Source organism: Brachyistius frenatus, unplaced genomic scaffold (assembly GCF_029030835.1).
Source record: "Brachyistius frenatus isolate BFR_SWC_R1_liver_20210118 unplaced genomic scaffold, ASM2903083v1 Contig_175, whole genome shotgun sequence".
Classification (NCBI taxonomy): Eukaryota; Metazoa; Chordata; class Actinopteri; family Embiotocidae; genus Brachyistius; species Brachyistius frenatus.
Genome location: NW_027210774.1, coordinates 410,288 through 534,775, shown reverse-complemented (window position 1 = coordinate 534,775; position 124,488 = coordinate 410,288). Strand labels below are relative to the sequence as shown.

At 39.9% G+C, this 124,488-nt stretch overlaps 7 protein-coding genes across 12 annotated transcripts in view; 3 read left to right on the top strand and 4 right to left on the bottom strand.

Moving 5' to 3' along the window:
- Nucleotides 1-3,947: 3,947 nt before the first annotated feature.
- pals1a (protein associated with LIN7 1, MAGUK p55 family member a) lies at nt 3,948-31,624 on the bottom strand. Of its 2 annotated transcripts, none has more exons than XM_069717443.1 (17): nt 31,408-31,624; nt 21,547-21,856; nt 18,598-18,775; nt 17,862-17,962; nt 15,728-15,835; nt 14,187-14,264; nt 13,675-13,815; nt 12,793-12,954; nt 12,360-12,437; nt 9,992-10,175; nt 9,667-9,738; nt 9,221-9,292; nt 8,267-8,434; nt 8,052-8,141; nt 6,214-6,326; nt 5,984-6,094; nt 3,948-5,887 (listed from the first exon to the last, which is right to left on the bottom strand). In XM_069717443.1, the coding sequence occupies exons 2-17, from the start codon at nt 21,721-21,723 to the stop codon at nt 5,711-5,713; spliced, it is 2,010 nt and encodes a 669-aa protein (XP_069573544.1). In that variant the 5' UTR covers nt 21,724-21,856; nt 31,408-31,624; the 3' UTR covers nt 3,948-5,710. The 2 variants fall into 2 exon arrangements, with proteins under 2 accessions (XP_069573544.1, XP_069573545.1); XM_069717444.1 differs by having other exon boundaries at nt 8,118-8,141.
- Nucleotides 31,625-32,298: 674 nt separating this feature from the next.
- Nucleotides 32,299-63,772, bottom strand: gphna (gephyrin a). 4 transcript variants are annotated; one of them, XM_069717432.1, is made up of 24 exons: nt 63,624-63,772; nt 57,411-57,489; nt 57,257-57,314; nt 56,632-56,724; nt 56,326-56,420; nt 56,122-56,188; nt 54,061-54,354; nt 49,903-50,004; nt 47,769-47,906; nt 44,995-45,037; nt 44,519-44,656; nt 44,122-44,214; nt 43,936-43,991; nt 42,974-43,093; nt 42,079-42,137; nt 41,809-41,962; nt 41,487-41,608; nt 39,990-40,077; nt 39,573-39,646; nt 38,803-38,867; nt 37,543-37,646; nt 36,533-36,629; nt 36,168-36,331; nt 32,299-36,064 (listed from the first exon to the last, which is right to left on the bottom strand). In XM_069717432.1, the coding sequence occupies exons 1-23, from the start codon at nt 63,685-63,687 to the stop codon at nt 36,198-36,200; spliced, it is 2,337 nt and encodes a 778-aa protein (XP_069573533.1). In that variant the 5' UTR covers nt 63,688-63,772; the 3' UTR covers nt 32,299-36,064; nt 36,168-36,197. The 4 variants fall into 4 exon arrangements, with proteins under 4 accessions (XP_069573533.1, XP_069573536.1, XP_069573534.1 ...); XM_069717435.1 differs by having other exon boundaries at nt 36,193-36,331; nt 63,624-63,702; XM_069717433.1 differs by lacking the exon at nt 49,903-50,004 and having other exon boundaries at nt 36,193-36,331.
- A 4,991-nt stretch (nt 63,773-68,763) lies between these two features.
- dnal1 (dynein, axonemal, light chain 1) lies at nt 68,764-74,321 on the top strand. Its single transcript, XM_069717462.1, has 8 exons — nt 68,764-68,809; nt 69,810-69,848; nt 70,020-70,129; nt 71,705-71,760; nt 71,844-71,899; nt 72,106-72,232; nt 72,446-72,586; nt 72,923-74,321. Exons 1-8 carry the CDS (start codon nt 68,807-68,809, stop codon nt 72,970-72,972), a joined length of 582 nt encoding a protein of 193 aa, XP_069573563.1. The 5' UTR covers nt 68,764-68,806; the 3' UTR covers nt 72,973-74,321.
- Nucleotides 74,322-75,781: 1,460 nt separating this feature from the next.
- tedc1 (tubulin epsilon and delta complex 1) lies at nt 75,782-81,978 on the top strand. The gene is made up of 8 exons (XM_069717436.1): nt 75,782-75,937; nt 76,284-76,368; nt 77,433-77,647; nt 77,750-77,887; nt 78,261-78,329; nt 79,376-79,462; nt 79,787-79,930; nt 81,379-81,978. The coding sequence occupies exons 1-8, from the start codon at nt 75,797-75,799 to the stop codon at nt 81,742-81,744; spliced, it is 1,245 nt and encodes a 414-aa protein (XP_069573537.1). The 5' UTR covers nt 75,782-75,796; the 3' UTR covers nt 81,745-81,978.
- Nucleotides 81,979-82,196: 218 nt separating this feature from the next.
- On the bottom strand, nt 82,197-86,735 carry pth2 (parathyroid hormone 2). Of its 2 annotated transcripts, XM_069717438.1 has the most exons (5): nt 86,471-86,735; nt 85,710-85,814; nt 85,389-85,568; nt 85,102-85,152; nt 82,197-83,221 (listed from the first exon to the last, which is right to left on the bottom strand). In XM_069717438.1, the coding sequence occupies exons 2-5, from the start codon at nt 85,811-85,813 to the stop codon at nt 83,044-83,046; spliced, it is 513 nt and encodes a 170-aa protein (XP_069573539.1). In that variant the 5' UTR covers nt 85,814; nt 86,471-86,735; the 3' UTR covers nt 82,197-83,043. The 2 variants fall into 2 exon arrangements, with proteins under 2 accessions (XP_069573539.1, XP_069573540.1); XM_069717439.1 differs by lacking the exon at nt 85,102-85,152.
- Nucleotides 86,736-89,552: 2,817 nt separating this feature from the next.
- rin3 (Ras and Rab interactor 3) lies at nt 89,553-109,971 on the bottom strand. The gene is made up of 15 exons (XM_069717463.1): nt 109,890-109,971; nt 108,096-108,218; nt 103,819-104,368; nt 102,512-102,623; nt 102,288-102,360; nt 102,059-102,150; nt 100,488-101,565; nt 96,421-96,601; nt 96,093-96,264; nt 95,624-95,745; nt 95,349-95,535; nt 92,415-92,546; nt 92,078-92,244; nt 91,111-91,225; nt 89,553-90,627 (listed from the first exon to the last, which is right to left on the bottom strand). The coding sequence occupies exons 2-15, from the start codon at nt 108,128-108,130 to the stop codon at nt 90,359-90,361; spliced, it is 3,285 nt and encodes a 1,094-aa protein (XP_069573564.1). The 5' UTR covers nt 108,131-108,218; nt 109,890-109,971; the 3' UTR covers nt 89,553-90,358.
- A 10,043-nt stretch (nt 109,972-120,014) lies between these two features.
- Nucleotides 120,015-124,488, top strand: part of LOC138632134 (uncharacterized) — a 19,268-nt gene continuing 14,794 nt past the window's right edge. The window contains exons 1-2 of the mRNA XM_069717464.1: nt 120,015-120,312; nt 124,184-124,488. The exon at nt 124,184-124,488 is cut by the window's right edge and continues 3,844 nt beyond it. The gene's annotated coding sequence lies outside the window, so the exon portion shown is untranslated. The remainder of the gene's footprint in view (nt 120,313-124,183) is intronic.

The following is a 124,488-nucleotide window of genomic DNA, read 5'->3' as shown; positions in this document are numbered from 1 at the left end:
GTTCTCTCCATCAACCTGACTGTAACAGGAGACGCGAAAGGGGAGGATTGATTGACAGGAGCACTGGCCAATCTGCAAATGCCAAAAAAAACAAAAAAAAAACGCGGTTCCGCCTTTTGAAATAAATCAGCCAATTACGGCGCGGTAATTTGGGAGAGGGTTTCTCTGAGGCTGACGTCACCGCCAGACACCTTCAACCAGCAAAAGAGTTTAAACAGAGCAAGATAGTAAACGCCCGGAGGACCCGTCGTTGGGGGTTTTGGTGTTGTTTGTTTGTTTTTTTTCCAATACAGTGAACGTAAGGTACTTCCGACGGTGAAAGCAGAACGAAATGTCTTAATCAAAAGCCTGTACACTTTTTTTGTAACTAGTACATACAGGAAGTGGTTACTTCCACAACTAATAAACTAGGAAAATTAAACTTTCAGCGAGCACGAATGCACTTAATAACTTTACTGGCTTTTGCTCACATGAGTTCATTGTCCTCTTTTGCACCAGATATTAAATTGTCACAGCGCTAATAGAACTTCCATTACTAACACTGTTAATATTTGTATTTGTATTTAAATGATCCAGTACTCAGTCAATCAGCAGGCATATAGCAGGAACCTGATGGGGACACTTAAATGGAAAGATATTGGTTATATCTGTGCTGTGAATGTCAACATTTGTACTGTGAACAGAATCCGTACCATTATGTCAGCCGTAAGGTCGTTTTAGCCTCATCATCATTTTTTTTATTATTATTATTATTTTTTTTTACCCTGGTGTTTTACACTTGGCTGTAATTTGTTTTTTCTAAAATAAAGAGACAGATAATAGGCTCATTCACCCAGCAAAGAGGTTCAACAGTGTCTGATCTTTATAATAAAACACACACACACACACACACACACACACACACACACACACACACACACACACACACACACACACACACACACAGAGAGAGAGATTGCAGGTAAACCTCTTGCTCTGAATCTCTGATTGTTCTTCAAACAGGCTGAAAAGGAAACCAAAGGTCAGTTCAGATCAAAACACTCAAACTGCCAAATGCAAAGTAGCCTGACTGATGACATCAGAAAACAGAAAACTGGGGACAGAAAACTGCCGGTTGTACGGTCTCTGGTGTCCAGAACCAGACCAAAACATGGAAACCAATACAGAAGTAAGTTGCAAGGACAGTGTGTATCAGCTCGAGCTATAAAATTCTCTAGGAATCACTCTGGGGGGGAAAACACAACTTTTCTCGGCTGAGATCACTCGTGATGCATTTATAATTTGAACAACAGTACAGCCTCGTGGCGTGTTCATGTTACTACACCTCCTTGGTGGGCCATCCCTCAGCTTAGGAAGAATCCAGTCTCTCCAAACTATTTCACACATAACCAATGTGATGCCATCCTCGGGATCTTATTATTAAAACTAGGAACATTAATATTACACATATCAATATATGTCAAGTATGGGTCTTATGCTTTTCAGCTTTTGCTCCCTGTAATAATAGCACTTTACTTTCCGCCACCCTGATTGGCATTTTTGTTGTTGTTTTTTTGGTGCAATATATGAACATTTAAACATTTGATAAAAGTTTATAACACACTTTATAAGCAGGTACAAATATAACTTCCCATTGCCAGATGGTAAAATACGTAGTCATATAAAATACAGGATGTCCTCGTGAGGAGAAATTGTAGAAATGACTTTGTGCTTTAAAAATATGTCCACACAGCATCTTGTAACTAGAAATGCAGACACATTAAAACATGTTTTTAATGGTGTGTGTGTGTGTGTGTGTGTGTGTGTGTGTGTCCCAGTCATTTGTCCCGTCACGGACATTTTGACTTGCCCTAGCAGCAATGCTGGTGCCTCAGTAAGCCTCGACAGTGTGAAAGTGAGCCCGAAGCAGCGAAATTGAATTTGGCCAATATTCTTTTCCTTTTTTATTATTATTATTTTTTTAAACACCTGTGCTTTTTTTTTTCCTGAATGGTTAATCTGCTAAATGCGTCTGAATAGTTGCCTAAAAGACTTCTGAAGTCAAATTTCTGGACTTTTAAACAGTTGAAGGTTTAATTTTTTTTTTTTTTTTAAACGGTCTGAGGTGGTCAATTTAACCAACAGAGGGATACAGTACATACATACATACATACATACATACACGCAAAGAAAAACAAAGTCTGGTCCTAATATAAATGCCATTTACTGTTGCATACTGAAAAAAAAAAAAAAAAGCTTTTCTGGAGGCAGATTTTTGTTAAAACCAGAAGTGTCAGCTTCTGCTGCTTATATTTTTTTTCCCCCGTATTGAGGAAAGCAAGGCCTTTAAATCATCGGACAAACTTTTATATCCTAAATACAGCTTTACAGGGCCTTTACTGATTGAGAAACATGCAGCCTTCGAGCATGAAGGTTGATTCTCACCTTTGGAATCAGTACATGTGAGAAAACGTCACCATCGTTACCAAATCTTGAGCCATTTTCATTCAGCTCAGATAACATTAAAGCTCCAAACTATGTGAATGTTTGAAATGATTATTTTGTCACATATAAAGCGTCAGGGAAACGTCAATCTCGGTCGATAAAGGCAGAAACCCCCAAAGCATAACAAATAGCCGGTCATTTTCTATCAATTGTCTATTTATTTTTTTAATTGTGAATATCGATACAAAACAAAACAAAAAAAATGCAGTTTTTCTCAGAAATAGGTGACGTCTGATAAACAGGAAGTAATATCAATTAACTTTATAATCAAAAGTTAATTCCACTTAGCCCCGCTTCCCTCGTCCTCCTGGACCGATGGCAGGGAGGCGAGGTGGGAGGGGGGTTGGAGGGTGGAGGGGAATGAAACCTGCAATTCTATTGGTGCATTCTGGACTTCATAAATCTATTTGGAGTATTACAAATATATAAATGCTCTACACAGTGATGACAGTGATATTGTTGTCAGGTCTACTTCAGGGTCATAATAATACTTTGCTGCCATCAAAGACGGGCACACGCAGGCATCCATTCGCACAAGTATACACACGCACAAACTGAATATTTAATAATTTACACCAAAAAAAACACAAAAAAACAACAACTACAACTCGTCTCTTCCCGGCTCACCCTTAAGGGCTCAGGTTCAAAAGGCCTACTTCGCTGCGATCGGACGCAACAGGAGACAACGGTCAGGAAAAATTCACCCAGCAAAGAAAGATATCAAGCGCTCCGTCTTATTTGAGTGTTTATTGCAATAGTGTGCACTTTTAACAGGAGAGAGCCCGTTGGAAAACGGCCGCTCGATCCGTCCGCGTTCACAAGGCTGAAGCTTCAGGCCATCGTTCGCCAGACTGTCCAGTACGCGAGAGGTCAGCAGCTAATGCACCGTGGCGGTGTGTGTACGTAACTGTACAAGGATGTGTGCGGGTGTGTTCTTCATAGCAGTAAAGGCGAGAGGGCTCAGTGTGGATATACATTTGCGCTAAATTTGAAAAGTTTCGTGTACGATTTTCACATTCGCTCCTTCGAGGAGCCTCATCCGTACGCGTCTTTCGGGACCGAGATGAAGCCAGTTCTTTCATAAAACAAAAACAAAAACACAAAATGAAGAAGCTTGAATTAAAAAAAAAAAAAAAAAAAGCAAACGTTCACACAGATTTTCTGCAAAATGTCGTTTGCGCGTCGCAAATTAAATAGATTTATATCAGGATGGGTTACAATGATCACAGAACGAAGCCCGGGGGAAGCATTATTAATGAGCGAGAACAACTCTTCAAAGAAAAAAAAACAACAACAACAACAACATGTCAGTAATGTAGGTCCGTATGTGATGGTGACAGCTGAGTAAAAAAAAAAAACAACAACAAAAAAACCCATCACGGATCAGTCAGGCACCATCCAGGTGTGAATTTGTACAGGGTTTCCTTCTTTTCAGGACAGTCAGGGTACAAAGAGTGGCATTAGCAGTGTCAACAGGTCAATACATTCTACAAAATGCTGTTCCTGTGCGGAGTACACCGTCTACTCTGCACAGTACAACGGTTATTAGGGTTGGTGCTAAGAAACAATAAACTCTGAGACTTTATGTTATCAGAATAAAGTTGGAATTATGAAGGGGAAAAAAAGGGTATAATATTTCAAGAATAAAGTTTTTTTTTTTTTAATAAACGACTGTATTGTAATTATATAAAACTTAATATTATAGAAATAAAGTCAAAGCTTGAATCTAATAAATGTTTTAAGAATCAAGTCAGAGTATTAAACAGATTTGATATTTTGAAGGTAAAACATATTTCTTGATGAAAGATGATTAGGATGCAATTTTATGAGAAACTGCCACCATTTTACAAAAGAGTCCTAAAATTTGAAAGTTGACAGTTGGATCATTTCATATTGCAAGAAAAAGATGTGATTTCAAAATAAAATGTTGCATGTTGTGATAAAAAAAAAATGTTTTTTTAAATATATGTTAAGATAAAATTGTACTTTTATGAGGAAACGTCAGGCAATGTTGAGAAATATTCCTAATGTTAGAGAAAAGAAGCTGTAGAATTTTGAGAATCAAGTAATTACAGTTATTTTGGGAACAAATTCTGCCACATTAGTGATTAAAGAGGTCTGAAGTTGGAGATAAGCAGCAAAAGTCTTCATATTATGAGATAATGTTGTTTAGATAATGAAATTATATTAACTCTCCGTCTCAAAGTTGAGGACATTCAGCTTTCACGTGAAGAACAGGCACCTTAACGTCTTAGATTTTAGGATATTAAAATGAAATATACATTTGATCTCAGTGGACTTTTCTTTAAAAAAAAAAATGACAGAAAGCAGAATCTCTGTAAAACTCTTCTGGTGTTACTAATCAAACAAAATTGATCATAATAATACCAATGTCACAGCGAAGTGACACTTCAATCCGAACGGGAGTCTTTTTTGCCAGGAAACATGTTCACGTAAACATGAATATGTGGAAATATCAATGTTAATAGTAGAATTAAAAAAAAAAAAATTCTCACAATTTCATTATTCCATCCTTTACAAATTCCAACCTGTAATATTACAGCTTGGGTTTCCATTTTGCTGAATAAATGTAATTTTCTAAATAAAATACTTTTGTCTTCTAGAAAATATTTATTCCTGTAGTATTATCCAATTCCAACATTATCCCAGACCATCATTTGTGTTTTATGTTAGTAAAACAGTAAATGTATCTCATAATATGACTTTTCCACATAAAATGATCATTTATCTTGTAACACCATAACTTTCTAATAGTGTGACTTTTTTTTTTTTTGTAAAACAGCAACTTTATTTGGAAAACAAAAAAAAAAAAAAAACCCTGACCTTCTCTAATTAATGACTAGATCTTGTAAAATTGTGATTTCCTCAGAGAGAGTTACAGGTTTATATTATAATATTATGACAGCCGACCTCATTCTTATCATTTTACAAATACTCAAACTCTCCGAAGTTTTTTTTTGTTTTTTTTTCCTAACATCAACCCTAATATCATGTAACGACTCTCACCACAGCACACGGTGGGAAAAACACGAGTGTTTCACGGTCCAGTTTCTCAAATCTGTATAAATGTGCACTCCATGGGCTCCACGTGTCTACTCTGTGTGTGTGTGTGTGTGTGTGTGTGTGTGTGTGTGTGTGTGTGTGTGTGTGTGTGTGTGTGTGTGTGTGTGTGTGTGTGTGTGTGTGTGTGTGTGTGTGTGTGTTTTCAGCGAAGCCAGGAGCAGGGCACCCACTGAGGTTCAGTGTCCAGTTTGTTGATGAGTCGTAGCAGTTCGTTGTAGGCTTTGTCCTGGTCCGTGTTCACGATCACGGCATCAAACAGGTGCCCGCAGCTCTGCTCCATCTCCCGGGCTTTCTCTATGATGTCCCGCAACTCCTCGGGCTGCGTACGACAACACGTATTTTAAAAAAAAGGCACGTAGAAACACCTCTGGTATTTATCTCTGGCACGCAAGCGTAAATAGACAGAAAGGGGAACCTTGGGGTTCTTGTTGTCTTTAGCCAATAGGGCTCGGAGTCTCTCTTGGGAAGGCGGAGCTACGAAGATGATGTAGGGCTTCAGATCAGAACTCCTCAGCACCTTCAGAGCCTACACACACACACACACACACACACACACACACACACACACGTTAGGGATTTAACCAACAATCTCTCCACTCATTCTGTAGATGAGACTATTTTTGACAAGGCTCTGTATGTACCAACCTGCGTGTGCAGACAGAGCACACCGATTTTTCCAGTGTTGATGACCTGTCTCACTGAGTCTGTACTCGTCCCGTACAGGTTCTTCTCAAACTCACCGGATTCTATCAGCTTCCCTGGACAAAAAAAAAAAAAAACAAAAAAAAAAAAGAAAACGCACCAGGGAAAATTCAGTTTGTAACACTGAATGCAAAACAGCATTTTATACTGACAGGAAAGAAGGAAAAAAAAAAAAAATGATGCAGCACTGGATGTCGATTAAAACTCCAACTCGAAATGCCGCTACAGAAAATGGAAACTACAGATGAGTACCACCATGAGTACATTTTCGATCCACGTTTCTTCTACGTCACCGTCTTCTCACGCACGCTGCTACAGTTCTTTGCACTTTACCTGCATTATATGAATTCGTATTTAATCGATCAAATCTGCGCCATGAAAAGAAGCATCAGGCAGCAGTTCCCAGTTTGGACTGCAACTGCGGGTGACCAAGACAGCGAGTCATTGGTATTTAAAGTAAGCGGAAAGGTTTGGTGCCGATTTATCAGTATGCAGTCGATTTAGAAAGTACGGGCTTTTATCGACGCAAATTAGAAACCACTGGCATACGCTTTATTATGCTAAATGGGATTCTCTAAGAACGCAGGTGCAAGCGAATCTGCGGGTTAAGAACACGTCATGGAATCCGAGGTAGGTTTTTATTAAGAAGAAGGAAAGAAAAAAAAATCTGATATTGAAGATATTGGTAAATGAGGCCTATTATCTATTTGGGCAGAACTCCAAACACCGTCACTGCTCACCATTTGGTGGCGGCGGCAGCGTCACGCTATGGGGCTGCTTATCAGCAGCAGTCACGGGGAGTACTGGTCAGAACCGGGGAAAGGATGAATGCAGATAAATACATTCACTCTTTCACTCTCTAGACGCTCATATCTCACCATTACATACATTCCCTCGCTCGCGCAGTTACTGTTTCTTGCGGGTGTCCCGTCGTGGAGCTGCACGTCTCTGCTCTGTGACTGTCGGCCTCCACCAACAGTTCATGTTTTGGATCTCTATGCTGTCCTTTTCTCTCTCTGCTCTCCCCTCACCCCAACCGGTGGAGGCAGACGCTCCGCCCACCCCTGAGCCTGGTTCTGTCGGAGGTTTCTTCCTGCTAAGAGGGAGTTTTTCCTTCCCTCTGTTGGAGCTTTTTCTCCCTTAAAGAGGAGTTGTTGTTTTTCTCTCCGAGCGTATGTGGGAATTTTTTTGAATAGTTGAGTTTCTCTGTGTAATGCTGTAAAGTTCTGCTGTAAGGACTTTAATGTGTTAAGTGCCGTGAAATAACCCGTGTTGTGATTTGGCGCGATGTAAATAAAGTTGAATTGAATTATTTCACCTTTCAGCACGACAGTGACCCAAAGCAAACAGACAAGACAAAATTGGAGAGGCTTCAGGACTAGTCTCTGTTCTGTCCGTGAGCGGTTGGGCCAAACCCAGAATTAAACCCTGTAGAACATCTGTAGGGAGAACGTGACGCATTTTGAAGGAGCCCGAGAGAATCTGTCAGGAAGACGTGCCCAAATCCAGGTTGAATACTTTTGTCAAATGAGAGATTTCAGTTTTCGATTTTTAATAAATCATAAATATCATTAAAATATGTTTTCACTGAGAGATGAATACTCTCAAAATCCACTACCGTCAGTACACCACGGAAGACTTGTTGGTACTTCAAAACAGCGAAACGCAGTGTACCCGGTAAAACCTGCCAATCCGAATCTTCCGGCAAGAAAAACAGGAAATGTTTGACCCTGACCGAACGGTGTTAGAATATGAAACAAAAATATGAAATGCAGTCTTACCGGCTGCTAATTCTGCCTCAAAAGTCTGACGAGAAACAAAGTGGTAGTCTCGACCGCTCAGCTCACCTTCCCGACGACTCCGCGTGGTGTCTACAAAACACGTACAAAAAAAATAAATAAATAAAATTAAAAAAAAAAAAAAGAATCACTGGTTACTTCATCCACACACATGGAATAAAGTACTCGATGTGTGTGTGCGTGCGTTAGATTCTTACGTGGTACGGCTCCAGCAAACCGTTCGGCTTGGTTGTTGAGCAGTCTCTGTCTGAGCTCCGCCTGCCCGCACCCGCTTGGACCGATCAATGCAATCGGCCGCTTTCTATTGGCCGGCTGGTGGTACAGGGCCATCTCCTCGTAGGTGAGAATTTCCTCATTATCAAGATCTGGAACAAAGGAGAGGCCAAAATGCACAAGTTACAATCTGTCTGAAAAGAAACACACACAAAAAAAACAGTAGCAGTAATTTCAGTTGGAGACAGAGGCCTCAGACTTAAAAGTAACGTCTCTACTTTGTCCTATTTTAACTGATAAACGAATCCAGCTCCTGTGTAAAATGTTTTAAGCACAAGTGACATTTTTTTTAGGACGCATTCAATTTTTTTTTTTGCCAAATAACATAATCAAGTATTTTTTATTTATGTACTAACCGCACCATCTACTAACTTTACAGAACGGTGAAGAGAAATAAAACGTGAATATTTGGTGTGACTACCCTCTAAAACTCTGTGACAAATTTATTTCGTGTAAGATACATTTTTGGAAATCGAAAATATTGTATTTTGACACATTGACGCACTAATGCAAAACAAAACTGTTTTGAGGCATCTAGTACACTGTATACGTGTGTGTTTGTGTATTATTCATTGAATTAACGTGCTTTTTATTTCTTACAGTCAGGTTGTTTGATCACAACTATTAAAAATGTAAGGTAAAACAAAAACACACATACAGTATTGACTGCTCGGAGAAATATTTGATCCATCACAATCAAAAACATGACGTTAACGAAGTATTTTTTTTTTTCCTCTTAGATTGTATCGTCCATTAAACATCCGTGCAAATGTCTTGCTAAAAGTATGAGCATTGCCTATGCACAACAAGTTATGTTTTAGATGTGATGACAATTCGGTGAGAGCCACACAGACGAGAGAGAGGAAAACAGGACATACCATCATTCCTGTGAGCATTGTACAGCAGCTTCTTTCTCTTCCTCTTGTTCTTCTTTGCACACCACAATTTCCCTTTAAACAAAAAGACAACTCAAAACAGACGTTTCAGCATCAGGGCTTATTGTATGGTATGGCATGAAAAAAAGAAAAGAAAAAAGAAGGGCATCCAATTTCACTGCGTGTTTGTCATATATATATATATACTGTATTTGCTGTGGTGGATACACACATTTTTGGGGGGTGAAATGGAGATTTGTATATTTGTTCAATGGGAGAACTGGACACCTTGAATTTCCCTTGTCATATTTTGCCATAATGTAAATGCAATGTAACGCAAAAAGTATTGGGTGACACTGGGTTGTAATAAACAACCTTTAATTTAACTGCAACCTTAGTAAAGTTATCTACAGTAACAGGATTGTATTGTAGATGGTGGCAGAACTGACCAGACTTCTCAGGCTCCTTGTCTTCTTCTATGGTCTGTTTCATGGCTTCTCTCTGCTGCTGGAAACTCTTCCCTGTGTGTAAAAAAAAAAAAAAAAAAAAGGGAGAGAATATAAGAGTCATATTATGTTATCATTTGACATTGCTGAGTGAAACACATGTTTGATCACAGCCATTACTCCCTGTGCATGTGCCCACAGGAGTCTGAATAAGCTTTCTTCAACTGTTTACAAAAAAAACAGGAGACAACCCCTAACTAAAAAAAAAAAAAACAAAAAAAACCACAAAAAAACAACAAAGATCCCAGCCAAAGACAGATAGCAGTACCTGGTACCAGCCCAGCTAACGGCTGGTTATCCTCATCTCCGTCCCTGTAAGCCTGCCACCAGTTGGGGTCTGACTGGCTGATAATGTGGAGAATATCTCCTTTCTGGAAGGATAAGCCCAGCTCTCTGCAAGGCACGTAGGGGTCATCTGAAGGGTCGTAGTCAAAATGTGCCTTTACATGAACCTGAAGAGTGAAAGACGACAAACAGAAGCGAGACCGATGAGACCGGGCTCAGTTCACTTCACAGTTTAGTGGAAGAAATCTTCGACTTTCACTGTTGTTTAATTCCACCCGACGAAGGTGTGGACAGATCGCTTTTATTGAGTTGACGCATCATTTCACACTGAATAATTAAAAAGAAACAACATTTACAACTGTTTTCCTCGGCGGGAAATGAGTAAGTAGGAAAAGTTCGTTTTTAATCCAGAACAGGGGTCTCCAACCCGTCGCTGAGCTCGTGACATGTTTCCCAGTAGCTCGCTTAAGGTTCAAACAATATGTCGCCTATATAAATGTATAAATTTAATAACACAAAGTCACTTGGTAAATCTGTTAAATTTCTTATTAACCAATCGTCCGTCAACATTTCCTCGCTGCTGTCAAGTTTGGTTACGCCAGAGACGCGGTAACATCAGCCGATATTAGCTCACTAGCAAGCATGAAGCAGATTTGAAAAATGACAGGGGATAGTAGCCAGGCAAATTAAAGGCAAAAAGTTGACTATTTTCACAAAGAATGAGAAACGGAGTTGTTGTTTTTTTTTATTCACAAATGTAAATGACAAGCGTGTGTGTGTGTGTGTGTGTGTGTGTGTGTCCAATTTGCGGTGCGAGCGTGTCGGTAGGTAAAAGATGTAACACCAAAGTTTAACGCCGTTTTTCCGGCTGGAAGCACTCGAGTAACGGAGACGTTAGTAAAACGGCGCTTAAAAGACAACAATGTCTGTTCAACAAACCGACGGAGAAGGCCTTAACAGAGACTTCGCTTAAAGTGGCGGACAATCTAACGAAGCACAAAAAGCCCTTCAGCGAAATTGTAAAAGGAGGCAATGACTGCGGTGGCTGAAACGTTAATTCAAGGACCATAAAAGTAAAAAAACGGAAACGGTGTCTCCTCTCGCTGGTGTCCAACTCGGCGCTAACGATGTGGCAAAGGAGATGAGTATGATGAGTTGGTCGACTCCAGCGATACAGTCCAGCTTTTGACTTTTCCACAAACAAAGACATTTTAATTTTTTTTTTTTACCTTACTCCAACTGAAAACTACAACCAGGGGAGTTGATATTAACAACGCTGTTCAATTCTACTTTGTGCCCAAAAAAAAAAAAAAAAAAAAAGAAAAGAAGATCCCTCTTGAAAAGCTGGTGTCGGTAACAACTGATGGGGAGTGGAATTCAGGATTTATTGCTCACTGCGAAGCAGGCACAGACTTTCCTAGATGTGGGAACTGTCACTGCGTCGTTCATCAACTGGCTCTATGCGCGAAAAGTCATGGGATTACATCGTGTCCCGACACCTGTTGTTCAGATTATCAACTCTATACGAGCAGAGGCCAAGCAGCAAAGGAGCTTCAAGCTGTTCCTGGAGGAATGTTCTGCCGAGTGCGGGGATCTCCTCCACACCGACATCAGGTGGTTAAAGCACGGGCAGAGATCCTTCGGCGCTTTCCTTCCCCGCTGAGTGAAAAGGATTTAATGGAATCGAGGGAGGAGGACGCCGCCCTGATGTCTGATGCTAAGTAGCTACTTAATCTTGCGTTCCCGACATGTTTTGGAGAAACCGAATCACTTGAACTCACAGTTACAAGGTAAAGATAAAAAAAAAAAAAAAAACATAGATCATGAAATCTAACTGCAGTACAAGACTTGTCAGATGGGCATTTAAATGACGTCGTAAGAGCGAACTTAAGTGGATAACGCTCCAGAGTTCATTTCATCAACTGTAGAAAATACGGACCGTATAACACGTGGATGTGAATTACAGACCGAAGGAATGTGAAGGGAAATGATGTAGTACGGTAATATGTGGACAGAAAATAAAATAAAGACAAGTAAGTAATAAACATTGTTTTGTTTTCTATGACAGAAAACGTCAAGAAATGTATAAAGAAAAAGAAAAAAAAAAAAATCAAGCACGTGCCCTTGAATTTAAGCTGTTGTAATACAAGATGTTGTTATTGTTTACGTAAAAGAAGCTGACTCGGCTGGTTTGGGAGGAGCTCAGCCGTGGTAATCAACGCCACTGAAGATGAGTAGCTCTCGGAACCTTTCATTTTGTCAAAGTAGCTCTCGGAGGAAAACGAGGTTGGAGACCGCTGGTCCGTACTAGGTCGTCAACATTTGTTTGTCATATCATTTCAAACACTTACCACGCTCTCTTTGACGGAAGGAGGTTTGCCCTGCACGCTGGGAATTAACACAAAGGTCAGGAGGCCGTGCATGTCCGCCTGTTACAAACAAAACACACGCACAAAGAGAAGCACTTATTGCTGTTGTTTTGAGCGTTTGCTCTCACTGCCTATTATTTCCATCTCACATCTGCCTTGCAGAGACTTGTTGCTCTCGTGCTGCTGTGCTCCATTGAACAAAAAGTAGCAGTAATATCATCACTAATATATAAAGACATCCACTCGATATATCTGATCTTCACCGTTTAGACCAAAATAAAGCATGTTGATGAAAACGAATCTGTAGGGGAAAAAAATATAATACACAATTTGGACTGTGTACAGTTACTACTAGTTCTCTTTGTTGCTCCTGTTGATGCATAAACGATTTGTGTGAATTACTGTATGTACTTACAAGAATGTCAAAGACCTGGTTGACATCTTTCCCTCTGATCTCTATCCCATTAATCTCCAGGATTTCATCTCCTTCGGATAGAAGTCCACTGCGTTCAGCTGCTCCGCCACGAACAATGCGGCTGATCACAACACTCTCCATTTCATTTCGAACAGTTGCTCCCTGAATAACACATACACAAGTACAGTGACATAATGGACAAAGATGGACTCGACTACATGACTGTGTTATCCACAATGTATATTTTACTGTACACTATAACCAGGCAAAAAAAAAAAGAGAAGTGAATGCTAATTTGAGCCATTTCTAGGGCCCTGTTACGACATCATTCGTTATGGAAGAATTCCTGAATAATGTTTTAATGAAATGGTCTTGATGGGTTTTCTCAGGGTACCCCGGCTTCCTCCCACCGTCCAGCGACAATGCATGTTGGGTTATTTGGTGATTCTAAATTGCCGATAGGTGTGACTGTGAGCTCACAGTGGTTTTCTGTGTTGGCCCCGGGGCTGGCCCTTAATGAACTTGTCCTCGCTGCAGTTTTGGTATAATAGACTCGTGTAGGAAGTAAAAGGATGCTGATTCTGTGCTATCTTTTGATGTGTAGAGTCTGGCACCAGAATAAATTGATTTCAGACAATAGAGGCGGACCTGAGAGCATTTCTCGTCTTCGTCAATCTGTATTCAAATATCCAGTTTCTACCTAACCTGACAGTGAGAGGAAAGACAGAAAGCTACAAGTTTGGCCCTCTTTGAGAATTTACACTCGGTGATAAAAGCTCGTGGAATAAAAAGTTAAATCAGAATTGATGTCGAGTGCCAGCTCTCCATGTTACTATATTTATTATCTTGACAACGTGTGCACGTGTGTCGCGTTGAACTTACCAGTGGTATGTCTTGGGCCTTTTCTATGCGAACTATCTTGACAGTCTCTCCTCCCCACTGGGTCAATGTTTCTCCTTGGGCAGGCAGCGGTTCAGGCTGCATTTCTGTCTCCGCTATGCTGTCATGGGCCAGGAGCAACGACTGCAAAAAAAAAAAAAAAAAAAAAACACACAAAAAAAACACAGCTGAGCTATAGGACTGGATCAGTCACCAAGGGATTCTGGTTGAATTTGTGTTAAGCTCTGTGTGTGAGGAGTTGCATGACTCATGTAGGGACATAAAGCTATATATACAATCACAGTGTGGGGATAAAAACTAAGTCCAGATGAGGTAAACCATTCAATTTTAGGATGAAGACAGAGGTTTATGGTAAGGTTATGGTCAGAGTCAGGATCAGGTTAGTCGTAGTTATGGTTAAGGGTAAGTCAAGTAAACTAATGTAAATTAATATAATGTCGCTAAACTGCTGGAAACACTGCTGAGTGTGTGTATGTGAGTGTGCGAGTCTTTACCTGGATGTGTGTGTCTAACAGCAGGCTGTGGAGCTCGAGTGCCTCTTTATTCTGATTTGACAGTATGACATTCCTGACCTGAAACCATGGCAACAGCAAATGACGTCATTGGTGTTATTATTAGAATAATAATATTGCTAATATTTATCATCACAGAAGCATATGCAGATATTTTAAACATGATATAGCCATTTTGAAAAAAAAAATTGTATATATATATATATATAACAATAGTTTACCACCGGAACAACATTTCTAAGAGTTCACATAAAGCCGGGCTTAGATTAGAAGAAATTGAAAGAATAAACTGGTCTGAAACAGAGAAACTGACATTGTAAAAGAGTCTATTAATGTGCTGGGAGAACAATTTCGGTCACCTCAAAACTGAACTAAATATGGCTCAAATCTGGTAGCCATGTCTTTATTTTCCTGTCGTGGAAATAAAAGTTCAAAAGGAACAACAATGGAATTTTAAAATAGCAACAACAAGACGATGCCACGCTGGAACAACGGCGTATTTGGAGCAACAACTTTTGGGCTCTGCTATTCTCTAATCATTTTTGTGAGAATGTTTGTGATAAGAGAGAAGAAACCGAAATTGAAACTTGTCTGTAATTTCAAAGCGGATCAGGATCGAATGTCCTTATAATTTGAACCTGGTTGAATATAATCTAAAAATAAAAGGAAAGAAATTATGAACTGGACTTGAATTTAAGATGGTGGCCGTGTTTAAAATAATCCTGCTCATTGAGGATGTTTCTATTTTTCCTCTCTTCTTTTCCATTTCATTAACAATGAAGAAGGAATGTGTTTCGAGGAGTACAGTGTGAACCAAAGCTTTTTCTTTTTGAAGTCAAATGCAGGGCAGGGGGTGGAGATGCCAACGTGGAACAGAAATAATGTGCTGCTTTTAATGAGATTCCACTGAAATGAGCCATGAATAGCTCTGACAGCTAGCCAAGTCAACACTGGCAGAAAAATAATTGCAGCACTGATCAGCGTCGGGGCTGTTTGCCTTCGATTGAACTGCTGATCGTCAATCTGGTGTCATCTGGTCATCACCTATGGAAACACCTTCCGGAGCTACATTAATTCATCAGTCTGTCCAATAGCTTTAGATGGATCTTGTTTACTAGTAGAATAACAGAGTTGGCTGACTGTCTGTGTGTGTGTGTGTGTGTGTGTGTGTGTGTGTGTGTGTGTGTGTGTGTGTGTGTGTGTGTGTGTGTGTGTGTGTGTGTGTGTGTGTGTGTGTGTGCGTGTGCGTGTGTGTGTGTACACTGCAAAGCATTTGTGTTTCAGCTCTAATTGATACCAAACAAAGAGCTGCTCTGTCTCAAACCTCGTTATTACACACTCGCTGACCTGGACTGTCACTGTGATTTGTGCGTGTGTGTGTGTGTGTGTGTGTGTGTGTGTGTGTGTGTGTGTGCATGTGTGTGTTAGACTTATGTCAGATGACCAATAATGCAACAAGGATGGTAAAAACAAAAAACAAAGGAGAACCTGAAATCAAATAAAGCAGGATAAGCATGTTTTACCTCCATGGCCAGTGGAAGTGCCTGGTGTGTGTGCGGGTATGGAGGGGAGGGTCGGTGCATGCTGGTGGCCACAGCATTATGAATCTTCAGTGCAGACTGGAAGTCAGACTAAATGCGGTGGGGGGGAAAGAAAAAAAAAAAAAAAAAGATAGTCGCATCCATTCTATTGAACTGGAGCTCACACATTTGAGCACTATGCACGAGTGAAAACAAATTGCAATTAAAATATAATACTCGAACACTGAAATTTACACACGTCTTTCACTTTGCGTCACTGACTGATAAAACAAGTGTTTCTGTTTATATGCAATTCATAACAGCTTTTCCATTTGCTGTTTTTTTTTTAGTTGTCCACAAGGTTTCAGTCTTAAAAAAAAACAATTTGCATAATTTTGAGAACTTAAAAACAACAACAACAGAAGAACAGGGTTATTTTAAGCATGAGCATTGATCGCTAACACCTCACCAACACCTAGCACGCCCGCGACACCTCGAGAGGACTCAACCGCAGCCTTGGAGCTCCAGAACTAACCCTTTACCAGATTAGAGGTTGTTACGGACAGAGAACGTAAGAAACTAACAACAACCTACCAGGCTGGGGTGCTTGTGTCCTATTAGCATTTTTTTTTTTTTTAAACACTTTTTGTAAAGCTCCGTAGCCACGATAAAACAGCAAAGCAATATTAATTATTCTCTTTTTCTTTCTCGGTTGGGAAAACAACACAATTGTGCACCGTGGCCATCACGTATTAAGGAGTAGGGCACAAACACAGGCTGGTAATTAGCACAAAGGAGCTGCGTTGGTGTGGGTGTTTTGCTTTAGGCAAACTTACCGGACACCACAACACTGAACAGCGGCTTATAATGCTCTGAAGGATTTTAGAACTCTACAGTTATCACAGCGATGCTCACTCATGTGTGTCCCATCGCCACATGACCTCCACACTGCTTTGTGACAAAAGTTGAGCGCTCTTTGCAGAACGACTGTGCTAATGTCATTTTAAACGCAATCTAATTTCGTCTTGCACTGCAATCTCGGCACCATTAACCTTCTGTCCTGTAGAACTCGTCTCCGCGATCACTTATCCCGTTTCAGTGAAGCCCATTTCAAAATGAACCGGTTGTCTCCGGTGTCCATTGACTGACAAAAGCTGAATAAATAGTAAATTGAACTGAGCTCGTGAATACTACCTGTTGACCGACAATATTAGCTGCAATGTTTTGAGTAGAATGTCGCTCGTTGCGCGAGTTGTGTGCCTGACGTAAGCTGCGCTGCGTGACCAGTCACACTGACATGTAAAATGAGTCACAGTTATCACAGAGATGGTTAAGGAAGGCAACACGAGGATGACTCACAGGATGAAACGTAAGGTGCTCAATCACCTGGAGAGCAGTTTTGAACAGCTTTGTTTTGGAGATATAAAAATGCCTGCTTGATGTTGACAGAGGACAATCATTTGTTTTAAGATTCAGCTGATTTAGTGTTGAATAGAAGCAAATCAAAAGCAATATGACCGTTTTTGGTCTAAAGGTGTCAGAACTTTTTCGTGAGTAAAAGCCTAAAAGACAATACAGCAACACACTTGAGGCGAAGCGAACGCATCTATTATTTTCAAATGTTTGACATTGAAACATTCAACAACTTTCAGCAGTCTGAAGTCCACCCATAACATCCCGGGCCCATCGGAGAGTTGTACACTAAGGGCGGGAACTATTCCCCACAAACCAAAACTAAAACTAGGTTCCTCTATGTTTTGAATTTCCTGAAAAGGCGGCAGGAAAAGATTTGATCCTGACAAACGTTATTATATTCCAGGAGAGACGCTCAATAATTTGTTAGCGGGGAGAATAAAAGCATCCAATTGAAAAATATTGAATACTAGTTCAAAGGAATACCTCTTAGTAGTTTCAATTCAAAAGTGATTTGTGCAACGACAGCCTGCAGCCTCCTTTCCTCATATTCCGGCATTCACTCCAGCTCCAGGAATCTTATGAGGCCCCCTGTTGTCATGGAAGCGCCAACTCAAGAGACCTTTTTGTAAATCCCTTTTACTTCAGGAGGTCAGAAAGTCTTGAAAAATACCATAATTAAAATTACCCCAAGGCTCTTCCCATTTAATTCCCTTTAGATTACCTTGTTTAGTAGTGCAAGAACCAACTCTATGTCATTTTGACTCTGCTGGTCAGACAGGCAGCCCTGGACCTGCTTCAGTGACAGCAGCAACTCTTCCAACTCTGCAACAAAAAAAAAAAAAACACACACACATGCATGAACACCAATAAACCTTGACAAGACTTACAAATCTTGACTTTTACAAACCAAACACAAGAGATGAGTCTGTGAAAAAGCCCTAAAATCCCACTTATTTCCAATGATCTGATTATGATGGCAGGAGGCAGCCTGCTTTGTCCCGACTCAAGATTAATGGGTTTGTGAGAGACTGCTTTTCATTTCCTTGACAAGACTTAAGTTATACAGTGTGTTTCTGTTTGTGTGTGTGTGTGTGTGTGTGTGTGTGTGTGTGTGTGTGTGTGTGTGTGTGTGTGTGTGTGTCAACACTGCCACCTCACAAACAAAGTTTTAATTAAGTCATCCTCAAGAGGCTCTCATGTGCTTCTCTCCCTCCCTGAGGAATTCCCTCCCTGAAGGGGAGACATGGCTTCCTTACATTCCTTTTTCTTACCAGCTTTCTCTCACCCCATCTCTTTACTTTCCGTAATTCCCCCCCCCACCCTCTTCTCCATCCCCTTACCTTTAATATTTATCAAGATCCGATGCACTTCAAACTCTTTATTCTGTTATTTCCCTCTCAGATCTCGACAGAAATTCCCTGCTTTTCTACAAACAGTGTTTGTGTAGGTGTTTTTACCGAGCAGTGCATGTGTGTGTTGGCTGCCAAGCGCTGGCTGCTGCGGTATGTATGTGTCTTGCAGGAATGTGGGGTTGTCGATCCCGATGTGGGGATTCTGAGAGAGCTTCCTGAGTCTGAGTGAGGTGTTCAGATCTAGTTGTCGACCCTCCTCCTCTCTGCGACGCCGAAGGTCCTCCTAACACACACGCACACACACACAAAATGAAATGCATCATAGGCAAGATCATTGACTTAATCAAGGAAGCTGTTAAACATGTTTGTGGTATCACTTAGCAAAACGTGTCACAGTTAACCAGAGAGAGTATCCAGATGCTTTCCTTAAAGCCAGGATCAACACACAGTATTTTCTCTTTTAAGACTGTGTCAGATAAGCCAATCCAGTATAGTAAAGCACTGCTGTGATTTGGCCAAATATATCTATATAATATATATATATAACCGCGCGCGCGCACACACACACACACACACACACACACACACACACACACACACACACACACACACACACACACACACACACACACACACACACACACACCATTGTATTGTTATAGTCCATTGATTTAGTTAAATCACCTTCATATTATCTATCTATCTATCTATCTATCTATCTATCTATCTATCTATCTCTCTCTCTCTCTCTCTCTCTCTCTCTCTCTCTCTCTCTCTCTCTCTCTCTCTCTCTCTCTATCTATCTATCTATCTATCTATCTATCTATCTATCTATCTATCTATCTCATTTCCATTTATGTGAAAACTTACTTGGCAATAAATCTGATTCTGATTTGGAAGAATACGTCTCAGCAACACATTATTTTAAGCAATGTAATTATAGTCCGATGTACTTGTGCCCTAAAGATAGGGCAGTGATACGAGAAGTCTTGAAACATTCACACAGTCTGTGGTTATTTTTGCCAGCTGTGTCCCTCCTGCATTTAGCAGCTGCAACAGTGCTGCTTTCAACCTGGATTATGCGTTTTAATTTGTTCGTATTTGTCTCGTATCAAGTCCTGTTTTTACAATATCCTGCTTTTGCTGCCAGTACAACTTGTCCATGTTGATTGGTTTGAATGAAGCAAACGCTGCCCCCCTTTTATGTGAATGCGCTCGTAGCTGGATTGGACAACCCTGGGTTAACTAAGCGAGTCGGTAACCACCGTAGCGTGACCGCTTAGCGTCTTACGTGTGTTAGGCTTAGGGTAAAGCCAGATAATGGGAAACGATAACTTGGGTATGTTGAACATGCTTCGTGGTGCAGGCCGCTGGAAACCAAGCAAAATTCAAATACCCAAACATTTTTCAGTTTATATTTCACGAGGCGCATCAGTGGATGAACTGTGTACCAATGATTTAAAGAACGGGGAACTCGGAATGATGAATTGCTGACTTGCATAAAGCTTTGAAGGGGGTTCAGATGTAGGGTTAGACTGACCGTCCATAAATGAAGTCTAGTCCCCCTGAAAAGTTGTCATCAATAGGTTGGTAAAAAATAATTCCTAAATAACAACTGCACACGTAAAGGAATTATAGGAGCTGGTTAACATCTCTGTTCATGACTCTACCTTACAAAGATAATGGTGTCCATCATTGCACCTCTAAAAATTCCAAGCTGATACTCCACAATGGCAGTGGGAAAATATTTTGTGGACTGAATTGGAAAAGTTGAAATATATATATTTTATTTTTTAAAGGAACATGCAACACTACAGTATATTCTGTGTGGTGGAGGGAGCATCATGATTTTGGGCTACCTCCGGGCCTGAACAGTTAACCCTCACCGATGGAAAACCACCTCTTTTTGTTTGCCGAGGTCTTTCAAAGGATAATGTCGGGTGGTCTGTCCGCCAGCTGAAGCTCAGTAGAAATTGGGTGATGCAACAGAACAATTACCCTCAACATCAAAGTACATCAGCCCACAGAATTTAGTACATTCTCAGCCACTCTAAAAGGAGTATTGAAACTTTTTGGAAATTCAGACAGTAACAGATTCTGTTCAGAGAGTTCACACACACACACACACACACACACACACACACACACACACACACACACACACACACACACACACACACACACACACACACACACACACACACACACACACACACACACACACACACAGATAAGTGTATAACTGAGCTGAAGCAGTTGGCCCAAAGTTCCTACTGGTTCCTACTGTGCAGAGGCACAGGTCTGATCCAAAGCAATTTATTCAATCTAAGGGTTCATTTACTTCTCCTAATCAATGTGAATATTTAAAGAAAGTGTTAGATAAAGGAAAGAGGAATTGTAATTATCGTTGTCATGTGCTATATGTGGATATATGCATTTCTTGTGACTCTGCATGCAAAGGTGAAATAAATTCAGTATAACTGATATTTCATAGAGGGTGAGGTAAGGGTAGGGGTGGGGGGGTCTACAAGAAATAATAATGGCTTGCAGTATTAGAACTGTCGGATAAAGTTTTCCTAGATTTTATTTGGATATCTCAGGCTTTGCTGCTTAGATTTTGATAATTATTTTTGTAATCCGTCTTAAGCGGGTCTTTCAATTTTAATTGTAAATTCAATACAAAATTGCTGAAGTACCACGTTTAATAAAGCATGATTGATCTTTCTCTTTGCCATGTTTATAGTTGTGCAAAAGGTCAATAACACAAAACGGTGGATAAGGCAGGGATACTGTATATTAGACAGGTCCTAACAATCCTTAAATACACTTTATTTAAATCCACCTCTGCTGTTGTGAACTCAGGTTGTGTAAATATATGCAGGTGTAGTCTGGATATCTTTATCACGACACGTCTGTTCCCATTCTGGTCTGTGCACCCACGGGGGGTCATCAGTCTGATCGAGATCGGGTGCTCTTCTTTCGAGATGTATTGCCGAGGGCAAATAAGTTGAGCGGTAAAGTAACAAGTGTGTGTGTGTGTGTGTGTTTACGTACCTGATGTTGCCGTATCCTCTCCAGCTGTGCAGATCGTCTGACGGGCAACGTTCGACTACCCAGCTCCCCCGGACAGTCAACAGCCATTTCCCTGTGCTGCTGCCCTCCCCTCTGCTCCTCATCTCCTCCTCCGCCTCCCTCCCCGGTAACATGGCCGTTCAGGTGGGAGGTCGTCATCCCTGACACACGTGGCGTGACAAAGTGTGTGTCTAGAGTAAATTTCTACGAAGGGGGTGGGTTATATTATGTCTGAACACTCGGGAATTCTACGAGGGTAAGTCGGTGAAGAGGGCAGCCATGACACCATCACCTGTGGGGGGGGGGGGAAAGCAGGAAATTCACGTCAATGATCTAATTTCGGTAGTATCGATCGCCATCAATCATTCCTCCGACATCGGTTAAAAGACGGCAACATAATAAGAAGAGGTGCTGTTACTCCGCCTGTGCAGTTTATTTAAGTACAACAAACCCAACTTTCACACGAATGGAGAACAATCGGCTGTTTATTCCTAAATACGTCAACAGTCTGGTTTGATGGTCGGGTCAGTGTTTTGTTGCGCAACATTAAACTCAGATTCGAGCGGTGAAAGTTTGATTAACCCGTCAAGTTTGACATTTGCAGCAAACCACAAACCTGCGTGATGCGCTCGAGTTAATAGCCGGCAGTTTCTACTTGCAAGTGGTAATTCTGGATTATTACAATTTGGGCTTGATAACACGGTACTCTCCAGAGTAATTGTGGCCGTACGCAAAAACACAGTGACGCCTTAATAACAAAGTCAGAGCACGGGGAGGGAACACGAGCAGCCAGACGGGTTGTAGTCAGATTATCTACACCACTAAAGTGCCGGGTGAAACGGAGTGATTGCACCTGCGTGTACACGCCTATTTGGTAGGTACAGCAGATCAAAGCAGAAGCGGGATAAAATGTAATGAATCGCATAGTTCCAGTGGATAATTTGGGATGATCATTTTATCATTCACCTTCATTTTCTACTCAAATTTTATCTGGGGGTTATTTTAAACCTTTATAATGGCTTGTCTGCTTGTATTTCTTGCGTCAGTCTTTTTTTTTCTTCTGATTTTACCATGTTCCCATAATTTCAGCAAATAACTTGAGTATAGTTCTATCAACTACCCAAATAAGATCTGCACTGAATTGAAGCAAATATTACTTTTTTTTTTTTTTTTTTAAAGGGGGCATTCTAGTCATTTAGTACTGCACTTCTATCGAGGGACTCAAAAGCAAATATATCAAAATCAAAGCAGCACAAACGAAGAGATGTCGACAAAGAGATGATCCCCGTCATAGATTGAGCTTCACAGTTTGTACCACCGAGTTTCTGATTCAGCCTCGAAGCCGCGAAGCAAGATAACGCTGATGATAAATCTTGATCGTGATTTAAAAAAAAAAAAAAAAAAGCCTACATAACTGACTGTGTGGCTTCCTGTCCAGTCACTGTAATTGTGCAGTAAATGAGTGACTAGTTGAATGACAGTGTGGGTCATCGTTGTAGATTACCAACTCCATAACTGACTGGTGGTGCTGTCTCTCACTCTCTCTTCGGCAGTTCAGAAAAAACAAAATCATGACAACCCCACCGCCCCCCCCACTCACCACACAACCATGACAACGGCTTTGTCAGCAGCTGGGTGGTCCCAGTACTATGTAGGGAAGTGGTAAGAGGGAAAAGTGCATGGATGAGATACAAGGAGGCACACACACACACAAAAAAAAAAAGGCAAGCGAGGTAGATGAATGGAAAGATGGGAAAGGTGAGAGACGGATGGTGACTTATCTTTCAGGGCCACAATGACAACAACATGTTTGATATGTTATCTCTCACCAGCAGGGCAGTAGGTGCATCCTCCCTCCTCCTTGCCCCCCACCCCCCTAACCCAAACACCCACACCCACACAGAGTGGAGGTCCCATGATGCAGCAGTGAGGAATGCCAGGCAGCCCTGGGAACAAAATTCCACTAATGGGGGGAAGGGAGTGTGTGTGTGTGTGTGTGTGTGTGTGTGTGTGTGTGTGTGTGTGTGTGTGTGTGTGTGTGTGTGTGTGTGTGTGTAAATATATATATATATATATATATATATATATATATATATATATATATACAGTGAACAAACTTTTCCACGAATAAAATTTCTGCAAAAATGATGGAAAAGTATATATTTCCAAACGACTGTGAGCATTGCCGTAAAACCAACAGCAGATCATTTGTGCCCTCAACTCCGACTGAGTTGAGGGCACAAATGGAGCCTTTGGCCTGTTTCTGTCCACTGTGCATTTGTGCCAAATTAAAGAAAAAAACATTTCAAAGCAGAAGAAAAAAAAAACAAATGTAGTTGTCTGGCTGCCTGTTACACTGCTTTACACAACTGGTGGTATCTTAATTGATGGCATTACTGTCAAACACTCATTTTTAAACAGTGTGTGATAAGCGTTTCAATATCCAGTACCTGAACATTTTTTTGGACTCGCCTTTGTCTTTACACTCCAGTTTTGATTCCATCTTAATTTTTGAAAGCAAGGGGAGCATTGATTTTGTGTAATTCGCAGTACAAAGGGCTGGACTATGGTCTGCATGTTACCCATGACATGTCAGGCAGTCTCTCAAACTGATAAAAGCTATTGTGTCATCACACAGGCTGCAGCAGGTAAACGGGGAGAGGTGTGCATTTTGAATTACGGTGAATAGGCCACATGAAAGACATGTGCATACAAGAAAATGGGACCTGAACGGTTTATAAAGGCAGCGCTTAATAATTCCACTTTGTTTGCTCTTGTGGGAACACTTGGTCTAATGAAACCTTTGACTTTCAATGAACCTGCATCGCATCAGCCTCTGAAAACTGAACTGTTTAATGAAGAAGGTGTGAAGAGGACCCAAGCCGTTTTGCCCCCCCCCGGTAAAGGATTCTCCACGACAATTTATACTTAAAACAAAACTAAAACTAGGTTGAATGCCTTTTGCAAGACAGGTGCATTGATCAAGTTGGCTTTTAAAATGAATTTTAGGCAGTTATGTGAATCGGTAACCTTTGGGAGGTGAGCCAGGGTCGCTGATTCTGGACCGAGTTGTGTCTGATTTTGCGTTAGTTGTGGGGAAAAGGACGAGGCGTGGCTTGGCTTTTGACTCTAGTTTAACTCGAAAAGCCTCTATTTGGCTGATGAAGACCTGCAACTGGAAACATTCCCCGACACCAGTGACGTGCTTCAACAGGACTTTGGCTGTTGACTTGCACACCGCACACAAGAATGACACAGTTGATGAGTCCCCAACTCGAAGACAGACAGACAGACAGACAGACAGACAGACAGACAGACAGACAATAGAATCAACCACTTCTCGAAATGTGTGATCTCCATGCCGACGTTACAAAAAAACAATTTATAAAATTTAATATCAACAAATGTGTAAACATGCGATGTCACAGATTTAAGGGGAAAATGCTCCGAGGACTTGTTTTGTATTATCCCATAAGTGTCATCTGCAAAACTCACGAGTCAGTTGATCAATTAGCCCAACCAAAACAAAAATGAATCTTCAACTCTTTCAGAAACAGATTTAACTCTCGTTTAAGCAAAACCGGATTTCAGACTATCTAGTTCAAGAAATGGGCAGTTTTCTCTGCGTTGAACAATTGTAAACGGAACGTTTTGGGCTTCGATCTGTTGGTCGAACAAAAATAATACATTTAACAGGCGTCATATCTCAGAATAAGCAGGTCATTTTTCATTATTTTTTTTTTGACATTTTATAAACTGAGCAATGACTCAAGAAAGCAAATCTTAGTTGTAGTCCTATTTTTGCACTTTTATATTCTTTTGTCATCTGTACGTGTACCTCGCTGAAATATTTGTGATGCATGTAGGTCAGTTTAGCGATACCACAAAACTGATTTTCAGGCATTAACACTTAAGGCAGTGCAACACGGAGAAGATACGAATGGTTCAAGTTTATGTCATCAACATGGAGACAACCAAATGTGTTCCACTGATCTCCTTGGAAAACAGAAGGACAGAGCTGTTATCTCCTCCGCTCCACTACGTGCGAGTACTTTAAACAAAATTGTGGAAAAACTGATTTGTGGACAGCTCCCTGATTCTCTACAATAATAAAAAGTGAAGAGTTTAATAAGAAATCAATGCGTGTAAGCACAAAACTTGAGAAATGATGTAATTCCTCATGGACTGGTTTAGAGAAATGGGAGAAAATAATTGCAGAGCCGCGTATGCTAATTAAATGCCTGTAAAATACCAGTAAACCTTAGGGGAGTGGAAGGATTGACACGTTCAATGTGTGTAGGAGAAGTCAAAAATCTCTACAGAGTAGGAGCTCACAAAAAAAAAAATAGTAACACGACTCCCAAAATGTTATGTTATTAAATTTCAGTTTCCAGACTTACTAATTTCAAGTTTTTTTTTTTTTTTTAAACTTAAAATGAAAACTCAAAGACAAAAATTAAGGAGATATTAAGACAAAATAAAGATATGACACTAAAGTTCATTTAGCAACATGCTTTATGATAGGCCGACTATATTCCGTTTATTTTTGAGTGTATATCGATCAATCACAGACATATCGGTATCAGCAGATATGATGTCCGATATGTGCTAATATGAAAACTTTTTTTTTTTAATTATTATTATTTTTTTTTACAGAACATATTGCAGAAAAACATGTTTGGGGATAATTTAGAAATTGTTCTTTTCATAGTTTACATTTTTAATTATCTACAATCACTACATTACCAGTGACGTTCACTATTTCAACGCACTGATGTCCTTTAAGAGAAGAGTTTACTGTTAAACTGTAAAATATCCTTCTTCCATTGCATTTCTGTGTCACTACATTTCAGTCAATATCTATATAGAATTTTTTTTTTTTTTGTACTTCTTACTGGTATTAGCATCTGCCCTAAAAATCTAGTATTGGTCGGGCTTTAGTAGAAAGACATCCAGTGAAAATGTCAGAAAAAGAGGGATTCAAGCAAGCAATACACTGTAGGTTATGACAATTTTGTAAAATGTGTTAACTGAAACTACCCATTTTATTCTGCCCACAAACAACTTAAATCTTCTGGGCACACGCTGTACGGATCAAATCAACCAGAACCCCTATTCAGTTTTGACACTTGCCAATACCAATGAATTTCACCAAAAAAAAAAAGATTGCCTCCTCACCATGTTGACAAAAACAGAAAAGCAGCTTTATTCTGTGAGATTCTGCTAAAAGAGGAAAGCAAGAAGACAAAAGAAAACATGAACGGGTGGGAAATATTCCACAGTGAATTTAACGTTTTTTTTTTTTTTATCGGCTTAGTACAAGTCAAGAGAGCACAGTTATAGACGCAACATGTAAATATTACTCCAGTAACATCTAAAAAAAAAAAAAAAAGGTAATCGGCCTATAGAATTTCTCAAGACGCCAACCAAAATGTCTGAGGTGCCAAAAATTCACCCAATCCTCCGACAGCCAGGATATAATAATAAATAATGATGCATTGCGACCACTCAAGCTGAATAATAGTCAAACGACAACTGATCTGACGGAAAAGAACTGTTCAACAACTATTGAAAATCAAAACAGTAGTACTTGACCCAAAGAGTGACTAAAACTGTCTCGATGCGTGAATAGATAATGCCGTCAGGAGCACAGTCGACCGTTATCTTGCATTTAACGGTTCGCGTTAAAACACGCACAAGCACAACACCCTCCCTCCTCACCCCCCCTCCCACAGACATAACTTAAAAATGTTTCACGTTAGTTATGATGTCATGAATTTAAAAAAAAAAAGATGAGCGGACTGTCGTCAATGTCATGGGGAAAAAAAAGCAGTGATATACTTAGGGTGGAAAAGTACTCAGCTATGAAGTCATGCAACTCCTTGCAGTCTTGCAAGGAGTTGCCATGGAAACATACTTGTAGAATTATGAATGCATGTTCAAATTTGGTCCACCCCTTCGCTTTAGAAATGTAGGGTATATGCCTGCTCAAATTGGTTGGTAAATGACTTAAGACTTTATTAATCCCACAGTGGGGACATTTAGTTAGAAAACACAAAATGAAAACATTGACAAATACGTATACATAAAATAAGATAGACAAAAATTATTATTTTAGAATAATTCAATTCATTTTATGCAAACTTGTATTTTTTTTGAGGGGGGGGTGGGGTGGGGGGATTTGTGAAACTGTTTTAGATACAGCATATTGTTTTTACAATTTTTAAACTTGAAACTAAAGTGTTAAAGTCAGGCAGCTACTTCAGATTATGCGACCAACCAACCAACCCATTGTTTCAGCTCGCCGAGGCAGTTTTGAAAACCAATGTTCAAACGGCACACTACAATTAACCACACCGACTCGCCGTGACCGGGGAGGAATCTTGATGACATCAGATGTGGACGACACTGACCGGGTGACAACATCAACCCCCAGTAAAAAAAAAAATAAATAAATAAATAAAAAAAAAAAAAAATCAAACCCCGATTTTGGTGACACATTTTGATTCGCCAGCTGCCTGACTTCAGGCGCCAATCAGGTCGGAGAACCGGAGTGAGAAAGCGAGCGAGAGTGAGCAAGAGAGCCGTTCCAGAGAACAGAGGACTTCTGTATTTCACTGGCCTGTGGCCCAACGTGCCCGTCCTGACCTCGCGGCTTCCACCAGCTCGCTCTGTATGGACGCAAAAGTCAGATTTGACCCTGTTGCCATAGCACCGGTGACCTCATACCTGGACGGTTAAGAGTTTTCGAGCGTCGGTCGGTCTCCTGTCCTACTGGGCAGTTTATAAACGATGAACGACGTAAACGTGCGGCTCAGAGAGGTGTCGCTGACAGCGAAGGTGAGTTAACTTCAGTCTGCTGGCTGTACGTTCCTCCTCCCGTTCTTAACCGTTCTGAGAGCAAATTTCTCACTCAGAAATCAAGTTTGCGAGTAAAAACACATAAACTGAGAATTAGAAATCATTCGGATTGCGAGCAAACTCTGCCAAGCAGTTTTGGTCACAGACTTGAGAATGTTTGCTCATGAAACCAGTTTCTTTCGATCGAGAATCAGACCTCGTCGGTTGCGAGTCAAAAACGTTTAATTGCGAGCTGAAATAGACGTCGCGGTCGAGACCTACTCAGATGGATGAGGCGGGAGTTTGTGTTGGTGGGATTTACTTTGACCCAAATCATGGCTGTGTACACACACACACACACACACACATACACACACACACAATTTGCTCCCTCAGAGCAAGAACTTTGCTCTCAAATCTGCATTCGACAGTCGCATAAAAAAGACGTACAAGGCCCTTCATATAAACCTTCTTTCATCAGGTTTGTGTTGTCTAAATAGAACAATTCCTTTAGCATTCGTTTGATTGTAAAGAGTCATCTAAACACAAGTGAAATCTGTAAATACCAGTGGTTAATTGCATAATTGATCTTCAAATGGACACGATGGCATACTACAAACTTTCAAGGACGATACCTAGTCCCTTCGGGAAATTGCAATCTTGTGATGACTGTAATTAACGCAAATTCAAACAATCGCTACAATATTAGTGACAAATATTCATGAAATCATGAATACCGCATGTTAAATTAGTTTCATGCACAATTTAAGTCGGAGAGACTGCACTTGTTTTTGTGCACAGAGGATGTGCTCAATTAATATTAAGTAAACGGCATTGAAAGCAGGTGTAGCTTTGTATTCTATATTATAGTCACGGTCTGTAGCGTTGTTTGTTTTTACTTTTATTATTTACTTGCAACTTTGAGCCCCATGATTTTCTAAGTTCAATAAATAAATAAAATAAAAGATTAGAACTAAAATATTTCTGTGATGTGCAGTGTGATTATTATCAAAAGGAAGTGATTACCAATTATTCTTTTATCAGGTAGTTGTGAAAAAAAAAAAACCATTTTCTCCTCGCCTTCGGCAATTTTACTGCAAAAAAAATAATAAATGAATTAATGAAAAAAGTCGCCGCAAAATCAAGAATTTTCAATCGCTACGATAACTAGAAGCCTCTGTGAAACCCGGCAGGCACTGAATACCCTGTCACACTCGTTTTTGTTTTCCACTGAATCCTATCAGCAGGGGGTAACTGTGCCTGAACCACAGCGTTACTTGATGGTTTCACTCCAACTATCCTGTTTGAACCTTCATCTAACAAGACAGGTCCGGTATCCGTCAGTGAAACTGACATAATAAAGAATGCTGTTTTATTTTTACACTTTTTTTTTTTTTGTATCGCTGTTTGTACGCCTTACAGTAGCCACAGCCGGAGGCATTATGTTTTTCCATTGTACACGACATCACGAGAATGGCCTTGAGGGAATTTCAAATGCAAAAAAAACGTTCACTTGACACCACGGATGAACTGATAAGAGTCCGGCGATCAAAGGTCAAAGGTGAGTTCACACTCCCTCTGTGAACTTGTGTAGCATTTTTACATTTTCTCAGCGAAAAGGTGCCGACACTAAAACTCCACTCGGTTCCACGTTTAGTCCAAATTCAGCGTCCGTGTTTGTTTGAGGGGCGGAAGCTCGGCCCCAAAACACAGCCGTGTGAGGCTGAAACCACGACAGTGTGACGGAAAACCAGCCGAGGCAGCATTAGTGTCGTCACCGAAACCACACCGACGGCCTCGGGCATGACGCTGCAAAGGGGAGAACTGACATCAGTGATTTCGGCGACTGTCCCGTTCAAGGACGGGCGAACTGCGATAACGCAGTCACATTTGCCTTTCTCCTCCTCGACACCTCCGTGTCTGCGTCTTTGTTTGTTTGTTTGTTTTTGCTTCACCCTCCTTGTTTGCATACGAGCAAAAAAACAAACAACAAAAAAAAACGTTTGTCTGGAAAAACACAACATAGGCTTATAATAAAAAATAAAAAAAACTCCTGACTAATCAAAGAGGATTTGGTATGCGATATAAAACAAGAAAACATTAGGAAATAAACTTTTTTTCGGGGGGGGGGGGGGGACCATTTACACTGTCCTCAATAGTACTGGTTCACACCGGTACTATTGAGGACATACATACCGTCCTCTCGAGATAAGCTCGAACAAAAAACATGTGGGCTGTTTTTGCTCTTTTTACAACATGGAAGCAGGTAAAACAAAAGAGAAACTAATATTCCCCAGAAAGCTGCACGTACAACTTTATCACTAATACAAAAATGATGCCTGTTGTTACAACGACAGAAACCGCCTTTACATTTTAAATCGAAGTGGGAGTTTAAGCATCCGGTGGTGCTGAAACCAACTTTTTATTATGAAGTATTGTGCGACATGTTGTGGTTTAAAATACTATAATACGCTGCTGGATTAAAAAAAAATTAAAAAAAAATTAAAAAACGGCACATTAACCCAGCAAAAATAAATAAAAAATAAAGTCCTTTGGTGTAACTGTGAATAATTTAAATGAATGTATTGTACGTCGGAGTTCACACAGCGAGCTAACTTAACGCTAGCTCAAAGAAAAAAGAAGAAACGTCTGTTTTGGTTAGCCAGTTCTTAAACTATCAAAACTCACGAGTTCGTGAGCTCATTCTCTTGAGTTTTTATTTATTTATTCTATTTTTCCGGTAGAAACGTAAAGCTTTCCGTCGCCGTGAACCTTTTTTTATTTATTTATTTGTTTTGTTCCCTCCGTTAACAGAAACGCTCTTTTATGAGCAAACGTGTTGGCGTTATCGAGGCTAATGTTAGCAGTTAGCTCGCTTTCTTCCTGCGGCAACCTGTTGACAACAAAAAAAAAAAGACCAGAAAGACCAGAAGCAGGAAAAAAACAAATAATTATAAATGAAATAAATAAATAAATAAAATAAAAACACTTGGGAGAACTCACCTCTTGTTTTCCGCGCCGTCCAACCTTCCTCCGTTAACTGCTAAATCCAACAAAATGTGGGAGCTCGTAATGAAAAGTGTCCGATTTAATCCAACCTGGCGCAATTAAGAGTTCAAATTAATTAATTTCTTTTTCTAATTCAGTTTTCTAACAAGACTTTTGTTGCTCGTTTTGTCGGACAACAGCAGCGAGACCTTCTTCCTCCTCCTCTTCCTCCTCTTCCTCTTCCTCTCAGACTGTCAACTCCAGACAACGGGGGGGGGGGGGGGGGGGGGAGACATGTTCACCGACGGTATGAAACGATGACGCTGATTGGATGCAGCGGTGAAAAGGAATCTGGTCTAAGCCAATCAGACACGTTGCTTTATGGACCGCAGCACGTGAACGCTGCGTTTGCGCTGTTATTATTCTATTTATTGAGCAGTTTGTATTAAAACGAGCCACAATTAACGACAAAACATGAGCCCAAACTAAAAAAAAAAAAAAAAGGCTTTGGAAAATATGTAGCTCAATCAAAGTTTCAGATATATTTTTTTTTAATTTATGTTATTTGGATTTATCATATTTAGCGTTAGACATCTTTTTTTTTTGTTTTTTTTTGTTAATTCATCGCATAATGGCAAAATTAGGTGTTCAAAACAAAGCTTTGACTCACTATATTAAAACTACTGCATGCAACTGTGGTAGCTTTGTTACCTTACTGTTACTTCTCATGCAGGGCTTCGTGCAACAGCAAATTTGTCACCGCTAAGAAGGTCTTTAAACGCCATTATTTCCCATTTGAAATCAGCTAAGCACTTGTACAACGATGAGACAAACCGACTTCATTCATGATTACGTCGTCACGGCATCACAGATCATTTGAGAAAAAGTGAAGCGGCCAAACAGAAATTACAGAATAATCAGGATTATTTTTATTAATTCATTTTTAGTTTCAATAATATCATTACAGAAAAAACATCCTCTTCATTATATTTATACAGTAGTAGTAGAATGCTGTGTCATTGCTTCATTACAAGTGCTGGTCATAGTTTATAGTGTGTGCAGTGTGACACTGAGTTCAGTCCAGTGTTACGAATCACTCAGTACAAAGGCAGTTTAACAATAACCTGCTTCTTCTTACTCAAATGAATCTATCTGGGTTTGATTGGTTCTCCTTGAGCAGGTGCCAGGACATGTTCTAATGCTGCGTTCATGTCATAACGGAGATAAATATGAGCTGCCAGAATGTGGGATGAACATAAATGTTGAAATGTGTTGATATCTATATTGATCTGTATAGACATATCTCTATGAGAGAGAGAGAGAGAGAGAGAAGAGAGAGATTTAATTTTCATACCTTTCAGTCTTCATGACTACCTTTAATGTGTTGCAAAAAAATGGCACCCTGTTCTTCTAAGTCTGTCTTACATGACATGAATGCAGCATGAGCCACTGATATATAAACTGTATATGGTGCATTTGAGGTAACTGGGAAGTTTCTGAAAACCAAGCTACAGGAATAAATAAAGACAGCATTGGTACTAGAGCTTACACACCAATAATGACATCCAAAATTGTCATCCACATAACATTTAGTGAGATCAGAAGCCCCACCCAGGTGCTGCACCCTGGTCTCCTGCCTGGAAGCACACCTGCCCAAAGAGAAAGACACACCCCCCCTTTATGGGCATGCAAGTGTTGAAGAAGGAAAGGAGGAAAATAGGACAATGATAAAGAAGGGGAAGGGTTGAAAAGAGTGTGTCAGCTTATCAGGAGAGCGGTCAAAGCTCAGAAATACTGACCACTATTGCATTCAGTTCAACAAGGAAAGGTCATAGACATGAGTTTTTTGTTTTTTGTTTTTTTTTTTTTTAATCAGGAAATACTGTTCATGTCATGTTTCTAACTGGGGTAACTGAAATAAGAACATCAACAACTGACATCCAGGAACAACATCAGGTTTGTCATCTTAGTGTGTTTCAGTACCATTAACTTTGAATAAGTTCCAGAGCTTTGTTAGCAGTTATTCCTGCATGACCTGAATGCAGCATTAGACCTTTGACAATATAGGTGTGTGTGTGTGTGTGGCACTAAATACACTAATATGAAGAATCGGAGGAACTAGAAGGATTAAGTCATGGAGTATTGGTGAATGCTTGGGACTCACAGATTACATATGCATTTGCATGGTCACTCTTAATTGGTAAACAATTTAAGGTCAGTGTTGAACCAGCTGGTTACTACAGCCAACAGGGTCTACTATCTCATTAATGCTTGGCGTAAACTAGGCTTTTCTAGTGGGCCGTATCAGATGAGGTCTTCTATATGCTTAGAGGACATACAGTACGTTGACAGAAAAGCAGTCAAATAAAGTCTTGGATTCGTAGCCATGAACTATATTGATTCTTTTTTGACTTAAACAAGCACCTTAACAACTTCATGGCAGATATAGTGTAGTTTACGAGCACCTGAATGTGACACCCTGCTTTCAAGTGATGTCGGGTCAGAGTTTTCTGAGTTGGGAATATACTATGTTACAACTCATTCCAGTAGCTCATTCGCTTATGTTCCTGTAGTTTCGTGGCAAACTTTTTGAACAAAGATGGAGGCTCCTGATTGGCCAAACATTAGCCAGCCCTTTGAGACAAGCTGTTGTTAAGCATAGTAATCTTTGGCGAGTTCACTGATAAGAATAATATGACAGTATTCTATATTTTTCATTGTGTCAACAAATCCCATGAAAAAAAAAACAATCCCACATACAACATTCCCGCTACCAGAAATACTCACTGGGGTACCAAATGTGATTAATCTACAGCTGGTAATCGTCCCCCATAACTTCTGTTTGTGTCAAATTGGCTAAAAACTGCGGTGCTGAGCTGTTTTGGGAAATTAAGGTGCATATTAAAAAATTGGACTTATATATTTCTGACCAATATTTTGAAAATGTCATTTTCACATGAAGTTACACGATAGCAATTTTCCCATTTTTCGGCTGCCTATGAAGCTCCATCTGCCCTCATGTCTGTCAAATAGTAACGAGAAGCATAAAAACATCAATTTGTGTTGGTTTTTAGATTTTGTTTTCTTTGGACTGAGCCAAAATACGTGTTTTTTTTTTTGTTGTTGTTCTTTTTAACTTTATGGAGTCAAAGTCTTCCAGCTGTAGCTTCATATTTCTCAGACAGATAAGAGATATCAGTCTTCTCATCTTACTTCATAGCGAGAAAGCAAATACGAGTATTTCCCAAAATGTCAAATGATTTCTTTAAGGATTGTCATCTTCAGTGAGTACTATCTAAAAAAAAAAAAAAAAAAAGAGAGAAGAAAATCAGAACGTATTAAGAGATGAACTAACAGACTGCTGCTTTTGGTCTTTTCGTGGGATTTTATAACAGTAAGAAAAATAAGAAGTCAGCCTTATCTTTTAATAGTCTTAACATTACAACAAACAAAAAAAAACACATTTATCAAAGACTGTATATTAATTGCGTACTGTGTAATTATGATGTAAACTTGAGACTCAGGTACATCAAACACCACTTGAATGCAGGGTAAGACTAATACTGTCAGTGTGGCCTACCTCTGGGATGACTACAGATCACAGAAGTCATTATGCATCTTATTACTTTTATACTTGACGTCAGACCAAATAAATCATTCCAGTGTGGTGGGGAGGGGGGGGGGGATTAAGTACTGTCTCACCTTGCCCTAAAATATGAGCCAGTGACCCACTCATTGTGTGTCATGGTGAGTTTTAGTGTTTCAGTGTCTGAAAGTGATATATCTGAAGAAAAAAATGATAAAAAAAAAAAACAAATACAAAGGATCTTTGAATTTCTTTTCCCTTTTTGGGAAGGGGGGGGGGGCAAAAAAGTAATATTCAGTGTACTAGCACAAACTATAACAGCAGCTTCAATCAAAAGATGTCTTTAGCAGCCTTTAGTTCATATTTGAGTCAATACTGATGTCAGTGTGTTCCAAGAGATGTACCACAGGGACTGGATATCATGAAGTTTCAATTTTTTTTTTTTTTTTTTTTTTAAAGAAGCACCAGAGCAGAGCAGTAGAAAAGGTAGAAGTAGAAATGGAAGAAGAAGAAGAAGAAGAAGAAGAAGAAGAAGAAGAAGAAGAAGAAGAAGAAGAAGAAGAAGAAGAAGAAGAAGAAGAAGAAGAAGAAGAAAAAAGGTAGGGTGGGAGAAAAGGAAAAAGGTCAGGAGGAGTGGAGGAAGAAGGGAAAAGTCTCTATATCTCAATATCTACCAGGGAAAAATGTTAAACGCACAAAGCAAAGGAACAGGAGAGAAGAGGGCTTGAATACTACTAAGATGATAATATTCAGTCAGAACCATGATAATAATAATAAATAGAATATTAATTAAGAATATTAATAATCATTATCATCAGGATAATAATAATAATAATAATATTACAGAATAAATCTCATATTTTATATATTTTTTTCACATTTTTTTTTCTTCATTGAAATACAGTGATCTCCTCAGAGCAGCCCAATGAGGATTCAGCCTGCGCTGGCTCCGATTGGCTGTTGCATATGACATCACAGCTAATGGCGACCAGGTAGACATGCATCACTTCTAGCCCCCGCCCGTTTTCTGTCCAGACAAGAAGTCCTGGCACTGCCATGGTAATCGGTAGCGAGTGACACTCAAGTCTGGAGAAAAAAACATTTTGGGCGACTGTGAGTTTTTGTGCCCCTTTATGAAGTAAAACACATGTGCAAACCTCCGAGTGACAGTAAGTGAATAGAAACATACCAAAACACATGAGAGCCTGAAGTACCTGCATCATAGCCGTCCAATGACCATGACATCCACGACCTCTCCCTTGTGCAGCTCCACATACTGCTCTGTTTTAGGAGGCAACATCAGCAGGCCATTGGCGCTACGCATTGACATCAGCCTGCTGGATACCTGGTTGCCTGGAGAGAGAGAGAGAGAGCGAGAGGCGAGGATCATGCATTGGTGAGTCAGTCATTGTGTGTGTGTGTGTGTGTGTGTGTGTGTGTGTGTGTGTGTGTGTGTGTGTGTGTGTGTGTGTGTGTGTGTGTGTGTGTGTGTGTGTGTGTGTGTGTGTGTGTGTGTGTGTGTGTGTGTGTGTGTGTGTGTGTGTGTGTACACACCTGTGCTTTGTGCCCAGGGCAGTGGCTCCTGATGATGCCAGGTTAGAATACAGCGGTGGTACTCTGGTCTAGGATCCAGCTTAACATCACAGGAAAGCTAAAATACACCGACCGACCCACACACACACAGACACAGACACAGACACAGTAAAGGGACTCATCAAATATTTGAATTCATTGCATAAAAACATTGTCCAGCTACATGCCTTCCTACCAAAAACAATGACTAGCTTTTTGGGGGGTAAAAACACCGATTTGACATATCAAGTGAGATAAGAACCACAGGGCCATTCTTTATGCACGTCAAACTGATTGAACAAACAATATTAAACATGTTAATTAGTGAGATCTAGTGGTGTTGGTAGGTGAATAGATCCAAGGTAGCTGTTTTTTTTTTTAATCGTATTCCCCTTGCTGCTGACAGGAGAGATTTGAGAGAAGTATCCATCATCTCAGATACCTCTCAACGCGAAAAGTGAGTAAAAACATTTCTCAATTACTACATATTCCAAAACCTTACAACTGTGAAAGTAATTGTCTGTAGCTTTAAAATAATATCAAATTCTCAATTTCATACTAATATTTCAATAAATGCGTCGTTTTGTACTATTATTAAAAAAAAAAAAAAAAAAACCTGTTTGCATTCATTTACATACAGACTGTGGGTTTCAGGCATCAACAGCAGCATATTATGTTACTATATGGTTAACTGACGCTTTTTCTTCTCACAATTTACATTTTGTTTTCAATTCAAAGTTTACCAAATAATTTAACACAATAATGCATATGGTTATTGATTTGCCATAGCGAAGTTCTAAATACTGTGCTTCCCTCACGGTCAGGCCGAAAGTTCCGGTTCCTTGTAGCTGGTTGGAGATTCACTGTCTTGCTCACAGACACGTCAGCAGCGTTAGAACGGTCTGCACACTTAATAGCTTATCAATAATTTGTGTGTTTATGTGTGTGTGTGTGACTGTGTGTGCGTGTGCGAGAGTCTGTGCATCTCTTACCCGAGCTTTAATAATTGTAGGTCTAGGGTCCAGAATGCCTTGCATCTTCCTCAGAGCCGGAATCACAAACAGGTTACACGTCACCACTGCAGACACCGGGTTGCCTGAAAGAAACGCAACGAAGGGAAACCTTACTACGGTACTACTTCTGACGAATCAATTCCATAATTAGTGGATACCACTGTAATTCTATCCATTTCATACGGTGTCTGTTGTAGAAATGTGCACTATCATCCTGCACTGTCTCCAACGTGGTGTAGCTGTAAGGTTTGCGTCGGCTGCTGATATCTAACTTTGCACTTTATTGTACCCGATAATTAAATGTATCTTGATTTTAAAGTCAGAATCAACACTGAAGACAACATTATTGTATTGACACAACAAAAACTCACAATGGGCAAACAGTCAGCAGTGCCCTTCCACCAACATCTAGAAATTTACATCTCATTTAGCTGACACTTTTATCCAAAGCAACTTACAACACACCGATGGTACACCATCGGGAGCAATTTTTTTTTTAGGGTTCAGTGTCTTGCTCAAGGACGCTTAGGCATATGGACAGGAGGAGCTGGGGATTGAACCACCAACCTTCTGATTAGTGTGCAACCCACTCTACCAACTGAGCTACAGCCTCCCTAGAAATCTGACTGAGCAGCTAGTTTCATAATTCTGCTTTGCCACGAGAGTCTTCCGCTGAGTGAGCCGAGGGTAATGGTGCATTTATGTTGCACAGATGTCAGACATAAATGTCAAACACTGTAAAAAAAAAAATACAAATGCCTGTATTCTTGTTTCCATATTGATTACATCAAACATTCACAGTGGGAGGGGGGAGGGGGGTACACTCAATGAAACAAGACTGACAACTGAACATTTTCAACTTACTACTTACAAGAAGCAAGTGCTGATGTTAACCTACTTTCACAATTGTTTGACAGATTTTTGAGAGGTATTAAGCTGTAAATAACACCTAAAATATAGATATGTAATGCATGAGAACTGGCAAACAAACCATATCCCGTTATGTGCCGCAATGTGACCCTCACTCCCCTTCCAAAGTGCTTACTGTTCTGGTGCCAACGTATAGATTACATAGAGCAAAATGTGACGTGGCTTTTACCAACTAATATCATAAACTAATAATATAATCTTAATAGGTGTTAGGCGAGTGAGCACTGAATACAGAGCGTCCAAAAAGCGGATACACACTTGGCAACATCAAAACAACATATCCAGTTACCTCAGACGTAAATACAGTACCTGGCAGAGCAAAGATGAGTTTCCGTATTCCATCAATGTCAGCTGTGGCAAAGGTAGTGGGAAGACTGAGAAACAGAAACACACAGGTCATTAGTCATATCGGTGATTAGAGATAGTGGTAGCATCACTGTTGCACTGTTTTTGATTTAATTTAATTTAAACTGATTAACTTATTCTATTTTATTTGTATATACTGTGCATTTTTATGTTTTTGATATTTATACCTTTAATACCTCTCTTTTTATTTTGTAATTTATATTGCCTTTGCCATATCTTCCATGCAGCTGTAACGAAAAAATGTCCCCTTGCGGGATCAATAAAGTCTGTCGGTCTGTCAGTGATACAACAAGCAGCAGAAGTAGTACTGCTGCCAGCAGTTATACTGTAAAGGCTATTTTTTCCACTGGTTGTGTCCGCATCACGTTCAGGCGCTGAAGCTAAAAAAAACATACAGGCGCCACAGCGTGTCATGAGTGGTGTCTCAACTGCCAGCCCTTACACCAAATGCTCAGGGATCCGCAAAGTACAAAAGAGCCTTTTCTCTGGGGGGAGGTATCCAGGTACAACACCGGCAATAGGACAGTGGTCTTTAACTAAAACACAGCAAACTGTTTTGTCAGTGCATTACAGCAAAAACTAGAAAATATCAGCAATAAACACAAAACAGACAAAACGGAAACCATCTACAAACATTTATCAATGCTGGAGCACAACCCATTTCCTCTGTTTTAAATGCCCCCCAGCACCTGGGCAGACCACCTCCCACTCACCCTGGCTTCATAAAGACTCGTCCAAAGTGGATCTGGGCATGCAGGTCAATATCCAGTACTTGTTTCAGGTAGTCCTGATGACAAACACAGGCACACAGAGATCAATAATACTGTAAAACTGAATTAGCGTCAAATGCTTTTGTTTGTTTTTATAGCAGAACTAAAAAAAAAAATACCGCCTTGCTGACGAAGGCCTCCGCTAACCAATCAAGTTGTGGTTTACATCCATATTTGTCCAAACTCATATGTGGAAAATACTTTGAAGGAATCTTTAACAGTTCAGTTCATCCTCGATTCTAAGTGCTCATTTGGTTTTTAGCATGAATCCTGTGTAATATGTTATAAATGAGGGCCCAAAACATCACCTTAACATATCTGCCAATTCTTTTTGTTAGAATACTAAAAGGACATAGTTACCTTCTCTCCCATGGACACACCCCCTGAGGTGATGATGACATCAGCACGACTGATTCCCTCATGGAGAGCTGACAGCAGGTCATCTGGGCTGCAAACACAAGCTTGACACATTAAACTCAGTTTAGGACCAAAGGGGAGTGCCGCTTCCCATATGAAAACAGTTGTATAATGTCTTCTGTTGCTGTGGAAGAGCTTTGTCAAGTCTGTGAAAATAACCCGGTCGATGTCATCGTAATGTTGTGGGGTTTTTGTTGGATTCAACATTATTATTGGAAAACCTGTGTCCAAAACTAATGATGTGAAGGATGAAAGAAGCGGGTGTTTGTCAGAAAAGGTGGTCTGAAAATACAGCAACAACATATCAAATGTTGAACCTGAGAAATCGTTTTGTTTTTTGGAAAGTGTATGCTCACTTTAAATTTGATACCAACAACACGTTTAAAAAAAAACTTGGGACAGGGGCATGTTTACCACTGTTTTGCCTCACCTCTTCTTTTAACAACTCTAAACATTTGGGAGCTGAGGATGCCAGCTGCTGGAGTTTTGAAAGTGAAATGCTGTCCCATTCTTGCCTGATATAGTATTTGAACTGCTCAACCTTTCGGGGTTCCCTTTGTTGTATTTTTTTTGTTTCATAATGCGGCAAATGTTTTAAATGGGTGACAAGTCTGGACTGCAGGCAGGCCAGTTTAGCACCCGGTCTCTTCTAACACGTTTAACATGGTGTTGTAATACGTGCAGAATGCAGTTTGGCATTGTTTTGCTGAAATAAGCAAGGCCTTCCGTGAAAATCACGTTGTCTGGATGGAGGCCTATGTTGCTCCAAAATGTTGCTGAAAGACTCTCCGGGATGCTCTTTTTATACCCAATCACGTTACAGACCTGTTGCCAGTTAACCTAATTAGTTGTGAGATGTTCCACCAGGTGTTTCTTTTCGCTTTACACTACTTCTCCAGTCTTTTGTTGGCCCTTGTCCCTATGTTTTTTTAAACATGTTGCTGGCATCAATTCAAAATTAGCAGATTTTTTTTTATTAAATAACAACATTTCTCAGTTTCAACATATGATATGTTGTCTTTGGTCTATTTTGAATTAAATATGGGTTTACATAATTGTGGAAATCAATGCATTCTGTTTTGATTTAGATTTTACAAAGGGAATTCCGAGAGGTGAAGGACTCAGGCACATTTTTTTTAATTTCTTTTTAATTTGCACTTAGATGAAGCTGTGTGACTAACAGGAGACAGATGTAAATAGAAAAATTTAAAAAATGTCGGTGACAGAGGCAGAGATATTCTGACTTTGTAGGTGTGTGCTAAGTTTCATCAAATACCCAAAGATGAAGACTGAATAACCCATTACTGTCCAGAAAAGGTAAATACATTTGCCAGCTATTTTTTTTACTAATTTCAAACCGATATAACGTAACATATTTCTTGAATTTATGAAAGAACCTGGGACAGAGCAGTTTTTCTATGAAGCTAAAATATGTTTTACTTGTCTCCAACAATGCCAAGGTTGATAGTGGGGTATCCATGTTCCTGGATGGTGGCCAGAAGAGTGGAGCGGTTTGAGTCTCTGATCTTTCCTGGGTGGAGATCATCCTCTGGATTCAACAGCTACACACACACACACACACACACACACACACACACACACACACACACACACACACACACACACACACACACACACACACACACACACACACACACACACACACACACACAGAGATTAATGCAATTTAATTCAGTAGTAGCAACCCCAAACTTTAAGAGAAAATATCAAAATAAAAATATGTGTGTATTTGTGTATGTACCTCATTTCCAGTAGACATGACGGCCACTACAGGGAATTTGTGCACGCTGACCTCAGTCACTCCCACTGTAGCCAGCAGACCAATCTCTGATGGACCCATATGTGTTCCTTTCGCCAACACACACTCCCCTCGCCTGATGTCATGACCTATTGGCCTGAGCAGACACATAAATATGTTACACTCACAATTACCAGCTAGTTATTCTCACTCAACTGACACAAATCAAATTGACTTCCACTAAGTACTTTTAAGACACTGTTTTTAATTTACCTTATGTCCTGTCCAGGCCGGGCCTGGACCATAATCCTCACCTCCAGCTCCTCTGTGCCCTGAAACAGACAGACTATCAACATCACCATATCTGCCGAACATAATATCACTGTCCAAACACAGTGGTGAAGTAATGCCACTATTGTATACATTAGTAAGCAAAACATTTTTAAACTAGACTGTGTTTAAGGTACAACTCTTTTTCCAAAAAAGCTGGGACGCTGTGTACAATGGACATAAAAACAAGAGTGTGCTGATTTGCAAATCATGTAAACCCATATTTAATTTGAAATAGACTAAACACAAAATATAAAATGTTGAAACTGAGAAATATTCTTGCAACAATTTAAGAATTATATTCCTCAATGTAAAATTGCAAAGAATTTGGGGATTTCATCATCTATGGTACATAATACAAAAAGATTCAGAGAATCTGGAGAACTCACTGCACGCAACAGGAAAAGGCTAAAAAGCAATATTTAGATGGTCCGTGATCTTTAGGCCCTCAGAATGCACTTCAGTAAAAACAGCCACGATTCTGTCACGGAAATCACTGCAGGGGCTCAGAAACATTTCCAAACACCACTGTCTGTAAACACACTTCCTCACTGCATCCACAAATACAGGTTAAAACTCTACCATGTTAAAAGAAGAGGTCATGCAACAGGAGGGTAAACGTGCCCCTGTTCCAACTTCTTTGAAACGTGTGGCTGCCATCAAATTCAAAATGAGCAGGTTTTTCATACGTCAATGACATTTCCGTTTCATCATTTGATATGTTGTCTTTGATCAATTTTCAATTAGATATGGGTTTACGTGATTTGCAAATCATTGCATTCTATTTATATTTACATACGACACGGCGACCCAACTATTTTGGAAATGGAGTTCTTACATCCTCAGACTCCCTCAGCAGCTCTGTATCTTCAATTTGGACCACAGCGTCAGCTCCACAGGGAATTGGAGCCCCGGTTGTCACCCTCATCACCTGACCTGGCATCACTGTATGGGTTGGCTGCACGTGTGCGCGCACACACACACACACACACACACACACACACACACACACACACACACACACACACACACACACACACACACACACACACACACACGCACACACACACACACGCACACACACACACAAAGGCATAGTAATGCATGTTAACTTTATATATATATTTACTGCAGAATTCTTAGCAAAACTAAGGTACTAATAAACAGTGCCGTTACTGACACTGATTAAAAACATGTGATAACAAGCAGCAGTAGTCACATTAGTAGCTGTGGTGGTAAAGTTAGCACTAGAGATGAGAACACTGTGATTGGCAATAAGACCAATGACGTGAGTGTATTTTTTTTATCAGGTACCACACGCTCTGATCTATAGTCCACCTCACCCAGCTTTTCTGTGTTCACGTACATGAGTTAACATAGCAGGTGAGCTTGCCCATGCATGTGCAGTCCAAGCCTCCAAGAACTCCCACTCTTTGTTGGTCACGGTGCTTCCACTATTAAAGTTCCCCTCTTGGCAATTGCTGGGGCGGGTGTCTTTAAAACTAAGCCCCTAGTATTTCTAGTAGCAGCATTAGAACTATTAACAGTAGGGCTACAATAACAAAAGGGACCATATTGATCTATGTAATAATGTTGTAAGGACTTCAATAAGTGCCCTGAGATGACTTGTGGGGTGTTTTGGTGCTATATATATATATATAAAAAAAAGAATGGTAACGATAGTACAGTAGAGTTCCCAATAGTTATGTTGTTAAGTAATGTGTTGCTAGACTAATGGAAAAAGGTAAGTGGGTGCCAATCAAGATTCGCTCTCTGCAGGAAAAATGTATTAGAGCTGACCTGTTGTCCAGCCTGTGATTCGCCCATGATGAAGCGATCTCCCGGGCCATCAGCAGCTACAGGACAATGATAATAATGGTAATCACGTTAATTATGAAAATTAGAACATGGATCTTGTTTTACAGCTGTCTCTTGGATGTGATGTCTACTTGGCGCAAAATTTGAGGCAGCATAAGGTGGTCTCACCTCGTACAGCGTAGCCATCTTTAACTGAGGCAGGGAACGGAGGAAGGTTGTCTTTGGCATAGATGTCCTGAGCGAGCACTCGTCCCAAACCATCTGCAGAGAACAGACCAAACCATTTCAATTTAATGCTAACTTCACTGCATCAGCACGTCATTGGATATCCAATGATCATACAATAGTGACGACAGTGTTTGTATAGTCTTGACACCAAACCGATTCACACCAGGGATCTATTTGGATTATTGTGATACAGAAGACAGATGCACATACCGCACACACACACACACACACACACACACACACACACACACACACACACACACACACACACACACACACACACACACACACACACACACACACACACACACACACACACACACCTCTGGAGACTCACCTCTGTAGTTGATGACTTCAATTCCCAGAATAGGTGTCATCTCCAGAACAGTGATGAAGGCTTTGTCCATTGATGTCAATGGGAACGGGGACATCCGATGACGACGTGCCACTTTACTGATGTCAACCGCACTGTGACCTACACACACACACACACACACACACACACACACACACACACACACACACACACACACACACACACACACACACACACACACACACACACACACACACACACACACACACACACACACGAATGGGTGTGAGTAAATTGTGAATATGCCTCCTACAGAAATATCATGTTTCAAAATGTTCCACGTTGTTTAAAGCTTCTTTTGCAAAAAGCAGTATTGTTAATGAGGCGCGCGCGCGCACACACACACACACACACACACACACACACACACACACACACACACACACACACACACACACACACACACACACACACACACACACACACACACAACTTACTGGCTCTCAGAATGTTCTCATTACTGCCACATCGTGACTGGACCTGCAGAGAGACAGATAGATATTCTATATTTGGTCATTGTTTGATGCAAATTTATGTAAGAGATGATTTAAATACCTCTTCTACATAACAGGACAGTCTGGCAGAGGCCTTTGTCTGTATTTATCTATTAATATGTTGCTGTATACATAGGACACAAAACACAAATAACATGAATTCTAGATGTGATGTTCAAAACTAGCACACCAGCAGCTCTTGTCTGATTCCCTGATTGGGCAGAACAACACAGGATTTTTGTGAGAATGTATTGGGCTCGACTTAATCTTACTTAATTACATGTCATAAGCCAGCATGTGCTGTGCCTTTGTGCTACGATGAAAGTGTCTGATTATAACAGTTTGTAAAGCCTCTGATGACATTTTACATATATATTACATTTGCTCACTTGTAGTTCATCAGGGCTTCTTCTTCATTATTTAAATTTTTCAATTCTAATCACATGTTTTAAAAGCTGTCTCTTTGTCTTGATTTCAATGTAAAAAAGACTTCAAACTTACCACTGAATAATCACCAATACCGTAATTTTTTTTTTTTTTTTTTAAAAGCCAGAATTCACATCATGGCCATGTCTAGCACAGACAAATAAAGGTCAGTCGACAATAAAGTACAAATATAAAACATTGAGGAGTGGAATTATCTGTACTGTTATAACTAACGTAGTATATACAAGCTGTATTTACTATGTTAGTACATTTCTACAATGCCAATGCAATCAGTACAGCAACAGAGTTACGTCATACTCAACACTCTGCTGCTCTGAGCTTCTCTTTGCAACAGAAATACAGTTTTCGTTCACTAATTAATTCCAATCTCCTCTACTTTTTGCCTTTATAATTACTGTTAGATCACTGTCAATTACAATGAACTACTGCACATTTTAGATTAAAATCCTACAAAAGAAAGGGAAAATTTGTCCACAGGTTCAATTGAGGACCTCGCAACAATTTACAGTTGTAAAGTTTTGACCAACAGTCTTCATAAGATGATTTCCTTCAGCGTGATACTGCTTTTCCTTTTCCTTTGAATGCTGCTTCTGTCCATCTGTACGCAAAAGGGGGTTTTAACTTTCTCCCTGTTCCTTGCTTCAAATTAAAAGTCAATAAAAAAATTAATGGGAGGCATTATACCCTTTGAGCTGCTGGAATGCGCTTCAAGGTGTCAAGTCAAGTTCAATGAAAGTACCTTAATCCCAAATGAAAAGAAATAAAGGGAAAATAAATTGTACAACCCTGTTTCCAAAAAAGTCATGACGCAATGTAAAGTCTATAAACAGAACGCAATGATTTGCAAATCATGTAAACCCATATTCAACTGCAAATAGACCGAAAAATGAAATATCAAATGTTGAAATTGAAAAATTCTGTCTTTGGTCTATTTTCAATAAAATATGGTTTTTTTTTAAAATTATTTACATTTTACACAGCGTCGCAACTTTTTTTTTAGAAACTGGCTTGTAAATAAAAATATAATTTGTGTTACAGATGAGAAACTAAAACTAACATAGTGGTGAGAAAGACATGACTGATGTACTGATCAAAACACCAGGTAGCCATTGAGAAAATGTTGAGTTTGTATTAACCACAAAAGGCATCAATAGCAAAACAGGAGGTCAGAAAACACGAGTGGCTTTTGAATATAAAAAGTATTCTTGTAAAATTAAGTAAATTAGAACCATATCTGTCCATTGGATAAGCCTTTTTTCTTTTTTTTAAACAAAGGCCTGGTTCTCTTTCCAAATAAAGTAAATAATGAATCTATTTAGATTTAAACCTGACCTTTAAGACAATTCCAGCATAATTTGAGTTTTTACGTTTTTCTTTTGTTAATTCCTTGACATATTTTAATTGGGACAATTCTTTTGTGAATGTACCACAACTGAAGATATTTATATATCAGTTTTGCCAAACCTCACAGTCCCATTCACTCCCATTCAATTCAAAACAACACACAAGTCCCAAGACTTTAATTTGCTAAGTAAGAGTAATCCATAACCGTGACCGCTGGCTGATCACGTTTTGCGAGGTTGAATCAGGATGCCAACATCTACGAACTATTACACGGCATTGATATACATTTCAGAGCCAAATTGAGACAGGATTGTGAGTTAGATTTGATATTTATACAGTAATAAACCCATCAGTAATAGTTGTTATAGTTACAGTAATAGGTGAACTCTATTGTTACATCGGAGCCAAACAAATCTCTCTATAATCTGAATAAAAGATTGATTTTTGAGTTAGGAAATCCAATTTGCAACCGTCGTCTTTATGAGTTTGTTCTAATAGGTGACAAACAAAAACATATAATGAAAATAACAGTGAAAGAAAAAGGTCAGGGAATTAAGGAAATAAGCAGAAAATCTAATCATGCAGGAACTGTCCATGATTGTTTTTTTTTGTTTTGCAATGGAGAATTGTTGTGACTGTTTTCCACTACTACAGGCAGTGAAGGTATCTCCATTAGATCCATTTACTTGACATGCTCTATGAATCTTGCAAAGCAGATACAGCAAACTGTAAATTTCATGCAGGGTGACACATTATTGTATCTGTTTTTATGGTTGAAAGTGATTTTAAATTTTCAGCGGTTCTGGTTTTGTGCTCATTTCTGTGTGTGTGTGTGTGTGTGTGTGTGTGTGTGTGTGTGTGTGTGTGTGTGTGTGTGTGTGTGTGTGTGTGTGTGTGTGTGTGTGTGTGTGTGTGTGTGTGTGTACCTTGGGTGTCGGGCATGAGGCGGTGGAAAGGCGGGAAGTTGCCTGTGTTGCCCGCGGTGACTCGGAAGGGGTGGAGCTTAAAGAGGCTGAATCTCGAGGGAGCACCTGAACGCCTCGAGAAATGATCGAGTCCGGGATCTACACACACACACACACACACACACACACACACACACACACACACACACACACACACACACACACACACACACACACACACACACACACACACTTAATGCTCGTCAAATAATTTTCCTCAGTTGTTTTGCTGTTAGCTAAAGCTGTCTACATGACACTTGTATTTTTGAAAAACTACTTAATTTGAACCTGTCGTCGAGTAAAGCAACAAACTCTTGTCCAAAACAATGCTAAAACAGATAGGGGATTGGTATATTTCTCATTTTGTACACGGTCTCGCATTACTTTCACGATGAACTTTCTCCATAAGTTAATAGAACACAAAACCATCCGTGTTTTACTGCAAGATCACGAGTCCTGACACTTCAGGATTTTGCTGTGAGGAATCTGACGACCGCCTTTGATTTCATGTAGGCTTTCAAAAGACTTGGGTTTAAAACGGCATTTGTGGCAGTGAGCTAAATGAGCTAAATGTTTTCATCAATACAGTGTCACATCAGTTGTGCCAACATGTACACAGCTCATAATGTGCATACTGTTTGCCATCATTAATCAAATATGCTGCAGTAAATACATGGGGACAGCAATTATTTGAGTAAAAGTTATCATCAATTAAATATTGATATTAATTTGAGGAACATAAAGACATAGTAAAGATTTGTAGGTCTTTCAAGTGTCGGCTTTGCTTAATATAAGAACAAAGACTAGAGACTATAGGAACTTCGTATGATTTAGTAACTCACCCCCCACATCAGTGTGTGGCACATTCACATGGGGTAAACGAAGTCTGCTTTTGCCTCAAATTTACTGAGCAAATCCCCGAACAAAGGATTATCTCTCAATACGATTTGATCTCACTCTTTCTTTCAATGGCACCCAAAATACAATCAAAGTTCTCATTAATGGATTTCACTGTAGCTTATTATTCGAATGCGAAAGAAAGAAAAAAAAAAAAAAAGGGATTCAAACCTCTGCAACTGGAACAGAAATAGTAGGTCATATGAACTGGAATTACAGACACAGTGCATACATAACAGTGGAACATTTGAGCAGGATTAAGCACAAACAAATAAAACTCTGCAGTTATTAGAATCACATGAGGAGTCCAGGTAACACTGGTCCCAAGTTGAATTAACTGAAACCAGTGGCTGCCTGGAAAGTAGAAAATCATTGTAAAAAGAAATAAAATCTTTTGGAAAATTGTCATCATTAATATAATGTTGCCATGGGTTGTAATCAATTGGCAATACCATGCAAAGTCTCTGTTCTGAAGAAAATTATGTGTAAACAGGTTATAGCTGATTTTTTGTAAAGGAACAGCATCGGGGTCAGTCAGTGGTCAAGAGGAAAAACAAATGAAATCAACCATGTGTGCTAAGGAGCACAGCATATTTAAGTAAAAAAAAAAAAAAAAAAAAGCACAAGGGACATATAGAGGATTTTCATTTCTATATTCTTGAATAACTCAGCTGAATTACTAAGGTGAACACGACAATTTATACAAGTTTTCTTGCATTATTTAGACAAAGCTTTTTTTCCCCCCTTACACCTACAAAGTGCTGCTTTCAACCTACAGCTGATTTTGCAGTTCGGGCCCCCATAACTGTTCCACTACTCCAGGTAAAAATGATAGTAGCCAGCTAAAAAGATCCCGTCCCTTTCTTATCAAGGTCATTGGGCTGTTTTTATTGGACGACAGTGCACTCTTAAAAGGTGTGGTTTTGGTTTTGGTTTTGACTTTAAAGGAATTTAAAGTCAAAACCATGATCAACACTCAATTGATTGCAACCCACTTGCACCATGGCTTGTTGGATAGTTATCTCCAAACCTACGGTATCTTTCTTAAAAAGAAACATATATATATAGATATATATATATAGATATATATATATGTCTATATATATAACAAATAACAGGCACCTGCAGTTTGTGACTAACAGATATGATGAACTGGCCAATGACAGGAAGAGGACAGGTGTACGTGTGAGTGTCTCACCTGCTGGTCATGAGTACAGGAGCAGGTGAAATGAGTAGGAGGGGCGGGTGTGTTGCCAGGCAGGTAGGGACCCCCCTTAGCCATGACCACAGCATGGCTCGTCTGATGGACACAAATACATGCATGCAGCCATGCACAGGCACGCGCACACACACACACACACACACGCACACAGACAAAGACAAAGACAAAGACAGATGAATGTTGACAAACAGGTGAATGAGATGTAATGGTATGAAGTTACAAAAGGTTTAAATTCTAAATAGCAGCTGCTTCAGCAGACACTGTATATGGATAGTAATTACTCAAACAAGTGATGATTGACATAATCTACATTCAAACGTGTTTTAATACACCTTGCAAGATTAAGACCCACGTTACACCAGTGGCCAGATTCATAAACTAAATACCAATATTCTGTGTGGGAAATAGTGGGACATGCCATTTTCCACACATAAACTCGTATTTATAATATAAAAGAATAATGTGGATTGAAAGTATTTGCCCCTCTTGCATAGTTAAAAAAAAACAACAACACACTTTTCAGGTGCAAGTGAAATGATAAGGAGGGAATTAAATATTGTGGGATGTAATCTTAAAGGTAAAGCTTGTTTTTCCAATTTCCATGACTGCGTCATCATTTTTGAGATCGACAAGGCAGTCTACATTTTCCTCAAAAGATCTCCTATAATGTTAATCTTAAATAGCTGTTCATGAGTGATGAACTTTATTATTCTTTTTAATTACATTCCTGCCATTACTTCCCTGTTTGCAGTCTTTACATTTTTCCTCAACTGTGAAGTAACCTGATTTGTAAGGTCTGTTTTGATATGAGTGCTATAAATTAATCAGTGATCTTTTTTTTTTTTTTTTATTGATGAAGAGCAACACTGATGCAGTTAAACTGCACTTCTTTGGTTCATGTCTTGGTTGCAAACAGATTTAAGAGTGTGTCCATATATATATATTTATGGCAAACTGTGAGATTGGCTTTACAAAACTAGCAAAAATAATATGTATGCATTTTTTCCCGTAAGTTTTAGTTGCGAATCTACATGTAGTTTTAGGCATATGGCCCCAGGTGTGATCATGGACCTGTATAGATGCGTTTTCTTGATAATGATGTTTCATCACAGGCCTTTATCGTCACACCAGGTATTAAAAAGCATTATCATAACTTTAGTTCTTCCCACATTAAAAGATATATGCAAATTTTGGAAGGCAGAGCCGACAGAACAATTAGCATGTCACCTTAAGAAGCAGCCTCCACGTGGAACGTAGTGGTCAAATGGCTGATGGAAATTTAAGGCATCTGTAAGCTCATTTTTCTTTAGTCTCGCCAACTTTTACAACAATAGTCAAATCGTGTTCCGACAGACAACAGCACCACGTGGAAAAAATACTGGCAACACATGCATTTCAAAACAATGAATGATTTACATGCAAAAGCCATCGGAGAGTATCAAGCAAAAAAAAAAAAAAAAAAACAAGCATCGTGATTCAATTTCAACGCAAAGCAAAGGTCAGCATTTACAATGTAAATAGTATATTTCTACAATTCTCCGGTGTTACTCAAATTGGACTTTATGGATAATATGTCATCATCTCTGTGGTGGTTAAAGCAACATGCCCACTAACATAGCCTCCCAGGTTTGCTGCAGTGTGGGATTTACCTATTTCCATTTACCAAGACAGGCATCATGTATGGCTTCCTGACAGACAGCTTGAGATAGTAGGAAGAGGTGGATTATAGTGACCAATCAATGCGTTCTTAAAGGAAAATGTTCCGCTTTCTATGCTGATACCCGCCCACTGTTGATTGTTAACGTGGTCAACTTAAACAGTACATTCCTCAGTGTGTGCCAGAGTGATCGAGAAAGCCGAGTTTTACAGCTACCAAAAATGACCCATGCAGACCAATGTTGCGTTGCAGAGAGTAGGACAAGCAAAAATGGTGAAGAAGGTGGTTACTCATCAGCTACTAGCTACTGTACTGTAACGTTAGCAGCTCTTGTAAATGCGAACAATAGAAATAAATAAAAAAACCTCGTTGAACGTTTGGGTTTATCACCACACGCGCTCGTCCTTTTGGCCAAAACACAGTTGAAAAAAACTCAACGATCGACTGACCTCTCAGGGCTGCTGACTTTGATTGTCTTTTCCAGTTTATGGTCGATATCCTAAAGGTCTCCCGCACACCTCCGTCCAAGCATGCATAGTAAACACGCCCAACTCTCTTGGTTGGGTTCGCCAACAGCATCCCAAAAAAAAAAAATCCTCCCACAGAAACTAGAATTACCGCCTCGTGGTTGTATGCCTCCGCTAACTACTCAAGTTATAGTTTACATGCATATCTGTCAAAAGGTTAGATACATGTTGCTGCAAAGAAGATTTCCACTTTAAATATATTTTAAACAAATATAAATGGGTGCTTCTCACACAACTTCAAAGTGAATCTTGGTGCCACATGTGAATAAGGTACTTAATACAATACATGTGAGGTCACACTGACCTCGACCTGCGACCACATAAAATCTAATCATTGTTGAAGTCAAGTGAACATTTGACACCAAAAAAAATGAATCAGTTTATCCTTGAGTCTGAGGGAATAATTGTGCCACATTTGAAGAGATACCCTGAAGGCATTTCCTTCATAATTTCACAGTGAGAAACGGATGTGAGCTTGTGACCTTGACCTTTGACTTTTGATCACCAAAATCTTATCAGTCCATCCTCGAGTCAAAGTGAATGCAAAATTTTAGGAAATTAACTACCAAAATCTCACGAGTTCGTTGTTAAGGCACAGTGAACATTGGAGACAAATTTCAACAAAAAAAAAATCCCTTCCAGGCGTTTCTGAAATATCACATTTACAAGTACGAGTCACTGGGAGGTTAATCTTCGAACGTCAACATCTTTGCAGTTTATCGTGATTGTGTTTAGCCATGTTTGAAAAAATTCCCTCAAGGTATTTTTGAGATATCCCATTCACGAAGACCAGATATCACGTTCCCTAGAACACGACGGACAGACCGAAGACATAACACTACAGCTATGCTATCACAACATGGAGGCATTGTTTAAAAGAAAAAAAAAAAAACTGCACGCCACAGAATGATTCAGTTTCACTTGGCATCGGAAGGCAATTTAAGAAAAGGCCTCCCCAAGTTGCCGTTCGCTCACGGCAGCTCAGTTTCTGGATGGTCCCTGCTGACCCTATCCTCTTGCACCGATAATCCAGCCTCAGCTCAACCTCTTTCCGCCGCATTTTCTTTTTCCTCTGAAACACAACTGTGAACGAAATAAATACGGCTAAATATCGGTCAGCCTAAACACAAATGTATCCTCGCCCCAAAACACCTTCTCTACTGTATCACATTTTCACTGTTGGAAAATGGAGCTAATCACAATACAAGCAAAAAGAACAAGGTTTTGTATTAAAGTGACATTTAGACGCCCCCCACCCGGCTACCCGGACAGCTTAGTCAGCCTATAGCTCTCGCAGGCATCAACTACGTCACTGTACGCGTCAAATGAGGGTGCTGACGCCGGAAAAAAAAAAAAAAGATTTTTGCAGGTGGAACACACAAAATATATCGAGGAATTTCTTGCTTCAATTGACAACATTTACCATCAACACTGATTGGGGATATACATTAAAAAGTTTCCGTCAGTGGTGTCAACACCAAGCTGAGATGCGACGACAGTGAAAGCCAAACCACCTGATGTAGTCGGGCTGATCCAATCACGTTCCATCTGTATGTGTTCTGCATACAGCATACTTAGTTTGTATCCCAAATACAGATTGTGTATTACCAGGTGTAAATGTGAGGGCTAACAGTAACATGCAGTGATTGAACCAGGATCACTTTCCCTCCCCTTTCCTTAGAATTTACGTCCCATCGCAAGACTTTTGCAAGAAATTTGAGGACAGCTACACTTCCTGAAATGCAAAGCCGTGTATTTTAGTTACAACTAGTATATGTATTTGTTTTTTTAGTCTTGCAGCAGCCTATATCATTTGAGCAGCATTTGTCAATAGTACAGTAGCTTGCTGCTGCAATGACCCATTTTCCCCACAGTGATCATTAAAGTTTCATCTGTCAAGTTTCCAGCAGCAGCAACACTGGTCTCGGTGTGTCTTGTTCGACTGGTTACCTTGGCAGCAATGGCGGCTGCAGTGATGTGAGAGGAGCCATGCTGGTGATGGTGGTGATTGTGCGCATGTTGAAGTCTCCTCCTGTCATCTTCCTCATCCTCCTCTTCCTCGCACTGGGTGCCACGCTCCATGGTGTGTGTGTTCGAGTGTGTGTTAGTGTGCATGTTGCCCAGCAGAGGGGACGGGGAGGGCAGCTGCTCCAGGGTGGCGTGTGTGGTTTTAACACTGACCGTGGCCTCACGCAGCAGGTCGATGGCATGGGGCAGAGCGGGCAGAATGAACTGGAAACACTCCTGGAGATAACAACAACATTTCATTTAGGAGCATTTAAAAAAAATAAATAAATAAATAAAGAATCAGTAACCAGACATAACTTCAGCTGTTAATAGTTGAACACAAATGATACTGTCCCACCTTCATCACTGCGTCAATGAATGAGAAGATGAATTCTGTGCTTTTCACATTGACAGAGAGAAATATTTTCACATCATGATGCCATGTCTTGGGTTTGATGAGACTTTTTCACTTCCTGATCTGTGGTTAAAGCCGGAATATAACAGTTCCATATTTTTCTAATTTATTGGCATTAAACATAGTTAACAATAGACACAGTGGATACTTAAAGCCTCATTAATTGATCCGTTGACAAGCTGTAGAACAAGCTGAAAACACAACACTGGCAAATCAGTGTTTCCCACATATAGACTTTACTTGGGCAGTAAACTAGTGGACCACCACCCCTCTACTTCACCAGTCTCTCTCCTCTGCTTCACTCCATGTGTGTGCAGTGGGGGCTGAGCCCCGCCCTTCATGAAACACAGAGAGCAGAGGAGAGAAAATAGCACAACCATCAATGACAACAAAAATGCAGTAGAAACTCTAACACTGAGCTGAAAATAAACACGTGTGCATACATAAGGTAAATACAAACGCCAATGTTTGATCCTTCAACTGAGTGAGTGAGGGATCAATGTTACACCACTGGTAACAAATGCAGCAAATTACATTTCAAGTCTAAGACCCTATTTGTGTTTCACACCTGGTCCAACCATGTACTAGGTTTTAACCAAGAATTGTGTTTCTGTCAAGGGCACAAGAGTGACAACGGTCGAGGAAACGCTGGGTCTCAACTTTGGTAAATCTTACATTACGACGCATTATTTAGAGCTTTTCAAACTGTTATGGCCACGCATGAATTGCGTGTACTGCAGTAATTGAGTGCCGATGAGAGGCCCCTCTGTGCAAAGCCGCTTAGCTAATGTCTACCAGTAGTCTCCGTGTGAGGCGTAAATTGTAGGTACAGAAAATAACCTGGGTTCCACTCTCCCCCATTATGCAGAGTCTCTGCATGAACATCAGTCACACGCTATACCACCCACAAGTAAATTCTCAACCTGTGGGAAACACAGCACAATACTATCATTAAAGGACCGGGAGGCACATTAGCGTGCATTTTGAATCATGTTTGTGTCCACCTGACAAAGGTTAACTCCAATCTTCACTCTTCTTTAAGCGCTGTTTTGGTCTCTACGAGCTCCAGAAAAGAAATGTCTGACTCTTTTTGCGCGACTATTTTCACCAGCCAGTCGGCAAGTGTGTCTTCTTGCAGTTTCGTGCCGGGGTAGGTAGTGAACACCACTGTTCACTGTTTAGAGCAGTTCATTAAAAAAAAAAAAACATCTGTATGCTTCTGTTTTGAAAAAAGGCTGATGACAATGGACACAGTCAATCCTCTGAAAGAAACACCCAAAAGAATGCTCTCTCGAGTTAATTCTGGTGCATAATGTTTATACTGACAACCGATCAAATGACAATGTTTAACCTGTGAAATGTGTCTCTTGCAGTGGCAAATCCACCAAAAAATGACGACAGCTCCAGATATTTTCTTACACTATGTAAACCGTCAGATGCTCACGTTACGCTATCACTGTGTCAGATAAAGCGCTATTGAGTGTCATAACTAATAGGTTATAGGCAGATTGCCTAAAGGTGTGTATACCATTTTAGCAGAATGCAGTGTTACAGAGTCAGCACAGTTCACTAAAGTCAAAGAAAAGTACCTGGGAGCCCTTCTTGCTCCCTGGAAGGTTGATGATCAGAGTTTTGCCACGAATGCCACAAACTGGCCTGTAAACAATGCAGAAGAAGTATATTAGAGCAAGAAGAGGATATCACACGCGGGAATCTGGTTAAAAATACAACAGATCAGCACTGCAGCTCCGGATGTAGACATAATGCTTAACTGAGTGAGATTAAGCTTTCACCTGGACAGCATGCCTAGCGGTGTAACATTGAGGGATCCCATCAGCATGGCCAGAGCCATACCCGGGGCCTCTCGCTCTATCACCTCTCTGGTGGCCTAGAACACAATCACAGGAACTGGTAATTAGGACATTTCAAGCACTTGTTTTATCCCCAAGAATTTTTGATTGCAAATATACTCCACAGACAATTTGTTTCAAACAAAGCTTACTCGTTTAGCTTCTGACTGTCTTGTTTTTAAATCACAGTAACAACTTTATGTTTCCATTATCCATTTTATTGAAGTTTTGCAGTCAGTCTGTGTGTACCTCCGGTGTAACATCTCGCGGTGCAAAGCCAGTTCCTCCGGTAGTGAGAATGAGGTTCAGCTCATGTTCATCACACCAGTCCAAAAGAGTATCCTGTGCACATAACAAACACACACACAAAGTTAGCAACTACGACAATGTATTCTCTCCACCTCCAATACTATGGGGCCAACAGGGCAGCTGCAATGAATAAAGACACTGTTCTTCAAACACTTCAAACTCCAGTGATGACAAACATCTGCTCTGCTCAAGTGTCCTTGAGCAAGACAATCCAGTTCTAAAGGTGCTGCTCAGGTACTCAAGAGACAATTTCACCACACAGGGCTGAACACAGGGCCATGTTCTCATTGCATTCAGCGGCTAGAAGAGCATTAAATTGAGAAATGATGACTGACTAAGTGTTGGATGATGGACAGATGGCTCCTGCCAACTGCTAGTAAGACTTGCGAGCCAGGAAAGCAAAGTATGCAGGGAAAAATGTGCCTGTTTTCATTCAGTGTTGAGGCAACACAGTTTGTATCTCGGTATAAACTGTTTCTCTTTGTTCTGTGACAGATTGTTTTTGTAGCATGCCGTTAGGTGCCTCAAACACTGTGAATGATTTTGTTAAAGCAAAGACACGTACCTTAATTTCATCGATCTCATCCGGAACAATTTTGTAGGCTGATATGACTCCTCCTAGTCTGCAGGGATAGACAGAATAACAGTTAGTGTAATGTTAGGATGTGTATGTGTCAGTGCGTTTGTGTGCACACCATTAACTTCGTGTGCAGACTCACAGTGAGGGATCATGGACCAGATCCTTCAGGTTGACTCCACTCCTGTCCTCAGCCAAGTTTCGGAAACAGCTGTCACTTACTGAAGAGGACAGAAGTCAAGATTAGCAAACACAAAATCTCTGACAGGAACCAATGATGTGCTTTTACTCATTACATATTCAAAATAAAACAGATTCCTGATGTCTACAAGAAGAGTGGAACCCAAGTTGACACTATTGAGTTGCTTCAAAGGAATTTCCGTTATGTACACCGAGTAAAAGGTGCTGAAAAGTTCACAGGTCTTCCCATGCCGAAGAAAATGTAATTTAGTCCATTTTCAAAGGGAAATTAGGCATCTCACAACACTAAATGTCACTAAGAAAATATGGTAAAAAAAAAAAGAAAAGTCCTTCCGTCACTTAATGCGATACTACCAGAGGCCTTCAGTTTAATGGACAGATGTGAGTGTGGTACTATCAAATTCTCAGAAGTGAATAAGCAAATTTCCCCAAATTAGTTTTGATCAATATTAATAGGAATGTGTAAAAAGCCAGCTTTGATTGATCTCAATAAGTCCATGCAACTTTTTTTCAGCCGATTTGTTTTCCAAGAGAAAAACAAATAAGACTACAACTGACATTATCCCCTCTAATAACGTGAGTTAAATGCTGGGTATTACAACGGATTACATTGCAAGACCTTTAAAGCAACTTCAGATATTTTGCTGGCCTGTCATTACAATCCTCTGATGCATAAATACAAAAACAGAGCTTCTTTTAAAACCCCACATTGGGTTCAAGGACACAAATATTTACCCACACTATCAACGTCGGTATCTGGGTGAAAGTTGGTTCGAGTTGTTCTCATGATATAAATAAATAAAATTGAATGAGCATCATTTCCCTCCATTTTCAGGTGGAATCACAGACAATCTCTACCTCTCCTGTAGTATCACATGCTAGTCTTCCCTTAAATTTACTGTGTCAAGAGGGCTACGCAGATCAAATTTAATGACATCTGGCTGCAGATCCCATCACAGCACCTCTGTTCCAAAATAATTCCAATAATGTGCTTTACTGTTTTTTAACAGACTAACTGTTGAGGTTATTGAAATATAATATTCCTAACGGTTTGATTTGGTACATTCGACTGCTTTATTAGAGTGAAGCCAGGAGAGCTTGCTTTCTTTCTCTCCAAAAACTGGGATTACATTTTTTACCAACTGATAAATATAATCTCTCTGGGGTGAATGATAAAAGAAAGCTAAATTAGGCAAATGTTGCACACAAAACTGTATGCACACCCTTAAATTCATTCAAATTCAAAATACGAGTCCTTCCTTTTAATTATTCAGCCGACCACTACGGTCTTTTTAAAAGTCATATCAATATTGATATTTGACAGAAAAAAACAACTGAAACAATGTTTTCAACGTTAACATGAAAGATAAATAGTGTAGTGTGGTATTTTACAGTTGAAAAATGAACCTGTAAATGCTTTCAGAGCGATATCCATGCAAAGGGGACAGCTTCCAAATGACCTCAAACGCACTTCAAGATTTCTTTCGTTCAATTTCCTGAAAATGATTGGCCAACATAGATACATCTATCAGCCATGACATGAAAAAAAACACCTGCCAAATATTGTGTAGGTCCCCCTCATCCACAGCTCTGAACCATCAAGGCTAGGGCTGTGACCAAGTGGCAATCAACCGTGACGTTACCCATTGTTTTGTAAACCGCCATTTGGCCTCGAATTTGGTATATTGGCTGTTGCCATCTTGCTATTTTGGAGCCATGATTGACCATATTTGAACGAGCTTGGGAGGAGCGAATGCTGAATCAGACTCGATCTTCGAGGACTCCACCTATAGCGACAACCTGACTGCACCACAGGCATGTCAATCAAATAGACACGCCCTCAACAGTACCACTTTTTGAGACCTAATATTTACTAACGATTGCATTATTTCAGATGGACCGCTAGAAAATAATAAGTGACTTTAGCATATAACACCATAATGACTTGTGGAAAAATGTATTTACATCCATTGCTATGCAGATGACACCCAGCTATATTTTTCTATGAAACCAGACAAGACAAATCAGTTAGTAAAACTTCAAGAATGTCCAAGAGACATAAAGTTCTAAGGCAATCAAATTTATCCGCCAATTATCTCGGTTTTGCTAGCTAAAGTCACTCCTTCTTATTCGTTTTTTTTGCTGTCCATGTGAAAATAGTCCCATCACGGATTAGAAAATAAGCCTCAAAAAGCCATGTTTTTGGGGGCATGTCTGTTTGATTGACAGGCCTGTGGTGCAGTCAGGTTATGGCTATTGGTGGGCGGGACGTAGTATCGGCGAGTTTCCAATTAGATCGAGCGAAATCCACAGCAGTTACGCTGTTGAAAATGTAAGGTAAGGTATCTATATTGATTATTTCATCAAAGTAATGCAACGTATTATATTTGATTACTTTCCTAACAAATATAGTTAAATGGTTTTCACTTGTATAGCGCTTTATCACCTCATCAGTCTCAAAGCGCTTTTACATGGTTTTCCATTCACCCATTCACACACTAATGAAACTGAGCTGCCACGCAAGATGCCCGCCATCAGGAGTACATTCACACACCAATGGTATGCCATCAGGAGCAACTTAGGGTTCAGTGTCTTTCCCAAGGACACTTAGGCATGTGGACAGGAGGAACCACCAACCTTCCAATTAGTTGGCAACACACTCTCTTAAAGTCTTATAACTAAATGTAAACTAGGCGGTGTAAAACCTTACAGCAGTACTCAACACTGATTAATATCAAACTTTGATTATAAGGTCTTCAACATAACTTAAGATTGGAATGTTTTGTGTGTTCAAGTGACTTATAAATTGTCAATAATTGACTTTCATATCCTCAAGCAGAAAGTTCAAGAACCAGGTGGCCCTAACTGGAAAAGTCCAGTCACATTAAGTCTGTGAAAAAACTCAAACAGGGATGATGTCCTCTTGTCATTTTTTGAATTTGTCAAGAGACATGTTTGTGACTGAGCAGCTGGTTCAATTTATTGGCGAGCCTAATAAATATATTGCCTGATATAGTCCATTATATATATACATACATATAGTTAATGCCAAAATTATTCATACCATGTCAAATTTTCATGTCTAGTGAATTTGTATTTGACCAGTAGGTTTCATAATCTCTAAATGACTTAAACAAGTGACAAAACATTGGAAGACATTTTGCCAGAGATAATAAATAATAATAATAATAAATCCTAACTATTTCCATGTCATATTATACACTTTTTTACTAATATGGCAATGTCCAAAATTCTCAGCATTCTCATCAACTATAAATTGAGAACAGCTCAAGCAGTAGTTTTCTAGTCCATGACTACTCCCCATTGCAAGTCATGGCTAAAACCAAAAAGCTCAGTGAGGACCTCTGGTGTGGCTGCTTTACATTATCGACATGATATTTTTCATAGAAATGTAAAAAAAAACAACAACAAAAAACCATGGAAATAGTTCATATTTTCATTTATATCTCTAAGCACAATGTCACTTGGTTTTGCCATTTCCAGGCAGAAGTAAAGACAACACCAAATGTCTTCACCATCGATCCACATTTACACATGTCAACTGACAGTATATGAAATTGCAAATCTGGCCTTTGCAGAATGTAGCTATTCTACATTTATTTTAAATATTTTCAACAACTTCCACATAATGATCACAACCAGCAATATGGTTGTCTTTCATTTTGTACTTCCCCATTCTGTCTGTGGCTGTCACCCCTAAGTCCAGCTCCATCCGTCAATCTTTGAACCCCACAAACTTGTTTACCAAATCTGACCACTGTTCTGAAGGTATAAACAGAATCCTGAAAGACCAACTACGTGGATTAAAAAAAACATTATTCCATTACCCAAGTTTCGACTCTACATCTCCTAATCCACGGGTAGTCGCCACACGTGATATAAAGTACATCCTTACTCAATCTGTACAATGTCAATGTTAAACATTTGTCAGTTAAATTTGCCCGCACTAATGTAAATTCCTCTGATTTTCGTCAGCGCAATCAGGTTTTAACTTCAGCACAGCAACAACAAGCACGGCTGAGAGCGGCACCACGTTGGGAGGAGTACCCAAAAAAGGGTAGCGACTTCAGAAAGTGTGAAAGCGATTTGTTCTCAAAATATCCGCTGTACAACAAGCCACAGTAATATGTTAGATTTATGATTACATATAAAACTGTGACACTTATTTTGTCGCATATGTATGTTCCTTGAAAATAAATAATCAAATATTTTACAGTATTTTGTTATATCATTAAAAATATTGTTATCGTAGAAATACCCTGAAATATTGTGATATTATTGCAGGGCCAAATTGCTCACCCCTGCTCTTGTTTTTTTTTTTTTGGCAGTTAAGCCCAAGGCCCTTCTTGTTGAGGCCATGACCTATTTGAAGCTTTTCTTAAATTATTTCAGTTAAATTTAGCACATCTGGTAGGCAGCTTTACCTAAGTCCATTCTCGGGGGCAAACAGACATCAGTTGCTCAGTATCTGATTTAACGCAAGAGTTTATGCATCTTGATCAGCAGAACGGGCGGCGCTGTGGTGCGGTGGTCGGCACTGTCGCCTCACAGCGGAAAGGTTCGGGGTTCGAATCCGGGCTGGGGCCATCCATGCACGTCAGGTTAATTGGTGATTCTACAAATTGCCCTTGGGTGTGAATGAGAGCATGAATGGCCTTTGTTTCCATCTGTCTCTATGTGTGTGATAGACTATCCAGGATCCAGCCTTGGTGACCCTGTTCAGGATAAAGTGGGTCGAGATAGCGGATGGACCGGTTCACCGGCCACATCATTTAAGAAAATAACTCAAAACTATAAATCCTAACCATACTCTGAAGTTGATCTAACTTCCACAGCAGACATGTCAAACAACCCCCCCCCCCCCACACACACACACACACACACACACACACAGTAACATGGATGGGGGTCGGGGACCGTGTGCTGACATGTGACAGGAGGTTGTTTGCTTTTGTCACCTGGATGGACCTGAGGGTAAAGCTGCTGTGAGCCGAGATGCTACCTCATCAAATCACGACGGACTTTCCAAGCCAAACTGCTGGCTCCCATCCTCTTAGCATTATCCTCACGTCTCCCGCTGCCTTAAGCAAGGAGACAGCAGGGGTACTGGTGACCGGTGGCTGTCACAAGCCTGTATTACTGGTCGAAGTTCTCCTCTGGACGTCAGCCAGGCTCATTGGACGAGCTGCTTAAAAACACGACCTGCACAACAGACAATTATTCTCCCATTTGGCGCTGTGCCTTGTGCTGCAATTTATTATTATTATTATTTATTTATTTTTAATAGAAACCCCACGATCTATGGATTTTTGCATTAAATAAAAAAAAAATTAAAAAAAAGACAGCCATTACGTCCAAATGCTGTCAAAAAAAAAATAACCATAGTATCTGCGGATTGGAAAAAAAAAAAAAAAGATAAGATACCGGATCTGCAAAGGGGACATGAATAATGCAGCTCATGTTTGCTCGGTAACGTTATGTGGTAGAAAATGTAATGTTCCCATGCGTCAAGGTAGCAACTTGCAGCAAAACAAGACCGGGGAAATGAGAGTGGGGGGGAGGAAGGGGGAGGAAGTTGATTTCAAAATAAAAGCGCCAGTGTTTTGTTTTTTGTTTTTTTTTTAAACTGAATTGCTGCACATGTTTTACCAAGGAAGATCTCGCCCCACATTTTGAAAGCTGTTTTTTTTTTGTTGTTGTCCCCTTTCTGTCGGGCTTGACGCTAAAAAAAATATTAAAAAAAATAAAAAAATAAAATAAATCTCTATTTACTGTCACGTCCCGACGCTTTAATGTGACAGGCGAGTCTTTACGCGTAAAATACACACGCGTTTCAAAAATGCGAATCGCCTAATATGTCCCGGAAACCCCCCCCCTCCAACAAACACCACATCTGTCCCGACCTGTCCGGAGAACCGGAGACACGAGCCCGACAGAACCGGTTAGCATGCTAGCTGACGTTAGCTGGCTCTGCAGCGAAGACGGCTCGTATCGTGACATCGACGTGCACAAGCAACCGATGACAAAACAAAACACGGAGGGTCTCCGTTAATAAGCGGGGTTTTTTTGTTGTTGTTGTTGTTGTTGTCGCATTTCGTCAAAACCTTCCTCCTCCTCCTCCTCCTCCTCCTACCTGTCAGGATCCCCACTCGGGTCTGATGGTCGTGGTTGGTGAGCACCATCCCGTCCGCCGCCATGTTTACAACCTCTGTCTGCACTGTGACGGCACATACATAGAAATCGTGTTGTGGTGGTGGTGGTGGTGGTGCGGGCTGCTGCTGCTGCTGCTGCACCTCTGGAGGACAACTCTAGTGTGTGCGTGGCGTGGCGTGGCGTGCGTCAGCGCGCGCGCGCGTGCGTGTGTGTGTGTGTGTACTCGTGTCCTTTAGTGTAAATGCCCTTCAACCAATGAGATTTGGAGATTTGGAGACTCCGGTACAGACTGGTATTATATAGATAACAGTTAGGTGACCTCTGTAAAAAAAAAAAAAATTAAAAAAACAATTACATTGACCCCCAGCATTGTCTGGTCAGTCCATCAGTTCCTGCTTCGATCCCAATTTAAATATTTTCGAGTAAACTTAAACTACAGTAAATATCTTGCTCTTGAGCTCGAAGCAAAACCAACAATCATCATAGCGTATAGGCCACCGAAGTACATCTTGAGCAGGGTAACTGGCGTTAATTTCTGCAGGAACTGTCAGAGTTGGTCTCACTAGGTATCACCAGAAATTATTGGTATATTCTGAATGGAGGCTTGAATATTCATGTTAATAACAAGAACGGCCACAAAGCTATGGAGCTTGTGAATTTACTGGACAGCTTTGAACTGACCCAACGTGTACAGAAGCCACCCACCAGCATGGTAACACTCTGGACTGAGTGATAACAAGAGTGGTACACGTGGATAATGTTTCAGGATGTGAATTACCTATGTCTGACCTTCACTGTATATTTCATGATGTGATTGTAACCACAACAAAAAGAGACTCCTTGATGAAAGGGCCGAACCTAAATTCTCTGAGATGATGAGATCAATTGAGCCATGAGTGCTCTTTAAATGACATGGTTGAACAATTCAACAGCACTCTGTTGTCTGTTTTAAATACTGTTGCTCCTGTGAAGGTCATAAAGAAGTCGACCGGTCGGATCTTCCCGTGGTTAAACAATAAAAGTGTGAAAGAGAACAAGAGAACTTGTCAGGCAGCTGAAAGAAAGCGGAGGAAAACTGGACTCACAATTCACTGCAGTATATAAAAAGAAGCCATGACTTCTTATAACGAAGCAATATGTATGAAAGGCTTACTTTTCTAAGATTATTACAGAGAATGCTGGGGACTCCGACCCTATGCAAAAACGCTCTGTCTCAATTATCTATGGCTCCATTGACTTCCTTAACTCGGACCCGACGTCTCATTTGAAACAGCCCTGGGAAAAAGAAATTGGTAAACCAATATCTGATAACCACTGGGTTCGTATTCACGATTTGTCACACTCCTCTTCTATTTGTGCGAGGCACGGGCTGTTGCAATGCAAGGCTTTGTTTCGTACACACTACACAGTGACAGCTGCAATAGGTGCAAACAGTCACCTGCCAACCATACCCATATGTTTTGGTCCTGCCCAAATGTAAACGTTTTTTGAGATCTGATAGGACATCTTAAATCATATCAAACTTGAAAAGATCAGATTCTCACTCAGAGACTCCAATGACTCCTTCGAAGAGACCGGTTTTGTTTTTGTTTGTATCAATTTTTACACAACATCTTTTCAGAGTTGTTTGTTTGTTATATTTGTAATGTCTGTATTCAGTGGCAGTTTGTCACAGTTATGCCACCTCCGAGCGACACAAGGTTGAATGTAATGTATTCTCTATCCCAGCTTTCTGGGGGCAAGTCCTGTTTTTTCTGTTCAAAATATTTGCAAAATCAATAAAAAGATTTGAGAAAGAATATTGTTCTCCACTATTGAGCAGCTACTCAACATTAGACCCGCCACCCTGCAGGTCTCAGCATCACAATGTGAAGAACTAGAACTGTTCTTCGGAGACAAAGCCACCTCAATCAGAGCCAGTATTGCTGCTCATGTAAACACAGACCTCCACTTCCTGTATTGACCCTATACCAGCAGTATTTTTTAAGCAGGTATTCAACAGCATTTTCAGTCATGTCCTTGAGATTTCTAAACGCATCTCTTCAAGTAGGTGTTTTCCCAGATGCCTTCAAAACATCTGTTGTAAAACCCTTACTAAAGAAACCCAACCTCGATGTCGATGCATTGACCAGTTATAGGCCAAATATCTAACCTTTCATTTATTAGTATAAGATACTTGAAAATATAGTTTCAGTGCAAATAAACTCCTTTCTTAAAGAAAACAACAACCTGGAGGAGTTTCAGTCAGGCTTCAGATTGTGATTGGCTGTGAAGTCAGCCTGCTGGTTTGAACTCAACAATGTTACCACCGCAAAAAAAGTCCTGCCAGGGGATCATGTGAAGGTGATGGATGCTGTTTTATCTGGAAAGTCCTTCTCCACCAGTGTATCAACATAAACCCATTTTGACCTGTATCTTAATGAGAAGAGATTTCAATGGCCAAAAATGCCATTTTTCAACTGCAGCAGGTAACTTCACTATGCAATTTCACTGGTAATGATTCTGGTAATTTTTTTGTTTTGTTGAAGTAATGTTAATGAATAAAACATTAAATAGATTCATGTATGTTAAATATTAAGACAGCGAACCAACGAACTAACAATTTTTATATTTTTTGGGATTATGGAATTTTGAATTACTTTCTTAAGTTACAATAGATTTTTATTAGTTTCCTAAATCTGTTAATAACGCTATTTGTGAATGATAATTAACAACTGCAATTCAAAGTCCAATCAGGAGATTTTTGTTCTCTCATTAAGTTTTTGGTCATCTCATCAGCAGAAGCAAAAATACCTCGCACCCCTTTCTTAATGAAATGAATGGAGAACATACTTCGGTCATTTCCACTTTTGAACAGAGATTGATGACATCATATTGGCCTAAATCCACCCAGTTTCAAACCTAAGCAAAGATCTAATGATCCGCAACAGAACTGTTTTCACAACAGAAATTTTGACATGCCATGGCAGAAAAAGCACATGGTATATAAAGTATGGCTGCTTTTCACTTAGTGGACTTGTAGCTGTTGTGCATGTTGGCTCACTGTCATGGCTGACTGGGACACTTCAAAGAAGTGAGCCATTGTTATCAAAATTAGTTTCTCCTGTGCTTTTCTTGCTATCACAAAGTCCAACGTCTGTTTTGAAAAAGGTCTTCAAGTAACAATACTTTTGAAGAAGAGTTCAAGAAACCACCACAAAAGCTCCCCTGGCACTTATTAGTGTTTCATGTGAGCAGGAGGAGGGGAGGTTGTTCACTGTGCCCTCGGCCAATCCATATATGCTGTGACTCAGGAAAAAACTTGATTCAGACTTCCCAATCCCAAATTTGCTTAAAATTATCCATTAATTATGACATAACTCATCTCGGAAGGACAATGTTTATAAAACTCGTTCTTCCTTCTCAAGAAGACAGTATGAACCCCAGCATGAGCTCAGTCACAAATTTGGTAGCTGTCCACGAGGAGGCAGCAGTGGACAAAATGTGGTTAATGAAGTGATAGTCCTCTCCCCCATCAAACCCTACAGTTACACAAGTTCAGGCTACCGTCTTCCTCCGGGTTCATGGGTGTCTTTTAGGTCCTAATGAAATCCCATCTGCAAAGATGGCTTTGGTGTAACAGATGACATGGACACAACCAAAAGTACATGGACCCTTCACTAAAAATCCTTGATTAGACACCAAATCCACACAGGCAAAGAGCCATGACAGAGAATAAACACCCTCGTTAATAGAGAAAAATCACTATGTTCAATGTATTTACCATTCTCTATGTTGGAAAGTGTACTTTACTCTGTGTATTGACAACAGTCTCTCCTTTCCCATGTGAATGTGTCTCACTCCCATCCGAGTGTGTCTCTTCCCCACCTGGACATGTCCCTTCCCCATCCGAAGGAGACACTTTCCCACCTACATAGGCTGATTTACTTATTGTAAACAAGCTAAAAAAAAAACTGTTTGTGTCCGTTCACATCTTGCATTGGCCTTACCAAACGTTTCATCTCAGAAAAATTCATTTTGAAATGTATTTACAATATTACAAGGAAATGACATTACGATTATTTTGTCAACATGGAGAACACAAATACATCAGCAATTAATTCAGTCTCCACTGTAAATCATCACTGTAGTCGCTAAATCTTGCTCCTTCTGCAGGTTTTGAGCTTTTCATTTCATTATGGTCTGCCGAGAAGAGGCAACAGTTAACTTTACAGACCCACTCTGTGATCCTGTGCTGAGTGTAGTACTCATCATCATAGTCCTCCTTCAGTCTCTCTGGATGACCTTTGTCATCAAAGTTCTCAAGATATTGCTTCAGTAGCTGAGTCATCAGAGCAGAAACCTCCCTGTTGCCCTGGTTCAAGTCATGCCAGTCATGATTAACCATGACTGGCATCGCCATATGTCTGTCACTGGCACCAGGATAGCTACCGTCATTCTTCTTTTGTTTGCACCAGGGGATCCATAGGTTCCACAGTCAGTGTTGCAGCTGGCTGATCATCAAAGGTCTGTCGAATAAGTCTGCTGCAATTCTCTGAATCCTGGACGGCTTCTTTATTTCTTGCTGCAATAGCAACCCTGATGTTATTATATATCTTAGACTCCTGATTTGCTTTCCCACAAGACAGAATTATTAGGCATTTTATATTGGTATTATTGCATTTGATTGGATATATTTAAAATGTTCAGACAAATCCTGTATGAATCCATTCAAAACACCTGCCAAACATCTCTTCCTTCACTCAAAGTAGTGATAGCATAATTCAGAAGAAAGTTAAAAGACCTTTCGTGAGTTTCCGCACCACTAAATAAACAATCTGTAATGTAAGTAGGTGTCCGTATGCATATTTTTGACCCTGCATGTATAATTCTGACACTGCCAATATTTAAGAAAAACCCTAAATACATTAAAAATTGTATTCCAAATTATTTTATCTATTAAAAATGCATGTTTGTCCACTGTGAGCATTGATATCATCCCATGAATGGGTTATAACACAACATTGACACTAGTATTCACCACACAGAGACACCAGTCGTCGCTAAAGGCAGTCTGCCTTGTTCTTGTTTCCCATTGGTCAAACCGTCAGTCACTCACACTGCGCAGCCGCAGCTCGTAGGCTGTCAGTGCCATAGCAACCATAGCAGACATCAACCATCAACATGGTAAGTGGTCTCGACCACGTTTCGTTGCTATTTTTTATTTGTTTTTTTTCTTATTTTGGCGGTAGTAACCATCCAGACTCACATCCAGTGACTTGGTGTCTGAGAGTCACAACTAATGTCGACACGACTGTCGCTGCGAGCTGACACGGGCTAACTTTAATTAGCTGGTTAGCTAGTTAAATAGCTAGCTTAAGATCAGCTGAGTCCTAAAAGTCTGTGGATGTCCGTCCCGATATTTTCCTTCTTTTTTCTTTTCCTAAGGATGTCTCGTATTGTGTCCTATTGTATCTATAGCGGAAACCTCAACATCGAAATTATAATTGTTATTAAGATACGCACCTGTCTTCTACCTGTCTTCTACCTGTCTTCTACCTCTGTCTTCTACCTGTCTTCTACCTGTCTTCTACCTCTGTCTTCTACCTGTCTTCTACCTCTGTCTTCTACCTCTGTCTTCTACCTCTGTCTTCTACCTGTCTTCTACCTCTGTCTTCCACCTCTGTCTTCTACCTCTGTCTTCTACCTCTGTCTTCTCTCTGTCTTCTACCTGTCTTCTCTCTGTCTTCTCTCTGTCTTCTGCCTGTCTTCTACCTTTGTCTTCTACCTGTCTTCTCTCTGTCTTCTACCTGTGTCTTCTACCTCTGTCTTCTACTTGTCTTCTCTCTGTCTTCTGCCTGTCTTCTACCTCTGTCTTCTACCTGTCTTCTCTCTGTCTTCTACCCCTGTCTTCTCTCTGTCTTCTACCTGTGTCTTCTACCTGTCTTCTCTCTGTCTTCTCTCTGTCTTCTACCTCTGTCTTCTCTCTGTCTTCTACCTCTGTCTTCTCTCTGTCTTCTCTCTGTCTTCTCTCTGTCCTCTACCTCTGTCTTCTCTCTGTCTTCTACCTCTGTCTTCTACCTGTGTCTTCTCTCTGTCTTCTCTCTGTCCTCTACCTCTGTCTTCACGGTACCGGGTGAATTCAGCCTCTCCGTGTCTAATAAAAATGTCACGTGGTGTTTTCCAGACTAAACCAATGACTGTGAAAGAAGCGCTGTCCAAATGGGTGAGTGTCTCAACAGACGTAGAAAACCATTGTGTTCATCACAACTATATACAAGAACGTGTGCGTGCGTGCGCGCGCGTGTGTGTGTGTGTGTGTGTGTGTGTGTGTGTGTGCGTGTGTGTGTGTGTGTGTGTGTGTGTGTGTGTGTGTGTGTGTGTGTGTTTCATACAGGAGGAGAAGTCCGGGGAGAAAGCGAGTGAGGCCAAAGCCATAAAGCTGTATGGTCAGATTCCTCCTATAGAGAAGATGGACGCGACTCTCTCCACACTCAGCAACTGCGAGTGAGTCCTGTAATGACGCATATATAAATGTTTTTATTTTAACATGTTTTACGGTACGGTAGCGCTCTGAAGTTCTTTTTGAAAGTACAGGTCTGTCTCTAGTTTTTAGTCCTACCCAGTGAGACACGTGCATGGTTTACTTTTTTACATGTTTCCGCATGCACTTTGAAGGCTTGTGATGAACATTGTTTAGCTCTTTTATATGATATTTGCGGGATCAAGCAGGCATCATATTCAACGGTAGCCTACACGTTTTTTTCTGGGATGCACACATACATGTGATTTGATCCATAATAAAGGTACGAAGGGCTGAACACATATATATTTTTTTTAGGATTAAGTCAGCGTAGCCTTGAGAGAAAGGGCTGCCTCACATTTAAACTTCTGGAACTTTGCGCATTAAAGGATAATTCTGGTTCGTGTCAAAGTGGTGTATTTCCCGTCAATGTGGGCGGCCTTAATATAGATTAAGCAATTTGTTTGGCTGACTTAATCACTCCGCGCGCCGGCTTGTGTGCGTGGGGAAATGACTCGGGCTGAAATTAGTTTGCGAAGGTCCTCACGTTGGTCCGTGGGGTTTATCCTCCGTCGCGTTGAGCTGTTGATTTTTCCAGAAAGTCAGCCCGACACATTTCAACAAACCGGCCTGCACGGATGAATATGCGTCAGATTTTGTCTAAATGGCGAGATCTTCTGACGGAAACCCTCAATGCATTCAACAAAAAAAAGGATTTTCCTAGGTGGCCAGTTTCTGCGTACTTTCAGTCAGACTCGGAAATAAAGGCTTAAAGTGATTCCTTTTCTGTGACTCCCGGTTTCCCCAAAAAAATCTATACCACAAATGTGGAGAGTGCAAAGTTAGCATGACCCATAGAGCCACGTTTACCATGTCGAGGGGCTACCGGTGTTATCCTTTAAGGCAATGTACAAAGTACTAACTTTTTCGTTGTCCCGCAAACATCAGACGGCGAAGCTGAGACGGGCAGACAGGACGCGGCGTAGTCTACAGTTAAACTGCACTTCTGTGATGTTTCCTCACACATGGTGAATTCCTCAGAAACCAGACTTTCGTTCGAGTGCGCAGGCATGTTCGTTAGTTCCCCGTCGTTGATTGCACACATGCACTGTATTTCCAGTGATGCTCTGACGTCGGAAACAGCATAATTGACCCGCATAACAGAACCAAGCAACACGTGTGATACCAACTTTGTATATAATATATATAGATATATACTGTACTGTATATATATATATATATATATATATATATGTTGACTGTGTTTCTTGGTTTGTTTGTATATAATATATATATAGATATATAATGTACTGTATATACTGTGCATTTTATATTTTTTACTGCTATTTACTGCTATTTTTATTGCTTTTCTATTATTCTATTCTATTCTATTCTATTATTTTATTCTATTATTTCTATTGTTATCTTATTGCTTCTGTATGCTGCTGTAGCGGAAAAAAAAATTCCCCTCGGGGATTAATAAAGTAACTACCATACCATACCATACCAAATGATAAATTCATCCTTCAAATACCTGATGTACGTTGTCCTCCCAACAGGAAGCTGTCTCTGTCCACCAACTGCATTGAGAGAATATCCAACCTCAACGGCCTGAGTGAGCGTTTACGGCATAAATACATAAATCCAGACATAAACACACTCGATTCACGGATGTGACGTTATGTTGTTTCCTTCCAGAGAACCTGAGGATACTGTCTTTAGGGAGGAATAATATAAAGACGCTCTCTGGGCTGGTAAGTTACTTAAGAACCAGAAGGAACTCGTTTGAATTTGAGGTGTTTTGTCATTTCTTCTCTTTTCCTTCTTTGTTTTTAAAAATATATATATATATATTTTTTAATTACTTTCAGAAATAGTTACACATGCTAATTCAATACTTTGAATGTACATTGTTTAACATCATTTTTTTGTGTGTGTGTGTCTGTGTCTGTGTGTGCAGGAGGTGGTAAAAGACACATTAGCAGAGTTGTGGATCTCTTACAATTTAATAGAGAAGCTGATAGGAATTCAATGTATGAAGAACCTGAAAGTCCTGTACATGTCCAACAACCAGGTCAAAGATTGGGGTAAGCAACATTGATTAACATTGTCAGCAAATTCAACTTTGAAAAAGACGGAAATTAACCATTTATATGCCACTAAAGGTTTCTAACTTCATAGAAATGTTTTCTTCTGCCTAATTATTGATATTTTTTTGAGCTAATGTTTTGATGATTTGTTGGATTTTCCTTGATGCGCCACTCACTGTGGCGTATGATGTCTTTTCTGTGTTTGTGTAGGGGAGTTTGAGAGGCTCGCTGACTTGCCGTGCCTCGCAGACATGGTTTTCGTTGGAAATCCTCTGGAGGAGAAGCATTCATCCGAGGGAACCTGGATGGATGAAGCCTGTAAAAGACTTCCTAATCTGAGAAAACTAGACGGTAAGATTGTTTCAGCAGCAATGTGTACAAGAACGACTGCTCGTATTGTCATTATTCTACGGCTGCGGTCCTTCCTTGAGAGTACAGACGTTGGGAAATAGTTACCGTCAAATTCACTTGGTTCCTTCCAGAAACTTACTAGAAAATGGAAAAAAAAAAAAAAAGAGGAAAGGACAGACCTGTAAATGATACCAAAATGGCTTGGAGGCCTGCGAAATGAGAAAGGAGTAAAATAAAACGATGACTACATTTTACATTGTCACTTGTGAGGCACATAACCGTGATAAGTTGTTGCTTGGAGATATGACTGATGATCTCTTTTTCCATTGTTTCCAGGAACCCCAGTCATCAAACAGGAAGTGGATGATGGAGATGGAGAGAGTTGAGAAGCATGACAATCAACAAAATTCCAACCTTTTTCCCCAAAGAGTCTCCCCCCCCCTCTTTTTTTTTATTATTATTTTTTTTTTAAAGTTTTGTATGGTTTGTAATGGCGCTTTCCTTTATATGAAATGTTTTTACAACAGCATAGAGTTTGTTGTAGATGAACAAGCACAAAATAACCAACACACGTGTGTTTTAGAGTTGGAAAAACATCTTTTAAATTGGTAACGCAGCCTTTGTGGCTTTGGTACCAGAATGTGGTTTTGGATGACAAGTTACTACATGATGAGCACATTTTCTAAAGCTATTTAACAGCATTAGACGTTTTTGACTGTCAAACTGTGAAGGATATTGAAGCTAATGTGAAGTGTTCTCATGAACTGAAAGTTGTGAGTAGTGTAAGTTAACAATGCGTTTTTTTTTTTTTATAATGTCCTTCATCTCGTATGACTTGTGTTCTTCTAGCAAGAACTGAAGCAGACTGTAGCACACAGACAAAGGTCCCTGCTCACTAGCAGTGAACCAGATGTTAGGTAGGTACTATTACTATTAAGCTCCATGCTGATGGACTGTCTCCAGCTGCATAAGAAGTTTGGCTGTCAACACCCAACACTGTCCTGTGTCCATACAAATCCTAAAAGATTAGCTGCATTACGCTACAATGACGTCACATTTGACGAAGCAGGGGAAAAAAACAAAAACCCCGAATGGTTACAAAAAGTCAAACGCGTGGAAAAAAACAAACAAATCCAGCTAATCGTGTCATTCCTGCCGTGATACTTGAACAGCATACCGTTTCAGGAATCAATAAACTCAGGCTGTGTTAACGAAAGCTGACTTCTCTGATCGGTAAGCAGCAGCTGCTTTTAAACAGGAGTTTTGTTTACAATGTGCCGTCCTTCTCACGGGGATGAACGCATCATCTTCAGCCGCAACGACCTTTGGACAGGACTGTGGAGCCAACACAGCTGAGATTGAAAAACTTAATAGAGCAAAAATAATTCCACAATTCTGTTAGATGCTGTGTCGATTGAGATCTTTCAATCTGCATAACACTTGAGTCTTAATAGTGTACCGTATGACTAAACTTGATTGTATTCACATTTAACACAAGGGAAGAAAATAGTCTTCTGTATTTCCCTGAGTTTGGTTTTCCTTGCTGAAGTTTTCACCCGTGTTCCTGTTCGTAAAGATGTGATACAAAGTTGAATGCATGCATTTCACTTCATTTACTCCCAATGTCTTTGTAGGTCCGTTTTTATGGTTTAGATCATTTTAGGCACGTTTGTTCATATACTTGTTGGATGACTTCAAATGACTTTGATATTTTGAAATAAATAATATTGATGTACTTTGTTATTTTCTCAGTCCAGCCTTAACCTACCGTTAATCTTAATTTGATCATTAATTTGGTAATATTCAATAGTGCAGTGTATATAAAAAAAAAAAAAGCCTGTTTTTTTTTATAATCTATACTAAAAGGTTACTTAAGATCATGTGATTGTCTTTTGTCTCCAGGAGATGCTTTAAAGCAAAAGTGTTTTTTTTTTTTTTTTACTGATTTTTACAGCCTATGTAAATGAGTGAACTGCATTTAATATACCTAAAAGCAGTGGTGAATGTAACCGAGTACATTGACTGAAGTAAGATAAGATACTTTAGTCGAGAATTTCCATTCCATGTCACTGGACACTTCCCTTTATAGTTTAAAGGGAAATATTTGACTTTGTACTCCACTGCATTTATCAGACAGCATTAGTTACTTCATAAAATTGAGATATTTTCATTCAGAACAGAGCCTATGAAGTGCTAATAAAATATGAAACTTAGTAATAAATCACATTGCCCAACAGAAGTGCTGAAGGCAACTGACCCAAAACTAGTAAGTAAGATTTAAGCCATTAGTCATATAAAAACATTAAAGAGTTTAAGCTTCTCTGACCTGATAATTTGCTTCACATTATCCATATTTTCAACAATCAGGGTTTGAAATGCTCGTCGTATGAAACAAGAATTATAAGTTATTTTTTTTCAAAGGAGGTTCTTGAGCTTTACTTGGTCTGACAGTGTCTTGTGTTTTTCATTTGTTTTAATGGTTTATTTTGTCGTTTTATTTTTTTTAAATCAATAGACTAATTAAGAAAATAATCAGTAGATTAATCCATATTGAAAATAATCATCAGTTGCAGCCCTGTAACGAGATCTTCTTCATTAATGGATGACAGATAACAGTCTGATGATAGGCTATGTAATATATAATAAAACTCACATCAGACATTTTCATGCATTTATTAGTCTTACTCTCAACTTTGAATACTTAGGCTAACTAATCATACTTAGATAACTGTAGACAAGTAAGATATTGAATGTATAAGTTTGACCTGTAATTTTAGTATTTGTACTGTGTGGTATTAAGTACAGAATCAGAATCAGGCTTCTTGGTCAAACATGTTATGGAATTTGCTTTGATAGGCGGAGGCTCCAAGTACGCATTCAACATGAGATATATATATATAAAAAAAAATAACAGAGACTTAAAAAGATAACAGCAGCAACACATAAAACCTTAACATTTTAAATTGGATCTTCTTCCACCACTTGGGGGTGCTACTGAGACAATCGAAATATTCGCCCGGCCCACCGCTTTAGAGTCCCGTTTCTTATTGGCTGACGTAAAAGTCAATCAACATTTCGGAGCACATTCGCTTCCCTGGCAACGGACTCTCGTACCCGGAAGTTATTGTCTTCACCGGGAAACATCAACAGCTCAAACTCTCAGAAAGAGCATCCACACACATTGGGCGTGTGCTGTCCGCTGCGCTTGTAATGCGGCGGAGTGAAGCATCCGTGAGCGTGGAAATAAAGCAGGTGATCGGAGCTCTCTGTAGACTTTTAACGGCGACCGGCCTGGACGCGGTACCGGCACCGGAGAGCTTCAGGCGGGCGAAGTTTGGCGGCGGACGTGAGGTGCGTTCACCGTCCTGTCCGCCGTCAGGGCGGAAATAACAAGAATAACAAGAGCACATGTTCAGTTTATACATATATTGGATTTTAACAGACAAGAGTTGCAAAAAAAAAAAAAAAAAAGCTGTGTGGAATTTTTAATAAGCTTTAATCTTGTTATTTAATGGATGACACAAATTTATTTCCTCCCCCCCCCCCCCCCCGAGTTCCCAATTGGATTAATCCACGGTTATGACATGTGGACATAATAAGTGTTATAAGTTCAAATAATAAGTCCTATTACAACTCTTTCTAACAGAGTGAACAATACATTTTGACACGGGTAGTGATTTTTCTCAATGTTTTGCAGGAGGATCAGTTTTGGCAGATTCTCGCCAATATACTTCAGACAACCGGCATTGTTTCTCCTGAAACCAGCTCACAGCTGAGAGGAGGTCTGTACAATTCAAATTCTTTGTCCTGAACTTGATTCGTGTTCATTTCAGCTGTTTGTTGTTTTTTTTTTTTACACTCATGACGAGCGAAAAATGAACCTCAGTGAAAGATTAGTTGGTCACAATATAAGTGTGTGCACTGGCAGTTTCAAGTTCCCACATCACACTCCTGTAAGTTAAATTGGACCAGAATTTGCATCCAAATTATTTGTAAATGTCACAAATCATGATTGTCAATGAGAGCAGAGTAACTTTCAGCAGGTGAATGTGAAAAGTAAAACAGCTTTCTAGTTTTAAACTCTTTAAACTGGGAATAGCGTCTATGGGAATTGTTCAACTAGAAAAAGAAAGGCCATTCAGAGGTTAGGACAGTATTCAACTGATCCTAAATAGACTAACGAAGGGCCGGCAAGGTGTTTATCGGTCTCCTCAGGCCATAAATGACCTATATCCATGAATAATGGAATATGTTGTCAATTTGTTATTCGATCCATCCGTAGGTAGTATTGGATTATTGCCCAGCCCCACCTTGGCTGTCCCATTAACATCAGAGAGGACATTTTCTAGATTGATCAATTACTCTTATCTTTTTTTTTTTTTTTAATTGTTTTTACATGAGTATGAAATGAATGCAAGGAAAAGCACCTACAATGCTGTAAATGCACATTATCCAATACAAATGATTAAATCGTTGTATAAAGGCTTCTTGGAACCTTTTAATATGCACTTTACCTGTAATTTATTTATCTACTGAAATACATGTTGCGTGTACAAGGCTTTGCAAAAGCAACATAAACATGTATTGACAGACCAACCGAGAGATCTGTGTGGTTGTAACCTTTTTTTTTTTAGGATTTTCTTCACGTTGCGACTTCTTTGCTCTCTTCCTGTAACCACCATGCACCCACAATTTAGATTGAATTTGACTGTTTTGACTTTTTGGCATTACATAGAAAAAAACAAAAAGAAGTGATTCTGTGCTGCTCCTCATACCAAACTGGACCAGTTTTGAGAGGATTAAAAGTTTCGTGGACTCGTTCATGTGTTTTCTTTGTGTGCCTCAGAGGGCAGGAAGCTGGTGGCTGCAGGCTTGTGGCAGACTGGCTACCATGCCGACTGGATGTATGTCAGGGAGGGAGGAGAAGGAGAGGAGAGAAGGAGTTTGTCCAGCAGAGATCTCCTCCTGGCTTTGGGCTGGCTGCTTGCTACAGAAACCCTGGAGAAACTGTTGACACAGCGAGTACAGCAATTGGACAAAGCACTACTCGCATCCATACCTGTAAGTACAACTACTACACTATTAACAGCACAATAATATGTCGATAAACCTAATTCTGTATTTATATATTTGTATATATCTGTGACTCTGTGTGTGTGTTAGGTGAACCTTCAGCTTTCCAATGAGCTACAGTTAGAACCAGCCTCGCTGAGTAGACTTCAGTGGCTCATTGGGTGTCTCAGACACCAGGGACGGAGCCTGCTGTCCGCGCTACAAGAGCGAACTCAAATGCTTCATGCTGTGAGAAAATCCACTTTTCTGTTTCCAAAAAAAAAACAAAAAATTGACATTAGCTAAAAGCTTGTAAGACTTTTTGACCATTAGAATTGACACATCATCACTCTCTCCATTGTTAAATCCTTTCGATTGCCGTCACAACTTGTATTTCTACCCAAGTACTTATGTGAAAGTCGGAGTGACTTACTCTTTCCATGTGATAACACTATATACAATATCACAGACAAATGGGATAGACAGTGAAATCTTGACTTACTAAGCCACTTACTTAAAAGAGTAAAAACCTAGTATAAACCTGCAGGGGCTTAAAGAGTCATATAAATTATTTATTGAACAATTTATGATATTGGACTGTAACTTATAATGTATTCTTCAGGTTATTTCTGCCAGCCCTCCCTTCACTGGATCTTCCGTCTCTGATCAAAGCTCTGCGGTGTTAAAGGAGGTAAGTGTGTCCGTTGCTACACAAAGACTGGGTCAAAAAAAAAAATCTAGTAGACGGCATTTAATTTGGAACGGGATCTTTTAATTCAAAACAGATACAAGATGTTGCTCCAATCAGCCGATCAGTGGCTTTCACTCAGTGACAGACCGTTATTATGGTCTTTTTCTCCCCTCTACTGACCTATTCCCAGTGAAATACACTCAAGTCAAAAGTTTGTGCTCTTTTTTGGTTCGCACTGCCTGCTTTATAGTTCCCTTAAGCTGGTAACATATGGCCTGACACCATCCACATCGATCACCATAAATAGTGGATTAAAAAAAAAATGACACTTAGAATTAACCACATGACAACAAGCTCAACTAGCTGTTGCAGCAGCGGATTAGCTCGATGTTAATAAGGTGAAAACAACAAGAGCTTATCAACAGCTTTATCAGATGGTGCCAGGTATCATTAGTAACTTAAGTTAACATTGCCTGTAGTCACCAAAAACCGTCACTAAACCTGCTGATTTATGCTTTCGTCAGAAAGTTGACTTATATAAATATGAATTAGAATATAACTTTTCATCCAACTGTGATATTATTATACAACCCCGCTTCCAAAAAAGTTGGGACGCTGTGTAAAATTTAATAAAACCAGAACGCCATGAAATCATGTAAACCCATATTTAATTGAAAATAGACTAAAGACAACATATCAAATGTAAAAACGGAGACATTTTATTGTTTCAATAGATATATTGCGTCAATAGGTATATAATGAAGAGAAAAACATCTCACTTGGAATCTTGCTAATAACACGAGGACGGGGGCAATTTCGAGGTGCAGATATTTCAAGAATAAGCCCCTAAATATAGAATATAGAGGGTTCGTGAGAATAACTATATTGTTTGTAATCATATTGCTAATGAAGCGTTTATTGATTTGTTTTCTCTAGAAGCCACAAAACTACAGTAAAATACAAAAATGTTCATTTTCACAACCCTGAGTGCTGTTGAATGTTTTAAAACTATGTTGTAAAGTGTGTACGTTTCTATTTTGTTATAGGATTGTGCTAGTATCCGCCAACTCTGTGACCTTCTAGAAGCATATTTGAACTGGAAACAGGTGGAGAATATCTTCTGGACCTGGATGGTAGGTTAGATGCAACGACACACCGGAAAACACGGAAACAAGTAAAAGAAATAAAATCCTCAATGTGGGAAAAGTGTCATGCAATTAGCAAATCATACATTTATGAAAAAAGAAATATGAAGTTTTACAAACCAGACGCTGATGTATTTTGCTTGGACTCAGTTATACAAATATTGATCCCAACCTTCTGTATTTGCTGTATTCTCCCCTCTGTGTCCTCAAAGATGCCAGCAGTCATGCATGGCAGGAAATGTGATAATAAGCGTGTGTGTGTGTGTGTGTGTGTGTGTGTGTGTGTGTGTGTGTGTGTGTGTGTGTGTGTAGGACAGTGTGGTGGACTGCCACCTGACAGATTCTGTTGTTAAGAGGCCTATACATGCACCCAACGGGCGTTCAACAGCTTGTCACCACATGAACCGGGGGCTGGAGAAACTGGAGGACATGCTATTGAGGCTGCCCACAGCACAGGTGTGCAACACACATACACACACGCTGTTCATTCCTTCACAAGTCAGTGCCCAATGTTTTCATCAGGCTTGAATAATTCTTACGGAGGATTGAAAAGTGAAGGAAAATGCACTTCCTGTAGGTTGTGTATGTCTACTGTGACATATTCAATGTAAAGTAAATTAAATCACAACAGAGGTTATTTCATGGCACTTAACACATTAAAGTCCTGACAGCAGAACTTTACAGCATTATACAGAGAAACCCAACAATTCAACAATTCCCACATAAGCTGGGAGGGAAAAAAAAAACCCTCCTCTTTAAGGGAGAAAAACCTCCAATAGAGGGAAGAAAAAACTCCCTCTTAACAGGAAGAAACCTCCGACAGAACCAGGCTCAGAGGTGGGCGGAGCATCTGGTTCGGGTAAGGGGAGAGCAGAGAGAGAAAAGGACAGCATAGAGATCCGAGACATGAACTGCTGGTGGGACCGACAGTCACAGAGCAGAGACATGCAGCTCCACGGCCGGGACATCTGCTAAAGGAAAATGAACAGCAGCCATGCGAGCAAGGGAACTGATTAGAGAGGCAATCGATAACAAGCAAAAACTATGGGAGAGAAAAAGCATGACGTTAATGAGATGTAATGGCGAGATACGAGTGTATAGAGAGTGAAAGAAGAAGAAAGAAGCTCAGTGCATCACGAGGTCCCCCAGCAGCCTCGGAGTATAACAGGATAACTAAGGGATGGTTCAGGGCCACCTGAGCCAGCCCTAAATATAAGCTTTAACAAAATGGAAAGTTTTAAGGCTGACCTTAAAGCTAGAGAGGGTTATATGTGATTGTAGTGGATGAATTGGAGCAGGTTTTTTTTTTTTTGCAGACAACAGTTTGAGTGTCCATCTTTTGCTTCTCTGCAGTGTCTTTCTGCCTATTTACAGGCAGGATGGTGCAAAACCCGGTAGGCACACTTTGAGGCTACACACAGTCACAGCACCAAACTGTTGTTCATCAAAAATAGCTCTATCATACCATGCAATTCTATTTAATTTAATTTTTCCAAAATGATTTGATTGATGATTTGCAAATGATGTAAACCGCAACTTTTTTGCAACGTGTTGCTGCCATCGAGTTCAAAATGAGCATTTTTGAACGAAAACAATAACATTTCTCAATTTCAACATTTCATATGTTGTATTTTTTTTAAATTTTCAATTAAATATGGGTCTATGTGATTTGCAAAGCATCGTATTCTCTTTTTCTTACACATTTTACACAGCGTCCCAACCTTTTTGGAAAAGGTACAAGTTGCCTCTATAGTAAAGTAGCAATAATGACATGGCACTATAAAGACAGAACTAAATACTGTCCGAACATTTTGCACTATATTATACAGTTTTTCTTGTTTATATTGATAGCTGTTTGCTTCTACTGTTTGTTCCTGTCTAATTGCATTCATCCTCTCTTTTAGGAAGGACAGAGGAGACGCAGAGGGGACGTTAAGGACAGAGAAGTAGGAACAAGGTTACAGGCTGGATCGGGTGCCTCCCCCGTGCCCCCTCTTCTCTCTTCTCTCCCCTACTCACCCTCTCTCACCCGGGCGTATAGAGCCAGACTCCGGGCTGAGAAGCCGGTCAGACAGAGCCGCCCCCCAGCAGAGGGACCCCGCAGCCGTCCCAGGGCTCCAGACGACCTGGAAGCGTCTCAGGCTGCAGAGCTGCTTCTTCATGCAGAGGCTCTGCTGCTTGAGAGGAGGAACCGGCAGAGACAGGCCAACAGGACGCAGCTGCAGGACATGATTGGCAGGCTGGATGAACTGGTGTTGATGCCACCATAGACTTTTTAATTTTTTTTTTTTTTTTTTTTTTTTTTTAATTGGATGATTCAATTTAGAATTCATTCAATCTAGCTTTCCAGATATGATAACTGAACACAGTTTTTGGACTCTCCAGCCTGAATGGTACGAAACCATGGTGACAAGACTTCAGAAGTTTTGCCTCAGTCACTGTACTGCAAAATACGTTGTATTAGTGAGCTTTAAAGGTGTTGGTAGATGTAGTTTTGAACTTTAAACCGTCCCAGGCTTGCTGTTTTCATCTGCTGCCAGGTTTGTTTCGCTGCCTTACTGAAATTCAGCTGAAACATGAGATTCCTACCTCAGTCTTGGAAAGGAAATGGACAAATATACTACCAGTCAGACGTTTGTGCACACCTACTCATTCAAAGGATTTTCTTTATTCTACATTGTAAAACAAAACTGAAAATATCAACACAATGAATTAACATATATGGAATTATGTTGTGACAAAACAAGCCACTGTTTGCCTCAATGACAGCTTTGCACACTATTTACAATAAAATAACGTCACCTGAAATAGTTTTTAATCAACCGTTAGTTAGTTAACTGGTAGAATTGCTTGCCTTTACAGATATCAGTTGTGCTGTGCTGAGGTGGTGTTGTTAATCAGCGATTTAATCAGAATTCAAGGAAACACAAAATCAGCATGGCAAACACAACATTCTGCAGCGACTTACTATCACATCTGATTTGTGCTTATTGGGATTATTCTTTGTTTTTCAACAGGACAATGGACCAAAACACACCTACAGGCCTCCAAATGGACCTGTTTAAATAACCACTTAATACCAACCCTTACACTCTGCTTTGTTAAATTGCTTACAAATTTACAGATCGATCATAGAATTGCTTGGTTGTTTTGAATAACACTATAAATTTCAGCTGTTGTGATACTTCTGTATGAATTCAAACATGATATACAGACGTCAAAAACATAATTTTGATATTTATTAATTCATTGAACTGAAAACAACTCAAATTATTTTTCAGCAGGACCAACACACTGACATACGATTTTAACATCCACAACACATATCTGTATTGTTCATCAAACTATCCATTGGAAAATTAATAACTTAATTATAATTTTAAGCAGGAATGGAATAAAATGTTACAAGAAATAGAAATAGTGTTGGCAGCTTTTGAGGTCGATACTATCTTCTGTTTTCATAAACTGACTGGCTGAATAATCCCTTAGAGATTTAAAAGGCCTTTTGTCATTGTGGGGTTCAGAAAGTTGGTCTGACTTTGTGGTAAAAGAGCTGTAAAGACTATTGATCATGAAGAATTAACCACCAGTAGTTTCTGCATGTAGGAGTTGAGCCACTTCTGCCTCTCCATGGAAGTGAGGAGCTTACTCTTCTCTCTGAAGGCAGCATCGTCAGCCACCACCATGTTCCTCTTCACCATCCTGGTTCCTTGAGATGACCATTCAGCAGGCCACACCCCCTCCACGCTATAGATATTCAGACAGAGATGCTATTAGAGACCAAAAAATAAGTCAAGGTACCAGAGGGAACAACACTAATATACGACTGGTGTTTTTTTTTTTTTTTTTCACTTAAACTGAACCGGATCTGATAACATTTATAATTCTTGTAAAATGTTGTCTTTCATTTAAGACGCACTGCTTAACTTTGCTGTCGCTTCCAATTTCACCCCAGAAGCCAGATTTTCCTCTGAGACTACCTGTTTAAAGCAATACTTTGACATTTTGGGAAATGGTTTATTTACCGTCTTTCCATGAAATCCAGATGAGAATGTAATCACCACTTTATAAATAGGATATTGCAATTGCCTGGGTCTGTCTGCCAATTGCTCCACAGTTTCAGTCTCCGCTGTGATTCTAGTCTGGAAACATTCCCTCAGCCACTCTGAAGTGTCAGACCATTCAGTACCCACTCTGGGTGGCTAAGTGCAATGACCTTGAAGTCATGCATTTGTTTTGAAATGTAGTTCTAACAATGGCGACATTGGGAGAGTTTTGGTGCACAACATGTGTCATATGGTCAATGCCGATTGGTTGAAAGCTACTCCTGTAGTTTTAAAAATGTATTTTAAAATTAACCTGAGGACTACACCTATTAGGACGCAACAACTGCAAACAAACCCAATTGAGCACACCCACACTCACACCCAAACCCTTTATTCTGACTCCAGAAGTAGATCATAGGTAATAAACCTGCCGTTTTCTGACTATTTCAGGCAACATTGTTCTATTTTTTTTTTTTTTAGCTGTCTGTGTGGTACTGTTTGCAAGTTACACACTTGCTGAATTCTAAATTGCGTACTTTTGGAGATTATGGTCATGCAATAAGGCTGGCCTGCTTGGTTATTTTCAGTCTTCTGATGAGATTTAAACAGATTTTGGCAGGGTTTGCCTCTCTATGGGCAAAGGCTCCACCGAAACAAGTTGCCTCCCTTAACTGTTTTACAAGGGCACCATTGCTGCATCCAGGGTTTAGGATCAGTCAAGACTTATGAGTAAGAGTATACAAATACGAAGTAGGCCAGTGTATTTTTGTCCCCTATACCGGATGATTTATGGGTGCAGCCAGACCATTCTCCAGCGCTGGCACAGGACGGTTGGATATAGGTCTGGCTATGTGAGACCAGCCTAACGTGACATGAAGACTGGAAACATGGTCAAACAATAACCTACAAAAATCGACCCCTCCCAAGAAGTGCTGACAGACAAATTACCTGTAAAGCTAGAGTTTTGAAATGGATTATGGAAACAGATCTCTTATGGTTATTAGTGAGCACTTTTTTTGCAAGATTTTGAGGGCCACGCCAGCTGTTTCCCTTTGTTTCCAGTCTTTGTGCTAACGTTATGGTAATTATGTCCTGGATGTATCTTTGTATTTAATGTCGAGATTTGATGATATGGATCATCTAATCTAAGGCAAAATTAATTTTCCCAAATTATCAAAATACTTTTTCAAAAAGGCCGATTATAAAATTATAATATAAATTTCACATTTATTCTTACGGAATTTCCCAGGAACCACACGGGGTCAGGATATAATTCAAATGGGTTATGAGATAGGAGGAATACAAATACATATTTTTTTCAGGTCACACTATGTTTTACTTTACAAATGAAAAGGAAAATATATGAAAATTGTAGATATTTGCAAACTGTGGCAAGGCTCTCAAGGAAATTTAGATTTAAACTTTTCAATAGAGATTCTGCAATGAGAGCAACTGCCTTAGTGGAATAGAGCCACGCAAATGGTAGGGGTTTAGTTTTTTAGATATATTATGCGTCTCTGAAATCAGTTCAAATCACAAGTTGTGGTTTTACATGTTGTTTTTTCTGGCGTCTGGAATTACCTGGCAACCTCACATTGATGAAAAAAACATGATAGATTGTTACTCTGCCGTCTGTGTGCAAACAAAACAAACAAATAACAACATGTTAATTAATCATCCTTTGCAAGAGGATATGAAACAGAGTTTGGACTAATAATGCATGTTGGCTTAGGAGTTGAATAATAGAATAATAGATTTGAGAAAAGTAATTGTGGTGCAGCTGCTTTTTATCAACCCCCCCCCCCCCATTTCTGTTGCATATGTTAAATAGTTTAATGTGATTAGAACTTTAAAATCCCCTCAGTTACCTTGACTCTGCTCTCTCCGGGGAAAATAGCCACACTTCTCTCATCATTCCTGCCTTGCTGTCTGTGGCTGCTCTGAGGCTGGGCGCCGACATCATTTGGATGCTCCAGTCACGGAGAGAGATCGAAGGGAAGAGGACATCCCAGCTGTCTCGTTTAGGGTCCTCTGAATCATCAGGACCTCTGAAATCAGATAAGATGACACTTCCCTGATTTTGTGCAAAAGTGGGATCATAGAATATATGGCAAGTGCTGCAAATAAAATAGAACATATAAAAATCTGTCTAGATCATATAATCCGTGTTTAGCATAGTGAATAACCACCTGAGAGGTAGTTGAGGCTGAGGGAAGCCAGATGTCAGCAAGGTCATACCCAGAATGCCAAGCAGCAGGAGGGACATACGAGGAAAAGCAGGAAGCTCGGACATCCTAAAAACAACAATAAAAGCAAAACATGGAGTTTTATTAGACATGTTCCTTAGCAGAACACAATCAAAAAGTTACATAATGAAAAAACACGACTTGAGTTTCTGGACTTGTGTTGAATCATGTAAAGTCACATAAAATTTCCTGATTTTGAAGACTGGCATATTTATATTATATTAATATTACAGCAAATAGAATGAGCTGACAGTATTTCATGACCATTCAATGCAATCCACGAGGAGTACCTTCCATGGTTTAAAAAAAGGACAAAAACACCCCTGCTATTCAATGACACCTAAACCCAAAACAGCAATGTTTAGGCACCCGGACATCACCTCTGTCATGCTGCTGAAATGAGTCACTTCAGATTGTGTCAAATGCTCCAGACAGCCTACTACGAGCTGTTGTTATTGTTGTTTAAAAAAAAAAAAAAAATCGAATTACTTCTGTTTCTTTCTTTCATTTTTTAAACATTGTTGTCCAACACAAAGCTTTGAAAAAAATTAAAATAAAACGCAATTCTCCATCACAAACTATTGGAAAATAGTCCCCGTAATAAACAATTTACTAATCTGCACCCAAACAAAAGAACATTGGCTTCGGGCAGACGTATTGGTAATATGTTTTTACAGTTGTCAGTAGGCAAATAGTTTTCTTACCTGCTTCTCAGGTGATTGTGTTTGTCTGTCTGTCCGTAAAAAGGTTGTTGTAGCAGCAAGCAGCCTCTGAAGGTTGGACTACAGGTTGGAGATCAGCTGTCCCATCAGAAGAAAAAAGGTTTCCGGACGAACTACCACCAAAGGAAGGAACTAGCCACAGCAACAGGGATTCAAAAAGGTACTTTCAGTTTGTTGTTTACTTATATATACCAATTTCTTATGTTTTTATCTCCTCTAAACAGAAAGAAGTTCAGATATAAACTTGGATTTACATTCCTTCTGTATTTTTCTTGTCACTGTGCTGTGTGCAGGTGGATGATTGTTGAAAACCACCAGTGTTCTGTCTTACATACTTATATACCTAAATCCCCCCATCCCCCCAAACCCACCCACACATATACTCAAGCGTATACGCCCTTCACTAGATCAATCCAACAAGTTGAGTGTGCAAGGGGACGATCCTTGTGGAAGTGTTAGTTGGCTTGTTAGTGTCCTATTTCAAAGACTCTAAGTCGTGGTGCTATAGAGAGCCCAGTATCTTATTACAGAAAATCATTATAGTGCTGCTGTGTATATACGTGCATATGTGTTCATTCAAACCCGGTGGGGGATGAACCAAACAAACTGATGTTTCTCTCCAAGACCTGGGAAATACAATCTTACCAGACATTCACTGTGGCACATTAGGACAAAACAAAAATATAGTGCCTTTTTGCACGTCAGAGAAGGAAGGCAAAAATAAAGCCATGAGCAACAAGGAGCGGCAATGTAGACTTGACAAAGCCAAGCGAAATCAATTTACCTACTTGAACACCTTTAAGAAATCCAGACAAGACCGTTGTCATTTATAGGTATTAGCGTTTGTTTTTACACTATTTAGACTTCAAAACATATTCAGACCCCTTAATTTTTTGCACACTTTACAGCGTTGTAAATTTGGTTTTAAATGTTTTTAAATGCAACATTTTTATTTATTTATTTATTTATTTATCTACAATCGACCACCTGGAATGACATTGACAAAGTGATACCTAAATTAGCTAAAATATAAATTTCCCTGTAATGTAAACATATTTTTGAAAGGGCAATGTACATTAGACCAAAAACAAAAAACTGTATTGCGTGCAGGTTAGATTAATGTGCTGTTAAAACATCCAATGCAAGTCTTTTTTTTTTTTTTGCCACCAGGTGAAGTTTATGTTTGATCAAAAAGAAGAAAAACTTTAAAATAATAATAATAATAATAATAATAAAAAGAAAAACACTAGGACGACAACACAGTGGATACTACCAAATTACCTGTAATAATTAAAACATTGTCAGGCTGAGAGATGATATTTCCCAACACTCAATACTCCACGACAACCTGAGTAAAGCATCTGTAGCCTTAAGACACTATTGAATACGCATAGTATGATTTTAGCAGCATAATGCTGCATTGTAAACATTTCCTGGACCAATCAGTTTAAATAAACGTTTTCTGTTCCACTCAGTCAGTGGTGGCATGTCGAAATGCTGAGAGTTTGTTGACACTTGTTTTCATGGAAGTCAACCGTTTCTACTATATAAAAGACACCTTGTTAGTATATCACCATTGAGAAAACCTTCCATCCGTAAGTTGGATGTATCCATTGACCTGCACATATTTCATACTTTGCCCCTTGCTCATGAAACAATATCTGTGTGTGGATGGAAGCTGAAATAGAAATGAGACTAAGGGTGATAATGGTGGAGATTCTGCAGAGTTGATTACAGGAAGCTTGTCACCATTTAAGGACCTTGTTATGGACCTTGTTGGAAATAATGATCTGCAGACAGGAAGCAGCTTGAGTTAACAATGGCTCCGCAGCTCTCACATTTTACAGTGGATAACAAGCTTCAGACACAAAGCCTGAGTCAAAAACTCCCATCTGTATCCCCCTGCTGAATTGGTAATGAATTTATCAATGAGAAAATATATTTAGATCACATTGAAAAAAGATGTGCAAGAGATAGAGTCTTTCTGCACCATATGACTCACTTGCTGCTTAGTGTCTGGCTTGTCTAAAAAGGTCCATTATGGTCTGTCATGTCTCATACATTTAAATAAAACACCATGCAGCAAACCACTGTGATGTCACCCGGTGGTTTGTGAACTCCTGCTTTGAAGCGTTGGGTCTGGCATTTTTGTCTGTCTTCATCTTGTTTTTTTTAGAGACAGAAATGACTTTATTTGGATCTTATTTTGGATCTGACTGAGAACCTGAGGACACTATGCCCACCCACCTTTAGTTGAAACCAACCTGCACCCTAATGGGGTCATTCAAACCAGGTACACACCCAAACATACCTCTTTTGGAGGCCTAGTATTTATTTAATTGTGGAATTATTTTCAGAAGGCCCGTGGGAGCACTGATCAGGAGTGAATTTAACTAATGACAACATAATGACTTGTGGGAAAAATGTATTGACTTTGTATTTCATGAGAGGTCTACTCTTTTTAAATTGGAGTTGATTGAAGCCAACCTCTAGCAGCCCTCAGTGGTATTGTATTTTGAGGCACTTCCTTTTTGGCTTAATTTTTTTCGACGAGTGCAAGTGTAAAACACTTACAAATAAACATAGTCAAGCATATGTATAATCACTTACCTGAATAAAGTCTATTATTTATATGTAATTTTTTTCCCTTCATTATTTCTTCTCTCAATTTTGTTCCCTTCTTTGTATTTTCTTTGTGTTGGTTGAGTAAATAATTGCTTTATTTGTGGGTAGTAAGTCATACCTTACAGATTTGTTGTTGTATTTGTGCTGATAAGAACATATTTGTAGTTTCCAGGCTGCAAAAAGCCCTTAGGTCAGTATTTATTCATTTTATATGGTGATAATGCAGTCTGAAATGTTTGTTATACTTAAAATAATTAAAGCTTTTTTTTTTTTCCACAACCTGGCAACCCACAAGTTTGACTTATTATTGGGTTATAACTGCTCTGTAGAGGATTTCTGAGTCCTTATTGTCCAATAGTGTTATACTTTATACTGTAGTTGTTAAACACTGAAACTCCTTTATGGAAAATGTCAACACAACCAAGGGACAGCATTAACAAGTTATAAAAGATAGTTTATTTACAATACAGCCAATATCGCTTTTTAGAAGACAAACTGTGAAATGAAATCTCTTAAAGCTTCTTGTGGATTTAGAAAGTTGTTGGTCCATACAGCTGCTACTGAACCTGTGCTTTAAATAAGAATTATCCCTTCTTCCCTTTAAGGTGTTTTAGCAGCCGTTCTTCCAAAAAGTTAATATTGATCTAAATGTGGTCGACCTTTATTTAGAAATGAGATTTTTCCTGTTAATATATTCCTGAAACAAGTAATCAGTAATAATACAGTCCATTACCGTTTGAGGCAGAAGGCTTGTACTTCAGCGAGAAGAATAAAGTATAAACATGATACAATATGTGCATTTTTCCATTACATGTATTTTTATATATAATACCACATCCTCCTGCATTCCCAGAGGTTCCAGACCTCTTGTTGAGATAAAAAAAAAAAAAAAAAAATCAGCCTTTTATCTCTATTGTCTTCTTTTAGTTGTCTCTGGTGATGCACTGAAGTTCATATAAAATCAATTAAAAAGAAAGGAGCTATGCTACTTTTGTTTCATCACATATATTTAATGTTACCTTGCATGCACTGGTGCACATCAGTTGCACTTAAAAAAAAAAAAAAAAAAAAAAGTCCAAGTTTCAATTAGATCAATATTTCAAGCGAGAGCTGAGATTGAAACGGCTTAAAAAAAAAAAAAAAAAAAACATATTGTGTTGAAGCACTCACCACAACAATGCTGTGAGCCACATGGATGTAGTTACCATAGCGATACATCTGTTGCCACCTGTGATGCTGGAGCAATTACAAGGAGATCAAACTTTCCTCTTCCGCCTCTGGCTCTGCAGTACTGACAACAACAGCAGCATCAGCTGGTAAGAAGCTTTGTTCAGGTGGAGCTGGGGGCGGGTCAGTGGGGCAGCTGCGGGTCGGGTGATTGCCGAGTTGGCCGATAGGATGGTAGACAAAGCAGTAGGTTCCTGGTTGGCAGCTGTTCTTAACACTGATGGCCAGCTCTGTAGGCGCTACTGGCTGGTGAACACCATTCTTATATAGACTGAGTGTATACGAGTCTGGGGAAGACAAACAAGGAGGCATGACACTACCTGCTGAAATAACAATGCAGTGATAATATAATAGAGTGACAATAACCCTACCACATACAAAGAACACTTTTTTTTCACATTCACAACCTTAAACACTGCTCAAATATTACTTGTTGCTTTTCCTCCTGCTCTATTTTCATTCGATCTTTTCTTATTTTCTCATTTCCCTGTTGCACACGAGTGCACCAAGAGAAAATAGTCCTGAAGATAAATTTCAGCAAGCTGCCTTGCTAAAGTGTAGGATTTCATAGTTCGCAGCCAAGGCCAGGATAGCTCATCTTTTGCTGGATCAATGTTTATACTTTTAGAGAAGAAAAAAAAATCTCTATCTTGCAAATTCCCCAGCCTAATGGAAGCGCATTATTCAGTCCAGGAATAGCACAATTAATAGTTTGAAAAAGCAAGTTTTGTCAACTGAAAAGAGTAATATTGTATAATTCAGACATTCACCTTGCTCAAAGAATGCAGCACACTGCTCGACTAGCTGTTGGATCGTCGTCGTGGGGAGGACACCCATAGTTTTTGGGTTGGTTCCAATCTCAGGACAACACACTGTCAGGAAGTCCTAAAGAACACGTAAGAAAACAGTTACACACAAACTTGCACACAATATTACCTAGATTTTGTTCTCGTGTCATGTCGGACCCGGTGCTCCGACGTGTTCACGTCACGTTACAGTAGGTTTGTTAGTTTAGGATGGTTATTTTTTCCTCCATTCGTCTTCTTTTTTTGTGTGTGTGTGGAGGTTTACCTACAAATTCCTCCTACAAAGCAGCTGTTTAGTGATTTCAATCACAGGCTGGAGCTTGTTTCACCAAAGCCTCCCTTGGGTTTGTCTTTTTTGTTTGTTTATCTTATGCAATTTTTCAACACACATCAGAGTCCCATCTTAGTTCTGTTTCCCACTATAACAATGCTACGAATCAACAATGTACTGGATGAGACACAGCTGCATTTGTAACAGGTGAACAATGGGCGCAGTTTGATCGGCCTGATCAAGTCTCCACCCGTCATCTGAACACTGCTTCAATGGACTTAAAACAACTTTGCTGTACACAAATTTACTTTAGTTTGATTGCTAACCTAGAAATAGTGCAGAACATATATCTTCCTCATTTTACATGTCAACGTTTGTTTGGTTTTTTAATGTTTGCAAATCCTCAAACCTTCTGCTTATTTTCGGGTTTACAAATATGCCTTCTTATTTGGAAACATTTGTTGATACATATTGCATTTCCATAATTATATTGTCCTTCATGGTACATAGACTGGCTGCATCAAATCCTCAGTGTCTATTTGATCATGTGAGTCACTGTGACAGTTTCTAATCACGGAGTCTGACATTGTAGATAATGCAGTGTGTGTGTGTGTGTGTGTGTGTGTGTGTGTGTGTGTGTGTGTGTGTGTGCCCCCGTACCCGAACAGATCCTTGGGCCATGCGCTCCTGGTTTAGTGTGCGTCGTCTCTCCCAGCGGTGGATAGAGTCCTGAACCTCTCTGCTGAGCTGCCGTGTTGCTGACCTCTGTTGGTCAAACGTTTTAATGTGCTCCAGCGCCCCGTAAGTAGTGGTCAGATAATAGGAACCTACACACACACACACACACACACACACACACAGTAGGGCATTATCGATGATGTCATGAACACAGCTATATCAGGAAATACTGGTGTTTATCAGATTTAAACTTAATGTTTGTGTGTACATGTATTCATATATAAATACACTGTTTATATGTATGTATTTGTCGGTGTACCTTCTCCTAGTGTAAGTGATGGGTCCATCAGCTCCATCATGTATTCAACATCCAGCTGCAAGGCAGAAAGATTGGATCTAGCCAGGACATACATCATTACAGGCAGGAAGTCATCAGCGCCATGGGCCCGCCCTAAACACACACACACACACAAATAAATAAACTCCAGAGGCCCGATAGCAGATTCAACATAGGATATCTTTCTTTTAACCGTCTCAACCTAAGAAACGAGTTCACGCTAAGTGGTCACATGAAGATGGTTAAAAACTCAATAAGACAACACACGGTTTCCCGATCCAGCTATTAACGTTAGGTTGGGTTAGGGTTAAAAATAGAACCAACGGAAACAGGCGGTATACAAATAACATGTCACAATAGAGTACTAAAATAGTCTATGGAGCATACCACACTGCAAATGTACACAATATAAACAGAATGCGTAATGTGCAGTGTAATACCACAAATAGCCACACTAATAACTGCACTGATGTAATGTCCTGCAAATGTGATGAGTTCACAGATGTGCAAAATCAGATTTTAAAGTTTAATTTCACGTGTTCTTATGGAATGAATGGCAGTTTTAGCCTTTCTCTTTCAGCTACAACCCCCGCAGCATCAAATGTACTGGGGAGAAAATAGGGAATAAATATAATCAAAAGCAGGTTTGCCGTTATATTTCATAGGTACCATTTGCCTACAAGACAAAAAGAATAAATTTGTCTTTTCATGTTTAATCAGTACTTTGCTTGCAGACTGGCATCTACATGTTAGATTAGTCCAAAAACAGCCATAGACAATTTATTTAGCCAATGTGAAGTATTTTTTTTAAATATGACCAGCTGAGATGTGTTACTATAAAAATAAACTGCTTCTGTCAGGATAGTTAGAAAATGATCAGAGGTGAAAAAAAATTGTAAAACAGTATCCAACAGCCACTGTGACCTCGGGTGACATTATACAGTGGGTACGGAAAGTATTCAGACCCCTTTAAATTTTTCACTCTCTGTTTCATTGCAGCCATTTGCTAAAATCAAAAAAGTTCATTTTATTTCTCATTAATGTACACTCAGTACCCCATCTTGACAGAAAAAAACAGAAATGTAGAAATTTGTGCAAATTTATTAAGAAAAACTGAAATATCACATGGTCATAAGTATTCAGACCCTTTGCTGTGACACTCATATTTAACTCATGCTGTCCATTTCTTCTGATACTCCTTGAGATGGTTCTACTCCTTCATTGGAGTCCAGCTGTGTTTAATTAAACTGATTGGACTTGATTAGGAAAGGCACACACCTGTCTATATAAGACCTTACAGCTCACAGTGCATGTCAGAGCAAATGAGAATCATGAGGTCGAAGGAACTGTCCAAGGAGCTCAGAGACAGAATTGTGGCAAGGCACAGATCTGGCCAAGGTTACAAAATCATTTCTGCAGCACTCAAGGTTCCTAAGAGCACAGTGGCCTCCATAATCCTTAAATGGAAGAAGTTTGGGACGACCAGAACTCTTCCTAGACCTGGCCGTCCAGCCAAACTGAGCAATCGTGGAGAAGAGCCTTGGTGAGAGAGGTAAAGAAGAACCCAAAGATCACTGTGGCTGAGCTCCAGAGATGCAGTAGGGAGATGGGAGAAAGTTCCACAAAGTCAACTATCACTGCAGCCCTCCACCAGTCGGGGCTTTATGGCAGAGTGGCCCGACAGAAGCCTCTCCTCAGTGCAAGACATATGAAAGCCCGCATAGAGTTTGCCAAAAAACACATGAAGGACTCCCAGACTATGAGAAATAAGATTCTCTGGTCTGATGAGACCAAGATTGAACTTTTTGGCGTTAATTCTAAGCGGTATGTGTGGAGAAAACCAGGCACTGCTCATCACCTGCCCAATACAATCCCAACAGTGAAACATGGTGGTGGCAGCATCATGCTATGGGGGTGTTTTTCAGCTGCAGGGACAGGACGACTGGTTGCAAGTGAAGGAAAGATGAATGCGGCCAAGTACAGAGATATCCTGGAAGAAAACCTCTTCCAGAGTGCTCTGGACCTCAGACTGGGCCGAAGGTTCACCTTCCAACAAGACAATGACCCAAAGCACACAGCTAAAATAACAAAGGAGTGGCTTCGGAACAACTCTGTGACCATTCTTGACTGGTCCAATATTCTCTTCATTTACTTGCTTTAAAGTCATTATCATAAAGTATCTTGACAGACAAAGTGGTGAAAATATTACAAATAGAGCATACACTTTTTTTTTTTTGGTGGCCTTGTTTTTGTTCCTGACCCACCCACAGCAAGTCTACACCTGGTAGAATAACAACTCCTGTGTTCTGCAAGGTAAAAAATACTGTTTTCGTCAAGGGAGCCTGGTGTTTTTCAAGATAGCGTTGTAATGACTTCAGTTCCCACATAACAGGGCTATCTGATGGGAAGGTAAACCAAACACCGTATACCTACAGTTCCTCATGTTCTGGAAAAGTACCAAACTGGAAGTAGAAGCTTGAAAAAGTCCCTTAAAACAAAGTTCTAAGAACTATAATGGTTCCCAGTTCTGATGGTATGGACACAAAAAAGGGGGTACTTTCTCCCACCGTTCTTACAACTATGAAAAGGTTCCTGTGGTACGAAAACATCTAATGAGTGGAAGGGCATCACCACAAACCCATTTACAGTGGTGGCCCATCAGATGACTGACATAGTGGCCACATTTGGAATTACAATCAATATTCCCACTGACCTAAGAGGATATTATGATCACATTAAGAAGAGTTTAGCGTTCATGTTCACTATCTTGTAGCTTTCTATATCAGTGCCAAGGCAAATAACCTGCCTCCAGGTGAGGTACAGTGTGTTTACTTCTCGCTTTACAATGTGACAAAAAATTGTGACTTTAGATGAACGTTAAGATTCAGAGATTAAATAAATCAGAAGAGTTCTGACCTGGAGAACTGACAGACATGCAGTCATAGATGACTTTGCAGGTCTTCAGCAGCAGCTCGATCTTTTTCTGGGGAGAATATTCCTGATGGAGATTGTTTAGTTTGATGCTGATCTTCTCCATGGCAGAGGCTTCAGGGACAGCGGTGGTTATTCCCAATGCTGTGGTGGTACTGCCCAGGACAACAGACTAACATACATACAATACACACACCATCAGCATCACAAACTTAGATTTACCAAAAAAAAAAAAAAAAAAAGCTCATGTGCAGTCCCACCTGGTTCTGTGCCAGCTGTTTCAGGCTGCTGCTGTTGTTGTGCAGTTTCTCCAGACTCTCGTATATGGGCTCCCTCAGTGGCTTCAGTACACTTTTACACAGAGCTGACTCTACTATGCTCTCTGCAAAGACACAATTTAGTTAATACGTTTCTTATTTCCAAATCTTAATATCTGAACTCACAAACAATAGATAACTTGGATCAACTCAATAGTACCCTTTCATGAGATCACCCTTTTCGATACATACTTTCTGACATAGATGTTTGGTTTCCAAACCCAAGCTGAAAGCACTGCTATTCTCTCCTGACCCACAGAAAACATGTAGTACAAACAATGTAAAGAACTAAAAGACAAAAGCTTTTTAAAATGTCCTATTTGGCTTCCACACAAGATCTCAATAATTCATGAGAATTTTTTTTTTTTTTTTTAATCGTAAATTAAGCATTTCTTTAAAAATTTTAAGTTACCTAGTTTGTCTTGTGTGTACTGATGTTGTGGCTCCAGCATGACCTGCAGCTCTGTACTCTGCAGCAGATAACTCTTCAGTTGAGTCATCATCTGTCTGATCTCCTGTAACAGGTCAGTGGAGAAGGCATGCTTCGACATGGTCTCCAAGGTGAAAGCACGGTGCTCTTTTACCTAAATGCAAAGTATGAACATTTTTACTTTTTTTCCATTTAAATTTGAGTCTTAATACGTCGTTGTTATCTGTAGGAATTTAGATATACAAGCTCATGACTGAACTCAAATTCAAAACAGGTGAGAATAGTCCCCTCCCCCACTCTGTGTACTCACTAGGTTACCGAAGTAGCTCAGAGGGTCCCTGGCCAGCTCCACGATGCGCTGCGTGAGGCGTCGGTCGTGACTGATGAGTCCGGTGATGACGGTAGACAAGCGGTAGCGAGCTCGGCCCAACATAACAGTCGTGGGGGTTCTCCTTACTGTTGCTTTGGGGCTGCGTCTCTCTGTAGGGCGACTGAAAAGAAATAAACAGAAAGTCTAAGAAACTGTAATTCCATATCAAGCGCCTTTCTGTTTCACACTATTTTGTATGCTTCCTCCACATGTACTTTACAATGTTTTTCTAGTATTTTGCAGTTTTTAGCTTGAGAATCAAAGAGCCGAAATATTTTTCTATTTGCGGAACTATAAAAGGTTAAGTTCACAGCAATTCATTTGATTTTAGATGGGGGGAAAAAGTTGCTAAGTAACTTAAATGAATCAAACTTAATCTAAGCCCCTTGTGGGGTCACACACACACACACACACACACACACACACACACACACACACACACACACACACACAGGCTGTGTGGTGTGTGTGTGTTCCCTCTATCACGCTGCAGAGCTGTGGCTCGCTTGCGTGCGTGTCCACATTAGCAGCACTTCACCATTGGCGCTGCTGCATGAAACTAATATTTACTGTCAGTCATCTTCACATAATACTGCAACATGCAGACAAGCTACTGTACTGAAGGGCCACTATCCTATATTGGTTGTATGGGGCTGTGTCTTACCAGTGAATAGCGAGTTGCTATTTTTACAGAGCATGCGAGTCTGTGCATAATTACATTAAGAGGAAGAAGAGTTCCAGATTAGACACTTGTGGTCCACCAAATGTACCTTGGGTAGAAGCTGAAACAAAGTTACAGAGAAACCTTTCAAAGATCATGTCGATTAAGTGCCACTTTAGAGCAGGCCAAGGGTTCGGGTTAGCGTGTTGCTGCTTACAACAACTCAATAGGGAATGAATTTGGCTACTTAACTTCGGCAAATTCTTTGGAAAAGTTTGATTAAAATGCCAAGGCAGTAAGGAAACTATATTAAGTCAAAAGCTACATAAATAGACCTAATAGTGTACAGTGAACCCTCGCTATAACTTCACCTTTCACGGTCTCGCTGCTTCACGGAAAAATCACAACGACTATATGTAACGTAGATATATTTAATGTCCAATCTATTTCAATTGTAAAATAAAGGTTACTACTTCACGGATTTCGCCTATCACGGTTTCTATTTGGAACGTAACCCCCGCCAGAAAAAAAAAAAAAAAAAAAGGAAAATGTTGAAATGCCAGAAAATGGAAAGATAAGACTTTGCTATTCTGAGATCCTCACTAGCTGGGCAAAATAAAAAGTCTGCTTGGGGTTAGTTTAATCAAAAGCATTTACCTTGTGTCATTCCTTATTTTGTGGCCTGAAATATGTACCAGTGGAAAGCTTCTCATAATTAACTGCTAATTAGATTTTGGAATATAGTTTCTCTAACTGGGAATAATAAATCTCATTCACAAAAGTATTCAGACCCTTCATTCAATAATTTGTGAAAGTCTCTGGCAGCAGTTACAATGTCAAATCGTCTTGGCTACAAACTGGAATCTGGGAGGTTTTTCAAATTCTTCCTGGCAGATCCTGTCATGCTCCTTTAAATTGGATCTAAAGAGACTGTGAACTGCCATCCTCAGCTCTCTCCAAAGATGATCTATGGGGTTTAAGTCTAGGGTTAAGCAGGGCCACTTGAGTACGGTCACAGACCTGTCCTGAAGCAACTCCAGTGTTATCTTGACTGTATGTTTTCGTTCACTGTCATACTGAAATGTGAATGATCACTCTGATCTCAGGTTGTTGCGCTTCGGAGGTGTCCTTTAAGGATCTCTCCATGTAGCAGGATACAGCTTCCACCGCTGTGCTTCACTGTGGGGATTTTATAAATCCAGGCGATGAGTAGGACATATTGTTCACCAGACACAGAGTTCTGCTTAAATAGAACATTTTTCTATTAATGGCATTTGGCAAACTATCATGTGTCTTTTACTCAAAGTGTCCTCAATCTAGCTGTTCTACCTTAAAGGCCTGATTTATGAATACTTGTATAAATGAGAGACTTTGAATTTGGAAAAAAAAAATTCGACATACTTTCATTTTGTTATTATGGGTTATTTGTGTAGATTGATGGGAAAAATGCAACTTTAAAATGAGCTCTACAACACGATAAAACGTGCAAAAAGCGAAAGGCTCCGAATGCTAACCAAAGCAATTGTATGCGAGCAGTAGCAGCTAATGTAAGTCCCTTAGTTTACGCCTGGGACACACCGTGCGTGGGTGGTCCATTAGGTCTACCCTCGCTGTAATTCTGCGGTTCATGTGCACGTGTCCACACTGCTAGTGTGTCTGCTACATTCTACAATGAGTTTCCCTTTGATAATGGCCATCAGTAATGAATGGCGTAAGTTGTAAAAAGCAGTCACGTGATTTTTGTTTTACTCTTGTTTAAACCGACACAGCGAGGAGAGATGCAAATAGACAGAGGGAGAAAAAGTACTGCCCTGCACTTGTTAAATTATTGGCATTATATAATTACATTGGGTTTTTGCTACGATTATATAGTGCACATGCAAACAAAGATCTTTTGCCAGTTGTTTCTGGAAAACCCGCACGTCACGTGTGAAAAAAATAAGTGTCCATTTTCTAGATGATACACTGCAGAAGTGAGGTATGACTGCACGTGATACGCGTATCAAGCAGGCTGTGTGGTTGCTCTAATCTGCTAACGAGTGCAGAAAAAATTAAATCAAGACATTCTGGGAACCCCAGGCTTTTGCCACAGAGGCAGCGTGTCCCAGACCTTAGACCTTTCAGAGGGGACAATTACATAATGATGGGGGTAACGGATCATCTATATTTCAGTTTAAAAAGTGTGTATTTAAGCCTAATTAGTAGTGCTTTGGGTTTCCATTTGATATAGTTCAATTCATAATAATAACGTCTCTTTTAAGACTCGAAGTGCTGCTGAATCACAGCAGCAGAAAATGCAATGAATTTGATCAAGAGGTTATAACTCCCGTTTTATTCAGAAAATGAATAAAATGTCATTTTAGGTGCAGCACAAACGGAGTAGGTTTATTTTCATGTCTTAAGTGGATTAAAACACGCGTGAACAGACCTATCCAAAATCTCACCGACAGGTTTGGTGGATGTCCTACATATTTAATCCCACTTGCATGAAACCTTCTGATTCAGTTAATCATGAATCGGGCAGTTGGCGCGTGTCACGAGGCAATAGCCACATTCAGCTATAAAATATTGAAGGCACTCAGGTTAATTACAAATGCACTGCAGTTGTATTACACATACAAGGGGTTACAATTCAAAAGCCCTTTTCATCATGTGGTTTAGTAATCTGGCCGGCCGTGCAAGGCCACAGAGTTTGACACTGCATCATTTACTCATAAAAGGTTAGGGCAATTTACGCACTGCAGCATAGGCCATTTCATTAACAATTGGAAAGTAAATTAGGCACACTCAAAAACTGGGAGCTTTAAGTGTGCGGAATTTACTTCTGCTTGCTCCTCAAAATCGCCAGAGTTGTGCCAACGGTCCACCAAATAGCAAACAAGTTGGCCACACCTACTAGCAAAAAGTAGTTGGATTTATAACGGAAAAAGGTGAAATAGTAAAGTTTAGGTGTTAGATATATTTTTTCTTAAAAAAAAAAAACAACACTAATACATTTAAAAGGACGATGGGCAATATTAAATGACTTTAAATCAAGTATTTCAAACCGTTGTGTGTATTCATTTCAATGAAGAAATGCTTACGTATATAGGCCTGAGCTTAATTTTTTTTTAAATTCTCAAAGGTACAATGTCCCTTTCCTGAATATACAGTGAAAGATTTAAAAAATTTGCTCTGCACATGTGTGGATTAAAAAAAAAAAAAAAAAGAGATGATAGAAAGAGTGAAACCTAATCTTATTAGCAGTTGAAGTGTAACGACAACAGTTTTACAGATGCCTCTTTGCAGTGCATGACAACTGAATTCCCTCCTCTTTAACACATCCCAGTGAAAGACTCGGACCTACTTGTGGTTTGGCTCCTGTTCTTGGTTGGGCTCTCCTTCTTCCTCTGTGCTGCTGGTAGAGCAGGAGTCGGGGTCAGTTCCCAGCACAGCACTCCCCTGTGGCGAGTACAGTGACACATCTGGTCGCCGGGCAGGGGATGGAGGGGGTATTCTCACCCCAGCGTTCTGATTGGCTAATCCTCTTCCAGCCTGGTTGGGGCACGCAGGTGAGTCTGGGAGACATGCTTTTGTCCGTGGTGGAGGAACTGGACGAGACGGTTTCTTTACTGATGGTGGACACTGGGAACTGGACTTTTGCTTGTCCTCATTCTCCATTTTCACCTCTTTTTCCTCCTTCTCATTCTTTCTCCCTCTCTTTTCTCCATCCTCGTTCACTGCCTCCTCTTGATGTTGGCTACTGTTCTCTTGTTCAGCACCTTCACAAAGCACACCCGGTTTATTTCCTGCTTTCTCCTTTCCTCTCTCACCTCCCTCCTCGCTCTCAGTTTTCTTTGCAGGATTTTGTCCCTTCTCTCTCTCCGTCCCCTCTCCTACCTCTCGGTCAGTGCTTTTTCTGGAAGAGGTACGATGGAGAGGAGCAGGAGGCAGAGGAGGAGCAGCTCGGCTCTGCGGGGGGACGGGAGGCCTCGACGGAGGAGGTGACGTTGACATTGACTTTCTCTCTTCTACTCCTCCCTTTGCTTCCTCTTTTCTCTCAGCTTCTGAAGTTCCTGTAGATAAAGTCTGAAGCAAGGGGGGAGGGGAGAAAAGGAGGCCCATCCCAGAACCTGAACTGAGGGAAGGAGGTCGGGGTGGTGGGCGCTTGTATTTAATGTCCTGGTTGGGTGTGGTTTTAGTCGGATCTTTAACCTGCGAGCCTGCCAGCTGTGAGGCCGTTTCATTCTGCGAGGAGGAGGTGGCGTTCCGATGGGTGATGACATCATGTTTGGAGATGGAGGAGTGGTTCAGGTCTTTGTTTGGCCTCTCTTCCACAGTGACTGGGTTGACATACAAGTACACACTGGGTTGAATGGTGTGGTTCTGATGCAAAACCAGGTCCTTGTTCTTAGCCTGTTGGTTCACTTCAGATGTCCAGAAATCTACAGCAGAAGCAGGCAGTGTCAAAAAAACAATTGTTTTGTTTTGTTAATTTATCAGTTTCACATTTATTTTCCTTATTGATAATGTATAAACATTCTTTTGGCTCCCTATAATTGTTTGTCACGTTATACAATTACATATAAACTTTGACTGTTGAGCTTGATGGTCCATTATTGACCTGGGAAATAGCTTTTGAAAAACGGCACCCGGTCCATTTATTGGGATTTATTTTTCTTTTGGAGGTCAGAGTTACAGCTCATAGTCCAGTATTTCTTGACTTTTTCTCTTGGACTGGAAGTAGCTTATTTAAATAGTATGCTTAAATGAATGTTAAAGGAAATAAGTTCATGCATTCATTCTGTGACATTTTCAACATCTGTATATCCTGTTGTTGTTTATGTGTTTTCATGCAATGCAGAACCATTTCCTTCCATCTTTCATTGCTGTGCCCTGTGATAACATGACCAATCCGCTGATGACAGATGTATCTACCTGCACCCAAAGCTGAGATGACCTCCAGCTCCTCGGTCTTTGTTGCTGTGGAAATGGCTTGAGGTAACCTCAATGGTACAGCCAGGATGTCCCTGATTGGTAGATTCAATTAGAAAGAAAGAAAAAAAACAGTATTGTGTGTAAGCAAGTTCTTATATCACAAAACAGAGTCCTGCATGTATAGTGTGTATGTTAATATTATATGTGCGTGCAGATTTGTATGCGTTACCTGCTGGCACAGTAGAAGGCGATCAGCTTGAAGATGTCATCAAAAACCAGAGAGGAACCATCCAAATGGACAACTGAGACAGAAATGTATTTAAGAATAAATCACTAACTGCTCTGAAATGTTATCTGGTGAGCAGCCATACAATTCTTGCAATTTGTATTTCCACCATCAAGTTTCGATGGAAGCTGTCCAAAGCAGTCGCTGCTTTAGTTCGTAATACGTACACGTCTTGTGTTGTTTGACCGTCAGATTGTGTACAAGCGGTGCTCCCTGCTCATCAGGCAGGCGTACCAATACCATTGTGGCCCTGTCCTCTGTACTGTGAACCAGGAACGCCTGTAAATGTCAAAATGAGTAGTTATAACATTGATGTTCAGTGAATTACAGTAAAATGCTGACTCTTGTTTTGGAAATACAGTATGTGCACAATCACAGACAGTATGCAACACTACAGTCTATAATTTTGTTTCAATTCTATAATATTGTATTTGATTTTTTTTTTTATAATCATAGTTCGTGCAACAGAAAAAGAAAGCATTAAGCCTTAATCAGTTCGTACGTTTTTAAAAGCTGATACTAATATTTTTTTGCTACAGCTGCCAGATATTATTGATAATATCTCTATTTAACAAGTGTCATAGTTTCCAATAACTTCCTAAAAACAAAATGGTGTAACTATGAACTCAAGACTTTTTGAAAGAGGCTCGTTATAGGTCATTAAAACTCCAGCCTCTCTGCTGATTCCTGGTAATCTCTCAGTGATGAAAGTAGTGTAAAATGTTTTAAAAATACACGTGATTCTTCAGTTTTGTTTGATATAAAAAATGAGGGGTATACGAGATGTACATTTCAAACTTTTTCTCTGCTTCCTGTCCTTACGCTGAGCTAAGCAGAACATGTCCTGTTGCTGAAGATACTTAACCCTCCTGTTGTCCTCGTGTCAAAATGACCCGCAGCTGTGTTCAACCAAGTTCTATATTTTTATATTTTTTTGGGATCATTGGTCATCATTCTTTAAAGAAACCCTCACAGCCTCCTTGTCACCAATGATCCCCAAAAAATATGAAAATAAAATAGAACTTGGTAATGTATTGCACTGTTATGGTACTGAATTTTCTTATCTAGCATCAAAAGTTAAAGAGAATATTAAACTATTCATTTCAATTGAACAGAGGAAAATTCATCTTGAAATAATAACCGACTAAGAAACTCAACATAACTAAACATATCTCATAAGTTTATACATATTCTTTACCCTATAATTAGTTGCAAATTATACAGTTATTTCTGGGAAACTTCACCGGACACTCTTTGGAACTTATAGAACTACAAAGTAAAGTCTTCTATTTTAAGAATTGCATCAAACGTGTTAAAGAAAACTTTCAGAGCAAGTTAAAGAATTCCAGTTATTTGTCATAAGACATCCAAAACTTGTATTTAAAAAAAAATAATAATAATTTTTTTTTTTAGAGAGAGGCAAACTCTAATTGAGATGTTATGTGAAAACAGTGGGTAGAAGTGTGTGTCTTACCCCCGCTGTCTCTTTCTCCATTATACTAGTGCTTTGGTCTTGGCTCAGTCCTTTGGGCTGCCACACAGATGTGCTCCCAACCAACTTATCTAAAGAACTCGGCACAGAAGGAGCTGATGAAGATGGTGGGATAACAGGGGGAGGTGGAGGGGGTGGTAAGAAGGAGGTGGAGGATGAGACTGTAGGAGATAATGGTGGAAGTAGAGGAGGAGGAGGAGAAAAAGCAGGAGTCCCATCAGAAGAGACAGATGGCTGCAGAGGAAGCAGGGAAGAAAGAGAGACCAGAGTAGGAGAAAGAGATGCAGGAAGAGGCAGAAGAGGGTTGGAGGAGAAAGAGGGAGGAGTAGAGACAAGAGGGAGAGGAGGAGGGACGGACGGAGGGACGGATGGAGGGGTAGACGGCGGCAGTGGAGGTCGAGAGGAGGCCTTCACTATAGGAGGTGGTGGTTTGGGTCGGCATGGCCTGGCTGGAGGGTGAGAGGGCAGCGAAGGTGGAGAAGGTGAAGAGATGGATGGAGCGTTGAGTGCTCCTGTCAGAGGGCTTGTGTGGCTGCAAAAGAAAAAAAAAGAAAAGAAAAAAACCCGCTAAAAGTCAAGAGGGTGAAAGATCATGTGGAGAATTTGTGTGGCTGCAAAAGAAAAAAAAGAAAAGAAAAAAACCCGCTAAAAGTCAAGAGGGTGAAAGATCATGTGGAGAATTTGTTTATAGCTCACCTCCATTTCAGTCTCAGAAGCTGGTCACCAGAACTTGAGCGCAGAAACAGATTAAGTTCAACTTGTGAACTGCAAGAGGTTTGTGACACATGACGTGTTTCTCACTGAGTAACTGCAGCTGTTGTTGAGAGTATTAGTTACGCAGCGGTTTAAGGAATGTGCTACATTGTTTTGCCTTAACAGAGGTTGCTTTACGACACAAAACAGAGAGTTGTTCTGCTCTCAGCTTGAAGGATAAAACTGGTATCAAAGAGATTTTCTTACTGTTAACTAATTCTATGAAAATACCAAAACAAAAACGGTGTCTTGTCCATTTATACCTCCCACCATGTTTGTGACTCGCAGCCTTGTTTGAGAGTCTTTAAGGACGACTGCAGTCTTTAAAGCTGCAATCATTTTTTATTTTTTACTTAAAGGCAGCAGAACAAGCTGTAAACACAATATTGATGGACTGCCGCCTTTTAAGGTTGATATGGTGAACAGCGTAATGTTATGTTGATGTGAAAAAAGGAAACCTGTTGCCACACATCGTAGAGCATTTGTCGGTGACTATTTTTTCAGCCTCATCTTAATACATAAAAGCTGCAGTATTTATGGCAGCAGGATGGGGTGTGTGGGATTGACTAAAACTGAACCACAATTGCCAGAAAATGCTGCTAATTAATGTTTTTCCACAGTTTTTGGACAATATTAGGTTTTGGATACAAACTAGGTATCAGGCTTAATTCATTGGTTGTTGTTTACGAGAGTTAATGTGAAGAAAAATAGTTTCTTAATTCTTTAATTCTCTTCTTTAATTTTTCAGAAGGCTAATTAGGTGCTAGTTAATGTTACTAGCACTAGATAGGCAATTTGGCTGTTTTTGTCTCTTATCCTCACCTTTGCCCTGTGAGAACATGAAGGACGGAGAGAGTCGAGTGCAACACGCCGGGCCTTACCGGTGGAGTCAGTGTGGGAATAAAAAAAAAAATGTCTTGAATTTGAGCGATCAGCATTTGGATAGAAGCTACAATCATGATCATCTGACATTAATGCCACACTGATGTTTAAAACGTTGAATGTTAAATTGGCTATTGTATGGCAGGTTGCAACATTTCCCTGTGACGCAAAACCAGGCAACCACGTAACTCCACCTTGCCTTCAGATGACAGGGAACAACTGTATTGGTTTAGTAACCTTGATTTAAATAACTTGTATGTATGACCACACATTCTACTTTTGTTTAATCTCCAAGACATTTATAGTTAGACTCGTCCAGCATTGCATTAGATACCAGAGCATACTCATAACTTGGTTTTCCAAGTTTTCTTAGTTTTATAAATCACATCAGTGACCTTTAATACAGTTGTATCAAGGGTGGATCAGTCCAATGAGTTTCCCTTTGGTAAGCGCAAGGCAGTTATTGGAAATTCCATCCATCCGTCCATCCATCATCTATACCCGCTTTATCCTGAACAGGGTCACGGAGGGGCAGGAGCCTATCCCAGCTCACTTTTTGGGCAAAGGCAGGGTACACCCTGGATAGGTCGCCAGTCTATCACAGGGCCAACCCATAGAGACAAGACGGAAACAAAGACCATTCACGCTTGCACCAACACCTGAAGGGCAAATTGTAGAATCACCAGTTAACCTGACATGCGTGTCTTTGGACGGCGGGAGGAAGCCGGAGTGCCTGGTGGGAACCCACACAGGCACAGGGAGAACATGCAAACTGGTATTGGAAATTACAGCAGATAATTTGTATGTTGTAGGCAAACTTCGTATGTATTACATCAGAAGACTAATGTAACACGCCGTTTTTCCCCCCGACTGAACTTCCAACTATCTCAACGTTTATACTGAGCTTCGTTTTTGAGCTGGAGAAAAACGATCCACGCAAACGCACAATCCAAATACGAGTTACCTAAAATTGCTGAATTCAGTCTGTTCAAACGTTTTAAACCTGTAAAAATCTTGTAGGGATTTAAGAGGAATAGTTTACAAACTGAGTCAATCATATATTACAAGACACACCCGAGGCCTGTTTTTGCGTCATGCGGGCTGACAGGAAAGGAGTAAAATAACCATTAGGTCAGCTATTTATCATCTTATTGCTTCCTGTATGCTGCTGTCGTGAAAAAATTTGTTCCCCTCGGGGATTAATAAACCTCATGTTTAGAGCAGTGATGGCAGTAGAAATTGTAGTTGTCAGTTAAACACAGAACCAACATCCTGGATTCCAGCATTCGACTTATATTTTGATAACATTTGGAGACAACAAATGTTCATTTATTACACATGTATTTATATAGATAGGGAAGTGTTAGAATTATATTTAGCAATTGTTTTAAATGTATGACGTGAGATTTCTTTGCAGGCCTGTATAGCACACTGTTACTTTAGTCAGTTATGGAATGAAACCGAGTACATTTACTCAAGTACCATACTTAAGTACAAATTTCATCAACTTTATTTCATTTCATGCAACTATATCTTTGTACTCCACAACAGATCTTAAACTACCCAAAATGATATAAAATGATTAGCTCCATCTAAACCAACAATAACAGTAAAAGCTGTTTACACATTAATGCTTTGTAAATAATAATCCATTAATACCATATATATGGTTATATATTATCTTCAGAGGAGCGACCTTCCTTCATGACTTTACTTTTGATACTTGGATTATATTTTCTCGTAAATAATTAAGTGTTTTTACACAAAGGATTTCCAATTCAGTACATTTACTTCTAATAGTACTGTATATTTAGCAAAGTATCCTACAACTGTATGTCTACTTAAGAAAAGGCTCAGAATACTTCACCCACCACTAACATTGCATTACCCAACATAACCTTCAGGGTAATACAAAGACATCATAATTCTCGTACTTGGTCTGAAATTAAATTACATTTATTTTATTATGACTTACAATTTCTACCTTGAAGAAAAAAAAATCTTCTAAAGTTAAATAAAACAGAACAATTAATGTATAAAAAAAATGTGGAACATGTTCTTATGTGGACTTAGTTGAGTTAAACTAAGTCCAAGTAAGACTGACTAGCAAAAGGAAACCTAAATTAAATTTTTCCTTTACATCAACACTTGAAAAGATTGAACTTTAGGTAGTTAGATACTGAAATATTAATTTGTCATTCAAACATTTGACTGTCTATACTTGAAATCTAACATGCTTTCAAATTTTCGCATGCCACACTGATCTACTTTTTTCAAGTGCTTAGTGGTAACTTTCAACCCTTCAGATTCTACCATAACAAGTGGGAAAAACAAACCCAAATGTCAGATTTCCTGTAACAAACTGAAACTAGATTTTAGACATGTTCGAAATTAGATTTGGTAAAACAACAGAAAATAGGATGTTCCGAAAACTCAGAAAAGTCATTGACCTATTTATTAGTCAGTGACTCATCACGTCTGTTTTTCCTGCCCTGACTGTCGACCTTCGACTCCCCCTCCCTCCCATGACAGTTACAACACCCCCCCCCCGCTCTTGCCTCGACAGAATACAGTTCCAGCTCTGTATTTTCACACAGCGACATGGTCACGCATCTCAAACTTACCCGGTGTCCTGGGAAACAACGCTGGTTTCCATCATATTTCCACAGATTGAGTGTTCGACTGCTCCGTCTCTCTCAGATCCATCGAAAACCCCACCTCTTCTCAGCCCCCTTTTTTTCTTCTTTCTGTTGATCGAAGCAGGACTGAATAAGGACAAACTAAAAGGAAAGGGAAAATCTGTTTATATGTGTGTGTCAGCCCTCCCCTCTGTTTCTGCCACAACTTCCTGAGCTGATCATCAGGCAGGAAGAGGCCGAGCACTTTGGTCAGACTTCCCCTACTCTCTTTCTTTTTCTTTTTTTTGCTTCTGACACACAGTCTTCTGTCTCGTGCGTTAATGCTTTCTCACTCTGATCCTAGCAGTGCTACTCTTTTTTCGAGTAATGAAGTTATCCAATCATCAAAATTTTGTGGTCAAATCTAATTTTTCTTTTGTCAGTTCTTTCTTTATAGACATACGACTGCACTGGTATCCCGTATGTGTGGCCTAAATGTAGCCTCCTCCTCTTCTTCCTTCTCTCCTCCCCCCCTCTACTTTTAAAGTTTTCCAGATGCTTCCCCCATTCAAACTGTGGAATGTTCAACTTCATGTTTCTTCAAAGCGTCACTTTTTTTTTTGGACCCCTCTCCATTTGCGTCTTTCCATGCCACTGCTTGTGGTTCTCATCTTCCCCACCTCCTGTGACTTGCTCATCTCCTCTCTCGTGTATAATCCCTTTTACGGAGGATTTTTTTTTTCAAGAAACTGGATTGATACTTAGAAATGTGCCTTTCACTGTTAAGTATCCATAACCTTTCAGATGCTTTTTCTTGGATTAAAACTAGGAGAAAAGACTAAACATTTTCAAAATAGTCAAACATGAAGACACAATTTGAATCCTGACATTACAACGCGCAGCAGTTACATCTGTTACAGATGTATGCTCTTAAGATCATTCTCTCTCTTTGGTTCGTTCACATTACCGTTTAATCAATTCACCATGCTTTTTAAAGTTTTTTACTTTGAACCTACAGCCCACAAGCAAAATAAAATGCCCCCAATCTCCTTGATAACCTGTCGGTCCCAGAGCTCTTTTATTTATTGTAAAAACCACAGATGTTCAAGGTAAGGTCTTTGCATATGTGGTCAGTGACAGACACATACACAACAATGCAGTCAGTGCAGCCATGCGTGGCGACTTGACTTTGCAGCTGCTTCCTGTGTGAACACCCGTGATCATACTGGCTTTGACTCTGCAGACTCTCTGCTCAGTTGAACATATTTAAGTGTAAAGTTAACTGCACGCAGATTTCCATCAGCGGCGAGAAACCACTAGGAGGAGCTATGATACAGAGCTTTACACTGTAGTTACAGTACCCTGGAATAGAACAACAAACTCTATTACACACCAAGAGACACGGTCAGTCATTTCACTTCACTGTTTCATCACAGAAATGTCGTCGAGAGATGGTCCTGGTGATCGGGGGAGGAGGGTGTGAAGGACGAACATGAATTCTTATAGTAGCACTATGGTCACAACTCTGACTTGTGGTAAACACAGCTGAGAATAAAGGGCACTGATATTGTCACCTTCAGAGTTTGTTTTGGTAAGATGTTTGTACAAATGTTAATCAGTACAGCTGTGAAGCTCCAATTTATCTAGGGCCGCAAAATAAGCTTTAAAAACGGCGCTGCCCACACTTTCAAAGTTTTTTTTGGTGATTGTGTTAGCAAACAGTTACCCATTTACATATTACCTTTTATTTTGAGTCGTGTCTCTGTCCACCTGCTAAACCCATGTTGAATATTAACTCACCTTTGGTCTCCAACAACTTTTCAGCTGCCAAATGCTCCCCTATATGTTCACTAGCTCGTTGCTAGTCGGGTCCAAAATTGGAATAGTCCTGCAGTAAAAAAAAAAAGTGAAATGCATACAATGAAGGTCAAATCTAATGTGATGTCATCAGTCATTTAGAATGTGGGTGCAAGTCTGCCAGATGTTACTTCACGTAATGTAATTAATGTGGGTAACTATCAAGCTGTGGAGTGCAGGGTGTTTTGCGGCCCTTGGGCTACCTTCATGTGTTGTTTTTGTAGGCCTGTGCATAATTATTGCGCCCCAATTTGGTGTAATATCAGTGGTTTTCAACAACCGCTCAGTGTTGCCTACTTAAGGCCACCACCTGGCTGTGCCTTCAGTTCAGCAGCCTCTTTTTATTAACGCAGACTATTACCTCTAAATATCAGCAGGTAAAAAGAACAAAGTCTCAAGTGTTAAAAAGCTATAATTGGTCCTGTATATACTTATATTGTGCTATAATATATAAGTAATGTTATATATTTCATAAGACATTTTTGTTGGCTGGTGCTCTTGGCAACTCTACAGCATGTGAAATTTTGATTTGTGTCAGTAGCAGGCCACCATATGCTGTGCCAGAAGCTTACTGTGGTGCCTCGGAATAGATTTCTAACCAGGACTATCTTTTATCTGGTTTCTGAACACAGTCCCTTTTTTCATTTGAGTCAAAACAGACACTGAGTATTTGATTTTGGCGACTTATTTGTTTACCAGGAGCTGGCTTTGAGATTAGACTGTCTATCAACATCCTTTACTGACAATGGTATGTGGAGTGAAGAATGAGCGGAGCAACTGTCTGTTCATGCAGCATGAAGTTTGTTCCTGATAGAGCTAAACATGAGTAATAAAGAGAATAAAGCCGTGTAAAGCCCATATACCAATCACACAATGGAATATTTAACAACAGAAAATACACTGTCCGAACACACGTTGAAAGGTTGTATGTTCATAACACAACTCACACCTGGTCATATTTTTATAGCTACATATGGGTGGTGCTGACATTACCACGTCATAGAAAAAAAGTTGCATAAAATAGAAATACTCGCGTAAAGTAAAAAGTATGTACAAAAAAAAAAAAAGTCAGCATGGAGTGCTACTCGCGTGTGTGAATTGTCGTCCCTCTGGTGCTCTTCAGTTTGGGGATCAAACAGTTTGAGTTGAAAACTTGGGAAAAAAAAAAAAAAAAAAATCTGAGGCACTCAAGAGGGTGATTAATTAAAAAAAGCCTATTGGCCTCATGACTGTTCAATCACAGTAAAAAACTCATGCCAATGCATTTCAACCTCTAAGAACTTCAGGGCAGGTAGAAATAAGCTGCCTTTGGACTGTTCCTTATGTGTTGGTCACATGACCAGTATGGACCAATGAACTGTCACCCAGTACATAGGAGCAGGTAAAGACACATGATAGGAAACAATGTCCGGACTAAAAATCAAATGCAGACATCAAAATCTTAATATGTTAATAATTTAACATACATTTAAACATTAAGCGGCAAGTAACAAATTCCTGCCCTGATGAAGGCCTTAGAGGCTGAAACGCGTTGGCATGAGTTTTTACTATTGTTATGAGGTGAGTGTTTTACCAGGACCCAAATGCAGGCTCACAGACTCGGGTATCGGTTCCAAAATACAGTATTTCCATAAATAAAAACAAACAAACAAACCAAAAGGTGGCACCTACAGTGTCTACTTGCTTCCAAGTCGGGAGGGCAACTCCACCGACTGATCCAGGGAGACACGGCCGGCAGACCAGCCGGCAGGACAGCCGGCAGGACAGCGGACGGGACCGCTGGAAAAAGCAGAGTCTATAATCCTCCGAGTCGGGAGGGCAACTCCACCGACTGGAGACCCCGACAGGTGGCTCCGCAGGTGGAACAGGAGCCGGACAGACGGACGGACGGGTGACTAACTAATGAACCGACCAGAGGAGTGCAGCGGCAGGGTACATATAGTCCGGGGAGGTGATCAGGGAGATGCAGCACACCTGCAGGAGGTGATCCGGGGTGAGTGGCTGCAGCTGCTGGGACCGGTGAGGGGCGTGGCCACGGGAGGTGAGAAGAGGAGGACACAAAACAAGCAGACAGGGGACTGAGGGGACACGGGAGGAGAGGTGATCGGGGGTAAAACGGAGGAAAACAGGACTCCTGACAACTATGATTGAATAGCGATGACTGATTAAAGGCTTTTTAATTAATCACCCTCAGTCTCAGATTTATTCAAGTTTTCAACTTAAAGTAAAAGTATGTCAAATTTGTACTCAAGTACAGCCCTTGGGGAAAAGTATTTAGTTTTATTCCACCATTGGGGATCAGGACTACAGTTCATCCTGTGAGATCTTGACCGTTTGTATATACAGATTGCACTTGCCCTCCCTCCACAATAATCCACATAATTCAGACCAGCCAGGTGGACCCAATGACATTTTTGCCCCCAGATCACTGCCACTGGCATGGTTGAATATCTGCTAAAACATATTTTAAAAATCCACAACCACTGTTGGGATGTAGTAATGTAGTTTCAAATTTAGTTCTCAGGTTTTGAGTTTTCCCACTGCTGAGACATCCGCTTTGAACTAAACAAAGCTAAATTGATTTTCATTTGTGTCATACAAATATTAAGAATACTCTGGGAATCCAGAAAAACAGTAGTGTTAGGAAAAATAGTAACTCATTGTCAGTGTGTAAATTAAGTTACTGCTATGTGTGAAAAGTTTCCGTTAGTCTATGTAGATAACTGTAGTTGAAAGGTCACTACTACATACACAAACCACGAGTTCCTCTCTTGCAGCACAGGAACTGGCTTGTCTAGTCTAGCACACACATTGATTAAAAGCAAACATACCCATATAGGGTGCAAAGAGCATTGAACCCCTATGCACTCACGGTACACAACATGTGACCTTATCTATAGTAATGTAATCACGTGATGTTTTGTAACCACATACATACAATAAAAGGAGCGAAGAGGGAAGTCGGATTTGGAGTTGGCTGATGCCAGGTGAAGAGCTTACAACTCTAAGACCCCGCACGGACTTCCCTTGCTGCAAGTAAAACTCAGATTTGGTGCAAAGCCTTGTGTTTGTCTGACTGTGGGTTTGATTCTTATGCTATCAGCGCTATGTTACGGTTCTGAACCTAACAAGTAGCACTGGTCACTTGGTCAAACACATATAATAATCTTTTTTGATGGGTTTTTTTGACATGCAAACCCTTATTGTCTGTGAATAATGACTTTTGTGTTTCAGAAGCACAGATAAAAGTATGATGCAGCTGTTACAGCGCTGACCAAACGTTATGGTGAAATTAGCCTGCAAACATGGCTCTGCACATTGTAATACTTATCATGGGGATAATACTGAACAGAAAGTACACGCTTTAGTTTGACAGTCAAATGGACTTTAATTCAAACTGGAAGTCACTTGCAGAGTGCAGACCTCCACCAAGGCCAATAGTCTTCTGTGATATGCAAATCTGCAACTGCAACCTCCATATATGCCTGGATATATTTCCAAAACTATTACAGTAATGTCAAAACATAGTTGTGCCTATGACTTACAAACTATATCAGCAGTTGTGCCAGTTCAAGTTCTCCCCTCAGTAATGATTGCTTGCTGTATTAAGTTTGAGCAAATACAGTACATGTATATCCCAGAGGACTACTGGTACCTGTGAATGTGGACTGTTATATGTAGTCATTGTATCTCTAGAATTGCTTATGTTTCACTTTTAAAGTTTGCTGCCATAAACTAGATTGTATGATACATCGTTTTGTTGGCCAAATGCATTTTTGTAATGTTAATTAATTCAAATCTGCTAAACATTTGAATGGTTTCTCCCTTGGCCCATGCCACACCCTTCCACTAAGTTTCATGGAAATCTGGCCAGCAGTTTTTTAGATTCCTGTTGACAAGCACACAACTAAACAAAAAAACCAAAAAAATACCCTCCTTGGGAAAGATAATGAATAAAAAACAAAAATGTGCATTTCCCAACTGTGATGTAGACTGTTAGATGTACAAAGAAAACAACTTTGAGACCTACAATGGGTTTTTCTGCTTCCTGCCAACAAAAGTTTCTTCTGACCATGACCACAGTCTCTTTCTCCAATTTCGATCAAGTAGTTTTAGTTACTTGAACTTGAAACTCCTTGTCCACTGCTTGTATCTCAGGATCACAATTTGAATGCTCATGGCGTTAAACAAAGCTCAAACTTTACCCATATTAGTTATAGGATCTCGAAAAACAGAACAAAAACACAAACTCAAGTTTAAGCTTAGTCGCTGCCAGGCTTCATGCTCACAGCTGCTGGCCTTATCAAGCACAACACACTCAGCTGTCCAGTGTGGACACAGATTTCCAGGCAAAGTCGCTCTTCATTTTATTCTGACAGCTGTATTTTTTTTTTTTGCTGTGTTGACTGAGATCTTTCTCCCTCTCTCTACTTGCCACTCTGTCTCCTGTCTCAGTCTTTCTCTCAAAGAGACACACATGCACATTCATAGAGTCAATACCACTTGAGCTCACATAGAAAATCAGCATAAAAAAAGAAAATGTGTGAGTCAGTCTTTGTCTCTGTCAATCAAACGAAACCGTGGAAACGAATGGCCCGATTTTGACAAGACTGGTGGATGGTACAGCTCGCGACTGAAATCTAGGATTTTCAGTAAAATGAATAGAAATACATGTTTATGGGAATCCTCTGCATCTGATTCCAATTAATTTGTTTTTAATGCATATTGACTGCCCTATCTTACTGTACAGTGAATCATTTATCACCAAATTTAGCCTTAGGAGCCCTGTTTGCTGTCATACAGCTCTGTCCATTGGTTTATGGTGCATTCAGGTAACTGGTAAATGGGGAGGTTCAGATTTGGTAACCTCCGACTTCCCAGTTGACAGCATTCACTTGACAACAACAAAGAGGATACATGGCAGCCCCCAGGAAATCTGCTCTATCTGCTGTCTGAATATTGATAAGTGACAAACAACCTCATCATCAATTCATCCAAGCAGTGGATTTGACTCGATCTGAATGGGAGCCCAAAGACATTGCGCCCCGCCCACCGACAGCAGAAACCTGACTGCGCTTCAGGCCTGTCGATTAAACAGACACACCCCTCAAATGTTTTTTGACAAAATTGACGTAATTATTGACGGCCTTTTTTTGTGACTCTAAATATGTCATTGATTAGTCAGACTGGCTGTGATGGTTAGGGGAACTACAACTCTATTAACCAAGGATGGCTGCAATGCAAAGGATTACTTTAAGTAAAAGGCAATGACAATGATATTGAGAGCTTGTGGATTATTTAAAATTGATCTTGTGTGCACAAAATAATTAAAACGTGCGCAGGTTTTCATTCATTTGCGTGCACAATTTAGTATCCTGTTGGCCACGATTTAATATCTCGAGTGCACGTTTGAAAATGTTTTCTCTCTATGGCCACTCCGGGGCTCAGTACATTTTGCAAACAAATTCAACACTCATTTTAATCTAAGATCATTTTCTCCTTTTTTTTTTCTTTTTTACAATCTTATTTTTACATTTTTGCAAACCACTCCTCCTACAAATGTATTCCAGTCTGTGCCAGATAAGGTACATTTTACATTTGATGATATCTTTTTTTTTTTTTTTTGCATTCTTGCAATCATGGCTTAATCAATGGAAACTGATGTAAATTATGTAACTGCACTCAATTTGAGCAGGTCAGGGCACTCAGCAGGTGGAGTTTGCTTTGTTGTCATGGAAATTCTGATTTTCAGCAGTCCAATCAGATGACGATGGAACTTTCAATCTCAAACATATTTAAAACTCTGCACAAAAAAATATCTTCATTAAGGGCATAAGTTTGGTCACAACAACACTTGTTCTGTATCTCACCTAAAAGCCTGAAGGTCCAGCTGCCTCTCCCTGAAATTACCCTGCATCATCATTACTCGATATCCGATTTTCCTGTGTCTAATAGAATTATATATTAATGAATAAGGTACATACAAACGTGGTTGAATTTACTTCTGAGGGCAATTTAAAATATTGGTGCAATAGGATTTTATGAAATCAACTTTTTCTAATGTAAGACTTTTTCCATATTACATTTATGACCAAACATGTCAACTTTAAAACATTTTCTGAACATCATTAGACTCATTTTAATGCTGATACATCTTCAAAATGTCAAACTAAAATTGCAGGAGTTCACCTGAAATGATGAAGACACACCCGCTTCCTTATCAGCCTGCTCTACCTCTCAAACCCGGCTGTGTTTCCGACCGACAAGTTACCATGCTTATTGGCTAGTGCCTGTCTCCTAATACCACTTTGTACCACAAGATGGTACGGTGAGTCACTGTAGCGTAAAGTGTGTTCATAAACACCACAAGAATATAAACATCAGAAGAAGAAGCACTGTATTCGAACTTGTAGTTTTGATGAATGGAACTGTAAACACGATGATGGCTAAAACTCTTTGCGAAACAGAAACAGGGCAAGAGTTAACATCCACCACTAGAGAAAGTTGTTGGTGCGTAAAGGAATATATTTTGATGCTGCACTTGTTACGTAAACAGCTCGTCATACTAACGCTGGCTATGTTGCCATGGCTCATAAAGGCACCTAATTAGTGTCACGTCAGGGGTGTTATGGCCATCTGTCATACGGGGGAAAAATCACAGTGGGCTGCCGCATCTCTGGGGAGGTGAACTGTGAAAAAACCCATTAAGTCTGTCTGTCTCTTTCCAGAGTCTTCTCTGTGTGTCTGTGATTAAAAATACGCGTTGGAGCGTGTCGCATGCGTTCGGGTCTGGCTGACGAGCCCAGGGTGGAATTTCTACACACCAGCACACCTTCATATAATGTTACTAACATTGTTAATATGTTCGTTTTGCCGTTTGTTGATACGCATTTCAGAGCAGTTATCATACCTGTAGGGTCAATTAGCTGGCCCCCAAGCTATCTACCAACCTGCTGTAATTTTATGTAGCAGACAAACCAGGTGTACTGACCTTTTTTTTTGGGAAATTTTTGAAATAGATCGATTCTGCAGCTAATGACAACACTGAAAAACATTCTAAATGCAGTCAATATATGCTTTTTCTAGTGGCTATTCTATGTGAGCAGCACTGTGATTTCTTCCCGTGTTTTATACTTCTGCGGTTGCGACTGGTCTGCCAAATATGGACACCGCTAGTGGCCTCCCGGGGCGCCGATCTGTGCTCCAAGAACTCTTTTGCCGCCAAAGAGTAGGCCTAGATGTTTTATAAGCAAAGTATGTACATAAATATTACACAGCAATACATTTTTGTTTCATCATGTGTACTATGGATGTCGTGAGTTGTAAGATATTTAAGTGTACGTGTAAATGCAACTGGCCAAAACGTGCTCCTCAGTGTTTTATTTTGTATTTCAGTCACGTAACGACTCTCCTGCAGAGGGAACGTCCTCGGTTTTGTATCAGATCTATCAATGAATGTTGTTCACCGACATGTATACTTAATATGCATATTATTAACTTGATGAAATCTTCACTGTGACTTGCGTTTCATTACTTTGCTTCTGTACAGTATTTACAGAAGCTTTATGCTGTGGGATGGTCTGTTCGTCCTTTTGTCGGTCCTGTTCTCGTTAACGCAGTATCTCAATCATAGGCTATCTAAAGAACTTCTTCAAACTTGACAAAAAGATTCACTTGGTGCCAAGGATGAACTGATTCAACTTTGGGTGTCAGAGGTCAAGGTCAAGGTCATTATGACTCCAATTTGACCCATGCTCATCAATGCAATATCTCAGGATCGCCTGTCGGGAATTTATAAAAAAAAAATTGGCACTATGACTCGAGAACTAACCTATTGGAATTTAGTGGTTAAAGGTCAAAATTCAAGGTCACTGTAACCACACACGTCCTTCTCATTTGTCCATTCAGTTCTGAACTTTTCAAGGCCACTCTGACCTCATGTCTTTCCCATTCTTGCAAACGCGATATCTGAGAAACACCTTGAGGGACTTTCTTCAAATTTGGCACAAATGTTCACTTGGCCTCATGAACTGAATAGATTTAGGTGATTATAGTAATAGTCAAAGGTCAAGGTCACTGTCATTCCATTCCCTTGAACGCAATATCTTATGAATGCCATGAGGGACCATCTTCAAATTTGGCACAAATATTCACTCGGAACCGAGGAGTAAGTAAATAGATTTCGATGGGCAAAGGTCAGAGGTCAAGCTGAATGGCAAAAATGGTCGGATAGGAGACGTGAGGTCAACTCACGTCTCCTATCCGACCATTTTTATCTCAGGAATGCTTTGAGTGAATTTCTTCAAATGTGGCACAAACATTCTCTCTGACTTAAGGATCATCGGATTCGATTTTGGGGATCTAAGGTCAAGATCACTTTTACCTTACAATGTCACATGCTCATGAGCACAATATCTGGGGAATTTCTTCAAATTCGGCACAAACGGTCACATGGACTCATATATGAAGTGATTAGAATTTGGTGGTGAAAGGTAATTTTAGTCAAAATGTTAACTACGACAACATTTCCCAAATATCTGATTGGATAAAATGATTAATATGCTTTTCTGTACGTTAGTCACCACCATAACTGAGGTTGTAATTCACATGTATGAAAAATAATAAATTAGTGACATTACTCCTGGGTGTCGATGTAGAAATTGTGGTGAATCTATAGATGTGTTGTAAGGATTGAAGTTCAATTCAATTCAATTCAATTTTATTTATATAGCGCCATAAATCACAACCCAGGTTATTTCATGGCACTTAACACGTTCAAGTCCTTACAGCAGAACTTTACAGTTGTGTGTGAGCATCCACATTTTAGAATTTATAGCTACTTTGCAGCAACATCTATATGATTTTGGACATATATGCATGTAAATCCCAACCTGAGTGGCTAGCGGAGGCAAACAACTGCTCGAGGGTAATTCTAGTTTTTCTGTTGTCCAAACATGGCTGCTGCTGCAAATGCTGCACATTCTAACTACTCTGTCCTTCATTTTCTGTTCATTCAACACTAAATGGAACCAAATAGACACGAGCCTGTGCACAGTGTCTGTAAACAGAATATTCGGAAGAGGAGATGTAAAAGCTAGCTTTTATGTCACACAGATAGAAAGGAGCAAAAGAACGACCGTAATCATTTTTACTTTGACATTTGATGTGAAAAAAAATGAGAACCGTCTCTTTTTCCACACAGCTTTATATGGTCAAATGATGTTGCTAATGATGACGCTTTCAAATTGCACTGTACAGTGTGTGAGTATCCATTGTTGCTCTTTCTTTCTCCGTCTCTCTCTCTCTCTCTCTCTCTCTCTCTCTCACGCTCAATGCCGCCTCCACAGTGATGCGTGTTGCATTAATGCTGAGGTGAAGAGTGGGAGGTAGAGGGCAAACTGAGAGGGCTACAAGAGGGATGGAGTGAGCCAGGAAGAAAAGAGTGTGTGGGAGACTGAAGCATAGATATGTGGCATAGATAGATAGATAGATAGATAGATAGATAGATAGATAGATAGATAGATAGATAGATAGATAGATAGATAGATAGATAGATAGATAGATAGATAGATAGATAGATAGATAGATAGATAGATAGATAGATAGATAGATAGATAGATAGATAGAGAGGTCTGTTCTTTTCTCTCTCCTCTTGTCCTTCGTTACCTCATTTCTTAAACGTATGATGGTGAGGATTTCCCATGGGGAACCCACTCAGGTCAAACTAAATCTCGAAGGGAATGGGAGGAGGGAGGGGAAGGAGGGGGGGGTAGAAAGATGGCCATAAAGAGTGATGATGAATTAGTGCTAAGATAGAGAGATGAGATGAGATGCAAAGGAAAGACAGGCAGATGGAGAGGAGAAGTTGGTCTCTTTGCAACTCCAAAGCTCTTAAAGCCCCAAAGCTGTGTGGAGTGTAAATGGGAAGGAGAGAGAGAGAGAGGCAGAGGAAGAGAAGAAGAGAGCGAGAGGTGGAGGGAGGCTGAATTGCGAAAGAGAAAAGCTAGAAGGGAGAGGGAGAGGAGGAGGAGGAGGAGGAGGAGGAGGAGGAGGAGGAAGGTTTGCGTTGGTGTGCTGGTTGGCAGAGAGAGCGCTTGTCAAAAAAACCTTCCACTGACAGAAGGCATGATTCACAGTGGAGAGAGAGGTGGGAGAGGCAGAGAGAGAAGGGGACAAGCGACTGAAAAAGAGAAAAACAGCAGAGATAAAGAAAGAGGGATTGAGAAAGAAACAACAGGGATGCTAGTAAGAAAAACAAATGAGGATGCTGATTTGAAGCAGAATGACAACACATTACCAGGATGGGACCAGGATCGAAGGACTGGATTGACAGATGCCTTTTACTGACTGTGACCATGTTATTAAGGTTGTGGCTTTTCTATTGATCGGGGGGAAATAGAGCAGGTGGCAGCAGCAGTGATGAAAGAGAGCAAGGGAGGAGAAAGAAAGAGAGGATGCTTAAGACCGAAGGCACAATGAACAGATAGAGAAATGCAGACTAAGAATGACTCTCAGCTATCAATAGGGTCCTTTGACGGAGACTGGCTTCTTTGTCAAGAAGGCATCACTAATACATGCAAATTAGAGTTCTGACTCTTTAACATGTCATTTTTGATTAATATGGACTCTTCAGAACTACAGCAAAAAGCGTTCAAAAGATGTTTTTCAAAATGCAAATGTCAATGTACTCTTTTCATTGTGAGCAAGGGAAGTATGCTAAAATGAGATTTGGAATGTAACGTCAATTATGTTTGAACTTTTTCTCCACTGAAGTGGTTCAAGTGGTAGTGAATTTAAGCAGTGCTGTCCTGGGTCTACCAGACCTCTCACTGTGTGTGGTGTATGCTTTTTTTAATTTTTTTTTTTTACTTCTGTTCGTATTGCTTACTTCTAAGCAAATAAGAGCTAATCATCATATTACGTACTGTTGCTACCTCCCACAAAGCCGGAGTTAGCTATGGGTAGGTGCTGTAAATTAACCAATACATTCAAAAAAGAAATGACAACATCAGACCTAATTTTCACAATGCCATTCAGCTTTTGATTTGTCATATTGATTGAGGGATCAGCTTTGAAGGAATATTGACGTCACCTTGACTTTATTTTTGGCACCAAATTTACATGGGGCTTTAGGACCGCTTGGTGCAAGCTGTCGCATTAACATCTCTCCAACTTCAAAATGCTTGGCAAGTTGATTGAGGTTTTGTCTTTTGTTATCTTTGCTGTTTCACCCTTTAGGTTGTGAGAACTGTTTGTTTGTTATATGTTCTAAGATAAGACATCTATGAATTTTCCAAAGCACGGCCTCATCACTTTAAATTGTTTTTATTTTTTACTTGGCTATTAGGAATATTTCCTGTCTTTAGGTTGTGAGAACTGTTGGTATGGTGTATGTTCTTTCCAGAATGAAATTCCTCAAAACTGACCAATGGGATGGCTTGGAAATCCCATATTTAATTTGATGTTTAACCAATGCATGAGAGGCAAGAAAACACCGTTTGGTTTTGGAAGGTTGTGAACACTGTTGGTTTGTTACACTTGTGGTCTGAAGTTTACATGCGCACAGTATTGTTATGGCATTGTTGGACTCAAGGATTTCTTTGAACTGTTCCTTTTTTGGGTAAGAATTAATGTCAACATACATCTTTAAAAGAGAGCAAAAATCCAAGAATTTGGTGTACACATTTGAACTTATTTTTTCTTTTCCCAAAATCAACATATTATCTAAATTAAAAATACAGCACATATAATATTTGGTTAATTAAAATTAAGCCTTGACCAGATGCTTTTGGTAGCCATCAACAGGCTTCTGCCAGGGTTCTAAATAGATATTTGCCCACTCGTTTTGGCATAATTGGGAGACTTCAATTATATTTGTTGGTTTCCTGGCAATGACCTGACTTTTAAGCAAGTCCAGATATTTTGGATAAAGTTCAGGTCCGGATTTTGGGAAGGTCACTCCAAAAGCTTAACATTGGGAAACCAAGTTCTGTTCAAGTTTTAAATGCGTGACTAAATGGTTTGACAAGATTTCTCCCTCCCTCTTCCTTATTCCATTAATTTTGTGCCTGTTCCATTGGTACATTGCACTCCAAAAGACCTTTTCTGTGCCCAAATAGTCAGCTGCAAACTTTAGTTTGAAGCTTAGCTTGAAGGTGTCTCTTTTGAAGCATGGGCTTCTTTCTTGAATAGCAGCCTCTCAGTCAAAGGCAATGTAAAACTGCTGATCTGAGGATGACAGTGGGTCTTTTTCAAGACGTTGGCAAAGTAGCGACACCTCTCGACTTGCATGCGAGGGTGAATCAATAAGTTCTGAGGATGCTCCTGTTGCCTATGAACATGAACGAATGAAATGAGTGTGTTACAAATTTTGTTGCCTGATCAAAATCTGCACCCGAGTTATGTACATTCCTGTGAGGGCACACATCAAAGTTTGTGACATATTGTTGGGGAACAGAAAGAAGCAGTAGGAGTTAGTAGGTTAGTAGGAGTGGTGGGAAGCAGAATTGTGTTTTTGTGGGCAAGAAACTTGTTCTTTTTCAACGCGCTGTGAGCAGGCGCTTTGTCCTGTTGGAGAACCCAAGTACCATCGCATCACAGTTTAGGTCATTTGCACTGAATATTTTCCCTAATGCCTCAGAGCATTCCAGTAGAACTCAGTGTTGACAGTCTGACCCTTAGGGACAAGTCAAATGCCAAAGAAAACCCACCTGGTTCGCCTTGCTGTTTATACCTCTTCGGGCTCATTGCTTCATTGCCAGAGACTTCCTGGAGGATTTTAAGCATCACCAGTGCTGCTTTTCAGAGTTTAACACAAAATTTGATGTGCGAACCATGCCAAACCAGCACTCATAAAAACGTGTGTAACTCTAATTTTGATCAAGCGATGAAACTTGTAATACTTACTCATATCCTCCTGCTCTGTGCATGTCACGGTACTGCACGACATTTTACTGATTGTATTTTAATTGTTCTACAAAATGACTTTTGAGTCAAATTAAAGCACAGATCCTCTCGGTATGACCCACAGATGGATGGAGGTTCTTGGTTTAGTGCTGTTTGACCTGAGGGCATCATTTAAATGTACACTGCAGAACATTTGTCTCCGCCAGTGAGAGTAATTACAAAAACTCTGTTGAAGTGTGCTGACATCATAGGCCTCACTTTAGCCTATTCAGTCACTACTACTGCAGCTATAAAATGGTGGCTAAATTGTCTTGAGCATCGCAACTCCTGTGAAATGATTCATTTCACAATACAAATTGTATCCATATGGCTCAAAAGCATTTGGAAAGTCTAGAAGAAATGCATGATTAAATGATTTTATTCATATTCAAGTTAGCATAGCACTAAACCAAAACTGGCTCAGCTAATGGTAGTCTCGGGGGTCCATGCTCTGCCCATAGAGCATCCCCAGTATGCAGTCATTTACGTAATGTGGGAATACTGCACCAGACTCCAGATTTGAAAAACTAAGAGATCTACCCGGCAAACACTTAATAAGCTTTGTGTGAACTGTTTTGGCAAAGGCTTGAATGTAATGCTTGTTCATTTTTATAATCAATATCAGTTGTACACTAAAGGTTTAATGTATTTAAATCAAATGTAAAAGATTCCAAAGTTGTAATTAATAGGTTGAAGAAGTAGTCTCAGTCAACCCATTTTTCCTCTCAATTGTTTGTAAATTCCTCTGGAGGCAGTTGGATCAAACCTAAGAAGCATGCATGCAATTTAAGATTTAAATTGGGGTACTCCTTAAAGACAGAATAAAAATACATGATTAGAAATCCAAGAAGTACAGGCCCCAAAAGCCTAATTTCTTCCTTCTTGGAATGGGCCAAGCAGCGGGTTCTACAGTTCCCACAATGCAACTTAATTATCTTTCTTTAGACCCTCCCTGCTTGGTTAATTCCAGTACCTTTCAAACTCCACTTTTTAGTTTTTAAAAAGTCTTACGACCAATCTGAGTTCTGATTACATTACAAGGGTTATTTCCTCTGACTATAGAATTCTCTATTCAGAGCCACATAGGATGTTATGTAACTGTTTTTACGGGTTGAGTAGTCTGTCTCATGACAAGTAAACTGGGTGGCGTGACCCTTTAACCGGACATGCAGGAATATATATTTTGACCTAATATCCTAATACTGAATTGCTAGTAGACACTGACTTATGAAGAGACATTTTCTAGCTGCCTTCCATTCAACCATTTCTGTTGTTTGCTTTGTTTTCTACAGCCAGCGGACACTAATCACCACAGCCAGAATGAGAGGAGAAGCTTTTGACTGGATTCAATTCTCCATCTACTGTACTCACTCTTTCTGTTGGTCCTTGTCTGATGGACTGAGGCTTTGCTGGATAAAGATTTAATTGTCTCTGAACAGCGAGCTAGAACTATAAACAACCAAAATAAATACAAATGCTGTCACATCGGGAAGCGAGTAGGAGGGAATATGAGCTAGAAAACCTTGTGGACATAAAAACTGGACATATTTTGTCTTATCTTTTCATGTATTTTTCCAAAATCTGGTTGGATTTTTTT

Bases quoted from the DNA above. Each gene is read 5' to 3' on its own strand.
- pals1a (XM_069717443.1), bottom strand. From the start codon at position 21,723: ATGACGACCTCCCACCTGAACGGCCATGTTACCGGGGAGGGAGGCGGA. The intron at 13,816-14,186 runs GTAAAGACTCGC...TTTTTTTTGCAG, and splicing joins TGTTAGACACACACATCCAG to TCGTTGCTCCTGGCCCATGA. The intron at 12,955-13,674 runs GTAAGTTCAACG...TGTGTTATTCAG, and splicing joins AGGCCCAAGACATACCACTG to GGAGCAACTGTTCGAAATGA.
- gphna (XM_069717432.1), bottom strand. From the start codon at position 63,687: ATGGCGGCGGACGGGATGGTGCTCACCAACCACGACCATCAGACCCGA. The intron at 54,355-56,121 runs GTACTTTTCTTT...TGTTATCTCCAG, and splicing joins GGAGCAAGAAGGGCTCCCAG to GAGTGTTTCCAGTTCATTCT. The intron at 39,647-39,989 runs GTAACTATGTCC...GTTTGTCATCAG, and splicing joins GTGTGTCCATGGGAGAGAAG to GACTACCTGAAACAAGTACT.
- dnal1 (XM_069717462.1), top strand. The intron at 71,900-72,105 runs GTAAGTTACTTA...CTGTGTGTGCAG, and splicing joins TAAAGACGCTCTCTGGGCTG to GAGGTGGTAAAAGACACATT. The intron at 72,233-72,445 runs GTAAGCAACATT...GTGTTTGTGTAG, and splicing joins CAACCAGGTCAAAGATTGGG to GGGAGTTTGAGAGGCTCGCT.
- tedc1 (XM_069717436.1), top strand. From the start codon at position 75,797: ATGCGGCGGAGTGAAGCATCCGTGAGCGTGGAAATAAAGCAGGTGATC. The intron at 75,938-76,283 runs GTGCGTTCACCG...AATGTTTTGCAG, and splicing joins AGTTTGGCGGCGGACGTGAG to GAGGATCAGTTTTGGCAGAT. The intron at 79,463-79,786 runs GTAGGTTAGATG...GTGTGTGTGTAG, and splicing joins ATATCTTCTGGACCTGGATG to GACAGTGTGGTGGACTGCCA.
- pth2 (XM_069717438.1), bottom strand. From the start codon at position 85,813: ATGTCCGAGCTTCCTGCTTTTCCTCGTATGTCCCTCCTGCTGCTTGGC. The intron at 85,569-85,709 runs GTGGTTATTCAC...ATCTGATTTCAG, and splicing joins CAGCCTCAACTACCTCTCAG to AGGTCCTGATGATTCAGAGG. The intron at 83,222-85,101 runs GTAATTCCAGAC...GAATATCTATAG, and splicing joins CATCAATGTGAGGTTGCCAG to CGTGGAGGGGGTGTGGCCTG.
- rin3 (XM_069717463.1), bottom strand. From the start codon at position 108,130: ATGATGGAAACCAGCGTTGTTTCCCAGGACACCGG. The intron at 92,245-92,414 runs GTACACCGACAA...GTGTGTGTGTAG, and splicing joins ATCACTTACACTAGGAGAAG to GTTCCTATTATCTGACCACT. The intron at 91,226-92,077 runs GTACGGGGGCAC...CGTGTTCTTTAG, and splicing joins TGGCCCAAGGATCTGTTCGG to GACTTCCTGACAGTGTGTTG.